Source organism: Ixodes scapularis, unplaced genomic scaffold, assembly GCF_016920785.2.
Source record: "Ixodes scapularis isolate PalLabHiFi unplaced genomic scaffold, ASM1692078v2 PGA_scaffold10__122_contigs__length_95168666, whole genome shotgun sequence".
NCBI lineage: Eukaryota > Metazoa > Arthropoda > Arachnida > Ixodida > Ixodidae > Ixodes > Ixodes scapularis.
The window spans coordinates 7,815,775-7,948,256 of NW_024609836.1; the positions used below are offsets into that span (position 1 = coordinate 7,815,775).

At 46.5% G+C, this 132,482-nt stretch overlaps 4 protein-coding genes, 1 long non-coding RNA gene and 1 other non-coding gene across 15 annotated transcripts; 1 reads left to right on the top strand and 5 right to left on the bottom strand.

The window, feature by feature from the left end:
* Positions 1-23,059: 23,059 nt before the first annotated feature.
* On the bottom strand, positions 23,060-25,126 carry LOC120838367. Its single transcript, XM_040208249.1, has one exon. It carries the CDS (start codon positions 25,124-25,126, stop codon positions 23,060-23,062), a length of 2,067 nt encoding a protein of 688 aa, XP_040064183.1.
* Positions 25,127-27,973: 2,847 nt separating this feature from the next.
* On the bottom strand, positions 27,974-82,023 carry LOC8028451 (protein-cysteine N-palmitoyltransferase HHAT-like protein). Of its 2 annotated transcripts, none has more exons than XM_029973240.3 (12): positions 81,763-82,023; positions 74,144-74,253; positions 73,380-73,447; positions 70,790-70,900; positions 68,415-68,609; positions 63,266-63,478; positions 62,923-63,038; positions 58,749-58,955; positions 50,016-50,051; positions 44,687-44,888; positions 39,343-39,484; positions 27,974-28,848 (listed from the first exon to the last, which is right to left on the bottom strand). In XM_029973240.3, exons 1-12 carry the CDS (start codon positions 81,831-81,833, stop codon positions 28,733-28,735), a joined length of 1,587 nt encoding a protein of 528 aa, XP_029829100.2. In that variant the 5' UTR covers positions 81,834-82,023; the 3' UTR covers positions 27,974-28,732. The 2 variants fall into 2 exon arrangements, with proteins under 2 accessions (XP_029829100.2, XP_029829099.2); XM_029973239.4 differs by lacking the exon at positions 27,974-28,848 and adding an exon at positions 34,984-35,205 and having other exon boundaries at positions 81,763-82,001.
* Positions 82,024-86,427: 4,404 nt separating this feature from the next.
* Positions 86,428-93,733, top strand: LOC115314187. Of its 5 annotated transcripts, XR_003917483.4 has the most exons (5): positions 86,568-86,743; positions 87,729-87,829; positions 88,003-88,170; positions 88,422-88,519; positions 90,180-93,733. XR_003917483.4 is itself a non-coding variant. In XM_040208241.3 (4 exons), exons 1-4 carry the CDS (start codon positions 86,653-86,655, stop codon positions 90,536-90,538), a joined length of 726 nt encoding a protein of 241 aa, XP_040064175.1. In that variant the 5' UTR covers positions 86,428-86,652; the 3' UTR covers positions 90,539-93,733. The 5 variants fall into 5 exon arrangements, 1 of the variants encoding a protein (XP_040064175.1); XM_040208241.3 differs by lacking the exon at positions 88,422-88,519 and having other exon boundaries at positions 86,428-86,743; positions 87,996-88,170; XR_005798051.2 differs by lacking the exon at positions 88,422-88,519 and having other exon boundaries at positions 86,433-86,743.
* Positions 93,734-97,256: 3,523 nt separating this feature from the next.
* On the bottom strand, positions 97,257-100,073 carry LOC120838364. Its single transcript, XR_006076803.1, has 3 exons — positions 99,906-100,073; positions 99,036-99,704; positions 97,257-97,942 (listed from the first exon to the last, which is right to left on the bottom strand). It is a non-coding gene; the product is annotated as an uncharacterized LOC120838364 (long non-coding RNA).
* Positions 100,074-100,320: 247 nt separating this feature from the next.
* On the bottom strand, positions 100,321-108,768 carry LOC115311483. Of its 5 annotated transcripts, XR_005715089.3 has the most exons (6): positions 108,488-108,766; positions 107,876-107,976; positions 107,535-107,702; positions 107,186-107,283; positions 105,332-105,525; positions 100,323-100,632 (listed from the first exon to the last, which is right to left on the bottom strand). XR_005715089.3 is itself a non-coding variant. In XM_040208238.3 (5 exons), exons 1-5 carry the CDS (start codon positions 108,576-108,578, stop codon positions 100,360-100,362), a joined length of 834 nt encoding a protein of 277 aa, XP_040064172.1. In that variant the 5' UTR covers positions 108,579-108,768; the 3' UTR covers positions 100,325-100,359. The 5 variants fall into 5 exon arrangements, 3 of the variants coding, with proteins under 3 accessions (XP_040064174.1, XP_040064173.1, XP_040064172.1); XM_040208238.3 differs by lacking the exon at positions 107,186-107,283 and having other exon boundaries at positions 100,325-100,632; positions 107,535-107,709; positions 108,488-108,768; XR_005715088.3 differs by lacking the exon at positions 107,186-107,283 and having other exon boundaries at positions 100,329-100,632; positions 108,488-108,764.
* Positions 108,769-117,958: 9,190 nt separating this feature from the next.
* Positions 117,959-125,090, bottom strand: LOC115332419. Its single transcript, XR_005798057.2, has 2 exons — positions 125,051-125,090; positions 117,959-124,516 (listed from the first exon to the last, which is right to left on the bottom strand). It is a non-coding gene; the product is annotated as an uncharacterized LOC115332419 (transcript).
* Between the last annotated feature and the right edge of the window lie 7,392 nt (positions 125,091-132,482).

A 132,482-nucleotide genomic window follows, 5' to 3' on the forward strand; every position in this document is an offset into this window, starting at 1 on the left:
GGCGTTCACTTGATCGAACGCCGTTTTAGCGAATGAAAACGAGACCACGACGTTTCATCGAATGACTAGCGAATGGGTCTAGTTACATAGACAGCTCGGATTAGCTTTCTTTTGTAATGTGGCGCCTTGTCTGCCGCTGCGAAGCGGCGTAAACGAGGGCTCCGAGTATGTTAGCACGCGTCCCCCCCCCCCCTCCCCCCACACACACACAAACACACACTGCGAGCGTCTGGGTTCGAAACTATTAATTGCCAGTTCTAGAGGATGGTACTTACTTGAAAGGGAGCTGGAATTCTACGAGGTACCAGGAGACACTATCGGGCAACGAAGCACGGTGCCTGTGGGGGCGGAGTCTAGGAACGCTACTGATTAATATTGTGACAGGCGATCAGTTATGATAGCAGACGAAACTTCGACTCGTTTGTTCAGAAGTTCGCGGTGATATTTTATTAGCCCTCGTTACAGCACACCAAGGATCTTAGGCAGTGAAATTCACATCACGCAGGCTCGTCCGTCGTAGTCAAATGAGCGCTGTCGACGATGAGGTGTAATGAGCTACTAAGCTTCACAAGGAAAATGCGAGTGAGAAAGAGTTTTGAGGAAGTCCAAAACACCGATCCAGCAGACGCACGTACGTACGTTTACTCCGGACTTCATGAACCCGACGGCGCAAGATCAAAGAGCACCGCCGCCATCGCCACCCGGTTTCCTCTGCACTTTGCGCGACGACGGCACTGCAACGGAGGGCACTCGCCTCGGCGTTAACAATCCGCGAAATAGATTAATTTCCCACTCTTGAAGCCATTCCAAATGATAAACGAAAATACCTCGGCGTTGTTGAACATCTGACGACACAACCAACACAACTGTGCCGCTGGCTGCGTGAGCCTGACACAACTGTGCCGAGCGCCTGTTCGGCACCGTTTTTGCTCGTGAAGGCCTGCTTATTTGTAGTTGAGACGATGATTCCACATCTTTCGTGGTGCTTGCAATAACTTCGAAGGGCACGAAGGGCAGGGGAACCTTCTCACGAGGACGTTGAAGGCACTCAACACCGGAGCCACCAAAGCAATCGCACAAACCGTCGCCATGTATGCTTCTTCGTCACTCGCGGCGCGGTCAACTCGTCGCGAGATGTTTTCTGGCTCGGCTAGATGGAAACCAACAGCGGCAAAGTGGCGTATGGTCACACGGCTCTCACATTACGGGCACTATACTCACATACCGCGGTAAACAGGACCGATGCCGGCGAAACGGCAGTCGGCACACCAGCGAAGAAGCCCTCAACGGGAAGCGGCGGCGCAAGCCGACGCAGCCCCCCCTCCCCGTGAGCGTCTGGGTTCGAGATTATTGTTCGCCTCCTTGTTTTAGCCTTCGGCGTCTTAGCCTTCGCCGTTCTTAGCCTTCGGCGTTCGCCTCCTTGTTTTAGCCTTCGGTGTTTTAGCCTTCGCCTCCTTGTTTTAGCCTCCTTGCGGTCGAGGCTAAAAAGAGCACTTCCGGACAAAGGTCTATAGACGCTTTACAGCAGCTGTGCATGGGCGCCGCCATAGCTGACCTTCAGTTTTTGTTCCCTCTAATTCCGTTCGCTTCACTTCATCATTACCACAGCAGGACAGGTTATTGCCATTTTAGATGCTACTGTGTTCTTGAGCCCAGCATAGGCCCTTGTGAAGACCCGTCAACGCCCGCTTCAGTGACTCGGCATCTCGGTAAGACAAGAAAAGGGCGGCTATGGCGGCTCAATCTGGCGCGTGTGTAAAGCGTCTATAGGAGTCAAATGAGGAGGCGCCATTGGCCGAAAGCGGGCTGGGCGTGTTCCAGTGCGTCTTCAGAAATTCGAATGTGACCAAGCAGAAGCCGGAAATAATACCCTGGCGGTGGTCACGAGAAACAAACCTGATAACTGCATCGGAGTGACTCTCGGTGACTGAAAATATGGTACACGTGATGTTTCAATCACGCTCATCCAAAATGATGGTGGAAGAGTGCGACTAGCGGAAGGATCGACATAATCCTTACGCCAAGAGCCGAGGGCCGGGAATCTGCCGACCAAGCGGTCACACGCTGTCCGAGCAAAACAGAGTTGAGCGGCACATTCGTTTCTTACATCTTTCTGCATGATCATGATCAAAACAACACGTGCACCCTATTTTCAACAACAAAGAGTTACTACACTTCACTGTTACGCGCTTATTAAAACCGTATACGAGCCATACTTTTGATCAGAACTGTTTCTCGCTACCACCGCTAGGGCATTCTTTTCGGCTTCTGGTTGGTCAAGAGAGCATGCCAAGCCCTCTTTCCGAGTCAGGCGCACGCCCTGGCTCTGCCCGCGCAGAGCCAGGGCGTGGAGGACAGAGTAGTAGGGGAGGCACTCACTTGATCGAATGACGTCTTAGCGAACGCCCACGTTTCATCGAATGACAATTTAGCGAATAGTCGGACGCCGCGAAGCGGCTTTTTCGGGTGGGCCAAATGGGTTCACATTTTTGTAATGAGCCGCCGCAAACTGTCGCCGCGAAGCGGCGTAAAGCGCAGCGCGGCGGATGGGTTAACGCGCGCCCCCGTTATTCGCTATAACGTCAATTCGCTCAAACGTCGCTGTTCGCTAAAACGTCATTCGCTCATGTGATATGGACCCGAGTAGTAGTATATGCGTGCATTCAGTTGCGACCGCGCGCGCCGTTCGGCACGCGCGGTCGCAACCAAAACTTTCCAAACCTGCGAGTTTTCAAATAGTGGATTTTCGTAGTACAAAATTTTGTTTGTTTCGGCTACCAAATTTAATGCTGAGTCTGGTAACAAAGCTGAAGGCCTGCAGAAAACAGGATGCAAAAGTTTTTCTTTAAGAACACCTCCATGCAGAGCTTAAATATCCTTCTCACACGTATACTTTTTTGCCTGTCACCTTTTTACACCAGGCTTGTGCACCCTTCTCTAGCATGCAGAGTTCGATTCTAATTACCCACATTTATTCTAGTGTCGTGGGGGCGACGGGAGAAGAAAAGGACAATCGAGCGAGGCGCGAGCGTGGGCCAGCCGGCGAGGAAAGAGGAAGAGCGTGCTACACAAGGCTGGGGCCGGGCAGGAACGATAGAGCCGTTCTGGCTGGTCTGGCCCATGGCGATCCCCGGAGCATTCCACCAGCGAGGTTCGGATCAGGACCGACGGAAACGGCAAGCCCTGGCCTTACCGGCCTAGGCCATGACGATGCCGGAGTGGTTCCGCAGCGAGACTCTGGCTGTGATAGTCCGGAACAGCTAGCCGATGGCGTGGGAAGGAGGCGTGGACACGGTCTTTGACTGCAAGCCATGAACGACGGGTGACAACTAGGGTCGGCGGGACCGGACTGCCGGCTCTCGAAGACGGGCAACCGGGAAGTACAGTAAACCCATTCGCTTCCTTCTCGTTGTGTTGTGTCACTTCCTGTGAGACGAGCGAATCACAGACCGATAGGGCGGCGATTAATATAGAGTGACCCCACAAGTGGTGAAGACAACACAAACTGGTGTCCAAATGACAACTCTAAAATATGCTCTAAACACTTGGACCTATCAAGGCTCCCGATGGTCTTAAAAAACCGCATAAAAGAACCAAGGACATGGCGCGCACGTGCACACGGGGACTGCTGAAATCGGGGTCGCCACCGCTCGCCACGGCTCGACGGGCAGATTGGCCGCCCCATTAACAGAGACAACTCCGCTTGTGGCGCTGAACGCAGCACTCTCGGGGCGCCGCCTGGCCATTTCCGGCTGGCTATCATGCACTTGCGCCATTTTGCCCCGAACGACACATAAAAGCATGATATCGCACAATGTGAAAGATCTTACTCGAAGCTTCGATTGATCATGACACCGCCTTTGTTGCACTTCCTGAGTTATGACTCATTTGCGAAAGGTACGGTGAGGTACGCGGAAAGATAAAATTGTTTGTGCGACTGGGTGCTGATGAGGATCATGCGAGTCACTTAATTTTATCGCAGCCGTGCGAACATTATAGCTGACGCTATCATAAAATTATATTCCCACCGGCACCAACCTGGCACCTGGAGCCAAAATCCACACGAGCCTTTCTATGCCACAGAAAGAGGGGCGCTAACCGTTTGGAGCGCTTCCCCAACCCCGACGTTACCGCGCCGCCTCGAGGCGCCATCAATCCGTTGGCGTCTCGCCGTCTGCCGTGAAGCGAAGAGCGAACGCCGAGGAGAGACGAAAGCGACTCCCCCCCCCCCCCCCCCCCCCCCCTTCCTCATACCCCCTCTGCCTCCACAGCTGGTTGAGACATTGCGGAGGGCGCTGGCAAGGAGGAGCCTGCAAAAACAAGCACCCCCCCTCCTCCTCCGCCCTCCTCAGGACCAAGCGCGTTTACACGGCGAAGGAGCAGGCGAGCGACACCCAAACCAACCGTGAACCCCACGCAGTAGTTGCGAAGCGAGTCTCCTCGCCCAGTGGCCCGTGAGCTCACGTGACCAACCCAGCTAAGATAATACGAGCGCTCACCGCGACTTATCATGGCCATGGTCTTGACTCATGTCATCACACAGACTAATGCAATCACCGGACTCATATCCACCCTAAGACTCACGTCTTGATTCAGCCTCATGCTCATGAGCCTCGAAACTGGCAATCGCACTCAGAGATCTCAAAACCCACGCTCATGAGTACTTCACTTAGAGCTCAAGCTCACACTCAAGAATTTTCAGAACTCACGATCACACGATCAAAATCACGCTCATGAGTTCGCAGGACTCACATTCACACTCATGAGTTCTCAGACCTGGCGATCACACTCACGATGACTCACGCTCATGAGTTCTTAGGACTCACACTTACACTCATACTCATGAGTTCACATAACTCACGATCACACTCACACTCACAATTTTTCGAGACTCGCGGCCTCACTCACGATCACTTCAAATCTGACGGTGAGCGTGAGGGATCGTGAGTGATCGCATTAATGAGTGAGAATGCCAAGGTATGCCTGTGACGCAGCTGGTAGGATTCGAGTGGACGACGCGCTATGTCAAAGCACGGAGTGGTTTCGTTAATTCCTATCTTTGCCGCTTAACAATGGTTTATTTATTAAAGGGACGCGTATAACATTTTGGTGAGTGATCTTTCTAATAAATAACAGGGCCTCAAATTTTCTTTTTAGATTAGAAAATATTTTAAATGTCCAAAAACAAGTCTGGAGCATCACGTTACAGCTTGCGCGGCGTGAGTCAGCACTCTAAAAAAATGGTGTATTCTTACGCCCTTTGTAACATAAAATACACCCCAAAACTTCAGTTCGACGTACAGCACACTGACGACGATCTGACGGTACGAACTTTCACGAGAGGATTGATAGCCGTGTGGTACAACTTATTAAAATAGTTAGTGTACGTGTTACTAACTACAAAATAATAATAATAATAATCGGGGTTTTCTTGGCCCTACTGAAAAACCTGTGTTTTCTTTTTGTGGTCTTTGATACATAGTTTAGCTATTTAATAAGTTATATCTCACCGTTATCAAGCCCCTCGTAAAATTTGGTGCTGTCTGTTCGACTAGAGGGCGCTGTACGTCGAATTGAAGTTTTGGGGTGCATTATATGGGACAGAAAGGTGTAAAATAATACCTTTTTTTTTCTTTTTTTTTTTTAGAGTGAGGGCTTTTTACAGCTTCTGTGGTTCTTGTTTTTTCGCGATCTGCGGAGGCTGCTGTAGAAAAAGGTTTTGCAATCATCAGCGTAAATGACAGACCACGTTGCCCAAATTTCAGCCGGAACCGGCGCTTGTGTGCCGCTCAATAGTCGCGGTAATAATCGTACTGGGATCGACAGGGGCAACGCCTCTAGAGTTAAGGGAGAAGCGAAGCTCACGTGACCGATGCGGGGCCAAGAAGCGCGACGTCACAAGAGACACGTCAGCGATTGGTCGAAACGAGAGACGTGCCCTTGGTCACGTTTTGGTTCGCGATTTTTAGAAATACTGTTCCAATTTCCGCTTGAATAACCATGAAAAGTATAAATCGGACCGGAAATGATTACTAAACCGTTGTTGCTGGGTTTTGTTTTGTTTTTTGTTTTTTTGTTACGCTGGACGCGAAACGGCCAACGAGCAACTATGGGCATTCGGCATACGGGCCGCTCGTTACCGGCTGGGCGGTCTCCGTAGGTCTCCGTCGGCTGATGGCGGAGGGCGCCACACACGTACTCCCGTTCCGTTTATGTTGGGTCACTGATCGGAAGCTCGAACTCGCTCGCGAGAGCGGCATTGCCGTCCATGTTGACCTGTAGACAGATTCGACGAAACGACCGCGCCACCGCGCTGCTATAACCGACCGCGGTAACCAGAGTCCCGATGTCCTAAATACTACCGATAGCGACTATTCACACTTGACGTCACTCCTACGTATCCGTTTTCAGAGGCCCAGAAACGAGACTGGAGATGGTTCAGTTTCGGTTTCTTTACTTCTTTCGTAGGCACAGAAATACCCGTCACAAATGTCTACAAAAAATTGGGCAGCATGCTATGTTCCCAAGAAGCATAAAAACACCATTTAAAAAAATTAAATAAAATCATCTTCATTGTCTCTTTAATTGAGCTTGCCGATGCCGACGCTTCTATCCAAGTGCGACTCGACAGATCCAGAGGAGCCCCCAAAGGGGAGGCCGCAGGATTTAAAGAAAAAAAAAAAAAAGAGGAGAGAGAGAGGGAGAACAGGGAGGGAACACTCGCTGCGCACCTCACTGCGTGTAGGATCTTTGTTTAAACGCGCGTATAAATATAGAGGAGAGACATGATTCGATATCTTCCGCTTCGACGCGGGGATAATGGAATCTTCATTTAACTTTGTGCCCACTTCGCGCGACATAAGACTATGGTATAGGGTTTTCGGTAAATTTCGATAAGCCACAAAATTAACCCTTAAGGATCGGTTTTATCAAAATCGGTCCTTGAATAAAGAAACCGAACCTTTGCGCGAAGAAAGTCTTCATCCACAATTTTATTTTGGCACAAAACACTGCCTCCAATGAACTGTCGGCGAGGCTGGTTTTCGCTCTGGATCCCCACATCTTGTTACTCTTCCTCGTCGGGACGGGGATGACTTTCGATCATTCAGGTCACGCAAATATTCCGCAGAGGCTGGGGAAGCACATGCCCCATTTTCTTCAACATAATTTCTGAAAAACCCCGTTTTCTCGTTCACCACCAAAAGTTGCCAACGGAGAACACCGAATCTGCGGGGAAAAGTAAAACCCGAGAAAGCATCCACGAATTCTAGAAAAAAATAAACCCCGAAAACACAAAACCCTACCAAACCTATGGCGCAGCACCAAAGCGTGGAGACGCGCTCGAAGCAATAAAAGCTCGAGCTAGATAGAGGGTACTCTGGAGGTTGACCAGGCTGACTCGCAAAGAAATTGGAGTTTATCAGGACTTTGGATTCCCTTACCTCCAATGGAGCATACGCGGCGTGAATCGTGTACCGATAAAAGAAAGATAGGCGATAAGGAGACCGGAGGAAGAAGCAGCCTCGCGGACAGTTCAGTGTGGGCGGTGTTCCCGTTCAAAACAAAATAAAGCTGTAATACAGGTTTTTTTTCCCGTGAATCTTAGGTTTCAGATGTTTAATTTTAAGGGCAGATCCAATTCGTGGTTTTTCTGTGTTTTTTTTATTTTGATAAACCAGTTCGAAGGTTAAATTTCGAATTTTTCAGTATTTACCAAAAAGACGAAACACTGCTTATGTGCGACAGAACATCTGATCACCGGCGCCGAGTTCAAATAGACATCCTTTTCGGATCCTTATAATAAATTTCAGATTCTGATATTACCACGGGAAATTTGTGCGTCGGCTATTATGTGACGAAACATTTGCCAAAAAGCCCTACACTAGAACGCGTGGTACAATGCGGCCGACGAAATAAGTACGATTATTTTATCAAATTATGTCCTGACTACACTTTTATCCTGACCGGTTATTTTAACATATATCCAGAAAAACAAGCAGTGACAGCCAATAACGTTGACACTGTTCACAATAACACTAGCACCTCTCGTTTTGCCTCTCTGAGTGAATTCTTGGGAATAAAAACAAAAGGTTTTCAAAATTGGTAGTTCGTAGCCTTTCCCACTGAAAAGTGCTAATGGTAACTCGAAGGCAGCTCGCCTGCACAGGGTGCCCGAAGTAATGATCCTTAAAGACCAATCATCCTAACACCCCCGGAAGGGTGTCATATTTCTGTCGTGCCCGAATCAGCTTATTTTAGACATTCTTTCTTCTGTTCGGGGGTGGCGAAGTTTAATCCCCTCATGTCGGCCGAAACTTTCCGAGGACGACGGTGAAGGTCGCTACTCTAAAGCGCATCGTCCAATAAGAACAGGCTCTTTTTCTTTTTTTCTGCGTTCCGTTGTCACGAGGGTGCCTGCTAATCATCTTAACTGGCAAGTCGCAGAAAACGACACCAATACATGGTTTGGACAAACATACCAGAGGTTCGACTGTAAAGTGTTAAAACTTCGAACTTTGAAAGTTCAAATTTCCTGTGCTCGGTTACAAAAGTTTTGAATCCATCAAAGTTTCGCGTGAGGTTCCGGTTTGCGCAGTCTGCGCAGCATCGCCAAGGAGACGGAGGGGTGGGGGGGTTGCTATGTTTTGAGAGGAGCTCGGGCCCTCAGTGATGACACCAAACTCTCGACAGCTACTGCCATCTACGAGCGACGGCGGCAACGTTTCTTCGGAGGAAGAAGGGTGGGAGCGGAACGAGCAGAGATGTGCGCAGCACCGCGAATGGTTCCGCAACCGCCGCAAGGCCACTATCGCCTAAAGTTCCACTGCGTCGAGCGCTTCAAGTTCACTTGAGAAAGAAGAGCAGTTCGCACGCTTGGAAAGCCACCGCCGAGAAAAAGGAGCTACAGCTCCGCTGCTCTGTCTTCACCAAAATAAAAAAGCTAAAAGTTTTTTGTTTTTTTTGTGTGCGTGTGACTTCTATTTCCCAGTTGTTGTTGTTGTTTTTTTTTTTTGTGGCTTTTGCATTGCATCGGGTTTTAAATAAAATCGTGAAACCGTTCATACTGACAGAATTGTCGGCCTTTTTATCACATCACACAACCGCGAGTTTGACTGTATATTGATGATGCCCATCAACAGACAACGTGCCTTTCCGGTGGTACAGAACAGACAAAAAAGCACATAAAATATCTTGAGGTGAGATACCGTTCATCCTGCCTGAAAATGTTTTACTATGTGCTTTTTGCGAAAAGACGCATTACTCTCTCTTATTTTGAACCATGATGAAAATGGAGTCCAATCAATCAATATGTCAATGTGTTTTGTGGCCTCAAACACCTGGCAAGAAAGAATGCACGTACACGGAGTAAAAAAAAAAAAAAAAAAAAAAAAAAAGATAGGTTGAAATATGTTAAACAACTTCGCAAGAGTGGAGAAAAAAAAATTGGCTTTGAAGTTTGAACAAAAAGATACTGCTACAAAAAAAGAACAAGAAATAAAAAATATATGAATAAAGGATCATGCCGTTGCACAATTCATGACGATCATCGGCTGTAGCCACACTGCGAGTCGGGGACGATTTTATTTTGTTTCTTCGTTGTTACTTTCCTCACACTGGCACTGGGCAAGGATAAAAACACTGATCTCTATGCCTTCTTTGGTTACACATCTTGCCTGGCAATGGCAAACACTAGCTGCTTGTTTGTTGCACAAAAAATAAATGGTGATTGATTGATTGATTGAGTTTTATTGGCGCAAAAGCATCTAAGGCTATAGAGCGCCAAAAACTGACTATTTCATAAATGCTTTCTAGAGAGGAAAGAGGACTCTAGTGGCCAGTGATAGAATAAAAGGATGTGCATGAATCTGTATATAAATAATGTGGATGAAAATTTTAAGAATTGCAAAGCAAGTTTAAAGTCAACATAAAAGTCCAGTGCTTTCTAGGAATTTAAAAACGTTTGTATGATTTGTAAAAGGTTTATCTCCAAGCAAAAGAGCAAGGTGTAAAGGCATCTGTGCTCAAGAAAACTGCGGCACTCACGAAGGATATGCACTACAGTTAATGGTTCTGAACAGTGTTCGCATGCAGATAGATCCTCTCGGCGAAGCAGATACCCATGTGTTAGATGTGTGTGGCCAATTCTTAACCGACAAAAAATTACCTCAAAACAACGGTCCCTCTGACGGGCACTCGCCCACTCCTGTAGCATTGGCTTCACACATGCAGTTTGTTGTTGGTTTCGCGGGACCATTCCTCTTGCCATTTAACCTTGATACTTTTCTTTACGGTCGCTTTGTAGTCTTGGTAGGGTATGTCGTGAATATCAACCTTCCTTGTAGCACATGTGGAAGCGGCACGATCAGCAGCTTCATTGCCGGGAATACCCCCGTGACTAGGCAGGCACCCAACAAAAGACTATCTGCAATTTGTTCTCTAGCCGCAGAAACCACTTTATGTTCTAGCTGAGCGTTTTTTGCTATCTCAAGGGATCTGAGTGCTCTCAGAGCACTTAGTGAATCAGTGTAAACTACAGAGTATGGGTGCCTATTTTTGATAATATAGTCTGTGGCCAATAGTAAATCGTATAACTCGGCAGTCAAGATAGTTTGCACTGGAATTAATCCTCCGCACACAATTAAGTGATGGTCCAATCACGGAACAGCCGACACAGGAATCGGTTTGTGTGCCGTCAGTAAAGCTGGTGTAGTCTTTATATGTATTTTGCAGCTTAAAGGGATACTGAACCAAAGAATTTAGTGCGCATAATAAGTGGCGCACGTTCTTTTCACGAGCCAGCAGCCGCCGGTGTGCGCGAGCACACGCAACGAAAATGACGTCACAGACCTCCATTCGCGCTTAAGAGGACAGTGAAATGCATAGGCTTCGGGCCAAAGGAGAATGAAGACAAGCTTTTCATCTTTACAAGTGAAAGCTACGTGCTTGTTAGACCAATTAATCGCTTACCTTTTACACCAGACACTTCTGTCTATATGAAAAACTTGTCTTTATTTTCCTTTGGCCCGAAGCCCACGCATTTCACTGTCCTCTTAAGCGCGAATGGAGGTCTGTGACGTCATTTTCGTTGCATGTGCTCGCGCACACCGGCGGCTGCTGGCTCGTGGAAAGAACGTGCGCCACTTATTATGGACACTAAATTCCTTGGTTCAGTATCCCTTTAAAGGATTCCTGTTTTAAGACTTCTGGTGGGGTATTTTTCATAGTGTACTCAGTAAGTGACAAGTCTGTGATGAGCAGACCATGTTCCCATGATGCCACTGTTCCCAAAAGCTGAGCAACAGGTAGGTTTGTGTGAAGGCTAGCCGAAACGGCCGCAGTCTTGTTCTGCAATGAAAAGGGAGGCTTAACAGCGGGTTTGCTTAGGAAGGTTCGTTCAAAACGTGTTCCCTCGACTAGTTCCCGACACGGATGTTGTACTACAGACCGTATCCTAAGGGAATACATTAGACCTAGAACATCTCGCCTTTTCTCTTGAGACATTTCATTAGCTTCAGCATAGAGGCTAAGCACGGGGGATGTACGAAACGCACCGGTGGCAAGTCGGATCCCTGCATGATGGATTGGATCCAACATTTTCAGTGTTGATGCACTCGCTGATTGATACACCAAGCATCCATAATCTAGGCATGACCACACAATCGACCTATAGATTCTTAGAAGGCGCAGTCGATCAGAGCCCCAAGTCATGTGGAAGGGAACTCTCAGAATATTAAGGGATTTATGGTATTTTTATTTTAGCATTTTGATATGCTGGCTGAAAGAGAGCTTGGAGTCGAATATAAGCCCTAGAAACTTATGCTCCGTTTTTATCTGAACTGGTGCACTGTATATGGTCAAAGAAGGCGTCGGCATCACACCACGTTTTCGTGAAAAACAAACAAAAGCAGTCTTCTCCGTGGAGAACTTAAATCCGTTATTGTCAGCCCGCCTTATCACATTACTAAGTCAGTTGAACACGCCGTTCGCAGATTGCAAGGTTACATGAGGAAACAGAGATCTGGAGGTCATCTACATACAGCGAATAGTGGACTGATGGTGGTATGACACGCGCGATAGAATTGATTTTTATAGCAAACAGAGTAACACTTAGGACACCGCCCTGTGGAACACAGTTTTCCTGTACAAACCATCGTGAGTGTACAGATCCCAGCCTTACTCGGAAGGCGCGTCTACCTAATAAGCTCTCAATGGCATGGAAAATGCGGCCCTGGGTACTAATGTCCAATCAAGTCCCTCAAAATTCCATACCGCCAGGCAGTATCGTATGCTTTCTCGAGATCGAAAAATACAGAGGCAATACTGTCTATTGACAAAGGCCTCTCGAACAGTTGTCTCCAATCGAATTAATTGATCCTGCGTCGAGCGGGACGAGTGGAAACCGCACTGGTATTTATCCACGATGCAATGTTTTTCCAGGTGCTGCATCAGTCGTCTATTAATAATTTTTTCCGGGGGTTTACACAAGCAGCTCGTCAATGCTATTGCCCTGTAACTAGTAGCAGCATCCGAGTTCTTTCCAGGTTTAAGTAGAGGCCGGGATAATCGTTCTCCAATCTGATAGAAAACGTCCCTCTTCCCATATTCTGTTGAAAAAGTATAAAACCAGATCAAGTGTAGACGGGTGGAGATGATTCAACATGAAGTAGTGGATACCGTCAGGACCAGTTGCCGAGGGTTTGACGCTATGAAGGACCATCTTTAGTTCAATAGGGGTGAAGGATCTATTATACGGCTCCCGTGCACCACCAGGAGCGTCTATGGTCCTGGCTTCTTTCTGCCGTTTTAGCCGAAGAAATGATGGTGAATAGTGCCTGGAACTTGAAACAAACTAGAAATGTTCACCGAGAATATTGACTTGTTTCTCTAGACTTTCTGGACAGGTTCCGTTGCAGGATAACAGGGGGATGGTGAAAGCACTATAAGATCCATTGGTTTTGTTAATTCGGTCGCAGACCTCTTTCGGGGATCTGTGGCTATTTTTTGATGTCGCATAACCTTGGAAACTTGTTCTTTCGATTTTCGACGCAGCGGTAACCGGGGAAATGGGATGGTCCACCCACGAGATACGAGAGGCCAGGTCGAAGCTTGCGTACATGAACAGACTAAAGTTTCTTCCCCAGAAAAGCTACGCCAGAAGGATGTACTACCACATCCGATATCAGGGGTCTAAGATAGGCTGGATGAAGAAAATAAAGACCATAGATTATAATGTCACATTCAATTGGGGCGCACGCACCACCGAGAAAGTGCTGCCCCCAAGGCCGCGCCACCGTGCGGGTGCAGCGTATGACGCACTACCTAGGGTGCCTACATGTTTCTGCCGCTCCGCTGTTTAGGGTGGCGACAACGTTTGTGATACCTGTTGCCGACAAACCAGTGTTGCCTACCTCGTTACCATGGCAGCCTCCGCTGTTTCGTCGACCATTTTGTCACACTCGCCAGTCGTGCGCTCGCGCTACTCCGCTAATCCTCGTTAGGGCTAGGGAGCACCCACCGCTCTCGTTCCGACGGCGAGGTTTCGGCGTGCGGTGCCGGTCTGTTGCGTTCCATTTTGTCGAGGGGGCTCACGTTTCGATAAACGCAACGCATACTTCCTGCTCGCAACTTCAAAGTATGAAACACCCGAATAATGAGAGCGACAGCCACGACGACCGCCATCCCGCTGAGCCTCCGACTCGTCCGACTCTTCTTATGAACGGAAACAGAAGCGGCCTCACAGTGTTGCCGGTGTGTCGAAACTACGAAAACTCAACGTTGTGTACGTTTGGCCAAATAAGAAGTGGGTCAAAATGGCGGTGGGAGAGGATCTGGGAAAGGGTAACAAGAAGTTGGCGCCACCCTAAAGCGCAGCGGAAACATGTAGGCACCCTAGCACTACCAAGTGAACACGAAGCATTCCGCCGTGCAACGCGCTTAGCGCGGTCACGGCGGTCACTTCAAGGGCAAAACATAGACGGGTGGACCACTGAACGAAATCCGCCGCGAGTGGGCGGCGGCGCGCGCCATCTAGCGAGAGTCTCCCGAGTCGCCATGTTTACCGAGGCGAGGAAGACGAAGCGAGAGAAAGAAGGGGCCGAAGGAGGCGGAGAGCGGTAGCTCAAGGCCGCGCCGGCCCGCAGTGCGCGAAGCTGCACGGTCACCTTTCGACGGTGCAGCTGGTGCTGCAACGCGCCGGTGTCGTGCGCCGCACCAAGTCCCAAATGAACGTAGTGCAGCCGCACCGACACGACCATGTGAACCATGTGAACGCGACGCGTCCGTCGGTGCAGCGCGGTGCGGTGTACCGATGTCACCAAGCGAACTGCGCATGCGTACGCATTCCGGAAGTGGTGCCGCCGCCATGCTACTTGTAGTCATCCCTTTCCGTCTTCCCGGCTACACGGGGTTGAGTGTACATCATCGTAGTTTATCGTTTGGGACGCTCCGGTATCAGCTTGATTCTCCTGAATGTCTGCACGTCATAAGATTGTGTGGTTTGTTGTGCCTTAGTTTGTCAGCAAGCGCAGAAGCAGTTCCAGTCGTCTTATCGCTTCAGAATCGCTTTGTCGTCTGCTTCGTCGTAGTCTGCTTCTTCGTCTTCGTGAACGCGTGAGCCCACTGCCGTTCACGCGGTGGTCCCACTGCGGCCGCGGGAAAGAAACGACGCCGCCACTACTCGAGCATTCCGGCTGCTCGGACGTCTCAATTAATTTGGAAATAAGTGAACATCTTGTGCAATGGCAAAGAACAAGAAAATTCGAGGGACAATCGGCTTGGTGAGCACCACGGAACAGCATCAAATGTGTTGGTGAAAAACTGAGCTTTGTAGTGCTCAGGCTTCGGCATAACTTTTAGTCATGAATGAAGTGAGAGGAGCTATATACTCTCTCGGGGAGCGATAGTTTTCTAAAGGTTGTTTCATTCTGGTTAATAGCCTGTGCGGCAGGATACAGATGAACTGCGTGAGGAGTCCGCACACAAGGAAGAAATGATCTACAGAAAGTCCATATGCCTGACGCGCCGTAGCAACTGGCATCTGTCAAAACGAAGCAACCATGCCAGATACCTGAAAGCTTGAAGTGAAGATGATCTCTCGTGTACAGTTTCTATTCAGTTTTATTTTGTTTGCGCAAGTGATTGTCCTACATCTTTTGAAGCACAGTTGTGCTTGAAACATGTCGTCGCAATAACAGGTACAACCACCAAAATACATTGAGCAAAAAGTGTGTTAAAGACGGCCTCCGCAAAGCAGTGCGGTTGAATAGGCCAAGCGATAAACCGCGACGGAGCAAATGCTCAGAGAGATTCCAGCGTACGGAACAGTTCGGCACGCTCTGTGTTTCGTGCCCTGCAATCTTACACTTTTTAGCTGACGTGCAATAAGGTGGGTACAAATTATAAAACAAATCGCGAAACAAATCGTAAAATGCTATTTTTCCTGCCGCTCTGTCCGGCTCTGTTTAGCTTTCTTTGCCATGCTTCTTTCTTTCTGGAAGGCGTAATATCCGAGGCCTTCTTGTCTGGTGCTGTTATTATAGCTCCATGACATACAACCAGGTGAAGCCACCAATTGAAAACTATAGTAAACACCCGGCTAAAAGTATCGTGCTAAGCCGAAAATCTTCAAACGCCGGGCGTACAATATGCATTGACGCGGCCGGAAAACTGTTGAGAACTACAGATACCAGAATGCACCGCGGCGGCGGTAGCGTCGCGCAACTCCTGGTGAGATCGGTCTATTGAATGTGACATAACTACGGTGGGGGCACAACAAGACATCTGGCAACAACGAACGGGAGTGGGCGAGGTCAATACGGGCAGAGGTGACACGGGCCGGAATAGAGGACTGGAGAAGGACAATGCAGAGGAAACAGAGCCTCCAACTGTTCAGGAAGCACAAGAAGGAACCAGCACCCTATCCACACTACCGGGGAGACTGAGCCAGCGCGCTGCTGTTCCAGGCTCCAACGGGCTCCCATCTGACCCAGAGACGCAAATTTGAGCTCTATGGAGAGGACCCAAACTGCGCGCTCTGTGGCGGCCACAAGGAGACTGTCGAACACATCTTGGGGACAATGCAGTGGCATCGACCAGAAAGGGCAAAGCGCGTTGCAGTGCGATGTAGAACAGGCCCTTGGCTACGGAGAAGAGGCCGAGGAGGGCAGCGGTGACGACGGTGACCGTAAAAACCGCACGGATTCGACGGACGCAACAAAACACCGCCTGGTGTTTTGTTGCGTCCGTTGCGCAAAACACCGCGAAACCCCCTGTCTAGAGCGGAATGCCTGAACAACCTCAACAGTGCACATCAAAAGTGACTATTTTTATTTTATTTACGGTACCAGAGGCACTCCTCCTAGGAGCGCCCGCCCTGTTTTAAAAGGGTTTTGGTCCATCTGACTAACTGAGAGGACGAGCATCGCGGGGAGAACTCGCGTACGTCATGTCGTCACGACCAATTGTAATCCATTTTAATCCGCATTAAATCGTTTCAATTAATATTGCTTATTCTTGAGCTCGTACACGACTAACATGGCGACGAGGACTCGCTAACGAAGACTACGCGGACGAGCAAGCAGCGAAAACTCGGTATAAAGCAACCGACGACTACCTAAAAAAAAACATGTGCAAGCGGCCCACGGACGACCTGACGACGGCACCACGATACAACGCACCAAATCACCGCGACGGTTATGTCATCAACTGACATAACAGCGAGAACGCTCAAACGACGCCCAAGTCGACATCAAGCCAAAAAGCACCACCGCATGCAGCGACCGGCACCGAAAGCGTGGTGAGCTGTCAACACGTGCACCAGCAACACCAGCGAAGAAACGCAACAAGCAGCGACCGTACTACTGTACGTGAGAGACTGAGGACACCGGCTGATTGAGGTCAACAACTGGGGACGGCGAGGAACACATACTCTCGGATCTGTTTCCCGACCTCCACGGCGTCAGTCGACGGCGTCCCCATCCACGGCAAAACGCAACGCGACGAGTGACTACTCGGCATGACTGACCGAGACAAAGAAACGAAACACTCGACGCTAGTTCACGACGAGAACGACAGCGACGATCCACTGCGGACGCCACTACGAGGTACGCTGCAAACAAACACCTCCACGATGACGCAAAACGAGTCAAGCCCGGAGCTTGCAACGCTCACGACGACGGTACAAATGATGACGCAACTGCTAGAACTGCAACAACTGATGTTCGCGAACATGAGCAGCATAACAAACGACGAGAGTTTGACAGGCGCTTGAAGACGCCGCTTCAAATCTCAACTATGCCCGATCTCACAAGCACGCTCCCAACGTACTCGGGAACAGACCCCGAGAACCTGACCGAGTGGATTGCTCCTCTCGAAAGCATGCGGGAACGGTGTTCATGGAGTGAGTGACATAGCTATGCTCAGCGTCGGCATTTTGGAGGCTACGAGGACGCGCAGAGGTATGGCACCGAACACAAGGTACGTCCATAAAGGAATGGGCAGACTGGTTGACAGCATTGAAGAATGAATTCGACAAGCAGCCACTCTTCTGTCAGTGGGTGACAAGCGTGAACGCGCGATCGCAAAAGCACAACGAAGCGATGACAAACTACATGTATGCATGACTCCAACTAACCAAGCGTGGGAAGTATGCCCTGGCTGATGACTACATCAAGGACTGGCTAATTCAAGGTGTGCGATTCGAACAGGCGAAACCTATGTTGGCAGCATTCCACGACCTCCGGAAAGGGACTGTATTGGACTTCCTAAGCTATGCACGACAGCTTGACAGACGAGTCACTCCCGTAGATCGGGACACAAGTGCAAGGCAAACTGTACGACACGACTCGAGCAAGAACATCGGAAAAGACGAATCACAACAAAACAAGCCGACGACACATGCAACGACTATGCCCCATCTGTCTTCACCGAAGACCGCGACAGCACCAGCAAGGCTGACACCGGACAAATGTGCGCAATGCAAAACGCGGGTACACCGAGCCAAAGACTGCGCTCAACCTGACACCCGCACTGAGGAGAAAGCTGCAGCAGCACGACGACACAAAGCAAAACAGCCAGCTTTGGGACGCGTGAACAACATCATCACAGCGCATCATGCAGACAAGAACTGGACAATTCTACTGCCTTCGCACGTCAACAGCATCGAGGCGAGAGCGCTCTGGGACACAGGCTCAGCCGTAACACTCATGAGCGAGAGCTTCGCTGCAAGCCAGAACTTTAAGATCACCCCAGACCCAGACTGTGTCCTCGGAGGCCCGTTCGGAGAATAGTGGTATAACACAAGCCAAGATTGCCATTGGGAACGCCAGCGTTACGATTAAAGCCAAAGTTGTGAAAGACCTCTCACATCAACTCATGGTAGGCCTTGACTGGCGACAGTCAGTACCGTACGATTACATCGAACGCGTTAAAAACGGTGTACATCCCCTCGAGTGGGTACCCAGATCACACAACCGAGGCCAAGAAACGGTTATACAAAGGCAAAACGTCACGGTACCCCCATTCAGTTATGTGAGCGTGATGTACCGATCAAACGAAGACATCACACGCAACATGTTTCTACGATCGAGCTAACCCTCGTGAGGAACAACCTTTGCCGCATACCAACCTCACAGTTCTTCAACAAGCCAAAGCAACCGAAGGACAGAACGAAGAGCACGACAGACCTGACTGTCACAATTCAAATATGATAGAAGAGTGTGGAGCAGTGGAATCCCTACGAGCTGACAACCACGTGAACCCATGTCTTCTATCCGCGCAGGCAGTCACAGACTCTCACAGACTCCATTCATAACAGGCCAAACCCGCCCGAACTCAACAACGCTGAAACTGAACAGTTGAAGACAACGCTTCTCGACAACATTGACGTCTTCACCAGACCAAACCGTGAACTAGGTCTCTGCCCACACATCAAGCACACCATTGAGCTCATCGACTCGAAACCTATCCGCATGCAACCATACACTGCAAGTGAAACCAACCGGAAGTTCCTACGCCAAGAGACGGAAGAATGGCTCCAAGAAAGAGATCATCCGCCGATCCAAATCAGCGTATGCTTCCCCGGTAATTGTCGTTGACCAACCGCACCACGAATCCACTCCTAAAAGACTGTGCGTGGACTATCCTTTCTTGAACGCCAAAACAGTGAAACGGGCATATCCAATGCCAAGAGTAGACACAATATTCCGCAGAGTCGCAGGATCGCGCTACCTGTCGAAACTCGACGTCAAAAAGCCTTTCTAAACATCCACTTGCGTGAAGAGGACACCCAGAAAGCACCATTTGAGAAGATGGTTACTTCGAACCACTACGGATGCTGTTTGGACTCTGCACAGCACCATTGATGATGCAAAGCGTGATGAACGAAGGCATTGAAACATTAATCGACGACGGACATGTCATCGTGTACACGGACAATGTGTGTGTGTTCACAGATACAGTCGAGACGCACATCAAGATTCTGAACCAAGTCGTAAGGACCCTTCACGACCTTGGACTACGAGTCGACCTCAACAAGTGCATGTTCGCAGAAAAAACAATTCCGTTTCTTGGATTCCTAGTCTCACGGGATGGAATAACTGTGGACCCTCAACGCACAGCAGCGATCTCCAACTACAAGATCCCATGATCAAAGACGGACATCAGATCCTTTCTCGGACTCACGTCACACTACCGCATGTCAAGATTTCGCAAAAATCGCACAGCCATTAACGCAGCTCACGAAAAAAGATGCGTTGCTTGGACCCCTGAATGTCAAAATGCCATGGACATGTTAAAACAACGACTCACCGAAGCACCAGTGCTTGCAAACTTTGATGCAAGCTTACCAACACAGGTGTATGCGGACGCCTCACACGTCGCATTCGGACCAGTACTAGTTCAAGTGCACGGCAACTCTACTCGTGTCGTCGAATACGCAAGCAAGAAAGTAACGGACGCCGACAGCAGCAAGCACTCGACCGAGCTAGAAGCGATAGCGGCTCACTGGGCCATTACGGATCGCTTTCACCCATACCTTCAAGGTCTGGAACACTTGGAACTCTTCACGAACAACTGGGTTGTAGCCCACGTCATGTCAAAAAAGAACCCAAACCGAAGATTCGCACAAATCGTTCTCGATTTGGCACAGTATCACTTCACCGTGCGTCACACATCCGGAAAGACGAACACAGTGGCTGATGCTCTCCCACGCATGAGGCCCCAGGTGAATGCCATTTGTGTACTGAAAGCCAACGATAATCGACTACGTGATGCACAAGACGAAGACCCCGAGCTGGCAGCGATCATTGCAGAGCTCGAGACACCGGGAGACACGGTACACCGGAAACGCCTCGAGAGAAACTTCCAGCTTGCGAACGGCATTTTGATGCATGTGACAAAGCAGAACGACACAACGAGACTCCGAACCGAAGTGCCCAAGTCCCTGCGCAACGCTGTCCTGAGAAGCCATCATGACGACGCTGGACATGGTGACGCACTCCGAACGAAGTCTAAAATTGAACGGCACCACTGGAGCAACATGGACCGCGACATCACGCAGTATGTTCGAGGGTGCAAGATATGCCAACAACACAACCACGCGACAGGCGTGCAACCAGGCACTCTCAATCCCAGGGTCATCCCCACGATACTGTTTGATTCTGTGGCCATCGACCACGTCGGACCGATCAACAGCGATGACGAGAACAAGTACTTCATCACAGCTGTGGACCTCACGATCAGGTTCATTGTGACACGCGCAGTGCCCGACAAATCTACCGCACACGTCCTCCAATTCATAGAGGAAGACATTGTGACAAAGTTTAGAACTTCACAGGCTATCATCTCGGACAACGATAGCGCGTACACGTCAAGAGCAGCAAACGAGTACCTCCAACGGCACAGTATCGAACACATCTTCACGGTACCATACGCACCGGAGGCGAACGGACTAGTCGAAAGAGCCAACAGCAGGATTTTCCCACCACTACGCAAGAACGTGAATGGAGACGTGGATCACTGGAGCGACTAAGGCAACCTTCGAAGTGAACACGCAGTTTCATGGTGGACTGAAAACGTCACTGTTCAAACTCTTATTCAACTTCATGCCACAAAAACTCATAGACTACCAACTATCTATCGACCCAGACATTGAACAAGCGGACATCAATGCCCTCCGACAAGAGGCATTTGAGAACCTAACTGAATGCCTTCAAAGCATGAAGCGGACACACGACAAAAACATCCGCCAGCCACCTACGATATCAGAGAAAAGGTCTGGTATACTAACAACGGCATCAGACGAGGAAAATTCGCGAATGTGCACGAAGGGTCATACACAATCATTGACTCTGACAAACAAACGTACACCATATCCCGCAACCCTCAAAATCGAACAGAATCCCGGAGAGCAACTGCACATCAACTGAAGCGCTTCCACGATCAACCAACGATCGATCCAGCTGGCCAGGACGCTGCGGATGAGGATGCAGAAGCAACTGTTCGATCTAGCACCTGGGACGACAACGAGGACAGAGTGACCATGGCCGAGCCCAACGTTAGTTTGGCCGAGACGGCATCGAACTTCCCAACAAGATCTTCACAGAGGCAGCGTAGACGCCTTGCATAGCTCAAAGACTTTGTGACAAACTCCAAAGACGCAGTATTTTAAGTGCGGGCGTGTTATCGGAGAGAGCTCCACGACGGACACCTAGCAGCATCTGTAGAGGGCCGAGAGAGAGGACGAGCATCGCGGGGAGAACTCGCGCACGTCATGTCGTCACGACGAATTGTAATCCATTTTAATCCACATTAAATCGTTGGGTTTCAATTAATACTGTTTATTCTTGAGCTCATCCACGACTAACAAAGCAAAGCCAAAGGTACAAGCACATTGTCAGGTTCTTTATGGTAAAAAGAAAGGAAACTGAAAGGTCCGTCTGATTTTCGATATGAAAGAAATATATTTGCACCCAGTTGTTGTTCTACTTGCTGAATCCACGAAAAAAAAGGAAACTTATTAGAAAGTCAATAAAAGAAAGGGGCGTACGTCCAAAGTTCGACTTGCCGAGCTTGGCACTGGCTTGCGCTAGGGTTAGGCGCCTTGACCGGTGGTGGAAGCCGGGCTCGTTTGGCTCCAGCTGTCAGCGCACCGATGGGGATCAGCCAACCGGTTGTTTGGATGACTTTGCCGGTTCGCTCTTGAGCCAGGCTTGCAGTTCAGTTTTGGCGGTGAGGACAGGTCGGCAGACTTCTACCGATGACAGCTTCGCCGGTGTATTCCGTAGCCAAGCTTTTCCGAATGCGTCCGCTCTCGGTTCAATTCTCCTCGTTTCCCCCCCCCCCCCTTCTTTTCCTCCCTCTTTTCTCCGTTAGTCTCCTTCGATTTTCTTCTTCTTTTTTGTCGCCGTATTGATGACATCATTACAATGGCCCCCCTTTTAAGTTTTTTTTTCTTAAAAAAAAAAAACAACCAAAAATTTGTAATGATGTGTTCCTTTGTCAAGTACAAAAATCACAACCAACCAATGGAATCAGCCTACGCTTTAGGTGTGCTACATGTGTTCCATTCGAAACAAATATTCTTGCAATAACAAACTCCAGTGGAGCGCGCGACTCTTGAGCTGCTTTGCTTTGTCTAAGTAATGAAGCGGCTGATGGTCTGTTTGCACCACGAAATGCCTACCGTATAAGTACGGATGAAACTTTTCCACTGCCCATACGAGTGCCAGGCACTCTCTCTCAGTCGCAGAAAAGTTCTCCTCTCTCGGAAGGAGTCGCTTACGGGCGTACGCTAAAGGATGCAGTGTCCCCTCGTGTTCTTGCATAAGCACCGCCCCCAAGCTGTGTTCGGCGGCATCAGTTCTTAGGACAAACTCTTTTGAGAAGTCTGCGCTTTTAAGAATAGGCGATTCCGCAAGTGCCCGCTTTAACATATTTATATGAAAAACCTTGTGAGTATGACCTAAATTTAACTTGTAGTCGACCTCGCTTTTCTTTTCGACCACGGGAAAGGAACCTTTCCATTGCATAAGCAATTTGTTATGGCTGGTAGGTAGCAAGATCAGGGCCCTATCCCTACTTTCAATTGTCGGCCTCTCGCGTTTCGGTCATCATGTCGCTTTTGACTCTGATGTGTTTCACCCAGCTTCTGGTGAGTTAATTCAATTGTTTGCTCTAACCGACTCTGTAGCTCTAAGACGTAGCAATATGTCGTCTTCAGCTCCGGGCTGATTGTACCTTCCGTCCAGATTTCTTTCAGAACCGACAATGGGCCTCGTACGTGTCGTCCATAAATCAACTCAAAAGAAGAAAAACCTGTACTCGCCTGTGGTGCTTCGCGATAGGCGAAGAGCACCGGAGCTAAGTATTCATCCCAAGACTGAGGTTTCTCTTCGCACATCTTTTTCAGCATTGGCCTGAGCGTACCGTGATAGTATTCGACCAGACCATTGCACTTGGAATGGTAAGGGGCAGACAATAAGTGCTTGAACGAGAGCAGCTCCGTTACCTCATTCATCAACTCCGAGGTAAAGCTCGTACCCTTGTCAGAAATAATCTCACTTGGTAGACCCACTCTGGAGAAAATTTCGATTAACCCTTCCGCTACTGTCTTTGAGTCAGTGGACGGTTGGGCGACGGCCTCTGGGTATCCAGTCGCAAAATCCACTAGGGTGAGTATGAACTGATTCTCATTCTTAGAAGTGGGCGACAGCGGTCCAATGAGGTCGATAGAAACTCGTTCGAAAGGTGTCTCAATGATGGGCATGCGCCCCAAAGGTGCGTTCGACACCATTCCTTTAGGAATCGTTCTCTGGCACAGGTCACACGAACGCACAAACCGCTTAACATCTGCTAAGACTCCGGGCCAATAAAAGGATTCTAGGACTCTCTCACTCGTACGCTTGACACCCTGGTGGCCTGCCATTGCGATATCATGAGCCAGACTGAGGATATGGTGGCGCAACGTTCTGGGGACCACCACTTGGCGGAACTCCTTCCCGTTTGTGAGGAGGCATCTGCGGAAGAGAACTCCCTCACTTAAATGAAAACTGTAGGTGTTGCCCCCTTTTGTCACGTGAGTGTCGGCAATCCTTCCGCGGCAGATATCTAATGACGTGTCTTTCAACTGTTCTCTTTCAAGGACGCCTTTCGTGACATCTTCAATCCCAAAGCTGGGTGTGGGATTTGGAGTAGCAGGAACATGGCTCTTCAGTGCGGCGAGTATGTTTCTGTCCAGTTGCAAGATCTTTGCTGCATCATCCTCATCCCCACTTCTCCTGTTTGGATCGAGGTCTAATACCTCCTTGGCTCCCTGAACGTTGCCAATAATTACATCATAAAGAGGCTTGTCCATACATTTTGCGACTACCTCTCCAGTAAAGTATGGAGACTCAATTCTAACGATTGCTTCTGGCAACAACCTGCATGTCCCGCCTACTAGGACCACTTTGCGTTGTTTGCCCGTCAGGTGCTGAGGACCAACCAACTTTCTGCGTACGATAACGGTGTTGCAGCCAGTATCTCGTAACACCTTAGCGGGTTGTCCGTCTAGTAGTCCTTGTTCTACTGGCATGCGTCTCTTTGGTTGTTGCTCCTTTTTATCGCACACCACACTCACGAGTGCTTCGTTGGTATGCTCCACACCGTGTGTTTCATCGTTATGCAAGTGACTTTCTTCACACTCGCATCTTGTACTTCCAGATTCAGGTACCATAAAGCATGAGAGCCGAGTTTTTCCGCCCTTCCGCTGAAAGCATGCTTTGGCATCGTGTCCCGATCTCTGACAAACTTGACATACTAGGTGTCGCTGTTCTGTTCTGGACACGCAATCGGTCGCTCGGTGACCAACTCTGCCGCACAAGAAACACCTGATTTTTGTTTCTTGCTTGATACTTGGCAGGTCACTGTTTAAATCATTATCCCTCTGGCTATGGTCCTCCTTGAAGTGAGCCAGATTGTCTTGCCTGTGCGCTTCCATGAACTTATCCGCTGCCGCGGCCATCAAGGGAATTGTATTGCAACTCCGCTCCTTGAGGAACACAGCCAGCTTTAAATGACAGCCGTTGATGAACTGTTCTGCGATCACAAGGTCCCGCAGATCGCCGTACGTTTTGGGACGAAGGCCCATCTCCACCCAGCGATCGAATAATCCCTCTAGCCTCGCGGCGTACTGGCTGCCTGTTTCGCCGTCATTTGGAGAGCTTCCTCGGAATCTTTCGCGATATCCTTCGGTTGTAAAGCAAAACCGCTGTAAAAGTGCCATCTTTACTTTCTCATAATCTAAGGAGTCGTCCGGGGACATCCTTCCGAATACCTTTAGGGCCTCGCCCACCAAGCAGAGGCTTAATGCAGTGGCCCACTTTCCTCTTGGCCACTTCTTTCCCATGGCTAAAACCTCAAATCTTTTCAGGTACGCATCCAGGTCATCTCTTTGGTCGTCAAACGACAGCATTAGCTTATGGGGACTGATATACTGTGACGCAGTAACTCTTTGGGGTCCTTCACCACCGCCCGCACCATGCCTGTCACTTGCCGACCCCTCGGCCTCAATCAACCTAAGCTTAAGCTGGAGCGTTCTCTCCGTTTTTTCCTCCAGTTCCGCTTTCTGTTGGAGAGCTTCTCGTTCGGCCACTCTGTCCTCTCTTTGCAGAGCTCGTTCCTGATCAACCCATGTTTGTAATTCTGTTCCCGTAATCCCCAGCTTTTCACCTAGGGCCATCAACTCCTTTAAATCCATAACTTATATGTTGCACCAAAAACCAGACGGATGATCATCAGTGTCCTGTCGCGGACGCCAGTTATTGTCAGGTTCTTTATGGTAAAAAGAAAGGAAACTGAAAGGTCCGTCTGATTTTCGATATGAAAGGAAAATATTTGCACCCAGTTGTTGTTCTACTTGCGGAATCCACGAAAAAAAAGGAAACTTATTAGAAAGTCAATAAAAGAAAGGGGCGTACGTCCAAAGTTCGACTTGCCGAGCTTGGCACTGGCTTGCGCTAGGTTTAGGCGCCTTGACCGGTGGTGGAAGCCGGGCTCGTTTGGCTCCAGCTGTCAGCGCACCGATGGGGATCAGCCAACCGGTTGTTGGGATAACTTTGCCGGTTCGCTCTTGAGCCAGGCTTGCAGTTCAGTTTTGGCGGTAAGGACAGGTCGGCAGACTTCTATCGATGACAGCTTCGCCGGTGTATTCCGGAGCCAAGCTTTTCCGAATGCGTCCGCTCTCGGCCCAATTCTCCTCGTTTCCCCCCCCCCCCCACTTCTTTTCCTCCCTCTTTTCTCCGTTAGTCTCCTTCGATTTTTTTCCTCTTTTTTGTCGCCGTATTGATGACATCATTACACACATGCATGCAGCCCTGAACAATGCTTGCACTGCACGAGCGCTGGTGCTTGACAGGAACGCTGAAAGCCTGGAGCTTGCTCCCGTAGCTTTTGCTCAACAATTACAGAGAGAGTATAATCATTGTGCCGACATGTCAGAATCATGAAAACAGAGCCAGAACTTTAGTTTTAGTTTGATGTACTTGAATTTTCGTAAAAGCAACAATTGTTATAAAGGCATTTGACTGTACCCAAGTCTTGACACAGTTAAACAACAATACTTACTTTGGACAATATATTTATGACTACAATTTTATTCTTCGAGGCTTTTCAATGGAAAATGCCAAAAAATGCAATGTCTATTACTTTGAGCAGCTTTAACAACTTGAATGTATTAAAAAAGTTATCACAGAACAGGTTTTCCAATATCGGATGACGCCTGCAGCAACATTCGTCTTCACAACCGGCACATTCAGAACTGATGGCTGCTGGTCTTGTTGGAAGCGTGCGACAAGACAGTGGCACCACGGTGCGAACCTAGTAGAAGAATTTTGCATAGACATTGTCTGCCATCCGACCCTAGTCAGAATATAGGCCTAGCAGGCACTCCGATATGGTGCAGCGTTGCTTCGTCGCAAGACCATCTGCCTACGACCGGCTGGCGTGCTGAATGGAATATGCCCGCGCTACCCTTGTGGACCCTTCCCGTATTATAGTTTGATCGCTGACCTCAATTTTAGATTAAGAGGTGAGGTCAATCTCTTCCCCTTGTTTTCCGAGGCAGTGTTGACGAACACTCGTCGAAAAGGGACTCTCGACGATTCTATCTTCTTGTTTTGTGTGATATAGAGCTGAAATAAACGCCGCATGAATTACCTTCGTAACACGGTATGTACACTTTGTTATTGGTATGCCATTTTAATTCTGACAGACTGCACGTCACTGTCGAGCTATAACAGTTGGTGGGAGGTATACGTGCAATGCCGGTCCAACCTTTCTTTGCCAAGTGTCGCGTCAGTATCGAGTTGCAATCGTAAAAGACTGGTCCCGAAACGCTTACCAACAGCGCTTCGGGACCGATCTTCCATCAAACGCGCGCGTCCGCTCCGAGTGTGAACAGGTATTTACGTGGCTCTTGCTGACACCCGTACTTCAAACGTGTCTTTTTTAACGTCGGCTCGCTCCTGCATCTCCGAGGCTGCGAAAAACGCCTCAGCAATTTGTTTCCATCTACGTCGCTTTGCAAACGACTGACACGGTTCGCCTTTTACCAACAATGACAGTTGGGTTGACTTCTGGAGTCTTCACCGGAAGACTCGCTGCACTTCCCAACAGGCATACCAGCGTATGGAACTAGTCCCATGCTGTCGCTGTAGCACAACACATCTCATTAAATTTCGCTCAGCTGCGATGCGGCGAAGAGAGGCGCCGATTCAGAAAATACGTCGGTGACATCAGCGCAGTAAAACCTACCGGCGCACCCCAACTCGTCGCCGCTAACGCTCCCATTCTCCTACTGCCGAGAAAACTTCCGGTTCCGGAAACAGCGTACGTCACGGCTTGTTTTGCGGTCAGTTGGAGAGAAAGAAAAAGTCAATATTTCATTAATTTTTTGTGTAGAAGTTAATAAACCGAGACGAAAACGGATGCCTGTTCGGCATTCAGTGAACATTGACGGTTTAATGTGAAAGATATCTGGAAAAAGTAAAAAGGTCATTTCATGGTCACTTTAATTATGCGACGTAATGCGGACGCAGTCGTCGGTGGCTTTGCCAACCGGCTGCCGAGGCGGAGCAGTGGCCCCCTTTAGGTGTTGCACGCTCCCAATAGACCTGGCACTGCACATAATAATCTCGAAGCCATCGCATATTAAATATAATAGTTAAAAGGTATCGTCCATCGTAACTGAAGAAGGTAGGGCGAGGGAACGGAAGGCCGGAGAGGAGGAAGCAGACGGAACAGCAAAGAAGAGAGGGGAAAACCTCCCATTCTCTTTAGCGTTCCGCCTGCTTGCTCCTCCCCGGTCTTCCTTTCCCTCACCCTACCTTTCTAAGTTGCAACAAACTATATTAGTGCACAAAGTACAAAATGAGCAATTGTGACAGTTCTTTGCTGCACATACCATAGAACAAAGTAAGTAGGATGCATGGGGCTTGCCATCATTTGGTAATCTCTTGAAACCTTAAGTAACGAGGTAAGCTGCGTAGAGATGGCCGAAGTCGTCGACCGATTAAGAAACACGGGGCGAGCCCTGAGCGTCGTATTACCACAGCCATTAATTGCTTCGCTAGCCAATAAGAAACCCGAAGAAACAGACCACAAAGCGAGAAATGCAGACACGATGAGCCACGCCCCGCACTTCTTAAGCTGTCAGCATGTATGAACGACAGTAAACAGATGGTGGTGACTCAAAGGACTACAAATGCTTAGACGAGTCGGCTGAACCAGTCTTGTCCCAGTCCATGGCGTCCATGGACACGTGACAGCCGCAGTACATCACGAAGAGCAGAGGCACCAAAGGCATTGGAAAACCTGCAACGAAACACATTGAGCCAACCCTCAGAAAGGGCCCCACACACAACAGCACCGAGGCCTAGTACACGCGCTTGTGCGGTCGAAGGTCAGAGGCTCAAGAAGGTCCCAAGAACGTGTGCCCTAGCGAAAACAATGGCATGAATGCATCCAATGCACATGCAAGAGCATGTAAGACGTTGCTGTAGACCGACACACTGCTCAAAAACAAGCCCGCGTTTGCCCAGAAATGCCTGCGCCGTGGCGACAACAGCACCACCGCAGAGGCATGATGTTAGAGCCGCATGTTGGTCTACAAGAACATGTAAGAGCGGTTTCTGCGAAGACTTTCAGAAATTCCTGGAAATAAGGTGCTTCAAAAAAGAGAAACTGTTTTCGGAAAGTTCGGCCATGGTGGATGCCAGGAATTGCAAGAAAGCACGCTAATTAGCAAAATCATTACCACCTTTGTAATTAGAGAAAATAAATGTATTATGCATTTATTGCGCTGTTTTATTCCATTATGTCTAATGAAACACTATGTTCGACACAGTGCAAGTTGCTGTTAACTATGTGGTTTGGAGCATGCAGATTTGGGTTCATGTTTAAAGCTGAAACTGATAGGTGTTGACATTATTGAATTCTTGGATATTTTCCAAGTGGTGTACTGACGTCATGCAACTATATTATATGAATACTTTGCTGCTGTGAGGAACCGCTTTTACCCTCCCGCTTTTTAATCTGTTTTCTGTTAATTTTTATGTTTAGAAAATAGGCATCTACTTAAAATGGATGCCACAGAGCGAGAAGAAAAAAAATATATAAAAATTGTCCTTTTGAATGCATCTCCTGGGCAGTGTGCCACAGACTCCCAACACAATATTATAACTGCGATAATTTTTCCAGCAAAGCAAAGTGTCTCTGGAAGAACGACTGCCTAAAATATAAATACGATAAAACAAGATACAATGAACGAAAATACAAAAAAATTACTTTCACTCTTTTCTGACTTGAAAAGTTGTTTTGTTTGTTTTGTACGAAGATAAGCAAACAACTTACCGTAATATCCCGAGTCATCGCCCACCCCCCTACCGCCTGAAATTCATTAAAAAAGTGGGGTGGGCCATGTCTCGGTGGGTGAGCACAATCACTTGAAAAAAAGCGGAAAAAACCGCCTATTTTTCTCTGCGTATCTAGCACTGATGCACAAGAGATACATCAAACTCAAAACTCGATTTAGTTTCATTGTTTTATAGAAAAGAATGCTCACGAAAGAATATTTTACTATAGCGAAGTCCGTTGCTTGCATACGCGCTAGAAACACCGCCGATCTGCATATAGCGCGAACTTTTGTTCCGTGAAAGAATGTCACCTCTATGTTCTCCTAGTTAGTAAAAAAAAAAGAAAGAAAAGTCTACAAGAAAATAGAAAAACCGACGAGGCGCAACGAGCGAGCGAGCGAGCGGACCAAAGAAGCGACCAAGAGCAATCCTGGGAAAGCGGGAAAGCCGGCGGTCGCGTTGGCAAATACTTTGGCGTCAAGCCAAGTCGGGCGCCTTGTCAATCGCAAGCTCTTGCGCAACTTTCTTGTTTGGTGCATACTATCGGGGAAAAATGAAATGCGAACAGAGGAGCGCGTGGCTCGCGGTACAGGCTGCGCCACCTGGAAGTGAGCCTAGGGGCGAGGTTGCGTGGCCTACTCCGATGTGTTCACGCCCCTCGCTCAGCGCTCTTCAAGCTTCGGCAGTTCGCCTCTCAGTACGCTGCAAGCGTCACCGCTATCTTTGCTGGCTCAGCGCGTGCGGTGCGAAGAAGCTCGCCGCACACGCCGAGCAAGCAAAGATAGCGGTGACAGCTTTCAGCGCACTGAGAGGCGCACCGCCGAAGCTTGGGGAGCGCAGAGCAAAGGGCGTGAACACATCGGAGTAGGCCACGCACCCTCGCTCCTAGGCTCACTTCCAGGTGGCGCAGCCTGTACCGCGAGCCACGCGCTCCTCTGTTCGCATTTCATTTTTCCCCGATAGTACATACGTGCGTCCGTGCACGGCGGGCTATCAATGCACGGTTGGGACGCTCTGCAAACGTCTGTGTAGGGCGTTCCAGCAAAGCTTTATTTACGCGTTGGCTTTGCCTAAAATATTGCACAACCGCGGTCGCGACGTGCGGGAAGGAGCGGGTTCGCGGTGTCCTTACTTCGGCGGAGACAGACTTTGACTTAATACTCCGCGGTTACATTAACAAACTCTTATATTGTTATCTCCACGTTTTCTTTTCGCACGGATACACGACCACTTTGGGGTCGCTCACGGAGGAAATGCGTAAACAAAAAGAAGTGTCTTTCCCTCCTTCGTTTTACTTTGTCACGGAAGTCCTCCAACTGTAAGGTCCGCGGCCGCGGCCGCGTCATTCGGGTAGGATGAGTGTTCGCGGATCGCAGAGTCCGCGCTGGGGTATTTGAAGGGGTGGGCGATGACTCGGTGTTTTTTCGGAAAAAGATATTGGCCCAAAAAATGGGGTGGGCGATGGCTCGGGGATGGGCGATGACTCGGGATATTACGGTAATAAGGTACCATCCAGATGCCGTTTTTTATTTATTCTCGATTCTATGATGTAAAATAAACGCACAAATTTTGGGTCTAACCCGGTTCCAAAGTTTGCAGATGCGGTTCGGATACAGATACAAAGTATGTGGATGCGGATCGGATGCAGATGCAAAAAATGTAAAAACATTGCGGATGTGGTGATGCGGATGGAAAGTCCGGGGATGGGGATCGGATGCGGATGCCCCAACTATTATCCGTGCAAAGCTCTACCGATGTCTCACGCGCATATCGCGGAAAGCGCGAAACGCGAGGTTCGTGAAACAATAAAGACACAAGAACATGCATGCTAAGGGGTGGTCCAGCCAGTTTTGATTTTGAAGAGATTTTTGGAGGAGGTATCAGGAAAATTTTGTATTTTGGAGCAGCTTTGGAGCAGCTTAGGAGCAGCTCGAAAGCCCAAGGATGGCAGTTATACTGTACTAGCTAAATTTCCCCTTTGAGTGCTGTGAGCCTGTGCCATAAACTTAATCAAATTCATGTTTTGTTTCCATTAATGCTAGTGGGCAAAGGTTAGCAGGATTGATGTAACGCATGCTTATTATCACCACTGAAAAGTCGATGTAGAGTACCAACTGAACCCTCTAGATCAGGGTTATTCAAACGCTTTGGCAACGGGGTTAGAAAATAGACAGAACAGCATGAATGAAGAAATGCTAAATAAGCATTTAAATAAAAAAAAACTTAAACTAGAGCAAATATCTTTTTTTTTGGCTCGATTTGCTACTTTTTTTTACACATCAAAAGATGGCTCACTCCTATGGTGGGTGACAGGTTTAAGGCTCGTCCCACCCCTTTTCCCTTTAACGCTAGTGAGGAGGCAACCTCCAATGTTGGCTCTGCAGAAGAGGAAAGATGTTGGGAGGAGCTTCCCCTTAACCTGTCACCCACTATAGTCACTGCAGTGTTGGGATTAATGATGGCCTCGACATTAATGCGGCTACTTAGCTGTGGCCAGATATAAGCGAACACTGCTGACCAGGAAGCACAGTCATCTTTGATTAACTGAAAGTCGGCACAAGCAAGCTGGTTAACATTACTAGACATAACACAACCCTCGGACTGCAGAAAGCAAAAACGACACACACACGCAAATTCTCTCTTCTTTGAAAAAAATGCTATTTCTAGGTCAGACGTCCCTATTAAACGTGCTATTGCGGCGAGGGTCAGCAATGCAAAGATGTAATACAAACCCGAGACTGTAGAAAGCAAAAACGACACACGCATGCAAAGAAAAGTCAATTTGCGTGCGTGTGTCGTTTCTGCTTTCTACAGTCTCAAGTTTGCATTATAGATCTTTGCTTCGTTCACCCTCGCCGCAATAACAAGTTTGGTAGGGAAGTCTGACCTAAAAATAGCATTTTTTTAAACTTTTCTTTATTGCACACCAAAAGATAGTCCCACTCATTGTTTTCACCCGATTTGCTCTTGATTTTAGGTGGGCTATCCTCAGGGTATTATGGCACTTTATTTTTAAACACCATATGCTGATTATTATGAGATTACAAAGTAATTGCGACCAAGAAAACTGACCACGCATGAATCAGAACACATATGAACTTTGGCCTGTTGACACAGGACAGACGAAGACTTATGAGAATGACAGATCTGATAATGACAGAATGCAAGTTATGACACGGATTGTAGTTACAGAGACATGAAATAGGAAACTACAAATAGTGATGCTGGTGATGACAATGCACAATAACTACAGTAGACTCTCAATAATTCAAACTCCACGAAGCTACAAATTTTGTTTGAATTATAGCAAGGTTGAGATATCAGAAATTCGTCTGAATATGATGCCTGATAAAATTATAATTTTCCATTAGAATGGTTACACATTCAAAGCAGATATTTGGTGATTTCCTTTACATAGGCCTCCTGATCATAAGCAGGTACACCACACATAAAACTTTTGTGACATGTATGACATAAGTTTATATATTCCTCAAAAATGTTTATCGTGGACTGTTCAGACAGCACATGACAACTTGAAACAAAATTAAGCGTGTTCATCAGGGCAAGAAGTTTTCTAATGTGAACTATTATGTAGGGGACACATGAGCAATGAGAACGGGCACCTGATGGTTATGATAATGCAATTAATGCAAAGCTGCAAGCGAGCTGGACAAGATTGGAGAAGTCCCTGGTTCGATACCAGGACCAGGCAGACTTTTTCAGTTGCGTACCAGTCACCTAACTAAGTTTGGAGATTTGTGTTTGTCCTTTGTCCCCCTTATCAGGACCTGGTGATAATTTTCTTAACTTGCGCGGACGCTGTGCTGTTAACCTATGCCATGCCGCCACATCACAGCGTCTGCGCAGGTTGATATGGGAATTTCCGCGTGGTGGTCGCTTCCATGGCTCAAGTGCGCCCTGCTTGAGTCCCATTGGGTGCGCTTCTCACCGAGCACCGAAGCACTGTGGAGAAGCGACACCCGAGCAAGCAAGCTCTGCGGGTGTTGCCTCTCTGCAGTGCACCGGGGCTTGGAAAGAAGCGCACTCAACGAGACCACAGGAACAAAAGGTAAGAATTACACGAAAATGGCGTTCGAATTAAGCGGCCTATGAATGCATTAAAAAAAGTGAAAGCCGTTTACAACTCCCTGTAACGCCGAATTGGAGCGCAGCTCTTGAGGAGGAGGAGGGAAGGGTACTGAGGGGAAGGTAGACCTTTCCTCCTCCTCCTTCTCCTCTTCCCCTCATTCTTTAATATGCTCCGGGGGGGGTCACCTGACCTCGGAGGGAGGGGGTCACGTGACCTCGGGGAGGGGGCCACGTGACTTTGAGGTGATCTTGGAAGGGGTCACGTGACCTTGGGGGGTCACGTGTCCTTGGGGGGTCACGTGACCTTGGGAGGGGTCGCATGACCTTGGTATGACCTTGGGGTGACCTTGGTTACGCCGACGGCAACGGCGACGCCGCTCAAGCCAGAAACGGGCGCCTAAGAGCTGCGCTCTAAAACATAGTGGCACAATCAAAATTTTAAAATTTGTTTGAATTAACCAGAAGTATGAAATATTCGAGTTCGAGTTATTGCGAGCCTACTCAAATATGGCGAGAGAACCCACGTTGTGATGCAGATTTTCTCTCATTCTTTCCAATATCGTTGCTTGAGCTTTTAAAGGGGTCCCCATAGTTTCGTCGAAACACGTTTCATGGGCAGCATTTCATGGTCACACATTTCCTGGAAACACCTTTCGCTGACATTATAGGAGCTGTGCAACGATTTTAACGTTGAAAGAATTGGCGTCTTCTGCTTTTGATATTGTTCACCTTGTCACAAATGACAGAAAACACACCTCCTTTCATCGAAATCTTGCGATTCCGCCGCATAATAGCGAGGCAAAACTTGGAATATTCCCCGACCTGCAGCCGCGAGCAGCGGCCATGAGAAACACGCGGCGTCACGTCAAAGGGGAATCTTGTAGAAAGATAGCAAGTTGTGCGAATACCTGCTCGATAAAAGGTAACTTTTCTATAAATCTTGTCCTTCCAACATAAATATAAATTCGTCAAAAACCTGGTATCATCAACAAAACTTTTATTATACAGAGTTTTTGGTGCTGCCATCTATCCCAGGTCCACAAAAACCGTCAGCTCTCTCTGCTACCGCGAACAACCGCCAGAAGCTGGAGGGGGAGGGGGACAGGGCCGGACGGGTATGGATGGACCCGGAGGAGACTTTCCTCCTTGCACCATATTGTTCGCGGGGCGCCCGCCAGCACGTGGTCACGCGGTCGCAAGCGGATGAGTTCTCGCTGCTCACTGATGGCTGTAAAGAGAGAACTTTTCCTGAACCCCGCGCCTACCCCATAAACGTCACTGCGCACATGACCCGGAAGACGACGTACGAGTTGAAAGGCGGCAAAAACCTGGATCTTTTACCTTTTTTTAAATAAAAACTAGGGTATCCAGGCAAAATCTGTTTTCTGTAGTTCACTGCAGAAGTGTTAGGCATCAACTTCCACAATAATTTAAGCAAAGCCCTGAAATTGTTGCACAGCTCCTTTAACAATTAATCGACACTCATTACGCAAATTGTATGCTGTAGGTTTTCGTTGCACGTGTATCACGTAAAAGTGCAGAATGAGCCATTAGCAACCGACTTCTTTCTGAAGAGGCTGTCCAAATAGCCAACGGCATGCAGTTGGGAAACATCGCAGAAAGCTGCAAACTTTTTCTTGCGACCGACTCAAAGGAGGCTTTTGGTGGTTTTGAAAGTGATTAACATAGCAGTGACAAATCTTTGGCCTAATAAAGTCTATTTTCTCGAGATAGATAAAATATTAAATCTGTGTGCACTGCACTTTTCTTTTCCTTTTTCTGGCGGAAAAATTTGGTCACCGCTATCTAGAATTTTGGTACCGTTCTGGGATAGCCCCCCCCCCCCCACCCCCTTTTGTAGGTAATTTTGACTTGCGTGCGGGGGGGGGGGGGGGGGGGGGGGGGGGGAGGGTGCGTGCGGGGGGCGCTTGCTCGGGATTCTACGGTATCCTGATCACGGGAGAAGTAGCAATTTCGAAAGGCTTTTATTTTCCTAAGTAATTTGCTTATTGAGCAATATGACACATCAAAATGTGGCCAATTGGTTGTTCTTTCAAAAGAACTTAGGTTCGTATAAGTGAGAAAAAGATTTGAAAATTAAATATTTTGTAGAAGAATCTGGAGTTGGGCAAGTTGGTACCTCTTAGATTCGAAGAGCGCCAGAAAACAAGGACAACAGAAGGAATAGACGAAGCGATTCAATATCTTGAAATTACAATGTATCTGCAGAAGGCGTATAAATGCCGACACTGTTACAGTTATTCAAATTAAACGACAAATAAAAGAAAAATCCAAAACGGGGGTGGAACACTTGAAATGTACTTGGGAGCAGGCACGGGAGCAGGTAAAACCGCTGTTCTGGAGCAGGTTGGGATCAGCTAAAACTACAATCTGGAGCAGGCTATGAGCAGCTCAGATCAGTTTTCATTGCACTTCAGCTTGTGTATTAGACAAGCACGGGAGCAATTTCAATTGTGCTTAGCAGCATAGATGAACATGAGTGGTTAGGGACCTAGGTAGATGGGATAACAGCGTGACAAATGCAAAAACTTGAAACTTTGTGAGCCTTAATGAGAACCAAAAAACAAGTACCATATGTTTCTGAAGATAGAGTCCTTGATAATTTCTGAGTGGCTTTCAGCTGCTCAAAATGCAAACCAGCACAGCTTATCGCAAAACCCACACGTGCTCGACATAGTAATTATATGTGCGAACCACGTGACGTGCGTAAGCAACAGACGTGCAGTTGCGCGGAGGAACAGTCAACGAATTTCGAGTTTATACTATTGTGCAACTCAATATCGAAGCAGCACATTACGATTAACGGAGTTATCATATTCAAAGCGATAAGCAGGAGCAATGTTAAAGTACGCCGAGCAGATCTACCGCTCGCGTGAGAGCTGCTGGCCGGCAAGGTTTTGGATCAGACCGTGTTTCAGTTCTTTCAAACAACAATTTATCTTGCTGGAATGCGGTTCCAAGTTCTAAGGATGATGTACTACAAGGAATCTTTAGCTCATTTGTTTTCAACTGGCTGACATCCGGATCCCGGGCCGCAGAGCCTCAGGCAATCTGACGCTTATTGACTTGACCTCACCTCGGCTGACTTGCTTAACCGCCTATGGTTGAAGAATGACAATCGAGTCGCAAGTGGTGTAGCGCTTGGAATCCGACCCCCGGGTTTTTTCCCGCGCTTCCGACTCGGGATACACAGGGAGAACAAACAGAACAAAGGATTGCAAGGTCGAACAAGCTAAATGCGCTCATTGTTGCCCATCGAGTCAATAGAAACCGAAACCAAGACAACAAAATTTTTTTGCCGCACAATTTACGATTTGGTGCATGATGGCGCGAGCTATTGGCAGACAACTGCAAGACAGTTGTCTGCGCCATCCTGCACATGGTGCAGGACGGCGCAGACAAATGAGTCTCGTGCAAATTGGCGCAAATGGCGCAGCCGTTCCACCCCTGCAAAATATACAAAATGTGCCCTACACCCACGGCAATTACTTCTGAAAGTCAGTGTACTCTCACTGACGTCTATTTTTGGTTCGCCGGAGAGTTAGCCTCCGTAACCATGCACTTTTCACCGAAGGAATGCTTATATTGGTGAAACACAGACAGTACACCTCACATCCCCAGCAGAACGCTTTCTTTGTGTTCTACCGCAGTTTTGTCATAGTCTTGATAACAGTTTCCTCATATTTAGCATTTTTTTCCGCCTTGTTGGGAACATAAAACGTGCACGCCGGCTCAGGACAGCATTGGAAATTGTAGTGATGCTTGACAACAACCATCTGTTAAGCGACACCTATAATATCACTTAAAGTGTCCCCAGAGCTCTTGAGGTCTAAAAAATGCCACAATACAGTTGAATTACGTAAATGATGCCACCTTTGTTACGAAGGCTGATACAAGCAGTTAGCCATGTTAGACGAGTGCAACCACCATTCCCAGGACTATTTTTGACAGCCCACCAGCTTGTGATAAAGTTCAAACCTACGTTGAAATTGAAACTAGTCCTTCGACTATCCATGAGATTGTGAAACATTATTCTCTCCACTAAGGTTAATTCCTTGACCTTTCAAACTATTCTGGGTTTCCTAACGTACCAACGTTTTAATGAATAGTACGATCGAGGATTCACGTCATTCGACATGAGAAAAGGCAACAATTTGTAATCAAACAGTCCTGACCGAGCATGCTCACGAAATGGAAACCATGAGCAAGCACATTTCTATGAAACAGTGTCACCTTCGGAATGTAGGCATGCAGGAAAAAATAATTACTTGCACTTGTTAATCATCAGTAGGTGTAGTGGGCTTCAAAATGCAACTAAAACTGTTAAAACTGTGCCGCATTACGAATTTCGGTAAAATTGGTGTGAGACAATGCTGCGGAGCCAAAACCTGCATTGGGTTGTGATGGTCAATGGAGTGATGGATGGATAGATAATAACGGCTATACCCCTAGTAACGGGCAGTAGCCAGCACCACCTAGCCTAAAAGAAAACAAAAATAAAAAAGACCTGACACCCCCTTTCCAACTCCTAAGCCAATTCATTCCTCTAACTATCCCCAGGCCGTAGAGGTGATTGCCAGGAACACTTTTGGGGGATTGAGCAAAAAAACTAAAAACAACACCACCCGCCTCCTCCTCCCTCCCTGGCCCACTGGGAGGCAGACTTTGGGCCACAGCCACGCGGAGGGAGTCCCAATTTTCCTTTGTCACGCCTGTCCCCAGCTGTGCTAGCTAGTTTTACTTAATTCAATTTTCCTCAGATAAATTTTGCCAATTATCTAACCTCTTCTTTGTGACTGTAATCCTTTTCTCTTGCATTCTTTCATCATCCATTCCAATTTCCAACGGCAGGAATCCATTCTCCCTCCACTGAATTCCCACAGTTGGCGAACAAAAACAAAAACTCTTCCAGAAACCAATTCATTAGCAGATTCATTTACTTTGGCACAATTTGGCGCTATTTTGGTTTCGGGGCGCAGCAAGGCGCAGACAAGCGGGAATCTATCAAAATGGCACAAATGGAACAAAATGACAAACTCGCTCATCACATGCATTGCTACCGTATATCGCGCAGTTGATGCGATTACCGTCTGTCATCGCGTGACGTCCGACGAGAATCGGGCGTGGCCGACGTTTCGAATTTTTCAGCCTATGGACGCGTAGCCGGAACAGAAGGACGGTCGGTTGCTCGGGGGAGGGCATTCGTGTGGGATTTTACGTATGCAAACCAGTCAGAGATGTATTCCATGCATCATAGTTTCACTACAGGCGTTACTTCTGAGGCACCGAAGTGCCCCAGAACGAAGGGCATCCTGAGAACGTCGGGAGAAACAGGCAACCCCACCTAGGACGACCTTTCTCAGGAAGATGAGGCCAACGTCCACGTTGCTCAGGAAGAAGAGGCAGGAGAAGATGGAGAAGAGGAAGTGGGGCGTCGTGACCACTGCCCTCGCTGTTCGCAGCCAGATCCCGGTCAGGTATCTCCTCTGCACGGAGGATGAAAAAACTGAAGCCTCTTTCCAAACCTTGCCAAGTGGGCTTGTCAAGGATGTGCAATGACAATATACAAGGTGTTTCAGCTAACACTTTCAAAGATCTCCAAAAATAGGGTGGTCTAAAGAAAAAAGAAACTCTTCACAAAAAGAAACCGCTAGGCATGGGCGAATAGAGGATTTTGGGTCCGAATCAAATTCGAAGCGAATAGTGATTTTGGTAAACAATTTCTAATCGAATAGTTTGAATAGTACAAGCAAAAAAATACCACAAGATATGTTTAAATTACAGTTTTATATTTGCCCTTATTTGGTATTAGATGTACTGAAATTGTTAATTTCATGCGTATCGAGTTTGGTAGCATGAAATGGTTGAAACGGTTGGAAGCTTGCGCCACCTGGCCGTAAATCCAAGCCAGAGTAAGAGAAACCCATTTATATCGAACTCGCAAAAAAACGTCTACCAGTTCGATATAGCGGGTAATTCGATATAAAAGTTTTAATGAATTTGACTCTCAAAAATCCACTTTCTGCTGAAATATTACACAATAAAGTAATCTTGCATTTTCTGCTGCCTTTTCTTCATTGCATCCGCGGTAATGATTTTTTTCTACGCTATCGACGGACTCCAAAATGCTGAGGCCACTGCCTTCTATATTTGTGCATTAGCGCCAAACTATGCCGAGAGCATGGAGCACGTCCAACAGGAGCACCTTCTCCTGCAGAGTGCCGTTTTGCTCTGCAAGTTGGCTCTTCCCTAAAACAGGTGGCTGCGTTGGGGGAAACCAACTAACAAAGCAAGCTGGCTTTTTCATTATTTTCTCTCTCTCTCTCTCCCCCTCTCCCTCTCTCTCTGGGCGGTTGCGTCCTTTTCGGAGAAAAAAACATAATATTCTCTTTCGTGGACAGAGCGGGGAGAGGGAGCACGGAGCACCCTCTTTCCGCTCTCTCCGCAAAAGATATATTATCTTCAAAACAATCAACGCAACCGCCCAAAAAAAAAAAAAAAGCCAGCATGCTTTGCAACCTGGTTTTCCCCCAATCGGCCATTCGCGTTGGGGGAAAGCCAGCTTGCAGAGCAAAACGGCGCTCTTGGTAGTTTGATATATTGATAGCGGCTGCTATTTTTGTTCGATGCAACCATTGTTTTTGCTATGTATTATCACTGTAACATTACTGTGCACAAAAATTGTTCGATATAAGGAATAATTCTATGTAAACGGGTGTGATATAGTCGGGTTTGACTGTATATAGAGAGGTCGAATAATTCTATATTGTCAAATAATTCGATATGGTCGAATACTTAAATTCGATTCCAAGCGAATGCCGAATAGAACAGAATTCGATTGGCTATTCGTAATAACCGAATATTCGCCCATCCCTAGAAACCGCTAGCCCCGGCAGACATCAAGGATTGCAAAATGCCTCATTAGCTTAATATTTACCTAAAATTTACTAACTAACTTTTTGATTAGAGAAAATAAAGATATAGCTCCAATTAGAAACTTGCCGAATGTCATCGAAAACCCCTAAATTGGTAAATTTTGGGACGACATGAAGCACATGGAAAGCGCCAGGATGCCCTGAAGTTCCAGCTCGTGCAGCAGGCGGGAGGCTGGCGATGTGACGACACTATACTCCGTTTCACCTTATGTTGTACCGCAGACAAGGCTAGAAGCGCGAGCTCATAGCGTTGAGAGCTACTCTTAACGCACGAGACCTTGTGCTGCCGCGATGTGCCCTAGAGCAAGGGGCTCGCGCTTGTAGCCTTTCCTGCGGTACATCATAAGGTGAAACAGAGTATAAGGGCGTGCGAATATATGGAAATTCAAATATGAATCGAATAATTTCTTTTATTCAACACATTCGATTTGAGAACTGCATACAGTCGAACCTCGATATAACGAACTTCAATGTAACGAAATCCTCGATTTAACGAAGTATTTTATTTTTCATAATTTCTTGCCCATAGGCCCCATGTATTTTTAGTCCCCATATAACGAAGTCTATTTTGCTGCTATTTCAATATAACGAAGCGCCATTGCCATAGAAGGCAATAAATAAATCAACTCTAAAAAACAACTTCGCAAAAAAATTGTGGTTAAAAAAAAAAGTATGCGCAAACGCGAGCGCTTGATAGGTTACTTCACGGGGACAGGCCTTCCAACGTTCCTAGGCTGCCCGAGGATGCGGTGCCGGTAGCGCCGGCGAGGCATGCGGCAAAGCGGATTCCGCGAGGCTGGCCAGAAAATGCCGAGCAAAAAGTTAACACAGCATAACAGCATCACCACTGACATTCACTGATCATCATAGTCCACTCTACCGTAGGTAGCGCGGGAGCCAACTTCAGCGGGGGAGCGACGTGATGGCGCGACGCGCGACCGCGCGATCCGCGCGATACCGCGCGACCGCACGGGCAGTGCCATCTAGGAGAAGACCGAAAAGACCGATTATCGTCTTGCGAGCGTAATGTAAAGCAAAGGCGCAAGCACACTGTGGGCGCAAGGGGGCAAGTAAACTGTGCGGTCAAGAGTGTGTGTAGGTTGGAAACATTGGCACCGCCTAAACTAAACAGCTTTATTTTTTAACCGGGCGGTTCACTTACGTGCTTGCTGCCATAAGGAAACGTAAAGTTCTTTCTTTGGATGAGAAAGCAAACGTTTTGGACGCCATCCTGAAGAAACTGCCGAGATCACGAGCACTCGGGAAGTGCTCGACGCAATGGACGTACTGAGAGGTACACGGTGTCGCATGGGCAGCAAGATGCCGTGCAAGCGCTCTGGGCGCTCGAACGCCGTATGACGCCGCCGACGCCGCTGCTACTGTCGGACAAGGCGCAAGCAAAACTCGCGGACTACTTTGCCCCTAAATAAATGTCATTTTCGGTGAGTTTTCATACCCGTAAAATGTTTCGGAATTTTTTTTTAGCGCATGCTAAACCCAAATTTCGATTTAGCGAAATTTCAATGTAACGAAATAAATTGCGAATTTTACCGACTTCGTTACATCGAGGTTCAACTGTATTTGGAATTTCCCGAATATTCGGCCATGGCCAAATATTCTAAAAAACTATGAATATTTGGAGAGAGATCGGAGTATTTGGGTAAATAGGGAATAATATGCGTGCTGCACATGCCCCGAGAATCCTGAAATATTACAGGATCTTTATTCACCGAAATCTACATGCGATCAATTCATTATCTGTTCTGTATCGGCTCGTTTCCGTTTTTGCCTAAAACTCATATCTGCCCCACGAGATAGCAGTAGTTTCGGCTTCTTTTATTTTGGTAGAGTAAGCTGTGCACCACTTTTCAGAGCACACCTCTTAGGCGCCCATTTCCGGTTTCAGCGGCACCGGTGTCAGTGTAATTGTGTGTATTGCATTATGGGATGTCACAGTTTCCCCGCTAAATGTAGCAGGGAAACTGAATTGGTGTTGGGGTCACGTGACGTCAATTTACCCGCTAACTTTAGCGGGAAAACTTAACCCGCTAAATTTAGCGAGAACATTTTCACTAAATTTCCCGCCAAATTTAGCGAAAAACTTTTCCCGCTAAATTTACTGGAAAAATTATCACTAAATCTCTCGCTACATTTACCAGAAAACTTTTGCTAAATTTCCCACTAAATTTAGCGGGTATATTTCTCCACTAAATTTAGCGGGGAAATTTTTGCTAAATTTAGCGGGAATATTGATCTGCTAAGTTTAGCAAGGAAATTTTTGCTAAATTTAACGGGAAATTCAGCGAATGATTCCCGCTAAATGGGAGGGGAGCAGGAGAGGAGGAGGGGAGGGGGAGGAGGAACATACCCTGCCTTCCACACCCTTCCCTGCTCCTTCTCCTCCTCAAGAGCTGCACTCTAATTCGGGATTGCAAAGAACTGTAAACGTCTTTCAATTTTTTAGCGATATAAACTATGTATCTTTGGATAATAGAAATAGACAAAGCAATTAGAATTTCTTAATCATGTTTTCTTAAAGAATTCATAAATGTTTGTAAATTACAAAGAGAAAAATCTACAAGAATATTGCATCGCCAAGACAGCAACTCAACCACCGGACAAGATGGCTATTACAGCTTTGTGTGCTTTGTTTGGCAATTTGTAAGTGATGCTACCTGCTCTAGATAATGCCAGTACTGTCCCTGCTCGAACGTGTTCTCCGAGCATGGCCTCAGCCGCAGCTGATGAGCCACCGAACAAGCGAGAAACGAAAGCCAGAGAAAGTCTCTGGCACACAAAATTCTCGCAGCTGACAGCGCAGTGCAAGTCTTGCAACTGCCTTTCTAGAACGCCGACGGAAACGGCTGAAACGCTCCAAATCCCCCCTAAACAACACCCTCGCTAGGTGCGAGAATATAAAAAGGACGCTGCGAGCAGGGCCCCCGAGTCAACCGACACAATTGTAGGGTTCAACAGAGGAAGCGGCTCTTGTCGCAAAAGGCAAGGGTCGTAACCCCCTTTCTTATTACTGCACACATATTCAATACTCGATTCAATATTCGAAGTCAGTTTCTTACCATATTCATATTCGATTCGTATTCGAAAATTTCAATATTCGCACACTCCTAGACAACACAGACGATTTCCTTATCCTCTGCATTATCGCATCACCAGCCTTCTGCCTGCTGTACAAGTGAAAACTTCAGCGCACCCCTGCGCTAAAGTTACAGAAAATACAGTTACAGGAAATACATACAGAAAACACTGGGTGCATACTATAGTCCAGAAAATACAATGACACATTTTGTAGAAAGCATAAACGAGAGCATCTACGGTGCAACGAAAGAAGGGGTAAAGGGAAGTTCGCTTTCAAGGGCGATACACTGGATGCGTACAACAATAGTTGCTATATAGTTGCTAAGTTCACATGCTTTCCCGGATTGTTTGTGTTCCCACCATTTTCCATGCTGAACCAATAGCCACTTTGACAAGGTTCTGCCACAGTACCCGCAGCGTGCCTCCGACCTACGCGTCTACCGCACCTTCCTATGTGGTCCCTATGCTTCCACCCGACGACGTCAAGTCGTGCTATTGGGTGCCACGACGCTGGCACTGTTGCAGCAGTGGAAGATCGATGCGGCAAATAAAGGTTCTGCTGCGGGAGGTTGCTAAGCACACCAGTCGGAGACGCGTGGCAGGGACCGTAGCTCGATCGTGGCTTCGAGGCGCGCATCGAGTGCCGAGCTCACGAACCTCAATGCCCCGCCAGGGACGCCTGCCGCGCAGGAACCCGGCCAGCAGCTCGGTCGAGACTCCGACAAAGTTGAGCAGGCACCAGACGATCACGGCCCTGTCCATGCCGTGCCAGGAGCAGACAAAGGCAAAGCTGGCGGCCGCTCCAACGACTCGCCGCTTCAGCGTCCACTGTCCGGCCACCACGGGTTGGTAGATGTACCTGGACGCGCCAAAAATTGTTGAAAAATAATTACCACTATTTTAGCGAGACCTAGTTTATTCTCTTTTCAGATGCCTCAATTTACAGCGGTTGAAGATTGGTGTTAGACTCGGAAAAATAGTAGAATATTAAGGCACAAATACTTTTTTTTTCTTTAAATGCCTAAATAGGGCACACGAAAAAAATAAGTGCATGTAAAAAAAAAAGTTAGTGCAACTTTTGTATCTGAGGTTTGTTTTTGTGATTCCAAAACCTGCATCTCTTTTGCAGTCAATGACTCGAAACAAAAGCGGGTTTTCTAATCATTCTAAGCTCAAAATGTGTCTGAAATAGTAAATATACTAAGGCTGAATTTTCTTTTTCTCTTGTAGCAGAAGTTTATTGTATGCCAAGCATGTCTTATTTTTACACTTAAAAAAAAATGCATTGAAAAAATATTCTTTTTTTATAAAGAGCCTATATAAGACACACATTAAAAAAAATTATACCACAAAAGAAAAATATTTGTTTAGCAATATTTACATTGCTGGACGCAATTCAGGTGCAGGAGGTGGAGGTCTCAGCCCGCTAAGCCCCGCCCCATGCTTACAAAGTGCTTACATCTCTCATTGGCTGGAGAGATGATTGATGTGTGAAAGGTTGGTTGTAAATTTGTAGATTGATGTGTGAAAGGTTGGTTGTAAATTTGTATCTCCGTGCCGTAATAGTATTTTAATCAACTATTGATTTATGTTTGAGAAACAAATAATCTAGATAGAGTCATCATTGTTATCAAATGTATTTGAGAATCCCTCTCCTGCTTTGGTTTGAAACATTAATAAACATGGCTGCCTGCATCCGCAGAGAGGTGAATGAGCATAGCTCGTTGAACTCGTCAATCTTTACGCGTGCGTGTCATTTTGAGTTCACAGAGGTGTTTAGATAAAAACATTTTCAACCGACGTAGTTTGCAGCAAACAACTGTTGCAAGTATGCGCCTTCAGAAGCACTGTGGGGATGCTTGTTTTCGCAGCGGGGCTGGTCAAAGGCTAGCATCACAAAGTAACTATTTTGATCGATCTGGCTTGATTTCTTTCTTTGCGTGTTGGTGCTGAATAAAGAAGTTGGTTCCCGTAAAAGCGGCCCCACTGCTCGGTGAATTGTGCAACCATCAGGACTGTCACCATGGTTTCAACAATAAGAGGCCTACACAGGTAAGAATTCACGAGCCAATTGGGTGGAGGCAATCGGGCGCTCGGCTCACATCAAGTTTGTCGAGGCATGTTTCTGTCATTTCGTCTTGAAAAGCAAGTAGCTCTCAAGTTATGCAGTGCACCTGGCCTGACAAAACGAATGCGTCATCATGCTCACTCACCTTGCTTGCAAATGCCAAGTAAAAAAATAAAAATAAGAGAAGGCTCAATGTACACTTCAGCACTTTTTATGAGTTGTGAATGCGAAAGTGTGCAAGCCGCTCGTCCACTCCCTTATTTCGTCTGCTGCATACTTTTCGTCACCGGTCAGCGCACGCTTCTCGGAGTGCTGACCTTAGACGCTCCGTGTTAACAGACGGACACGCAGCGCCATGGAGTGGCCAGTCGTTGAAGCTGACGTGCAGCAGCCAATGGGAGCCTCGTCCACGCGCGCCGGCCGATGGAAGCGAAGCCGAAAATGCATCAGCTTTACTCCGCTCCTTTCGGTGCCGTTGTCTGGGCTTTTCGCGCGGTTTCATAGCTGGGAGCTGGCTTCACTTGAGGAAGGATTTAAGGTGCCATTTTCGCACTTCAAACTCATGATGTCGGCTCCCTCCATGGGACAGTTAACCCCTTAAGTGCCTTAGACGAGCTGAGCTCGTCGGCCACTTTCTGGCTCAAAATGACGTGGATGAGCTCAGCTCGTCCAGTGGTTTTTTCGGTTGCCCTCAATTCCACGGACGAGCTAGGCTCGTCCGAGTAGTTTTGCGGCGCTGATCATAGATGGCAGCACTCGTATTAGTTGGCAAATATTTTTTTTGCCTCCGCTGATTTTTGCATAATAAAATTTCCAAATTTTACGTGTAATACTAGAGGAGTAACAATTCAAAATAAAAAAAAAAATCTGGCACTTTTAGGTTACTTTAGGAAAAAAAAATTTGGCACTTAAGGGGTTAATGCTTTCGCATTATTAACAACAGTAAGGCTAGAAGGACTGCATATTTATTTTGTTGATTTTTTTAGTTACCTCGACAAAGGAAGGCTTCCTTCATTGTTTATTTTGTGCTGGTTTCCATATTTGCTATGAACGCATTTTTGGTGTTGAATCCCTCAGCAGACAGTAGAGGAAACTCCTCTATCTTACAGAGACAAGCACCCCATTTTGGCCATGAAAGGTTTTGGAGTTACTACCATGAAACAGGGATGGGATAAATACATCTAAAAAGGTATTTCGGAAACCGATACAAATACTTAAATAAAAGTGTATTTACCGTATTTACTCGAGTAAGAGCTGCACAATTTATGAACACGGCCCTTGTGTCTACTTTTCCGCAAAACACATATACACCCAATCATCACGTTGCGCATAAATTACATAGCGAATAACTAGGTCGAGAACGCGATTCTCCATACAAATGCAATATTCAAAGATGGTATCTTGGGGCGAAGACGTTATCTCTGTCCTGTAAACCGCTGGAATCATGCTGCCGATTGCGGTGATTGGCAATTCGCGTGCTCCGCGAAAAAGCAAACCCTTTCGTTTTTTTTCATAAACAGTGCGGCTATTACTCGAGTAAATACGGTAATTACATTTGAAATTGCAATGTAGAAAAGGGTATTTAAATACAAAGAACAAATACAATGAAAGTTATACGGTCATCTTTAATTACTTGTCCAAATACATTTGGTTCTCATTGTCTGACTGGCATCACATAGAAAACTTTTACGCGAGCCAAAAAAAAAAGCTTAGAACTAAATGCGAGTCTGTATATTACGCTAGAGTTTTAAAAAGACAGAATCGCAACTTTAGCACTAAAGTTATTTGAAAAGGAAACAAAATCAGTATATAAATTTAGTTTTAGCCTACGAAGGCATGTTGAACTTTCATTCGCGCAGCATGTGCACACTCGAATAAAGCCGACTACCTTTTCATTTTGCACGTCTTACGTCCTTTTGCTGCAAAACACTCGAACGCCCCCACCAAACAGCGCCGTGCTATGGGCGTTTATCGCGAGTCGAAGCGTCAATGTTGTTGCACATCAAACGGTACATGTGAACTAGCCAGTTGTGCGAGACTCCGATTTCACAATACTTATCTGCGTAAAAAGAAAAAATGCATTGCGTGAACCATGCAAAGAGGTGCGACCTATACAAAGGTGCGACTTATACACTAAATTCTCTGCGAAAACTGCTCAGTAAACAGAGGTGCCACTTATGCAAGGATGCAGCATATGGAATACTGCCTACCCCTGCCGTAAGATACCGAGCATCCGCCAGCTCCACAATAAGCGCCCACCCCTCAATTCTGACACATTCGGAGGATAAATAAAGGATGTATCTTAACATATTGCTGAGGAGCGCGCCATCCCCCAGCTTTATGCGATTATCTCTAAATTTTGGGTGGGCGCTTCCTCGGGATCTTGTGGTAGTCATCTGGATTATAGTTGAAACCTATGCACTGATAAACTGAGGGAGAGGAGGAGAAACAACGGCACGCGGGGACATCAAAACGATGAGCCCTGGCTGGAGTGATTAGTGAGTAGACCTAAAGCTAGCTGCCTTTGTCCCCACAGCACTCATTGAACGCGTTAGAATGCACTAGGATGCGGCTAGCGTCTGGTGTATGGCTTTCGCATTCGAATTTGTTCGACGAATGCAGTGGCGATAGAGGCAGCCTTTGCCTCCACTGCACTTGTTGAACGCGTTAGAATGCACTACGTTGACTTCGGACGTTTGGCTCTTGCATTCGACGACTGCAGTGGAGAAAGGCAGCTAGCTTTAGGTCTACCCGCTAATCATTCCAAGCAGAGCTCGGCATTCTGATCTCCCCTCTCGCCTCCTCCTCTCCCTCAGTTTCTCGGCAAATAATTTGAGAGCAACGTCGTAGAAAAACAACAAAGAAGCACGTAGGCAAAGTCATGACAAGGGGGGGAAAACAAAGCCTAGCCATCTCGCACATCCCGTACGAACACCGTCGCTTGAGAGATTGTCCATTCCGTTTTAAAAACTAAATATCTTCAGGCTCAAATTGGGAAACCTCGACAACCCCCGATTCCCGTTGGACATCGCGCAGTGTCCGACAGGAATCGCATCGACCGCACGATACGAGGTGTCGTTACGTTTGATGAGCAAGTTCGTGGCAGCCTGTTGCACGTTTATCACTGTGTGGAACCCGGGTTTGCCGTGTTCGCGATCTGCGCACGCAAAATCGGTTCCCTCGACTCGTGGGTTCGTGGCGGGTTCCCGCATGCTCCTCGCGACATAAAATGCGAATATGCCGCATCCGCGACCTAAGGTATCGGTTCCTGTGATATGCGGGCTCGTGGCGGGTGGCCGCGCGTTTTTTGTTGCACCACCGCATCCATGATACGCGTGTGCAATATGGGTTCCCGTGATATGCGAGTTCCATGTATTTATCCCGGCTGCATCCGCAATCCATGGTAGTAGCTCCCATGTCATCTGGTTGATAGCGGCATCATGCTGTTTGTCGGTCGCTTTTGATAAAGTTTGGCTGTCTCATTTCCAAAGATCCTGACACTTTTCACCATTCATCTCTTCAAAATGGGTGGGCATTCGTACAAAGTCTATGGTAGTTCGGAGCTAATACTACGTGATTTAAGTTTCCCGCAGAGTTCCATGCATCGAGTGCAAGTTCTGAAGTTCTCAATTAAGTTCCTTCGCAGCTCTTGCGACTTATTTGCACTAAATTGGATTCATATTAGAAGCAAACTAAACTACATGAAAAGGGAAAAACAGTGAAGGCGACAAGTAACTCGGTGTTCATGAGGCAAGAAGGAGGATGCAACGGACAAAATACCTGTATAAGGACAGAGATTGATGTTGTTGTCTGTGTTCTGTCCGTTTAATTTTTATTCTCACGTTACGATAGCTGACTCGTAGCAACAAGCTCGTTACAAAATTTTAAAACATAAGCATTAAACATCTTAGGACTTGCCTTTGAATCCATAGGTACAGGCCCCTATCAAAGTGCCTGCAAAAAAGACAAAGACAGGGTGTCATTAATTCAATCAATCAGTCTATCAATAATTTATTTCACATGAAACAGGCACCCATGTAGGCTACAAGGGCGAATCCCCAAAAACTCAAAGGCTATTGTCAAGCCAAGAAAAAAAGAGAAAGAATTTGGGGCATCGTTCATTCAAAGTTACATAAAAAAAAAACATGCGGAAAAACAGATACAGTTAGAACCACTTATAACAGTCTACAGGAATCGGAGATATACTGAATGTATTTGAAATTGTCATGTCCGAGATTCGCAAAAAGAAAAGTCTCAATTTGTTTATGCTCACGGCATGAATAGTTGTGCAGCGCATAGCAGAGACTCATAAAATAGCTGGTGTCCTAATTTTGTAAGTTTTCAGTACAACACCACCACAACAAAACCATATTTTTCATTGAGGCAGCCAATGCACGCACGTGTCGACACATCGGGAGGTTGCGCTTCTTCCGACCGTTTGCACTGTAGGGAAGCGGAATAGCTGGGAGCGGGCAGGTACGGAAGCACGCATTCTTCAGCTGGTGCCACTGGGTCAACGTGTCACTGGACTAAAGTTCTTGTCATACCATGGGTTCTCAAGCTGGGTTCGCCAAAGCACCCTCGGGCTCCCCAATTTCCTCCACCGTCCCTGAACAAAGCGTTTCTCCAGTTTCAGCATCCATTTTAGCAGATCTCAGCAATAATTATGAGGCTGCCTAGTATGTGCAATATTGTGTACAAAGTCTGAAGCCTTTTGTACTGCTCTATTGCATTGTTTGATTTTTCCTCGGTCTCTGACACCAACCCAGCAGTCTGAAAAACCGGAAACAAAAATTTGTCTTGTGTCTGTGAGCCGAATTCGCAGACTCCTTTGATCATAGTATAGTGTGTCAGCTGCACTGTTGCAGTCAAGAAGTACATGCGACAAATACGCTTTTCAGCAACCAAATAGCAACTTCCTTCCTTTCAACAGACAGAAATGAACGACACCCTTTTGTTGCCTCCTACTTGAGCGACGAAAAACAACCTACACAGGCACAGGGGGACGCAGTGTCGTACGAAAAAGCATTCCAAAGAATGACGTTCCTGAGACGCATTCCCCCTGGAAGGGAAGGAGGAATGCCACCATTCCATTTTGCATCGGTGGAGCTGGAATGGGAACCGGCTACGTTTTCGAGGCAAAGGCAGGAGGAACATTTTCTTTTTTTGTCTATTTGTCTGAAAGTTTACTCTAATTTAGAGGCATTTCAGCATTTTTTTTCTTATTATTGACTATTTCAACCTCCGACTTCAAGGGATGGGGAAGTGCCCGACAGATAGTCGAACACAAAGAACCGAAACAAATGTGATCGTGGCAACACGACACGCAGTTCGATGTGGACATTTTCACTCGCTCACTTTATTTTATCTATTGATATTTAAGCACAACATCTATTTCAAACGTGCAAATGTAACGTTAATTTAATGACACATTCCAATCTTGTAAATGTGTCAGGAACATGTTCCTTTCAAATCACTCGAACTTGTCACGGGAACGTGTGAAGGCTGAAACACAGCACTTCGGCGTGCCAAAGGCATGTCCTTCGATTGCGCCGCGAGACCTGCGTTTGACAAGTTGTGCCTTTTTCCTGCGGTGCTGCACTTTCGTAAAACTTTCCACGCGTCCTCGAAGGCAACTATGACAGTCTACATGGGGTTTTAGAAAACTTCTCCGGCGAATGACGGCAAACGAGCAGAGAATGTGTCATCCAGCACGCTGCCGCCCAGCCTCTGCAACGCTCCAGCCGGTCAACTTCCTCTTGGCGCAAGACGGCCAATACGGAACTTCTGGGCTATGTTCCAAATCTTACCCGAGAAACCAGTCTCCTACGTCAGCGAGAATACCATGTAATATCACGAGTAAATGATCCTCGACTTGAATTTTGGAACGGCCGGGATAATCACCTGGATACAACGCGGATTGGCTTCGTCTTGGCTTACGACAATGAGAAAACACCGTAACGATAGCAGAAAAAAGCAGACAATCCTTTTGACCATGGAGAAAGCACTCGAAGAGAAGATAATATTAACGGCGACCCGGTGTTTTCTGAGGTGGATCCACCAGCTGCTCTTACTCACTTTCCTTTTGAGCTGTATATTGAGATCAGAATTACTTACACCTTACAGTTAGACATCAAAAATTTGTTTTTATTATTTAGCGCGATCACTGTAATTCTAGTCCAAGTGCCCTATACTCCGTTCCAAAAATTGCGTGCAACGCTGGGAAAGGTACGGAAGTAGTGCGCATGAAAACACACCAAACAATGTATTACTCCGCGCGTTTTATGGACGAGCGGTACAAGGCGCTGCTCTGGCGATCACGACGTCTCGGCGGCGGTAGTTCAAATCCACATGACGCGCACTTTTTTTTTTTTTTTTCTACATATTTTTTTGTGCATTGCGGAGGTGCATATTTCAATTCCTCTTTTCTTGCTTTCTATTTATTAGTCGCTGAAAGGCCGCATTTCTACCATTGCTCTGCCGCTATGCAAGTGTTATTTTCCTCCAACACCCGAGTTATACTGCTTTTTCGTGCAGCTTGGAATGAGAAATTGCATTGATAGCAGTCTTGTCCTAAAGTTTATAATAAGATGTTAATCAACAATAGTTGTGGCCTGTACAGTTTATTTTGAAATAGCTGTTTTAATTTTTGTCCACATCTTTCTTCCGTCAGGTACTTCATTACATGCCGGAAACATATTTCCTCACACAAGTTACTGCTGTGAGGTCTGGGCAAATCTGATTCTCGTGTCTTTATCAGCGATTTCCCCACACTCCCTTTAGGGAGGGGGGGAAGGGGGGTTCACACCCCCTTGTTTTTCTCAAGGCATCCCCTTAATTCGGAACGGCCCCTCTATTCTCCATGCCCCCCTTCCCCCTAACATCGAGAAACCCCCCCCCCCCCCCCCCCCCCCCCTAATTTAAATTCCTGAGAAACCCCTGGTCTTTGATGTTGTAAACATAATTGGAAAGCTAGCACAGTTTGTGCTAGCTTTCCAATTATGTTCCCATTTGAGGCCTCATTTTATAGCTCCCCTCGCATCATTGTAGAAAAGAATGCAAACAGCCAATAAAGAAAAAATCATGCCCCTAGATCACTGTCATTTTCTTGCTGGGACAATAAAATGTTTGGATTTGAGTTATATACTATTTTACATAAGTCAAATGCGGCACAGGTATACTGGTGCGCAACACCACAGAGTCAGGTCTTTCTCTGGGTGACATTCTAGGGATAGAAAATGGGTATTTCCTTCAGTGTCTCATTTACGTTATTGGCAGGCACAGGTTTACTGTTACGACTGCAGTACACGTCCGCAGCTGATTACAAGGTGTTTCACGGGGCGAAACAAATACTGTAGATGGACGATACAAATGCTCGTCATTGCAGACTTTCTCGGCTATCTGCTTCAACTGACACTCTTCCTGCCACGGATAGCGAGCGAAAAACGGCAACCGACGTGGGGATTCCTTTTACACATGCAATCATGACACTCAACTCCTTCTGCACTCGTGATTTTTTTTTGCTGTTGTTGAAAGAGACACAGGAGTTTGAAGCCATCGAAAAAAGCCCGATTTGCACAGATTGTTGTGGCCCTCACAAGGGCCGTTGGATAGACGAAAACACTGACGGAGTGTCCACCCGTTACTCAAGTTCCTCGATGCCGCTCAGATCTTGGCTAGATTCATCGGAGGAGCTACTCGTGTTTCCAACAGTGAATACCACTGGCTCAATTTCACTGTTGACAATGATGTCCCGTTCCCCACTTCATCTTCAACACGCTCAACATGGGTGCAACAGTTTCGCCAGTCCTCTAGGGTCACAGATGCCAGTACTTCTGGCAGGAGCCGCTCGACCTCTTGAAGCGTAAAAAGCTTGTTTTTGCTCGCCACGTAGCCCTTCACCTTGCTCCATACCAGCTCAATGGGGTTGAATTCACAGTGGTAGGGAGGCAGTCGTAGGACTTCCTGGTTGTGGGCAGCTGCCAAGGTGTCGATCCGGTACACAGTGCCGGGTGTGTTCACCTTCTTGGAAAGCTCCAGGAGTTCAGCCCTCACCATGTCCCCAGACCATGAAATTCCTTTCTTTGTGAGCCATGCCTGGATGTCGGCTTTCCGAGTCGACGACGTGGGTGCTTTTTCAAGAGCAACACTGTGGTATGAAGCATTGTCCATCACTATGATGCTTCTGGGCGGGATCTTGGGCAGGAGTTGGCTTGAAAACCAGTCTTCGAAGTAGGTGCCATCCATCTCGGAGTGGTAGTCCGCGTTGTTGCCTTTCTTGGCCCTGAAAAAGTCGGCAGCACCTTCAACGAAGCCTGTTTCGCTGCTCCCAGCATGGACAAGAATCAGACGGCCTCCTTTACCAGACGGCGCTGCCAGGCCTGTCGTCAAGCCATTCAGGAACGCGTCCTGTGAGGACTTCACAGTCGTGTCTTGCCAGACGAATTGCTTGGTGTGTCCGGCGTTCACCCAGGTTTCATCAAGGTAGATGATAGACCTGCACGAAACCACCTTATATTGTTATTTCAAATTCTGCGTTAATTCCAATATCACAATAACGTAACACGACGTAGATCATTTATTGGGTCAGGCTCAATTTTGCATACTTAGTTAAGGGGGGACATGGGTCTTCAGAGCCAAAAACTTCCTAAAACTGCATTCTTTTGAAAATGACAATGGCTGTTGTTCTTCTGAATCTACCAGGCTTATAATTTCGTGAATGAATGTTTGAGATATAAATCAATTTATATTATCTATTTGGGCTGCATGTGCATTGAAGTTGACTCTAAAACATTGTTTTCACCAAACACAATTTTTGGACTCGTTGAAAATTTACAGGAAGGATATCTCAGCATATAGAGCAGATAGAAATATAACCATTCCTGAAATGTGTAGCTGAATGTGTGAAGCATACAATGTTGAGAGCAGATTTGTTAATATAAGTCTAGAAGAATTTTTATTTGATCTTTTGCTATATTACTTGTTAGACATGCATTGAGCACTGAACTGGAATATGTGGCAAAATCACTAATAATTAGTTTATCTTAAAAGTGCTTCCAACATTGTATTCAATACACTTCGTAGCATCTAGCCATGTGTTAAAAAGAATATTTTGTCGAGCAGTTTTTTTTCTATCGTTTTTCCAAACAAAGGCAGGAAAGTTTTAATTATTTTGAGGACAATGCTACTGACTGAGAAAATGACCAGATATATGAAATCAGCTCAAAAAGCTGAACAAGCTTGTGCAGTTTCATTAAGTTTGGTCATAAAATAAGAAAAAAAAGCTCCAAGACCAGTGTTCCCCCTTAACTATGGAAAAGTAAAACGAAGTTATGCGCTAGACTTTTCTTCAAATCTACGTATCTCAATTAGGGCAATCCGTGAGGTGAGCAAGTTGTTCCAAATAGCTCAAGGACGACATTTGACAATTCTGAAATTATGGTCGAAGTGGAAAACTGTAAACGACTTTATTTTCGCGTGGACCTGAATTTCGCGAATCTCCTGCAATTCGCGAAAAATAGGCCCGCTAACAATTCCAGTAAAATGTAGATATATTGAAATCTACATTGATATCCCACCGGGTCACAAAAATTAGAACCCGCGAATTATTCCAAAAGTTCAGCTCTCACCTAAATCGCGAAATATTGAGCCCGCGAAACATAAATCGTTTACAGTATGTGCAACGCGAAGACGGCGCACATGTTCCACATGAGTAAACTCGTATAGCACAACCCGTACCTGCCCTGTCTTCGGAATTCTTTGATGACTCGCAGATACCTCCGACGCCAGGCAATGATGTCGCTGCGCTCGATAAGGGCCAGTCTCCGCTTCCTCTTCTCAAAAGCAAAGCCGATGTCTTTGAGCAACCTCCACAAAGTCGTCTTCGACAGGTCGGGAAGCTCGTCGTCTTCGTTCACAGCCTGCAGTATGCTATCAAGAGTAGGAATATCCCTCTCAAAGTACTTCCGATGCACCTTCAGGCGAATGGCGTTGAGTGTGAAGTCGTCATGCTTGACGGTTCGCTTGCTCGAAACTTTTACGTTGCGAGGTCTTCGCTTCGGGGACGCCACCTTGCCAGATAGACACTGCGCCTTCTACTTCGCGACAGTACGGGCGCACACTCCGGTGTCATTACTGACCCTCTCCAGGATTTCACGAACCGACATCTCCGGGAATCACGTTCTTGTACTCGCGTACACGTTGGCGATTACCTGCTTGCACTCTTTCGAGATCTTCGCACAACGAATCTTAGAAAATATCCGAGCAGGAGAGGTACTTGAGCTTGCTGCGTTAGACGCCATCTTCTCAAAACCGGCGAGGCAGGGGAAGACGCTGGCAGCCGCACAACCCAAAACCCGAAGCGGCTGCCGCACGGACGAAAACGGAAAACAATTAAAGTAGCTTACATTATCTTTTCCTTTTTATTGAAAAAAATCTATCTTTCGTCGAAATCAAAACGCCATTATCAGTTACTCGCTCCAAAGATGTACATTTGTCGACTTTTTGTTTTTTTTGCAGGGGCCGCACTATTCTTGGAGCGAACGTAGGCGTGGTCGGCTGTGTAAACCGGCGCAATAGCTTTGACTGCGTTGCACGCTATGTTTGAAACGGAGTTTAAACGCATATATTCCAGGCACTGTAATTTACATCGATTACATTTTGCAAAAATTGCTTCCACACGGTGTAGCGGTAGAGCACATGAGGCTTTCTCAACAGTGATATGTAACTTACGTTCCCTTTGAGGCGCTTCCAAGCCTTTACTGACGCGCGTTATCCTCTCATTACATACACTCTGGGGGAAACAAAAATACTACCTCATCATTTACTGTGTTTGAACATTTTCAGGTCTGAACGTGAGAATACAGCTTTCCCTCCAACGCCGAGGACGAGGATGCGGAGGAGCTCCTGTTTACACTTGCACCCTGATAATAGCAACAGGTATACCTTCCCGGGGAAGGTGGACGGTCTGGATGTAATGCAGTCAATTCCTGCGTTGAAAACAGCAAATTGCAAAAACCACACATAAATGGCTGCTCCTCATTCTTTGTCATTTCGAACATCCGCCACCAAAGCCAACGGAGCAAGTGAGCTTTGACGGCTGTCGACGCAGAAAGCAAACGACGACCAGATCGCGTGACATATTTGCTCGATTTGATCCAACGTTACCCCCTGATCGAGGAGGGGAGCGCGAGTAATTACTCTGGAGTAAACAAACCACTTCTGAAACGCAAGTTCTGATGTCATCGAGTAAGCTCGAGTAAGTTTTGAAACGCCACGGTGCGAAACCATTACTTCGGAGTTGGATCGAGTAAATTTCGGAACACAGCCCTGGTGGCCGCACTCGCACTGCGGCAACCAAGCGGGGAAGCGACATCTAGCAAGTTATCATAGAGATCAGTGGGTGCCAGGGAGGCACACGGCAGACATGATAATTGAGCAATCTTTTCAGGAATACATGACCTCGGTTCTCTCTTATCACAGAAGTCACCATTATACTATTTCGCTGGTTTCTAGCGACTTCTAGCTCCCGACTCTGTCATCATAGTCTGGAAATTTAGACGATGTCCGTGAATACCGTATTTACGCGAATCTAATGTGCCCTCAATTGTAACGCGCACCCATTTTTTTCGAGGTCCGAAAAAAAAAAATGAGATGACCTTGATTGTTACGCGCACCAGATTTCGTAGGTTGGATACAGAAATTAAAGGGATATTTTAAGGCCTTGACAACCATGGCAGACGGGATCATGCACCACGCATCTTTCGCCCATCCGAAGAAGTCCTGGAGCGACACAAATTTCTGGAATACTAAACGCATGTGATGCACCCCGATTTCCATCGCTCTCCGCGCACAATATCACTTTTCTTTTGAATCCAGCATCATAGTGAACGCGGCGTGTCTTAGCAGTGGAAACTTCTATGCTCGTACGAATGGAGCGGCCATTTTGAAATGTTGATGGCGATATGGTAGCGCAGTTTTGGGTCGCACTCGATTCTAGCGCGCATGTGTTTTTTGGACCTATTTCCCCGTAAAAAAGGTGCGCGTTAGATTCGAGTAAATACGGTAACCCACCGGTGCATCAACCAGCAAGCATGGTTGACGAGGTAATCTTGATACTTGATTTCACCTTAATTTCAAGCGCAGCCGACGCTGCGAGCTAATGGGCCAATCTAAACCAATCAAATGAAGCGAATGCCCCGTGACTTTTAGTATGTGCGTTTGCAGTTGCATGTGTTCAAGCCTTTGACCGTTTCCCGACCTAAGTGAAACAAACTATACAGTGAGTAGCTGCCAAGTATATATTTGTACCACTTTGCTTTCCCGCTATGTCTCTAAGTATTAGGATCAACCAATGAATTATTTTTATATTTTACTTCGTTCAAGCCCACCTTGGCGCAGGTGCGGTACAATTCTTAGCAAAGATTGCATTTTGGTACAAGATGTAGCAGTATTTTGTTCGTGGTGAGATTCGGCAAAAATGGCGCGGCACTTCCATCGCCGCAGAAGTACTGCCCCAGACTTATCCGCGCTATGCCACACTTTTGTGCATAGGCATAGGCTCGTGCAAGTAACTCGAATAAAACCGGCTAAAACCGTGCACCGACTCGGGACGTTCCGGGCCGCAGCCAAGGCCAAAGCCCAAGACCTCACCTCCACAAGTAGGAGCAGAGGTGGATGCGGTGCACACACTTGGGCGGAGGGGGCAGTTCGATGCGCTCCAGCCGGGCCACGGCCGACCCGAAGCCGTACAGCACCCGGTACTTGAGGAAGAACACCAGGGTGAGGCAGAGGCCGAAGCCCAGGAGACCGGGCAGGTCCAAGGACTCCACCAGGTCCGGGTAATAGGCCAGAGCAGAGCTGCAGTTGGACACCACTTTTAGAATCTCGCACAGGATGAGAACTGCAAGAAGTTTCAGTTGTCCCACCTCCAGTGTAGGCTTCCTACCTTCGAGCATGCACGTGCAACCAAAGAACCATGGAAGGCAACCGGCATGTGCCAGACGCCGGGTGTTCGTGAGAGACGCCCCGCTGTTCTCATCTTGTCAACGAGTCAGTCATCTTGTCAGTAAATCACACCTAGGGTTATGGGTTTTTGTTCTAAACTAGTAAGAAACGATAGTTTCTCGTCAGTTTATTGGTTCGCTCCAGCACGGTGGCTCCAGGTGAAGAGGCACCAGCCCAAAATCACGTCTTCAAATAAGTGGAATAATAGATCCAGCTAACCTCGTGTTGCAAATAAATATCCTCATGTCCCTATCTATTTTCTTAATGCTGCTAGTGACAGGTAAGGATCTAGTCTTACGCGATAGCGCTTCTTTATATCTTAGTGGTCCGCACGTTCTTGCATAGGCTCAAATTGCGGGAACCATCGCGTCAATTTTTGTGTGTACTTTTGTAACGAATATCGGATATAGCGAACAAATTTCTGCTCCCGATGCTAGTTCGTTATAACGAGGTTCGACTGTACTTCCGGTCGTATCTCAATACACGTACCGGCAGTATACTGCCCTACACTTTTCTGCACCAGTGCAGGAGGTGCAGGTAGATCGAACGAGCCCACTGCCCGCCTTGGGTCGTACGAGGCTCCCAGGACACCAATCACGATGACAGCAGGTCACAAAACGGACACCGCGTGCCACCACCATACCAAAGTCACATGTCAGAAATAATGACTGCTGCCAGTCTGTCATAATGGAATGGTAAGCTACTCACAAACTCCCTAATAGGGTCCATTATATCTAAGGTTCCGTGTTTTCGGATAAATCCGATAAACTCTGAAAAACACCCGCCAGTAAGATTTTGGTTTTACCCGATAAACTCCAAATGTTTATTCCCCCCCCCCCCCGCGCAAAAAAAAAGTGTAAAAGATGTTTTTTTACAATTCGATCAACACAAAGTCAATGGTCCTGGGAAAACAACACCATAGTTATATTTCAAATCTCAGACCATTGTCAAAAGGGGTCTTACCGCCTATCTCGTCAAGGTTTGTACATTCAGGCCACGACAAAAGCCACTCCTTTAGTTTCCAGTTTGGGCCAAGGAGAGGGCAGGCTTTTGTAACAGTGAAAGGTATGGACCATAAAGGTTGTATGAAATAGGGAAGAGGGGCAGTTTAAACTTCACTGTTACATCCTTAACCACTCCACCTCGCGCGGCCACGGGCTAGGTTGATGTAATAGGGTGGGATGGCTATGGGCTTCCTAACGACTACTACATTTATTCAAATATAAGTCTACCTTTTTTTTTTCAGAAATGTTGTCAAAAATTAACGGTCCACCGATAATCGTGACCAAAGAATTTCGACCTACATTCGCAACCAAAATTTGAAACCCTATCGAGAGCATGGAGGTATCAATCACCTAGCCGGCCTCGCCGTAGAGCCGCACAGCTTCTTGTTTCAAAAAGCTTTTGATGCACAAAAAAAACCGAAACAGCAGCAGCTGACAGTCCGTGGCCACGGGCCACGGCTCTCGTGCACATCCCTTGGGCGTCGGGTTTCGCCATCAGCCCTGTAGCGTCCCCCCCACTGGGCAAGGGGGAAGCGGAGGGAGAGGAACGCGATGTGCCATGCACTTTGCCCTCCATCCCTCTCTCCCTCGCAAACGCGCACAAAAAAAAAAGGAAAAAAACAAACAAAGGTACTTTAGTTTTTTTTTTTTTTTTTTCTTCTTTTTTTTGGTAACTTGCGTGTTGCTTATGAGACTCGCAGCGTTGCTCGCAATTTTGTATTTCCTCTTTCATTACTTCACCCGTCTCCACCTTCTTTCATTTCTCCTTGTTGCCATTTTACAAAGGTGTCAGTGAGGCATTGTTTCGAATTTGTGAGGATGTCTACCAAGCTGACGAAGCTTCAGATGAGGATGACATGTCGGGAAGTTCTGAAGATGATTAAGATTTTGACATCGACCTGCGATAAAGGTTTGTTTCTTTCTTTTGCCCAGACTTTCCCCTGTTCCTTAAAAAAAAAAAGGTCAACCTACAATCGATTTTTTTTTTTTTTTTTTTTTTCGACGGGCTTACTAAGCAGGGGTCGACCTATTTTCAGGTAAATACAGTACCTCTGGAAGTTTATTGATTTTGAGGTATCGACGTTTATCGAAGCAACACTTTCGTGCGACTTTTGTCGCGGGACAAATTAGTACTGCCAATGGCAATGGCAAACATCCTCCGAATTTGACGAAAAATAAACTCTGAAAACATGGAACCCTAATTATATTTTATAACAGAATCTGTAATAAGAGAAGCTGGCAAAATGGCATAGAAAGGTAGACCAACCAAAGTGCACAAATCGGTATGTTGTAACCAGGGATGGGCAGTATTTCAATTACAAGTATTTGAAATACGTATTTTAAATACTTTGTGTATTTTGCATTTGTATTTAATTACAAATTGGGTAATGTATTTGACGTGTGTATTTAAATACTAAAATGTGGGTATTTCAAATACAATTGTAATTAAATACAATTTTGTGGGCGAAAATACATCCCTCAAATTTATTGTCACTGTCCAGAGCAGGAAGAAAACTACGTTCTGCACCGAATGCAGTGTCTCTCAATCAAGCACAAGCGTTTAGTGACTTTGTGATTACGGTGCTAGTCCAGGGCAAGAATAGTGACGAAATTGACGTTCACAGGCAGACTGGCTAAAGAAGTGCCTGTGACAAGTTGTGATGCTTTCCAGCCTGATTTCCATCCATATTTTTGCCTGGAACATTCTAAATGCGCGGGTCGTCCAGATTTTCGTAGCTGGTGCGAGTCGCAACAATAAAAAATTCTCTAGCCAGTGCTGCGCGTCTTTGTAGTCTCGGTTCTTTGTTGGTCTGTACCAAAATGTAATCGACAAAAACACTTATCTGTACTTTTTTCACCTATTACGTCCAACCTGATTACATTGTTTTTGGGGATTATATTTCTATTACGTTACTAGAGCTTCACACACTAACTCCCGAGTGTGCGATGCAAAATTAAAAAAAGAGATACCCAGAAACCTGTTGGAGGTGCCCTGAAGTCGTTGACGCAAATTTTGAGGAATGTATTTGAAAAGTATTTGGAGGAGACCCAATAGATTTGGTTGTATTTGTATCTTGTACTTAAATGCTTTTTTGGAAATGTAATTAGATTTGTAATTAAATACATTTTTGACGAAGTATTTTGTATTTGTATTTCGATACATATCTGCACGTATTTTGCCCATCCCTGGTTGTAACCAATGTCTGCTGTAACCAGATCTGTTGTAGCAATGTTTTACCATATACATAATTGCAATGCATGGAAAACGGTGGGATCTTACGACGTGTTTGTACTAACCCTGATTAATCGAGCGACGTCACTGCTCGAAGTGATCACGTGGCATCATGGCATCAAGTCAAGGTATTGTATCGCACGGCAATACGACGGCTTGACACTAAATTGCCACGCACACTGCTTTATTGATTTTGGAGATCCTGCAAAGCACGCAACAAGCGCCCCCCCAAGGGCCATCGGGAACAAAATGAAGCTGTATTGAACATCATTCCTAACTTTGGAGTGACAACTCAAGTAATGCAGAGCTCGACCACCACGCTAAAGATGCAGGAGGCATTTATATGGCTGGAGCGTAAAAATGCGAGCCACACAGCTCGTACGTCGCGCAAAAGACGCAATGACGAAACCATCTGCGGAGCCGCTTCTCACGAAGTGCGTCTGCTTCGTGCATTCGTCCGCTTCGTTTGCGAATATGACGGGGCCGTCCTACAAGGAACGCTTGCTTATGCAGACTGTCCTCTGCGTGACCGCAGCGTGCTTCGAGCGGGCGAGATATGGCGAGAGATCAGTCGGAAGGGTACCTGTAGCAAAAATGCAGGCACGCCTCGAGGAGAAGGAAGCAGAGGAGGCATCGACCCAGCTGCAGCAGAGATCCACGCAGCTCTCCGGACATCCAGGCAACTTGGGGCTTGTTCAGCTGCGGGAGGGCGGTTAGCTTGTCCGCCCGAGTGGCGGGGACATTCGACCGACGTACCATGTTTGCTCGCATAATTTGCGCACTTTTGATCTTTAGATTTCGGGCATCCAAAAAGGGGTACACAAACTGCACAAAGAATTCTGAAAAATGTTTCTTTTTTAAATCTTTTTGCATATTTTGTGCGCTTTGCACAAAAGTAGGAGTGTGAAACGCCAGGCTCTCCGTACCTGAGCCACGAAGCCGTCGTAGTTCTGGAGTGGCCCAGTGAAGAGGCTCGGCAGGTAGAAGACGTACGCCAGCGTCTGCCAGAGTTGGGGCGCACTCGGACGCTCGGGCTGTCGCACAAAGTCGACGGAGAAGCTGAGGCACCGCGCTGCCGTCCACGACAGTCCCACTTGCGCCAGGAAGGCGGACACATTTCCGTCGGACGGATATGCCGGCTACGGAAACAAGTGGACAAAAAGAGGCCATGAAATGCTTGTGGGAAATCGAAGGAAATCGTAAAAAATTGTTTTCACGCACAGAGCATGCCACCCCAAACTTTTTTTTAAAGCGATGTTCGCGCCATACGGGCATAAAATGTCTCAAAAATTTCTTCGCGCAACATCACAACGAAGCAAGTTCCGTGTTACCACTAAACTCCGGAAAGAATCCAATTACGAGTAACGGACTACTTGTATAGAAAGTAGGGCGAGTTGGTATGAATCCATTTTGAAAAACAGCGCGAATAACACACCTTTTACAAAAAGTTGATAGACAGCGCCTCGTCCTGTGTGTTCTCTCCTTGTCTGTGTGTCATTCGCGTTATTTTTCAAAATGGACTACTTGTAATCCATTACTTTTTCGAGTGACGTCTAAATTGCTGCATTAGTTTTGCGGCAGTAATTCGTAATGCAATTTATAATTACAAGATTCACGTAACCAACCACTTTTGTAACTACTCGTTACTTTCTAAAAATGTATACTGCAACTAAAATTGGATTGTGCGATAGTATTAGAATAATTCTGCCTTTCTGTCGTCGTCAGTGTTTCTCTCTGGCAGGGGAGCATCCGGCTGCAGGCCAGCCCCTTGCACTGCACGCCAAGGAGGCGAGCTCATGCGTTGGACTCTCTTACTTCCGCTTCTTGTTCGTTAGGCCAACGTAGCCGATGGTGCAGTTTGTCGATGGGGGGTTTCTACACCAATTCAGCTAATGACGAATCGCAGCGGCTGGCACGAGCCATTCTCACTACCGTGTGTCACGTGACCTTCGAAAGGGTGCAGCGACAGGCGGGTGCGTAGTCACGTGACACGTACGTTCACACCGCCGGATTGACTGGAATGGCTCGGAGAGCCCACCCCAGTTCGTCGTAAGGTGAAACGGAGCATAGCAGCCCACGCACCGAAGTGGCAAAATGGAAGACGAGTGGACAATCTGAATGTGGAATACGTGGGTAGCGAGCGCGTACGCCCCAAAGACTCGGTCGAGAATGAAAGCAACCTTCGGTCTGTTGAGCTGGGAACAGCACAGCAGTAGTGCCGAAGATTGAAACACTGGGGGAAAAGTCTGACCAAACGCTTCGTGCCTCCGATGGTGTGAGCGCACAGGTGACTGTCGTTCGGTCAACGAGAACGACGAAACAAACGAGGATTTCTCCCGTTTCAACCGGCGGTCCACGAGGCGCGCCACCTTCGCCATCCTCCTGATACAGGTTCACGCTTTCATCCGTTGCTTTGTGTCCGATATCACTCAGTAGGAGCGAAATTTCCTAACAATTCCATTTTCCATCCTTTCTGTACTCTTTCAAACAATAACAACTTAATCAATATTACAAATTTCGCTTCAGCTGAACCATTATTAACCGGGTCAAACCAGTTTGAACAGTTATTTTTTCCATTCTGGAGCTGAACCTAAACCGAACCAAATATCGGAACTGTAACCAAAACCGTAGCAAAAACAAGTTTCGGCTCGACACCCTGGTTCAAACGTATCTTCTTGACGTCAGCTCGCTCCTGCATTCCCTCGGCGGCGAAAAATGCCACAGAGATTCGTTCCCAAGTGTGCCACTTTGCAGACGAGTGGCATGGGCCGTCTTCTTTTAGCAACAGTGATAATTGCGTTGACTTTGTAGCAGTCAACGAAGGTGGTTATAACGGCCTCGGCATTCGGGCCCGTTTAAATCATGGTAGCGTCGGCATTTCACTGCACGGACACGATCCCCAGAAAAGTGTTAGTGGAAAGGCCCCTTGCATTTCTTATTAAAAACGCACGTGCTCCAAGTCATGCCGAGCTCTCCGAATGGTTGTTTGTGTTGCCGAAGACACTGTCGCCATAGTAACAGCCTGCTCTTGCGGAGATCAGGAGCTCGCGGGACACCGGAAGTTCTAGTTTTGCCGTACAAGAACGTTGCTTTCCTCCTCTCACTTAAGGACGCGTTTGCAAATACAGATTTCTCCACTTCCTATGATGTGTGTAACTTACAAACTTCTTAGCAAGTTGTCGTAGCCTAAGAAGCTCTTCATAAATCAGACCTCTGGTTATTACACTCACAACATCTGCTGCAGTCGTATATTGGCTGAGAAAAAGAAACGTGACTAAAGAGACTACGAGAGACGGTCACTCCACGCACAGTCCCCCGCGCCTACATGTTAAATTTTGTTTTTAGTCAATATTGGGAGTTTTGGTGCTTCAGTGGTCATAGCAATCAATCGTCAATAAGTTCATAAACAGGGGGGTAAAGACAGGAGCAGAATGCAGCATTTCCTAAGCACCGACATCTGTGCTCCTGAGAGGAAGAAAGAGACCGACCGAAAAGCGGAGAAAGAAAGCAGACAACAGGTTAGGCACGTTCGTTTTGCCACGACGAGATGGGGTTGTTCAAGCGCCGGCTAACTTTACTTACGTTCCTACTAGTGATGAGCCGAACTTCTGCCGAATCGAAAGTTTGGCGCCGAATCTTGGGATTCGGCAAAGCTGAACTTTTGCCAAACTTTTTAAAGATTCGGCAAAGATACATTGTTACCAGACTTAACGTTTATATTTAGTTTTTTTCTGGAAAAAAAGGGGTTTATGTCGTTTTTTTTCCTAACTCAAATGCAACATCTCATGCATATTGACACAGTTATTACTAAATAAGGTGATATTCTACAAGATAATTGTATCGGTGTCGTTTTTGTGTATTTGCTGTCAATTTTAGTGACTCCTTGCAGAAGTGGCTTTGCGTGACAACGAGGTTGGGTAGAAGCGAGCGCGGCGCAGTCACGAATCAAGCTACGAGAGTTTCGGTATTGAGACATCATCTGCGCAAGCCTGCATGCGTGTGTACATTGTTAAAATGAAGGCAATAATGCTGCGTTCTTGCTTTCTCTGGGAGCCACCGTTTTGTGAGCAAAAACGAATGCAACAGTTGCTGAGCCTTCACCAGTAGAGAAAATATTATTATTGTAAATATGCATGTTTTTCAATTTGAGTCACTTGATGTCAGCTTTGCATGAAAGTGTGCGTTTTATATTCGTAACGTCTTGTTTCTAACCTTCAAAATGCCAGCTTGTGGTGTAAGGACACACACAAACGTTTAGGAAGATAGGGAGAGTTAAGAATGTCGGATGTGCAACGTCGAGGCATTATAGTTCTGTGCTTCGCTTTATGCAGATACATGAAAATCGCAAAATAACACTAATTTAAAAGCAATGTTATTTTGTTTTGGAACACACTACTGCTGAGCCAAAACAGATTTGTTATAATACCGAGAAGTGCTTTATAGTAATTGTCGGCCAATGTTTCAACTACTTCGTTGCATGACTTGAAAGGTCAAATGAAAATCACGTCATCTAGAATGTACCGCATCATTTGTCACTTGCGCAGTGGACCGCACAAATTGCTGGTCGATCTTCTATTCTTGGGGCAGAAAATAGTGAAGAGAACCACACTCGCTCACAAACGCACTGTTACCGTGTTGCCTACCCCACACCTCGCCATAACCGCTGGTTGTACTACACTGCACGATGGTAACCGCACGACTGCACGGCGTCTATTTGCAATCCAAGGCCCCGTCGCGTTCTCGCGCGTGCGCAAACATTTGCTGAATTTTTGCCGCATCTTTGCCCAACTTTCCTTCAAAAGTTTGGCGTTCACCGAACTTTGCCAAATCTGAAGTTCGGAAGATTCGGTCCATCACTAGTTTCTACAATGTGCAATGCCGGCGTTTTTATGCAAAATAAAGCTAGATAAACACTGGACGCAGACCCTGCAAGTGATGTCTTCCTGCTTCTTTGTGTATATCAAAACATCGCCGGCAACATGGTCCCAGCAAGGCCACCCATGCCCGCATCAATGCCACCGCCGTTCCAAAGAAGCCAAAATGCACGGGCTTTTCCCTTTAGGATATTTTTTTTACCTCTATGTTAATGAAGGCCACTTCACAGTGTAACCGAGTGCACTGTGACCACTTGTGACAGCTCACAACGAGAGAAAACGCCACGGATCAATCAGTGTAGCACACTGGCACCATCCATCAAGTGGCCCTAGAACTGCATATAACTAGACTCAAAGCTCTGCAGCATTCGCGAGGTCAAGTCAACGCACCATCCACGAGAAATGGCCACCTCTAACATTGCCACAAGTACTTCGAGCCCACGATAAGAAAATCTGAGTAAAAGATTAGGAAATATGTGCAAATCCTATATTCTAATAATCACCAAAAGTCTCTTTTTAACTCCCGCAAAAAACAAATCGTCAGAATACACCGAGTTATTAGAAATGAAAAAAAAACAATGAAATACCTTAGATTGGTTTTCCCTATGTATAAGCACCGAAAAATCTGCATCCTATTAATTGGTCACCAGGTAACACCATTTGCGAGTGAGTGACAACAAAGAATTCATAATGCCACGTGCATCACTGAATTGTCATCACGTGCAACTCCCACGCAATGACACGAGTTTCGAACCCCGCCAGCCTCGTTCTTCGTATTATCTTTTGCGACTATTCTAGAACGTTCTAGCAGAACCTTGCAACGTATAGCTTGTTCCTGCACAGAATGTTGTAAACTATGTAGTCAGCACAAAAGAAGTTGATGCTGGCAACGTTGAGGCAGTTGCCCTTTTGCCGACGTCACGCAACGTATGGTTCCTTCTTTGTTTGAGTTTGTAGGCGTAAGTTAAACTCATTAAACATTCATTTTCAGTTCCATGTTCATCCGCTGCTTTTATTTATAAAAATAAGAATCCAAGAGTAAAAATAACTGCTTTTTGGCTGCGGTTATTCCCGGGCTGTCTGCGTGTTAGCGCGCGCGAGTTCTTAACAGCCCGAGGAAGGTGTTTAGCGGCCCTCGATCAAAGTGCACCCCTTCAGATAAAGAGCTCAAGTCTATATAAGGCATCGCTGGTGAACTCACCTTCAAGAAGCCCAAAACAGGAAAACTGGAATGTAGAACAATGACCAGAGCCAGGACGTAGCAGGCCACAATACTCCCGACCGTCGCAGCGGCAAAGAAAGCGGCGTAAGACGCAAGGAAGACTAGCACTGTCGTCCATGTCAGGTTGTACAGCATGAAGATGGCCGAGTAGACGAAGTAAAAGTGCGGCAAGAACTGCAAGAGAGCCAACGCAGCAACAACTGAAAGAAAGTGACCCCGAGGTTCTGTGGATAAAGTGTGCTTCTCAATTTTACCATTACAAGAAATGAGTGTAATCAGTAGCATGCCTGCACGACCCTGTAAAACTGCATCTTACATTTCTGTACAGGGTCAGAGAGGAAAACACTTGCGGTATAAAAAAGCTTGTTTCAATTATCAAGTTTAATGTCCTAGAAACAGTGTTAATAAAAACTTCAAGTAGGTACTCTGCACTTAAACCAGTACTCAAAGTATGTTTTAAAGGGGCCCTGACACATCAAAATCATATTTTATTTTATTATCCGAAACAACTGAAAACAATGCCGGGACATTCCCCTCAAAATTCGAAGCTTGAGAATCCAGTATTTGTGAAGTAAAAAAGCAATTTCCAAATGCCGAATTCTAAGTTCTCGCGCGATCCGCACCAGTGCGTGGACGTCTAATATTGCGAAGTCCTGAGAGTCGACTTTCTTTCACGACTCCGTGCTGCTTCCACCACGACCCAAAGCGAGGAGGAAAGGAGCGGGAGAGATAGGGCACCGGAGGACCGAGAAAAACTAGCTTTATTCCGTGTGAGCGGTGAAGCCTGCCCAGGAGGTATGTTTTCCGAGGGAGGATACAATTCCAGAAAGCGACATCACACCGGACTCCGATTTTTGGTATTTCAAAAAGAAGGGCCGTAGTGCGTTCGCAAGTAACGATTGCCGTTATTTATTGTTATATCAATGTCGCCTAAAAAGCCTCTAATTTCATGATTTTTGGCGTCACAAATCAAAAGAAGCGAGAAGGAAAAAAGCGGGAGAGGAAAACGTCAAAAATAAAAAGGCGCGCGTGCAAGTAAAAAGCTTTTTTTTTGCGATGCATTTTTGTTTGCGTGTCTATGACTACAACCTGCATCGTTATAGACAATAAAAAAAAATAGGACCCTTGGGGTGTCAGTGCCCCTTTAGGCACTCTGTATTTGGCCTCTAAGTATATGTGAAACAAAAGTCAACTCTCTAACATCAAACCCTGGGTAGCAAACATAATTTTAAAGAAAGTGAATTGCATCGTTCTTGCGTATTTCGTGCTTCCGCTATTTCAGAGAGGTACACACAGGACTCTGGTCTTGAGTTGTATTTTCACGGGCATCTTTATCGCTTTTGCAAGGCGGATTCCCTCGTAGTTACCATTAAATATCAAATGCACATAAAACTGAACCGAATCTAAAAGAAACTGCATTCGTAACTGCTTTGAAAATGCGGTTCAATCGTCACTGCGACCGCAGTCTTGGGCCTCCTCATCGCCAGACACTTTCTGTGCTTTCAGAGTGGGTATTCGTGCACACATTTCTTGAAACCCTGAAAAGTCAACACACTATACTGTCACCGAGTGTGAAGTTGTATTTTCTTGCACACTGTCAATGTCCAGTGACTTTTAGAAAAACGGTGACATCATGTGCCGGCAATACTGTGGCATCCAAGCACACTGTTTACAGCGCAACCTCTACTACGACATTTGTCAAGAGAAGCGGCAAGTGCTTCGGTAACCGTATAGGGCTTAGGCAGTTAAGTTACGAGTGTAGACTAAGAGCGTCGATGACGCAGTGGTTATCGCACCTGTTCCTCGATAAGAATGGCCCCCGTTTGACCCCAGGTGCAAGGATGTTTCACAAGATGCACGTGTTTGACAAGATGGCGAGACGACACCTACGCACTCCTCGTGTGTTACTGAGGAGCGTTATATCGAGGAGCGTCGCACAAGCTGCTACTGAGGACAGGGCTATAACACATTCTGAGATGAAGAGGCAGGTAACTGAAATAGAGAAACGACTCCTTCTGGATTATTTCTTTATCGTTTCTCCATTTCGATTCACCTTCGGGCGCTGTTCAGTAATCCGCACACAACCTGAGGTTGAGCAGACCGAGTACCAATGAAGAGTATGACCGCGGGGGGAATATTTCGCAATTTGAGCAGTCCAACAGCACACCGCCACTGTCCAAGCCGAAGACACTACACAAGCCGCTGTCCAAGCCGAAGCGACTGTCAAGCCGAAGCAACTACACAAGCACCAAATCCAAAGGGAAGTGTGCGCTGTGAATGTGATAGTGACCATGTGCATTAGATCTGCAATGTCAATGCCACCTAGGGATCTGAGGCATAGAGCAATAGCTTACCTCCGGAATTTTCTTGAACAGGAGCTGGCTAATCAACGGCTGCAAGAGGACCCAGTGCCAAAACCGGCGAATGGCGGTGCTGTAGCGATACCATTCCTCATCTGCAGTGTCCTGCAAATATGTGGACGCAAAGAGAACAGCCAATAACCAACACGAAAGGGAAGATTGCATAACTTTTTATTACACTACTCTGCCAAGTGCAAAAAATATCAGTCCATAAAAGCAGGAGCTCGAGCAGTGATTCTCAAATGGGGGTCTACGGACCCTTTGGGGTCCGCGAAGGCATTGTAGGAGTCCGCAGGGTCCTGCCTCATCAGTCAAACTTAGCAATAAACATTGTCGTTTTTCTGGTTAAGATGAAACGTTTCAGTTTTCGGGCCAGTTTTCTTGTGTGTGTCAATAAGAGAGGTCTACTTCACACTAGCCCTTAGTTATATCCATTCATTAAATCATTATTATATTTATCCTCTACCTTTCCTCTCCTCTCACCACAAACGGGGTCCTCCATCATCTCCGCTGATCCACAAGGGGTCCGCGAAACATTGATGGTTGAGAACCACTGAGCTAGAGCATCAAAAGTGTTAAAGGAAATATACAGGGTGCTTTATTTTAGAGCGCAGCTCTTAGGGGCCCGTTCCCGGCTTGAGCGGCGTCGGCGTAACCAAGGTCACCCCAAGGTCATGTGACCCCCCAAGGTCACCCCAAGGTCACGTGACCCCCCCCCCCCAAAGTCACGTGACCCCCCTCCTTCGAGGTCACGTGACCCCCAGGGTCACATGACCTCCCCGATGACGTCATCGTCACTGATGACGTCACTGGCATCCGCATCATCATCATCATCACCGATGACGTCATTGGCATCCGCATGGTCATCATCACTGATGACGTCACCAGTGACGTCACTGATGACGTCCCCGGCATCCGCATCGTCATCATCACTGATGACACTATAAGTGACGTCACTAATATCTGCATCGTCATCATCGCTGATGACGTCATCAGTACGTCACACGTCATCGGAATCCGCATCGTCGTGGTCAATGATGACGTCATCAGTGACGTCACTGATGGCATCATCGGCATCGTCACGTGACCCGCCCCCCCAGGTCACTTGACCCCTCGCAGTTCCCTTCCCTCTTCCTCCTCAAGAGCTGCGCTCTAATTCGGTGTTACAGGAAGTTGTAAACGGCTTTCACTTTTTTTTTGGTCCTTACAAATTTGTTTTTAAACAAGCATCGAAGGCTACACTAATATGGTCTATGTACGAAAGTTATATGGCCAGGGGGACATAGTATAGGGGGCTAATAGAATATTTGCTAAATACCCAAAGCGCCCCTGCCCGCATTCAAGGAATCATGGAAACGGTGTTCCTTCAGCTCCCTAGTGATCGGTAATTTCGACCAATTCCATGATTATGCAGTTTGGAGTGTAATTCGGAGTCACCCTGACTAAGCGTCGTATAGAGCCCAAGGACCTGTTAAAATTTCTCGTCAATGTCAGCTCTTACATTATTATCATTTTCATACAGCTTGAAAGACGCTGAATAATAAGTTAGAAACGCTAATAATGCTATATTTAGTATCCCACCTTGAACGCAAGGTGCGATACTAAATAAATCTACAGTATTTTCCAGTTTATAAGTTACACTATTGCATAAGCCGAAACACCTATAAGTGGCTGTTTTCATGAAAACGTTGGCACTTAAGTTACACAATTGCATAAGTCACTCATAGTTATGAAGCACTGTGAAGGATGGTGCGCAGCAAAACTTCATCCACGAACATTTGCAACCATGCTTCGAACCGTCTTCAGATTGCCGGAAGAGCAGGCCATTGGCAGGTGCTCTGCCGCTCCTCCTTTGTCGAAAACGTTCACTTCCACAATTAAGGTCCATACCAAAAAACCAGGTTTAATATTCTCGATTGAACCCGGTAGCACGCTGCAATAAAAGTGGGCCGTTTCCAGGTAGCACCCAATAAGTTGCACCGGTCATTGTACCTGCTCATTGTTTTAGTTACGTCTTCCGCTCCTTGTTTTCGTCGCCAGTTACACACTTGCCACTGCACAGCAAGCATGTAAGATAGCAGGCTGGATGCTCGGCAAAGAAAATACAGTGCACGATTATCTTCCGCGGCGGCACCTTGCCACAAACAAAGTGTAGCGAAGATTTTCTCGCATTTCTGATAAAAGTCACAACATGGTGCAGCTCGCAAGGGACCGGCAAGAGACAATCTAGGAGCCGTCCCCATCCGCACACGTGTTCAAGACCACGGGGCATACAACTAAGCTTGCATGAAGACCCCAATCCGACACCACAGGGCATACAACTGCCAAATGGTTGCGAAGCCCGGGCAAGCTTTTGACACCTTGCCTGGCTTCGTTCAAATTCTTCTTTTTTTTCTACTGTCGTCTGCCATAAAAAAACAAATTACAAAAAAAAAAAAAGAGGGCAGAAAATAGCAAGCTTGCTGCAGGGTCCCTTCAGCGAACATTGCGTAGTTAATTTACATAAATTCCCAACCACACAATCACCATTTATAGAGATTTTTTTTTTTTTTTTTTTGCCGAGCTTTGGTGCATAGATACATGCCTTATCTCTCCAGATACCGTAGGATCCGTCAACAAAGTCCCTGGGCACAACCTGAGGCAGAGTGACATCTGAAAATAAAAAGCAGCAGCCATTAACGTCTGAACTACCGTAAAATACCGGGCAAGCGCCCACTCAATCTCTGGAAATAATGGAAAAAAAATGGGGGATAGGCGCTTGTCCGGCTCTGAATTTTACATATACAGTAAATGTATTCTGCGTATTTTCTCAGATCTTACAAATTTGGTAATGGGCGCTAGAATGGGCGGATGCGTGGTATTCTACGGTAAGTACATGTTTATACCACTTAAAGGTGGACTGAGCTCCAGAAAAATCTGTTTTGTCAATTAAGTGCCTGGATAACACATGTATGTCATGCAAAAATATTTTACCCGAAAAAAGAAACTTTAGAGGAGTACTTCCATCGTGAGAATCATTTCAAGGGAGAAGTGACTGTGAAATAAGCTTCTACGTCGGCACGTCGTTGAGAAACGGAAGCACGAAACGCAATTATAAAATAGAAGATTACCACAATACTAAAAATGAGTCTCGCAACCTATATATTGCGGTAAAAAATTTCCTTACTTAACCAGCCTGCCTGCACCCTTGCATTAACTTCATTAATTTTTTCCAGAGATTTTTATTTCTTTATTTACATGATCTGCCTGGGAACTGTAAAAAAAAAAAAAAAAAAGCTTAAGATAAGTAGGGTCCCGGAAAAAGAAGAAAAAATGCACTGGGCCTAATAAATGCCGCGTTATACTTACTCGTGGAACTTGTTGCAAAGCATCCCAGTGCATAGAGTACACCCCCAATCCACACGAGCCAATGGAAGACTTGGTCCAAAACCAAGAGCTTTGCCACGAGAGGACTCTGCCTGCAAGAAAAGATACCATAGTGTTATGAAGACACGGAAAAGAAGTTATTCCTGCCAGGAGCTAGCGAAGTGGGGGCCGCAAAGATGGAGTCAAGGAATTAGACATCTGGTGTGCGGAAGGTAGAACGGGGAGATTCGTCGGACAATGCTCTTTCAAAAAACACGCTTGATGTCCAGTTTGAACTGAGTGACAAACTGTGAATATTGAGAAATTTAAGGGAGGGCCACATGAAGGATTGCTTTCAAGGTTCAACCTTACAAACAGTTTTTTTTCAGAGTTCAAAATTAACACAAACCGCTGTCCGCACCTTTCAATACGCTAGTGATCACAAAACTTCGGCCAAAGGTTGGTACAAGCTTTGTGACCAGTAGCATATTGAAGGGCTCTGCCGCTGTTGACCACGGACCTTGACGCAATCCTGCTATTCACATCAACGGAGCTGAGTTACTAATATCACAGCGTCTGCAGGCGCTAGTGCCTGCGATACGAGTCATGCCATCCGGCGTGTTGCTGCGAAGCTATTCCGGTGAACTGACCCAAGTTCAAGGCAGGGTGGACGTCAGCGTGCAGTTCCATGACAAGAAGGCCGTGCTGCCATTGTTCGTCACCGGAGATGGGTCGCCTACACTACTTGGACGCAACTGGATTCGGGAGCTGGGCCTCAACTTCTCTGATGTGGAGGTAACTGTTCATTCTCTTTCTGACGTCAGAAGTCTTGTTCAAGAGTTTTCTGCTGTGTTCGAGGAACGGCTGGGTGCTTTCAAGGGGCTCAAAGCCAGTATTCATGTTCCGGAAAACGCTCCACCGAAGTTTTTTAAGCCGCGTCCACTACCTTTCGCACTCAAAGATGGAGTTGCACAGGAGCTTCAACGTCTAGAAAGGGAGGGCATTATTGTACCAGTCAAGACGTCCGCCTGGGCTGCACCCATTGTTCCTGTTGCGAAGAAGGATGGACGTGTGAGGATTTGTGGCGATTTCAAGGTAACCGTGAATCCGGTGGCCACCCTGGAAAAGTACCCGATTCCCAGAATCGAAGATCTGTGGGCCACGCTGTCTGGGGGTAAGAAGTTCACCAAGTTGGATCTGAGGGATGCTTACCAGCAAGTGATTCTTGAGCAGGACTCTAGAAAGTATGTCACCATTTCCACACATATGGGGTTGTTCCAGTACACCCGCCTTCCTTTCGGAGTGTCGTCCGCTCCGGCTATCTTCCAACGGGAGATGGAAAACTTGTTCCGAGGGCTGCCGCACGTCGCTGTGTATTTTGATGACATCCTGGTCACCGGCGCGACTGACTCGGATCATCTGCACAACCTACGTTCCGTTCTCAAGCGCCTTTTTGATGTCGGACTGAAGTTGAAGTTCGACAAGTGTCATTTTTTTGTGCCGCAGGTTGAATACCTTGGGCACATTATCAACCAGGAAGGGTTGTCTCCAGGCCTGGGCAAAGTCACGGCCATACTTCATGCTCCTGCTCCTCGCGACGTCAAGCAGCTTCAGAGCTTCCTAGGATTGATTAATTTCTACAGACGCTTCCTTCCTAACCTGTCTGAACGCCTGCGGCCACTGCACTTGCTTCTTACTGACGGGAAGAAGTGGGAGTGGGGAAAAGACCAAGAAGAGGCTTTTACCACAAGCAAGCACTTGATGACGTCCGCTCCGGTTCTAGCTCATTTCAATCCAGAGAAGCCGGTGTGTCTAACTTGTGATGCATCACCATACGGGATCGGTGCAGTTCTGGCGCACCGTGAAGCCGATGGCCAAGAGCGACCCATTGCTTTTGCATCAAGGAGTTTGTCCCGAGCAGAACAAAACTACAGTCAACTTGACAAAGAGGCATTAGGCTTGGTCTACGGGGTGGAACGGTTCCACCAGTACTTGTGGGGGACCCCTTTTCAAGCTTTCACAGACCACAAGCCGCTGCTGGGATTGCTGAGTGCTGACAAGCCAGTTCCTGTCCACGCGTCACCTCGGCTTGTCAGGTGGGCTCTCAAGCTTTCAGCGTACAAGTACCAGCTGACCTACAAACCAGGAAGGAATTTAGGTCATGCTGACGCACTCAGTAGACTTCCATTACCTGGGAGCAACGTTGAAGAGAACGTGCCGGCCGACGTCTTCATGCTACAGCACGCATATCCGAATCTTCTTTCACCCTCCGTTGTGGCTCAAGCCACAAAGAATGACCCTGTTCTGGGACATGTCGTTCTCGCTGTTCTCAGAGGAGAGAACCTTGCACTAGCATCAGAAACGAGCCCTTTTTGTGCAAGGAGTTCAGAGCTTAGCCTGCATGAGGGTTGTTTGCTCTGGGGAGCACGCGTGGTGATTCCAAAAGTCCTGGGTCTGCTTCATTCCAGTCACCCAGGCATCGAGAAGAGCAAAATGATCGCCAGAAGTCACGTCTGGTGGCCGGGTATCGATAACGACATAACCCACCATGTGAAGAGCTGCTCGATTTGCCAAGCTCATCAGCGGGCTCCACAACCAGTTCAACAGACGCCCTGGCCGTTCCCCCGGAAGCCTTGGTCCAGGCTTCACATTGATTTTGGAGGGCCATTTATGGGGCATACTTTTTTGGTCATTGTGGATGCTTTTTCAAAATGGGTCGAAGTGTTTCCTGTCTCGTCAACTTCTGCAGAGGCTACCATAACAACCCTGCGAATGGCCTTCGCTCAGCACGGTCTACCAGATCTGATTGTGTCAGACAATGGGCCTGCATTTGCAAGTGAGCAGTACTTGTACTTTCTAACATGCAACGGGATACGCCGCATGCTCGTGCCGCCATATCATCCAGCGTCAAACGGGGCAGCGGAGCGTGTTGTACAAACCGTGAAGAACAAACTCAAGAAAAGTGGCTCTGGGGATTTCCAGACTCGGATTTCCAGATTCTTGTTTCATTACAGGACTACTCCGCACGAGGTCACGGGCAGAGCACCATGCGAGTTGTTGACGGGAAGGATGTTCAAGACGCCGTTGGATGTCCTGCGTCCCAGCCTCCAATCATCAGTGCTGCTCAAGCAGCTAAAACAGAAACTGTATACTGATAAAGGCTGACGACAGGGACCGCCGCTCAACCCTGAGGAGAACGTGTTCGCCAGGAACTTCCGCCAGGGTATGCCCTGGGTGCGTGCTCGAGTCGTCGGCGCCACAAGTCAATCTTCAGCGCAAGTCTGCCTTGAAGATGGCACACTGTGGCATCGGCACGGTGATCACCTGCGTTCCAGACCGACCGACGCCCCTACAGCAGCTACGACCGAGGCAGAGACGTGTCCTCCTGTTGGTGCTGCAGTGCAGTTGGAACCGCAAGGATTAAATACGAGTGAATCTGCTGGTGCTCCCGGCACTCTGTTCGAGCCAGGCGAAACAAGCGTGGGTGCAAGCGACAGTGTTGCAAGCACTGGGGTAACTCCTCATCCTACAAGCATCAGTCCACCCCAGCTGCGCCGTAGCACAAGGACTAGGAGGGCCGTGCAGCGGTACTCCCCTTAGCTGTTGCTTGTCTTTGTACCTTAGAGGGGAGGACTGTTATATTCCTGGCTCGCATGTAGCGCCACAAGGTCTCCTGGTGGCCTGATGTCTGGAAGTGCGGCTCTATATTAAACAGGGGGCCACACGGCTCCCTCAGTTAGTGTTGTGTTGGAACCGAACTGCGTCTGTCATGCTTCCGCTTCTTGCCGCCGACGCACGTTGGCCGGTTGGTTGCGAGGTCGGTTTACACTTGTAACAGGAGCCAGGCACGTAGCAAGGGGAGGGGGTGCCCACAGAACCCCCCCCCCCCCCTTGAAATCTTTCGTTTTGCTGGGGCCCCTTCTCCCCCCCTCCCCCTTATACAGCATTTTGTCATTAACAGCCCCCCCCCCCCCCCCCCACGAATCAGAATCCTGGCTACGTGCCTGCATGAAGCAGCTGTAGCTAAAGCACCCAGTACATTGATGCTTACATGTTTATTGCACAATAAACAAGCACATTGATTACCTAGGCCTGCAAAAGCACATATGTGTGCTTGTGGGTGGGGCACTGTTGTAACGGGTAGGAATAGTGTTATTACTGTTATGCAATCAACGTAGCAACATGATTCTGACCTAAAGAAGAAAAGGCTAGTTTTAAACTTTGAAACGTTACAGACAAAATCCAAGTTACATGTTATGAACTCTACAAATTTAAAACTTTGAAAACCATAAGATGAAAACACTTACACAGAATGACGTACCAACTTACATCCAAGTTAAAAAAAAGGTTACAAATTTGGCTATGCATTAAGGTTAATGCACCATTGTCTCAGCTCTGTCTTAGCAATATTAAGTGACTGCAAACTCAAAAGTTCATCTGGCAACATGTTATAATAATGTGGAACAAACAAAGAAAGCCGTACCCTTTTACCGCAGTTTGTGGAAACCCTTGGCAGAATGAAACATTATATTTTCCTCAGGACCCTTTGCTTTTTTAGCAGTTGTTTAAACTTGCATTTGTAGTAATTATGTACTAATATGATAAAGATATGCAATTTGTCAACTGGCAAGATCCGTAGAAACCACACCTTTAGGTCAGTTTCGAGTTCAGCAAATTTAGTTCCATACGCAATGTTTCGCAGAATACTATCCCATTTTCTTTTTTTCTAATACCAGCAGGAACCATAAACCGTTATACCGTATCGTAGTACAGACTCCCCCCCCTTCCTGATGTGAGCTATATCTAATATGCGCATCGGTCAGAAAACAAAGGCGGTGTATATAAGCAGATATTGTTCGTAGGCGTCTTGCCAGGTAGTCAATATGCGCTCCCCATGAGTTGTTCATCGAAAAGCATGCCCAGATACCTTGTAGATGGCTTGTATTCTAGTGGTGCGCACCTGAAGTTTTGACAAGTGGATAAGTGAAGGACTAAGGGGGCCGAAAACCATTATAATTTTGTGTGCGGTATGAAAGCCCGTTAGTTTTGTTTTATTGATGTTTACAAAAATTTGGTTGCTAGTGAACAACTCCATTAAGTGGAATATGTCATTTTGAAAACATGATGGAGCTTCGAATTCATCATTGCTAGGTAAAACCAAACCGGTATCGTCGGCGTACTGAAATACCGGCGAGGAAAAGTGAAGCCTCCCGATTTTATTAAGGGGCCCTGCAAAGATTTTCAGATTAAAAGAATTGGCATTTCATCATTTTTACGTTGTTTATCGTGTCCCGGAGGATAGAGAAAACATTTCCTTCATTAAAAAGTGTCACGATTCCACTGCACAATCGCAAAGCAAAACTCTAGCTTTTTCCCCCACCTGCAGCCGCAAGTGGCAGCCAAAGGAACTATGGCGAGAAGATTATGCGACCTCGCTCGGCTCTAAGGTGCAGCATAACGCCCGCTAATCTCAGCACAGAGAGGGAGAGGAAGCGTCCTCCGAGAGAGCAGACGGGAAGCTACACGGCACCCCGAATTACGTGACTTGGAGGGGGACGAGGTGTGACCCTGAAGACCGAGAGTGAGTTGAGGGGTGCCAAAAATGTGAATATTTATATATTTTTTACGCAACAACTATGCTCTGTTTCACGTTGTGTTGTACCGCAGGGAAGGCTATAAGCGCGAGCTCCTTGCTCTAGGGCACATCTCGGTGGCACAAGCTCTCGTGCACCAAGGGCAGCTGCCAACACTATGAGCTCGTGCTTCGAGCCTTCGCTGCGGTACAACATAAGGTGAACCGGAGTGTAGGACATGCAGGCGAAATCGGTTTTCTGTTCTTTACTTCAGAAGTGTCAGAGGGCAACTTCCATGAATTTTTGACCGAAGTCCGGAAATCGTCGCACCCCCGCTTTAATGTGGATGTTTAAAAAGAGAGGTCCCGAAATAAATCCTTGGGGAACAGCGTGCATAAGTTTAACTAATTTACTCTTAACATCACCAATCTTTACTAGCTGTTGACACTCTGAAAGGTAGTCACTCAGGAACTAAAAAAATTAAAGAAGTTTACAAATTTCTGTAATGCGAAACTAAAGCGCAGCTCTTGAGAAGTAGGAGAGAAGGGTACGGAAAGGAGGGTATGCCCCTCCCCCCTCCTCTGGTCCTCGTCCTACCATCCTCTTCCCTCCTCCTCCTCCTCCCCTCCTTTCGTTGAATGTATTCATGGGTTATGTGAACGAAGTCATGTGACGTCATTTTCCCCACTAAATTTAACAGGAAAACTGAATTGGTGTTGACGTTACGCGACATCAATTTCCCCGCTAAATTTAACAGAGAAACTTAACCCACTAAATTTAGCGGGAATATTGACGTCACGTGACCTCAACACCAATTCAGTTTCCCCTCTAAATTTAGCGGGGAAAATGTGACGTCCATTGATGCAAAGTGTGCGGTTATGCTGACGCCAACGCCAACGGCAACGCCGCTCAACCCGGAAACGGGCACCTAAGAGCTGCGGTCTAAAGCGGGCCTCTAAAATCCATGTGCTCCAATTTATGTTACAAGCAACCCGTGGACAATTGTATCAAATGCCTTTTTGAGGTGTTGGAAAAGAGTTGGCACAAAAATTGTTATGACCAATATTTTCGGGGGTGTGATGAGACAGGTCTTTCAGTAAAGATTATGTGTGTGTGTTTTGGCAAAAGCGATACTGGGAACAACACAGTAAAGAATACTTCTCACAGAAAGAGGTCATAGTTCTGAAGGCAAACTTTTCCATAATTAATAATTACATTGCAATTACGTAATTACAGATGTAAAAGTCGTGACTAAGAAAATACGTGCACAATCTGCTGAGGGGGTGGAATTTTTCGCGATGATGACAAAACGTACCGCATCGTTGTTGCAGTGGCAGTGTGAATGCAACAGCGATGTGGGGAACCAGAGTTGCACCAGTTACGGCATGAAAACTGTAGACAGTTTTTGCAGCTGGGCGAGGCGGAACATGTTGCGAGGAAAAAAACTTTCCTCCCATTGTCCCTTTGTCTTTTTGCGCTGTTTCATCCTGCTCGTAGCGTCAGACCATCCGGAAAGTGTGCTCCGTGCGAAATCAACCTCACAACAATGTGACCTCGATTCACGCGCCGCTGCTTTAAAGCAGTTTTATCCGCGCGTTTAGTCGCCTCAAGGCGAGCGCGGCGATGTCCAAATAAAATACCGATGTGGTTGAAGGCGCTAAAAAAGAAAATTCGAAAAGAACCTCGGTAGCGGCGGGCAGAGCCGCGGCGTCAGGTAACAGCAGACGATTTAATAATGGCCTGTTCCGTTCTAAGTATTGGTCATTGATAGGAAGAGATGGGCAGGGTGTCATTTTCGAATGCTTGACCTCCAGCATGTGATCGCTGCCTTCCGTCGTACTTTAGATGTGCGTGCACCTGAAGCACCTCCCTGCTGTTCTCATCCTGCCAATGACTATGGTCACTCTGGTTCGCGCTATTTTTCAGTTGCGCAGCCTTGCTCTAGATGCTGCTTTTGTTTTGTTTTTCAAGTCGTTATATCGCCTCACGCTGCAGAAACCGTTCAGTGGAAACTCGGCGAGTTTGCGAACGTAAGTTTCAAACACTCACCCTTTCCGCGGTGAAGCTGTCTGGGTTTCCGACGCAACAGGTCGATCAACTGTTTCACTGTCTCCACCCATGTCGGAGTATCATAAACTGAATGTCAGCACAACCATACAGTCACAAAGTACCACAACATGAGCGTCGAGTTTTAACTTCACGTCAATAGCGAAAACACCATTGAATCTGACCGGCGATACGTCGAGAGTGCGCACGCATGCGGACGCCCGCGACTTGCCGCATTTGGTCCATATTTGGTCCGTTTCTTTCGCTTAGCTCTGCTAGATAAATCGATGAATCATGAACCCCTTAAATTAGGCGGCTACTTGCGCCACCTAGCCAGGAGCTCTAACACCAAAAGGTAATCTTTTTCGTTTACCCTTTTTTCAGTCTTCTGCCTCACAGGTAGGTGGCGCCAGCAAACGGCTAAAAGTCAAGCGCGATTCGCGTGGGACGAGCGCCTTCCAGGGGGCCAAGGCGGGCCCACTGTGTGTCCCTTTTTTCGGTCCCGTTCCGGTTCAGTTGTGCGGAGCAAAAATAACGGTTCTAACCGGTTTGAACCGCAAAATAGAGAATATATTTTCAGCGTTTTTTTGGCAATAGGCACTATTTCAACCGTGAAACAACGATCTTTATAGATTCTTATGATTCGTAGAATCCACTTTTATCCCCGATCAGGTACCAAAAATAAGAAATTGCGTTATTTAATTTAGTGGTGTGATTGGCCCGAGTCATTTTGTAGCACCATTTGGAGCTTCTAAAGCTCCATTATACACGTTTGCAAGTCCGGCTTCAAGGCGCTGCCATCTTGCTTGGCTGGGGTGCGCTTGGTCGAGCCATAACCCGATTACGAAGCCTTGCTAAGGCCTCGTAATCGGATTATGGCCGCGTTCAAGAGCGCACCCCACTGAGGAAGATGGCGGCGCCCTGAGACCGGACTTGCAAACGTGTATACACGTTTGCAAGTCCGGCTTCAGGGCGCTGCCATCTTGCTTGGCTGGGGTGCGCTTGGACAAGTCATTATCCGATTACGGACCCTTGCTAAGGCGCCGTAGTCGGATTATGTCCGCGCCCAAGAGCGCACCCCACTGAGGAAGATGGCGGCGCCCTGAGACCGGACTTGCAAACGTGTATAGAGCAGCAAAAGTACTTCGGAGCACAAGCACACTCGTGTGTTGTGGCCCATCCAACTGAACAAAATGTCTACTTTGCACACTTCTGTGCAACGGCAGGCTTGAATCCCTCAAACACCGAATCAGCTGTTTAGTTGCACATAGAAGCACTAGGTATGGCAAGAAGACGCTGATCATCGAGGACAGTTTGGAATGCTCTCAATGGTCATTTTAGGAAAGAAATAGCATTTTAATTACATAGTATATACCAGGGCCGTAACCAGGGGGGGGGGGGGGGGGGGGGGGTTAGGGGATTCTAACCCCCCCCCCCCCCCCCCCCGAAAATTTTTTTTTTCTGGGTACGGCCCTGGTCGGTGCACTTGCAGCCAGCCGATTTTAATCTCCACCTCTGCGCACGCGCATTGGCGCCGGTCGGCTACCGGATACCAAACCGGGACCGGTTCTCCGGTTTGCTGCAACTCGATGCACATGATTCATAGGCGAAAATAAGACAATAGACACTTTCAAAATGGCCGCCGTTGTCCCCGAAACCCCCTTCCCCCCCCCCCCCCCCCCCCCCCCCCGAAATTTTTTTCTGGGTACGGCCCTGGTATATACTACTGAAATAATGTTAGAAAAATCTTGAACACACAAAGCGAAGTTTCATTCATATTTTAACGGTTGTAATAAAAGAAACAAAATTTTAATTCGGATTTTAAAAAAAATGTATTTTGTAATTGAATTATGAACATCAATGACATTTTGTATGTAGAACTTCATGATAACAAAGGTCGGCATGTGAACTATAAGTATGCGTTCATAAAACGATCTAATCAAAGTCGTTATGGTTATTCCCAAGCTACTTCATCACCTAATTTAGTTGGATAAATCCTATATAAAAGTGACGACTAAACGAGAGAGTTAAAATAAAAAAATTAACCTATAGAACAGTTCATATGAATATTCTGCGAGTACCCTTGCTAAATCTTGAAGTTCAAAAAATATATCTTCAGAATAGTGAAGTCTAGCATAAATAATAGCCGCAGTTTTATTAATAATATTTTTCTCCGACTAAGAGCTGTTACAGCTGAACTCATAAGGTTCTTATATATATCGGCGATTCAATCTCAAATCGTGCAGGCAAAAAGGATCGAATTTTTAATTTCGCTGAAAAAAAAAAAAATGCTATGGCGTCGTCTCTAAAAACGCAGTAGCCACAAACCGCAAGCTCGTCGGATTTTTTGTTCTCGACCCACGAATTTTAAAAGAAGCCGCGGCAGAAAGCAGTGTTTTTCACGTCCGTCGTGGGTCGGATGTTTCGCTCGATCTCCCATCGTGGATTTTATGTCCACATTACAATAACTTTTTTCAACCACTCTGTGAGCAAAGGCAAAAAGGCTCTAATACCATAAAATAATTTTAGGCGTGTTTCTTTTTTTTCTGTAAAAATGGCAAAAACGCCACCTCGGTTAATTGTTGACGAACTTTGACAATTAAATACTGGCGATCTACTTTGGTTACGTCGAAACTTTTTGTGTCTCTAGAGAGCCCAAAACGCGCACTTTATATATATTCTAAGATCACTGAGCTGTATAAAATTTCATTGGCGGTACCCGAACGTTGATGCTATGCGAAAACCAAAAAGTACCAATTTTGAAATCGATTTTCTAAAAAAAAAAAAAAAAAAAAAAAAAACATTTTTTAAATTTTTTTTATTTTTCGTTAAAATGTAGATATGATAGTTGCCTACTCGAAAAGGAAGTCGAGAAAGTGTGTATTGTGTTTGTATGTTCTATATTTAAGCATCAATCGCGCACGAACAGGTGTTTTTACGGCTCGAAACGGACTTGGCGAATTGCACGTCCTCACAAACTTTGAAATATTTGTTTGCCTTTTTTTTTTTCGCTTTCACATAAAAATGAAATATAGTAGTTCAACTTTGTTATATTTATTGACCATTTAAATTTCATTATGGGCGGCAAGCTACATTGGAGGAGTTCAAAAGAGAAAGCAACACTTCTTAACAGACCAGCAGGCGTAAATATTTAATGTGTAGAAATCGGCAGACGTGGTATTCATTCGCGGCCTTCATTGGCCTATATGAACGTCCCACTCTTTCGGAACCAACAGATGACCACGACCTTTCGCGCTCGTTGTGTTATAGCGAGTTCGTTTCACACGCACTGGCACCGTTCGAGTTCTCTCCCAGAATGCATCGCACTCACAGAGTGTTGCACGGAAAACTGGACTCAAACGAACTCGCCAAATGCACCGAGTGCAGAAGACTGATGCTGCCGCCATCTATGTTGTAGAAAAGGTACCGACTTCCAACCGAAACTAGCGCCTTTCTGTTCTGAGATGCGTGGGAATGCGAGAATGCAGTCGCTACCAACGTTTATTTACAAATATTGGCAACTGCAACCTGTAGTTTATAGTTGCGATGTCTTCAAGCAGCTCGGCTGCCGTAGAGATAGTTACAGACGGCGTAAATTTCCGCAACCAGCTGTCTACAAAGCAGCTGGTTGCGATCTTTCAATCATTATAACCGTTTACATTGAAGAAAACTGATGATGCTGTCCGAGCAAAAGCTTGATCCGTTTGAGCATGGTATTATGCGTGAACCACTGAAAGGGTACGGCTTAAAACTAGCCTGTTGGAAACTGGGACTTTCGATTTGGATCGTCATTATAGGTGGATTAGATATTAGCCTTGGTGAGGGCGTCGAGAACGAGAGCTTTCTCGAACAAAATACGACGGGGCAAGTTAGCTGCGTAGGTAAATGTTAAACATGATGATGTTGCCCAATCCTCAGGTAAAGTAACCATCTTTAGTTTTCTCTGATGCTTATTGGGCAGTCAGAGGTTTCTGCTGGGGGAGTTTTATCGATAAATGTAAATTTTTCACCCGCGCACGGATGGTGATCGACATCTCGGGGGCCGCTGTTGCGTTTGTTCTGAGCATTTCCTTACACACTGGTATATTACAGCGTTTGTACGGCAACAGACCGATTTAAAACCTGCAAATAAATCACGGGTTGTCAATTGCTTCCTCCGTGAAATAGCAGGCGCTCACAATTCAAGCTCGCGTTTGATTTCGTTTCCCGCGGGACGCGATTTCTATCAAAAAATCTACTTTTTTTCCCGTTCGGTTCCGCGACACATCGTAGCAGACGAACTCTCGTCGTCTGCTCCCGCTCCTCGCCGGCCCCGCCGGAGCGAGGCATGACGGGATTGCATTTAGCGCACTCCCGATTTTCTCGGTGCAGCGAGTGCATGCACACGTGGGGTGTCAGCGCTGAAACGAACTCGGAGAGTGCAACCACTCGTGGAGCGCCGGCCGAAACGAACCCGTTCCACGCTGCGAGTGGGCACGCGTGAGCACACAAGCGTTTCGGGGCAGTAAAACTGGAAACGCCGATTGGCTGAAAAAAAATGACGTCACTTCCGGTTTTGTTATTTTGTTGATTTTTAGATAACGTTTTAAAGTAAAAATATATTAAAAGGTACTTTTCTTGTTTTTGTTTGTTTTTACTTTTTTTTTTTATTATTTTCCTTGCTTGATTCTTTAATTTTGGCTGGTACGGTTCCGTTCTGTTCCGCCTTGGCGCCCTTGGCCGCGGGGGCAATGTTTTTGTTTTCGTTCTACGTTCAGGTGTTGGGTGGCGACGTATTAACCGTCGATAACCAGCCGAAGCAGCTCAAGCTCAAGTTCTCGAGTGGAACGAGGTTGACCGTGCGCAGTGGCAGCCGTTGACAACAAAAACAATGTATGCACTCAGCTTCGCCGGATGAGTGCCGGCGTCGATCGCGAACCGCCAGAGCCGCCAAATACCTCTCGTACATCTCCAAGAACACCAAGAACAGGAGGTATTCATAAAGGTGAGTGTTCACCGCACTTTAGTGCTTCAGTTCCGTTTGGAGTCGTTTGACATAATTTAGTCCGGTGCGTCCGGGAACAAAGGCGCTACCAGAAATGGCGGGAATGGTCGGTCGGTGCTGAATGCTGATGCCATCCAAGCGGATTTGAATTGGGTTTCGTGCGCTCAACGTGTCGACTTGTTTCTTGAGCTGCCTTTACCAACCGCTCGCCCGAAATCGTTCGGTAGAACATGCGGACGTGACGGCTAGCAGAGCCCTCCGCAAAGGCTTAGGAGCGCGCTCACAATTTTGGAAGCTTCCGTATGACCGCAAGTGCTCAATAAGTCGCTATAGCAATGATTGCATGCCATCGACACAGACTTCGATCCAGTTTTTCAACGAGACAGGAAGGCCCAACGAAGCAAGCGTAGAATCTGATGCTTCGCCTGTCACTGTCTGCGCGGGAACACGCCGAGAGGCGCTTAAACGAGCTGCCAGGGCGTAATTAAAAAAAAAAAAAGTGAAAGCCGTTTACAACTTCCTGTAACGCCGAATTGGAGCGCAGCTCTTGAGGAGGAGGAGTGGAGGGTATATTCCTCCTCCTCCCTCGTGATCATGCCTGCTAGTCCTCCTCCCCTCCTGCTCCCCCTCCCTCTCCTTTACCACCTCCTCGTCCTTCAAGCTCCTCCCCTCCCCTCGCCTCCGCCTCCTCGTCTCTCCTCCCCCCCTCCTCCACCTTCGTACTGCTTTCCTCCTTGCCGCTCAAGCCGGACAATGAGGGGAGGAGGAGGAGAAGGAGGGGGAGGAGGAGGAGGGGGAGGAGGAAGAGGGGGGAGGAGGAGGGGAGGAGGAGGAGAGGAGGAGGAGGGGGAGAAGGAGAGGGAGGGAGGAGGAGAGGGAGGGGCGCGGTTACGCCGACGCCGACGGCGACGCCGACGCCAACGGCGACGCCGCTCAGGCTGGAAACGGGCCCCTAAGAGCTGCGCTCTAAAAAAATCTAACGCAGGTCTGAACCACGCGAGGATCGTCTCGAAGCATGGTAGCCTCAACAGACGCTTGCCGCCACACGCGAGGAGAAAGCAGGAGGCCCGAAGTTTGAATGTGAAGGTAAAACGTGCTTTAATAATAATGATCTTTATCTGCACGTTCCTTTGTATGACTAAGGTGATCGTGCTGAGACACAATATAGCAGCGATTGCTCTCGAACAAAGGACAGGACAGCAGAAAGGCAATGAGAGGCAGGGAGATAACTGACCTCTCTGTTGTAAAACAGTTTTCAGAGGAGGTGCGAAGAGCTGGCCCTCACTTTTTCAAGGCAGCCGCAGAACACTACGAGCCCCGAATCACTGCCGCGGCTGACTCACGCGGATGCTGTGCTGCACCCTGCACTGCACATGGTTCGAAGCACACTTCAGGGGACCAGTGCATGCCCCTGATGCATCGTCGCGGTATGTTTTGTACTGCTTTTCCTAGCGGTGCACTGAGCAGTCCAATCTTGAAGGGAGCACGCGAGTGCGTAGCCAGTGCTCCATGCAGCGAGGACCGCAAGCACCCGCGGAAGCTTGGAGCACACGCAGTGACGCCAGCAGCCGTGCACGCTGGCGTCGTCTGCTACTGTACCGTCCTTTCGTTCGGTGCGCAGAAAAAAAAAGGAGTGACCGCTCTGTTAAAAGTCTGATGGTGAAGGCATCCTTTACAGAAGCACTGTATGGCTCTCTGCACGCTAGAATGGGGGCTGTCGTTGATGCTCGCAGAGGCGTCGCCCACAACTAAGCAGACGACCAAAGTCCTGAGCAGGTGACTAATCGTTTCATTGTTCTTTGGTAGGGAAAGGTAGATAATGTGCTTCTACTCCCAGCTTTGTTTTTTTTTTTTTTTTTTTTTATCACCATTTAGTATGTTATTATTAAAACAGCATCCTGGTGTTCACATAAATATGTGTTAACAATACCTATCGTCAAATATGTGACCTAAAGAGCCAACTGCGGCCGAGGATATCTTTTAAGTGTTCTTTTTCTCACAAAGATCCCTGGCATTGACTTTTTAGCCACATACCTTGAGTCCACAAAAACAATGTGCTTCAGCTAAATGGTATTCACACAAAATACATCCTGACAAGCTGCTTTCACTCTCGAGCCTCGAAGAAATTTTGCAGTTTGATTTGAACTATGTTGCAGGTTAAGGAGGTAGGGTCAGGGAAAAGAAGGTGGGAGAGGAGGAAGTGGGCACAATGCTGGTCAAACCCTCTCCCTTCGCCGGCGTTGCATCCATCTCCTCCTCTCCCACCTTCCTTTTTCTTCCCCTACCTTCTTGAGTTGTCACCGACCATATAAAAGGCATGCATTGATATCACTTGTTCGTTTTGTGGCCATGGCGCCAGCAAGGTTTGAGAAACGTATCCTGCTTCACAGGAATTCAGCACTCAACATGGAGAAACTATTGGCAGTGCTGCTGTAATGTCTTTGTCCTCGTCTTTTGCAGCCATCTAAAAAAGAGAAATATAATACTAGGAACACAGAGCAACGTCACGCGCCAGTACATAGTGTACTACGAAGGGCAGGTAAATTGACTGCGGAACACGATTTTCTCAATGTCCTCACGGTTCTTTCGGCCAAGTACATACAGATAAGACGATTACCATTAGAAATGTTGAACGCCAATCCGAAATGTTTTTTGGTGGTGTGCCGAGCAAAAGGACATTGCTGCAACAGAAAACATGTGCCATCCTCCGCCTTTGGTGCTTCTGTGTCTGCGCCGAGCTTCCGCAGCCACCAACAGTCAACGCTGCATGGACTGCCCGCCATGCTTTCATGCGTTCCATGTATGATTGGCACGGCATGTGGATGTGTCATGCAAGTGACATCAGCGCTGTTGGCAGTGCCATGCTGGTTGAGCTTTGCTAGGCTCTGACCATTGACAAGCTGTTTTATGCAATAATCGCTCTTGGAAGTCCCCAAACTGTTTTTAGCAATTCAAGTGTCAGATTTTTTTTAGCTATGGTTATACAGGTTTTCTTTTTTAACATTTACAGATTTCAAAGAAAAAGTGAAAGTTATGACAGTTATAAGTTATACGGCCAGGCGGACATTAGATTCATGGAAGAATGCAGCTAAAAGTCCGTGTAGATCATGTGTATCATGCTTCTCTGCAGCGCAGCTACATACTTGCGTAGGACCACCCCCATGAAGTGGGGTGGGGGGGCTGCATGCGTGTGTTGGGTAGCCCCTCTTGGTTTTACAACTCTACCCTGTTGTAAAATTTTAGATTTTAATGCGAACAAGTTGATAACAAAAAAGAACTTGGTCAACATTGATCTTACAACTCGAGATGTAAAAGGAACAAAAATAGAGAACAGCAAAATGTGGAAGAAGACATCTCGCTTCTTTCATTTTCATTTCACTAAGTGACATTGGTCGGCGACTGTAAGACTTTTAATCACAATAGTTATACACCACAGGTCCCGGGGATCATGGCATCGATGAGCTCGCTTTCGCCTTGTCCAAGGTAGCAGCGGAACACTACGGGCAGGCCCGGAGTCACCGCACCGGCTGGCTCACGGGCGTCGTCCTGTACTCTGCACGGCACTGCGTGTGGCTTAACCAGCCAAGCAGAGGGTCACTGCATGACCTTTATGAGGCGTCGCTAGCCATTGTAAGTATATTTTGGACGCTCGTGTCAGGGGATGTACTTTTGTGTTCTACAACAGAACATGTTTGGTGGCGGTTCAGTCTTGCCAATTCAGCCATTTCGAAACATAATTTTGTGGCGACTTGGCTTAGGTTTTCTGGCTCGGCCGTCTTTTGCACCAGTGTCTAGGCTCGGCGTAAGCCTCTTAGTTCTTTATTGTCAAGGCTAGTGTAATTTCTGCTACGCCGTCGAAGCAACTTCTGCATGCGAACAAGATGCAAGACGAAGCTACATGCTCGTGCACAGTGCATGACCACATGTGAAAACTAATAGAGAGTTTGTTTCGCTGGAATCGTGCCCATGCGCACCCACTTGCAACATGAAGTGAGTTTGTTTCGCCGCCGGCACTCCACACGTGCATGCGCTCGCTGCGCCCTGAGAATTAAGTGTGTACCTGAATGCACTCCCGTCATGCATCACTTAGGCAGGGAACAAGAGCAGATGACTGGTTTGTCCACCATGCGGGACAGTAGAACTGCAGAAAAAGTGAACTTTCTGCTAAAAAAATGACGTCCCACGAGCAACAAAATCGGACACGAGCTTGAATTGTGTGTCTGCTATTCTATAAAGCAAGCAATCCACAACCTGTACTTAACTTGCAAGTTTTCAGTCATTTTGTTGCTGTACAGACGTCCATATACACCGGTGGATAAAGAAAGGTTCAGAACGAACATCAGCCACCGCGAGATATCTCTCACCATCCGTGCGGGGCTAAAGAGTTGGGACGTTAGTTGACAAAGCTTGCCCGGCAGAAACCTGCGACGCGTCCAGTCGGGAGCCGAGAAAGCTAAACTGTTTTTACCCGAGGCTTGGATAAAATCACAGTGTTTAAAAAGGAGCCATGGAATTTATTTTGGGTGGGATAAATTAATTTAGATTCGTATTTTGCTAATACAGTTGAACCTTTCAAGAACGAAATTCTCGCGGCAACGAAGAAATCTGGCGGCCCCAGCGAACGTCCATAGGGTTCAATGCATTTGCACCCTCTCAACAGCAAAGAGTTTTAAAAAGCAGTCCCGCATTAACGAAAGTTTGAGGTAGTGATCTGCCATAGAGTTATTCAATGTGTCTACCAAGTTGGCATTTTCAAATTCCCTGAGTTTTTCAGGTTTCCTCTGAGTACTTTTGTGAAATTCCCTGAGTGACACAGAACTTTGTTTTAGGTCAAGATGGGCGGACACCATGTCGCCACATGCTGTCACTCTCTAAAAAGCATGTCATAAAATAAAATAACAACACAATACAGTTTTGATGATAGCGAGTAACTTTTATTAGATTTAAAAAGAAAACAGAACGAAGTGGTTAGTAAAATTGATAGCGAATAAAGTATAAAAAAAGGTAAACTGAGGTTTACGTGACCCCCCCAGGTCTGGTCATGTGACCTCGGGGGGGGGTGTCGAGACCTGACGGCGACGCCGCTCATGCCGGAAACGGGAGCAATAACGGGGAAAGGAAAGGGTAAACAAACATAAGGCGTTCAAAGTGCGATTGCTCAACCCTTGTTGTCAAAACACTCCACCTAACAAAATCTTTTTTTTTTTTTTCTTTTTTTTTTTTATTTTGGGGCTAAGGAGTCGCACAGTGACAGCGGTGTTTGCACGCGACCGTTCCAACAGCGGGCACTCCCTGCCCTCCCCACGCGCGCAGGTGCCCTTCCCCTTGCTTTTGCCATCCTCCCCTTCTTTTGTTTTTATTGGTTGCTTTTTTTATTTTTTATACAATTGCTTTTTCGCTGCGCATCCCCGCGTGCGCGTATGCTGGGTTGGCGGTCTGCCAGCCTTGCAACCCGAGCTGTGTGCTCCCTGCCGGCGCAATCCAACCTATAGGGAGAAGCGAAGAACGGCCTTCGTTCGCTACATCGAGTGTCCCCTCCATGGGAGTTATGGACATTCGATACAGAAAAACAATGCAATTTTCTAGGGGATGTTTGGACTGTTTCATATAAACAATAATTCGAAATACGGGTGTGATATAACCGGGTTCGACAGTATGTTTGGCCGTCTCCCTTAATTTCCAGATACCTTCGTTCGTTTGGCACGTATATCCCCGATGCTAGAAAGCGCCGACGTTGTGTTCGCGCTGAGAGTGTCCGACAGTGCACATAAATACACGTGCGAAGCCGTTTTTGCACCGTTTTTTTTTCCCCATAGAAATGCATTACCGGAAGTCAATTTTCGACTGGTTGCTGTCTGCTTCAACTTGCGTCGGCACACTAGCACCACTTGAACCTCTAGCGTACATTACAATAACCCTACGCGATCTGCAACATTTTTTCGTCAAATGAGCCAGTTTGGAACCGAGAATTGTGAAAAATGGAGCAGTACACTCGTCCGACAAGTTGGGCACATACGTTTCCGACAAGCATCGGCGCGGCCATTGCTGTTTACATTCGGTCAAATAATGATGACAATGGCAACTAGATGCTTTTTTTTGGGGGTTGGTGAAAACAGCGTTTTGCTAGCCCATCTGTTGGCAACTACCTAGGTACGTGACGACACCGCCTGCTGCTATTTCGCCGTCCGCCGCGTGCACGCCGAGATCGCTCGCGCCTTGTTTACTACCTTTCGTTTGGCCTGTCGGAAAGATGCCGCCTCCCATTAAAAAGTTTAAGTTTTTTGCACTTCAGGAGAACTCTGCGATCACTGCCAAAGCCAGAAAGAAGTCTGATATTACAGAGGAGTTCAGTATCCTTTGCTTCTCGCTTTCTACGATTCTGAAATCCAAGGACAGCATCATGAAAAGTAATAGGTGTGCTTAGTTGTCCATTTCTGCAGCAGCGAAATTCTTGCGAGAACGAAAAACGTTTCCTTCCCCCGCGGTTTGGTTATTACGGGTGTGATGATGTGACTTAATGTGGAAAAGAAGTGCAAGTCAACCCATGGATCGGCCTGGAGGGAGAAACGAAGAAGAGAGATTTTGGAGTGCGTGCTCAGAGGGCGTGAAAAGGACTGGCCGGGAGATTGTGCAGAGAGCGGAACGACACGATCGGCCAGGGCAATCGGCGGCCTCCTACTGTCTGACCAGCAGCCTGTTCCAGCGAGGGCAGCGAATAGAAACCTACGCTGCCCCCGGCTTCCTACAGCGGGAGCGCTTGGTGCGGTAACTCTGGGGCCGCCGACGGAAGCCAACCGCTCCCGCTCCTGACTTCCAGCCACAACCGTGGGCCGACAACGACAGCACAAGACACACTGCTGCACAGGGACTCAAAGACATGGTGACTGATGCGTTTTCCTTTCTTTAACTAAGTTTTCTTTTTTTTGTATAAGCATATGAACCCTTTGATTTTTTTTTGTAAATACAAGTTTTCATGAAAAACGAAGGACATTGTATTTTGTCAATTATTAACCACAAAGAACCCTGTGACAACGGGGTTCAACTGTAACATATTGTTCAGTGGGCCGAGAGTCAAAAGTCTGCTTTTCGGTACGAAAATTCGAAAACATGACGGACTATTTTGTACTTCCTTTCCCTCAAAAGCTTTCCGCATTTTCAGTGCGACACATCCGTGGTACCCAAAGCACGTGAGCCGGCCCTAGCTCACATGTTAGACTCGACCACTGTGTCACCATTGGCGACGAGATGTTTTGGTGGTTTCATCTCGCGGACGCCTTCCTGTAGCGGTGCTGGTAGGATCGAGCAGACGACGCGCTACGTCAAAGCGCCGAGTGGCTAGTTAGTTCGCCTCTATGTCGATTAAAAATGGATTATTAACCCTTTGCAGTCAGATACTCTGACCAACTTAAAGGGCAACTCCGGTCAAAACTCAAAATGAAATAAATTACTGGTATCGTTGTAGACACAAAATACGACCTCAGCCAAAATATTACGTCCGTGGGACGCCGCATTCTCAACTAATGCCGATAATAAAAATGTGACCTGCCGCAAGCCGCTGCTTCTTAGCGGGCGGCCAGCGGGTTGGCGATCGCTAAAGCAACATTGCGCCGTGACGTCAGTATCGTTCTCTTTTCCTCCGGCCCGGGCGTTGCGCGGAGTGCGTTTCTTCGAGCCGCTACCACCGGTACTTCGGCTTGTGATTGGCGTGTTTAGCCGTTGATTTTATCTGTAGCCCATGTAGCTTCGCTATAGCCTTTTGTTTATCTGCTTGTGAGGACTCCAAGACTCGTTTTAGCGAGCAACTTGGTGCGCCCAAGACTGCCCAGCTGTTCCTCAAAAGATGCCGAGTACAACTTGTAGCGCTGTGGGCTGCTCAAACAACCCGCTGTGCAACACGGAGGTGCTTTTTCACTAGTTTCCAACGGACCAAAAACTGGAGAAGGTGTGGGTGAACGCTGTTCGACGAGTAGACTTTGGACTTCGGCTTTTAAGCGCCCGAGGAAAAAAAAAAGAACGAAAAAACAGACATGTACAGCCCAGCACACATGTGTTGGGGTGCCGCAGCCCGCGCCGGAGAACCTCAAAGCTTCGTGTCTGGGACTGTCCCGCAGCGCGAAAGCGAGGGGGCCCTCAGGGCGTCACCCATCCCTCCGTATCCTTTCATCCTCCTCCTCAAGAGCTGCGCTCTAATCCGGCGTTACAGGGAGTCGTAAACGGCTTTTTTTTTTTTTTTTTTTTTTAAGTTTTGAATATTGCTTATTTTACTGTAGGTAGATGTGGGAGTTGTTTACGAAAATATTTTTGGAGACCGCAGAAGCAGACCACACGAGTCACCCCCCTCGCCCAAGTGAGGGGTGACCTGCAGTCTGTTTGGAAAGATACTGTGTCTGTAGCTTTGATACAAAGATATCTTTCAAAGATACTTTGAAAGATACTGTGTTTGTAGCTGGCTTCAGTTGCTGCGTTCGAATGTGCATCTATTGACATTTGGTGACCGTAGCAGTCAATTTATTGTGCAGGAGGAGACTGGTGGGGCGAGATCAGGAGCACACTTGGGCTCTCTTGCAGTACTTTTCAATGCGGCCACAGAACAAGAACATAGGGTTCTAAATAAGGACTGAACGCAGATAGCCGTTACTCTCTGGCGCCTATTATTTTGACAAGCCTTCCATGAAAGGCACTTTTTTTTTTCTCACCTGGAACATAGGGTTGAAGTATCAAACCGCCCGTGATGTTGCGAGCGAAATAGGATATCACCCGAACATCTCGGTGTTAATAATCGCAGGGAAGATGAGAAATGCAGGGCATGTCTTATAGCTCAGCCTCCAGCGAGCACTCATCGCCTTTCCTCATGCTTTGGCTGTGCGTGCATTCTTGAGGTTTGCAAGATGCCTAAGCATTGCTGAATGGAATGCGAATGGCTGGGTGTGTCTTACAAATGTCCCGCCTCTACGCGTTGCCGAAGGTAGGAAGCTCTCTTGCTGGAGGCAGGGCAACTGAGGCTTCTCATAGCCATTCTCATCTTGTGAGGGACTTAGTCATTAAACCATTTTAAAAGTGGCAGTGCTACACCATACAATAAAGGTTTTTACAAAAGCAATTTGTAATTGATCTTGTCAAAAGCTAGTTATAAATAGAAAGAAAAAATATCAACTTGCTTCAGTGAGAAAAACGGATGGTGCCTTGTATTCAAGTTTACAAAAACATTTCTACTGACAACCTAAAAAAATTCCATTGAATGGTGCTGTTTTTAACTGGAGTAAAGAGACCCATGTCTGTGTACAACTATCTATAGTCCGTTGCAACCTAAGGGCGAGGGTAAGATGGGCCGGGGAGGAGGAAGCAGACGGAACGCTGGAGAAGAGAGGGGGAAACCTCCTTCTCTCTTTAGTGTTCCGCCTGCTTCCTCCTCCCCAACCCGTCTTACCCTCGCCCTTCGTTCTTAGGTTGCAACTGACTATAGACTCTTTCAAAGCTTATATTAAAGACCCAGGCAGTGACTGTCTACCCTAGATATATCACCATCGTCCTTCACTGGTGCTATGAGACCTCTTCCACAACAATGAAAAATCACAACTTCTCGGAGATGAAATGCAAGCTTTAAAGGGGCCCTGCAAGGGCTTTTTGACTGGTTTTTCATTTGCACCGAACCTGAGCGCACTGAACGTAGTCAGTGCAACTTAATTAAACTTTTCTTTTCTCGAATTTCGCTTTATTTTAAAAGTTATAGGCAAATTAAAATTACAAGAACAAGCAAAACATAACCTTTTTCATGACGTCCTTGGTCGCTCGAGTGGCCATGAACTAGAAGAGAGCTAAGTGAGCTCAGCGAGCGCTCCGTGTCAACAGCTCGAGAGGGCGCCATATAGCATGTTCTGGAAAGGCTGTATGAAGCGGGCAGCCAGGGGGGCTCGCATTGCATTTGCTGCACGATTAAACACTAATTCGGCATGACACTTCATTGGTCACAAACGACAGCAAACACGGGGTAAAGATCAGTTCAGAACGGGAGCCACTTCGCACTGCCATACCGCCAAAGGGCCAAACCGCAAGCCAAAGCTGCTCGCCGAAGGCCTTTGAAATGCTCGGAACCGGTCGGATTTTCGACTGCAGCGCCGCCGCATACACCCGAGATCTTTCTACGCTTGCCCTCGTCATTGCCTGATCCCACTACACCTTTCTAGTATGCGCCGCCTTTTCCACCGCTTGGGTGGCGGGTATGTCAAAGGGTCGTTTCTTGTTTCCGTACTTTATAAACTGCATTTGTTTCTTTTCTGGTCTAAAATACTGAACAAAAACTACTTTCACAAATAATTGAAACGGTTCTTTTAGCTTTTAGCGGCTCCGACCACTAGTAAGCCCAGGACCAAAGACGTCGCATTTCGCGCGCTTTCAGCAATGCGGGTCGCCCCCGTAGGTAAAGGAGGTTTCTGCGTCGGCCGGTTAAAATATGACGCACTGACATTTAGTTACTTTCTCCGTGCCCGCTGGCTTGCCTGAACGCCAAGAGACGTGCAAACCGCAAAAAAGGTAGACGCTTAAATATGGTTGCAGGGCCCCTTTAATGAAGGGGCAAACAAATCAGTGCAGCCCTTAAAATAAAGCAAGATATAAAATCTGCACTCGCAGAACAGCCGGGCTTTAATTTCTTTATTGCTTTTAACATTTCGGTGTTAACTTGTTTGATTGCTGCAATCTTGTTAGTCAATATTACTAAAATAAAAAGATGTGCTTGCATTGACCAAAGTGTGAACATTGTTCACACTCTAACAATCTCCAGTCCTGCTTGGCAACGGTAGCAATACATGTACCAACGTTCTCAGATCTAGGTCAGTTGACAAACTTCGGAAAACGCCCGACGCCTATTTGCAGTGTGTCCGCTCAGTGGCGTCTGCCGCAGTATCAGCCTGCCCTTTGGACAGATCCAGTGGAATGTTGGATGCACATTACCTGCAGTGGAAAGTGATTTTTTTTTTGTTGTTGTTGTTCTTATAGTAAACTTAAGGCCTGCACAATACTTAAAACAGAAAGAGCGTTGTTCAAAAAGCGTTTTTCGTTGACCGCAAAGGAATTGGCACTAGGAATGCTATCCGCCCTTACCTGCTTGTGCACCGGCAACAGAGAAAAACTGGTTTAGAGTGCAGCTCTTAGGTGCCCATTTCCACGCTTCATTGCGTCGCCGTCTGCATGATCACCTTGCTGAATTTAGTGAGAAATTGAATTTGTGTTGAGGTCACGCAATGTCAATTTTTCTGCTAAATCTAGCTGAGGAACTGAATTTGTTTGTGAGTGACGTGGCATGAAGTCATGTGCCATTTAGCAGGGTTGTTTCCTCAACACCAATTCAGTTTCCCCGCTAAATATAGCGGGGAAACTGAATTGGTGTTGAGGTTGTGTGACATCAATTTCCCCACAAGATTTAGAGAGGAAACTTAAACCGCTAAATTTAGCGGGGAAATTCTTGCTAAATTTAGCAGGAAATTTAGCGAAAATTGCCTGCTAAATGGGAGGGGGAGGAGAGGGTATGGAGGGATAGGAGAGGCATAACCTCCCCTCCTCCTACTCAAGCGCTGCGCTCTAATTTCATGTTACAAAGAATTGTAAACGTCTCAATTTTTTTTTTTTTTTTTTACTGCTGCTCTTTTATGGAGCTTGTCAACCGACAGATCTAAGAAAGTTGATGTGTACGGCCCGAGCAGAGGCATCTATTTTTCCAAGCACAAGTTTTGAAACCCCCTTTTTTATTGAATTCTTTCAAGAAGACACTCCGTTTAGAGGAAATGGCAACGAATCTCCTTTTAGCAAATTTGTTTTTAGAAAAACAAAATTCACCGAACTTGACTGCTTGCTCTAGCATTTGCTTGTCCTGCCTTGGCTGATGGCAAAGCCGAGCCAGTCAGTCAGTGAGTCGCTCGCTTGGGCGGCCAGCATATTCAGAGCATGATCGACAAGTTTTTATGCATGCCACATCCCTGCTGTTTTCGCAAGAATAATTTTACATTTTGCCTGGTTTACAGCCCAAGAGAGGAGAGTGGGTGCTCAAGCATAGGTCAATATGCCTCAGTGCATCATGCTCTAGTCTTTAGCATCTTCCAGACTTGCTTATGTTAATCGAATGGATTCACTAAACGGTGCTCCTTTGCAACCGATTGTTGTAGGCTGCACCTACAACAAGCAGTTGTAAGTGCAGTACATTCTATTAGCATAAAATAAAGGCACACAGCCAAATCACCTCAATGATGCCTAGCAAGTGGCGAAATAAACTTCACTTTAACAAAGCATGTGTAGCTACCGAGACATCACATTATTCAGAGTGCAGATGCAGAGTAGCTTTCTTTTGGCCTTGGCATCATCTTCCATTGTCCAGGCACAAGCGGCACTGCCGAAAAAGACCAATAAATAAATATTCAACACGGTGTATTATTCACTTTTGTACCTGCAACATTACCGTCCTATATAGATAGTCGACAGCTGCCCCGGCAACTTTCCGGACATGCGGAATCAAAACATCTCATCAACACAAGTGCTATTCGCCACTGCCGTAAGTTGAAGAATACTTTTCAAAAAAATAAAAGTGCATCTTTCAACGCAGTGTCTAGCGTAACCTTACCCCAAGATTTCGAGTTACATCTAAGGTACCCAATATGAAAAATAAAGTTTGGTCCGACGTAACCTAATATGAAAATTAAAGCTATGACAAACAGAACCCAAAATAAAAGTTAGTTACGTCCTATGTAACCTACGCAACGTAAGTTTCGCTTTACGGCCGATGCACGACATAAATACAAAAATGTCATGACTTACTACTGCATAACATCCGATGCAGCATTCATTAGTCAGTTAAAATCTCAACTCTATCCGCACCTCCAGCTTTGTTGAGGGGGCTGGAGTGTTCCTCGCACATTGAAGCTGCTGAAACTGGGCATCCCCTCCTCTAAAACAATTTACTCAATTGTAGGTACTGGAAACAGAAAATGAACCAGTGTGTGATGGGTTTGGGAGGGAAATAAACGTGGACAAAAGGCAACCAAGCAATTTAGAAGAGACTAGACCCGCCGAGCTAACGTTCTGTACGAACAATCTGAACCTTATATACTAGTTCTTGTACAAATACAAGATACCCACGATATTCCGCGATAAGTAGCCACCAAAATTAACATACCAATTAGGCAGTTCTGTTCGTAAGTCACGCAAGTCGCCGAACTCTCCTCGCAGAACGTTCGCGAAACAAAAACGGCCATCTTGGAAAAATCAAAATAGTGATGGTGATAGCGATGGGGCTTCTATAAAAACTCAGAGAACAAATGTAATCCCTTTATCCGATATATAAAAGAAAAAAAAAAAAAAAAACTTATGGAAAACATTTACCCTAGCAAAAACTTCTTAAAATAATGGTAAAGTTTAAAATAAAGATCTAAAGTTTAAACATTTAGTTATGTTAAAATACACTTGGTAAAGTCTATAAATCTTGTTTCAGTAATTAAATGCAAACAGAACACAGACTTCGTAACCCTTCTTGCTGATAGCCTTTCCTTGCAAGCGTGAATGGTCAAAAGCCGATGCCATAATAGGCAGAAATACTGCGTAGATAGCACGCTTAGAGTGTCCAGAAAAAATTAATGGGGGATGTCTATCTTCTTTCCATAAACCTTTTCGGAGTTTACCCTTCCTGCACGTTTCACAGTAATCTGCGGCATGGATTCACCACACTGTTTTTGTGAAGTGTGGCAAAACGTATGCACCACCATAAGAAAAAAATATGACAATTTATTTAAGTACAACAGGAAGCCACGAGAGGGGAAGATGGCAAGATCCGATCCACCAAAAAGGACTGGGCCTAAGAGTGCAGTCTTGAAAGGCTTGGCCCATGAATCAGGACGATTTGAAACCTATGATGAATGCAGAGAACAAAGGGGTCGATCAGGTGAACAGTAACTAATATCTGACCCTAACATGCAGGGCAAGATCTGTTTTGTTTACCTAATATTTGTTATGCCACCAAAAACCAACGTTACTAAAACACTCAGCTAGGAAACTCAACCTTGGAACCTGGACTGCTGGCGTCCACCGAGACCAAACTAAATATGATAACAGTGCCACTCTTTAGCAACAAGTCAAAACATGAAAGTTGCCTTGCATAGCTACTCCAAGATGGCCCTGCGAGATGACACCAGTGGCCCTTCCGAGAATCTACGGAACCAGTCAGTGCAGCAGTGTAGTTCACGGAGTGGCCACCGCGGGAGAAACAGTGGCATTGCGATTGCATTTAGTTTGATTCTCTCATATGGATTGAAGCCACTTTTTCAAAGGAGGCTCCTATAGCAGTTTTCCAACCGGGTGTACTAGTCACGTTGTCAAAAACTTAATTTCTTCCTAACAAAAGCCGGCATAAGTCCATTTTTTTCTAAAAAAAGTTAACCTCGAAGGCTTCAGGGGGGGGCCGTCCCCCCCCCCCCTTCCCCCCCCCCACACAGTTTCCCCTAAAATCTGCCAAGAAACTGAGGGAAAAGTGAGGACGAGAGCAGGTGTGGATGTCAGGACACCCGAGCTCTGGTTCGAATGATTAGTGGGTACACCTAAAGCTAGGTGCCTTTGTCTTTACTGCACTCGTCAAAGACGTTCGAATGCGAGAGCCCAAAGCTGGATACCGGCGTTCTGCATTCGAATGTGTTCGACAAGTGCAGCAGAAACAAAGGCTGCCTTTGTCTCCACTGCACTCGTCGAACGTATTGGGATGCAAATGCCAAAGGCCGCCCCCGGCGTTTGGCTCTCGCACTCGAACGTCTTTGACAAGTGCAGTGAAGACAAAAACACCTAGGTTTAGGTGCCTCTGCGTTCTGATGTCCCTGCACTCTCGTCTCCCCCTCTCCATCAATTTCTCGGCTCATAGAGTTCTGAAAGTTTAACACTGGCAGTGTGCGACAGTAGGCCAGCAGGATGGCATACTCTCCCCTACATGATACGGAATGAGCAGGATCCAAGACAGACAACTCCGGACGGAACGTCCGCAGTTTACAACTCTTTGGCGGCATGCGCTAACTAGCTATCATCATCGTCGTTTTTGACGTCACGGGTAGGGCACACTGGGACAGACTGCACAGATCTTGGAACCTTCGGCTCGACAGTCAGCGTTATGCGCTGTATCGCGCAGCAAAGCCCATTTCGCGCATTGTTTTTATTTGGTGAAGTTATACTTGAAACCGTGCCACGCGTAGTCATGCTAACAAACACTTTTGGCACTAAGGTGTCGAAATGCTGGGATGGTGATGTACTGTTCTCCACCCCAGTACAAAAAGATGGACGATTAAAATAGAATATCCAGCGCTTTACCCCACTACAACATCTAGCTAGCATGGCGAATAGGGTGTATTTATTTTATTATTATTCAGACAAAATAAAGCTGAGAAAGAAATGTCTCATTAAATTGAAAATAGGAAAGCGAAATTCGGGAATCTCTAACCTGTGTAGTAAACACTTCAGTGAAAGCGACTCCGTGTATCTTGGTGGTTCCGATGTGTTTTGTAAGTGCTGATTTCTTATTAGTCCCAAGTTGATTCATTTTTGGTCTTTTTAAACCAGTAAACAAACATTTCCTCAAAACAACTGGCATTGACGGTGGCTGGCTTCCAGAGTCGTCTCAATGAAATCCCTGCTTGTTCACTCGATCGATGTGAAGCATGCGAGACCCCCTCGCGACCGAAGCCTTAAATTTAGTAAGTCGGTGACAATTAGCATCCCAAAAAATTAGGTATACACCTGCTATGAATTCCTACCGTTTGTATGTTTAATTTTTCGGTCCCAATTGCGCATAATGTGTGATGCGCTTTTCAGCGAGCAATTTTACATTTGTAAACAATTCTTAGTAAAAATTGGATAGAACTAATTAATCGATCGCCTGAAATTGCCGCGATGTGACAAACTTCTTTGCCGCGTATTCGATGCGGGAGGAGCTAATCCGTCAGTTGCTGAAGAGCATTAGCTCGTCAGCAACTGCGGTGTCGGCGAAATAGCAGCGGGCGGTGTCGTCACGTGAAACGTCACATACCTTGGTAGTTGCCAACAGATGGGCTTGCAAAACGCTGTTTTCACCAACCAAAAAAAAAAAAGAATCTAGTTGCTATTGTTATTATTTTTTGACCGAATGTAAACAGCAATGGCCGCGCTGATGCTTGTTGGAAACGCATGTGCCCAACTTGCCGGACGAGTGTACTGCTCCACTTTTCGTAATTCTGGGTTCCAAACTGGCTCATGTGACGAAAAAATGTTGCAGATCACATAGGGTTATTATAATGTACGCTAGAGGTTCAAGTGGCGCTAGTGTGCCGACGCAAGTTGAAGCAGACAGCAACCAGTCGAAAATTGACTTCCGGTAATGCATTTCTATGGGTAAAAAAAAAAAATGGTGCAAAAACGGCTTCGCACGTGTATTTATGTGCACTGTCGGACACTCTCAGCGCGAACACGACGTCGGCGCTTTCTAGCATCGCTGATATATGTGCCAAACGAACGAAGGTATCTGGAAATTAAGGGAGACGGCCAAACATACTGTCGAACCCGGTTATATCACACCCGTATTTCGAATTATTGTTTATATGAAACAGTCCAAACATCCCCTAGAAAATTGCATTGTTTTTCTGTATCGAATGCCCATAACTCCCATGGAGGGGACACTCGATGTAGGGAACAAAGACGAAGGCGGTTCTTCGCTTCTCCCTATAGGTCGGATTGCGCCGGCCGGGAGCACATAGCTCGGGTTGCGGGGCTGGCAGACCGCCAAGCCAGCATACGCGCACCCGGGAATGCGCACGCGGGGATGCGCAGCGAAAAAGCAATTGTATAAAAATTAAAAAAAGCAACCAATAAAAACAAAAGAAGTGGAGGATGGCAAAAGCAAGGGGAAGGGCACCTGCGCGCGTGGGGAGGGCAGGGAGTGCCCGCTGTTGGAACGGTCGCGTGCGCTCATTTTCCCAAACACCGCTGTCACTGTGTGACTCCTTACCCCCCCAAAAAAAAAAAAAAAGATTTTGTCAGGTGGAGTGTTTTGACAACAAGGGTTGAGCAATCACACTTTGAACGCCTTATGTTTGTTTACCCTTTCCTTTCCCCGTTATTGCTCCCGTTTCCGGCTTGAGCGGCGTCACCGTCAGGTCTCAACACCCCCCCCCCCGAGGTCACATGACCAGACCTGGGGGGGTCACGTAAACCTCAGTTTACCTTTTTTTATACTTTATTCGCTATCAATTTTACTAACCACTTCGTTCTGTTTTCTTTTTAAATCTAATAAAAGTTACTCGCTATCATCAAAACTGTATTGTGTTGTTATTTTATTTTATGACATGCTTTTTAGAGAGTGACAGCATCTAGCGACATGGTGTCCGCCCATCTTGACCTAAAACAAAGTTCTGTGTCACTCAGGGAATTTCACAAAAGTACTCAGGGGAAACCTGAAAAACTCAGGGAATTTGAAAATGCCAACTTGGTAGACACATTGAATAACTCTATGGCAGATCACTACCTCAAACTTTCGTTAATGCGGGACTGCTTTTTAAAAACTCTTTGCTGTTGAGAGGGTGCAAATGCATTGAACCCTATGGACGTTCGCTGGGGCCGCCAGATTTCTTCGTTGCCGCGAGAATTTCGTTTTTGAAAGGTTCAACTGTATTAGCAAAATACGAATCTAAATTAATTTATCCCACCCAAAATAAATTCCATGGCTCCTTATTAAACACTGTGATTTTATCCAAGCCTCGGGTAAAAACAGTTTAGCTTTCTCGGCTCCCGATTGGACGCGTCGCAGGTTTCTGCCGGGCAAGCTTTGTCAACTAACGTCCCAACTCTTTAGCCCCGCACACATGGTGAGAGATATCTCGCAGTGGCTGATGTTCGTTCTGAACCTTTCTTTATCCACCGGTGTATTTGGACGTCTGTACGGCAACAAAATGACTGAAAACTTGCAAATTAAGCACAGGTTGTGGATTGCTTGCTTTATAGAATAGCAGACACACAATTCAAGCTCGTGTCCGATTTTGTTGCTCGTGGGACGTCATTTTTTTAGCAGAAATTCACTTTTTCTGCAGTTCTACTGTCCCGCATGGTGGACAAACCAGTCATCTGCTCTTGTTCCCTGCCTAAGTGATGCATGACGGGAGTGCATTCAGGTACACACTTAATTCTCAGGGTGCAGCGAGTGCATGCACGTGTGGAGTGCCGGCGGCGAAACAAACTCACTTCATGTTGCGAGTGGCTGCGCATGGGCACGAGTGCAGCGAAACAAACTCGCTATTAGTTTTCACATGTGGTCATGCACTGAGCACGAGCATGTAGCTTCGTCTTGCATCTTGTTCGCATGCAGAAGTTGCTTCGACGGCGTAGCAGAAATTACACTAGCCTTGACAATAAAGAACAAAGAGGCTTACGCCGAGCCTAGACACTGGTGCAAAAGACGGCCGAGCCAGAAAACCTAAGCCAAGTCGCCACAAAATTATGTTTCGAAATGGCTGAATAGGCAAGACTGAACTGCCACCAAACATGTTCTGTTGTAGAACACAAAAGTACATCCCCTGACACGAGCGTCCAAAATATACTTACAATGGCTAGCGACGCCTCATAAAGGTCATGCAGTGACCCTCTGCTTGGCCGATTAAGCCACACGCAGTGCCGTGCAGAGTACAGGACGACGCCCGTGAGCCAGCCGGTGCGGTGACTCCGGGCCTGCCCGTAGTGTTCCGCTGCTACCTTGGACAAGGCGAAAGCGAGCTCATCGATGCCATGATCCCCGGGACCTGTGGTGTATAACTATTATGATTAAAAGTCTTACAGTCGCCGACCAATGTCACTTAGTCAAATGAAAATGAAAGAAGCGAGATGTCTTCTTCCACATTTTGCTGTTCTCTATTTTTGTTCCTTTTACATCTCTAGTTGTAAGATCAATGTTGACCAAGTTCTTTTTTGTTATCAACTTGTTCGCATTAAAATCTAAAATTTTACATCAGGGTAGAGTTGTAAAACCAAGAGGGGCTCCCAACACACGCATGCAGCCCCCCCACCCCACTTCATGGGGGTTGTCCTACGCAAGTATGTAGCTGCGCTGTAGAGAAGCATGATACACATGATCTACACGGACTTTTAGCTGCATTCTTCCATGAATCTAATGTCCGCCTGGCCGTATAACTTATAACTGTCATAACTTTCACTTTTTCTTTGAAATCTGTAAATGTTAAAAAAGAAAACCTGTATAACCATAGCTAAAAAAAATCTGACACTTGAATTGCTAAAAACAGTTTGGGGACTTCCAAGAGCGATTATTGCATAAAACAGCTTGTCAATGGTCAGAGCCTAGCAAAGCTCAACCAGCATGGCACTGCCAACAGCGCTGATGTCACTTGCATGACACATCCACATGCCGTGCCAATCATACATGGAACGCATGAAAGCATGGCGGGCAGTCCATGCAGCGTTGACTGTTGGTGGCTGCGGAAGCTCGGCGCAGACACAGAAGCACCAAAGGCAGAGGATGGCACATGTTTTCTGTTGCAGCAATGTCCTTTTGCTCGGCACACCGCCAAAAAACATTTCGGATTGGCGTTCAACATTTCTAATGGTAATCGTCTTATCTGTATGTACTTGGCCGAAAGAACCGTGAGGACATTGAGAAAATCGTGTTCCGCAGTCAATTTACCTGCCCTTCGTAGTACACTATGTACTGGCGCGTGACGTTGCTCTGTGTTCCTAGTATTATATTTCTCTTTTTTAGATGGCTGCAAAAGACGAGGACAAAGACATTACAGCAGCACTGCCAATAGTTTCTCCATGTTGAGTGCTGAATTCCTGTGAAGCAGGATACGTTTCTCAAACCTTGCTGGCGCCATGGCCACAAAACGAACAAGTGATATCAATGCATGCCTTTTATATGGTCGGTGACAACTCAAGAAGGTAGGGGAAGAAAAAGGAAGGTGGGAGAGGACGAGATGGATGCAGCGCCGGCGAAGGGAGAGGGTTTGACCAGCATTGTGCCCGCTTCCTCCTCTCCCACCTTCTTTTCCCTGACCCTACCTCCTTAACCTACAACATAGTTCAAATCAAACTGCAAAATTTCTTCGAGGCTCGAGAGTGAAAGCAGCTTCTCAGGATGTATTTTGTGTGAATACCATTTAGCTGAAGTACATTGTTTTTGTGGACTCAAGGTACGTGGCTAAAAAGTCAATGCCAGATGCCAGGGATCTTTGTGAGAAAAAGAACACTTAAAAGATATCCTCGGCCGCAGTTGGCTCTTTGAGTCACATATTTGACGATAGGTATTGTTAACACATATTTATGTGAACACCAGGATGCTGTTTTGATGGTAACATACTAAATGGTGATAAAAAAAAAAAAAAACAAAGCTGGGAGTAGAAGCACATTATCTACCTTTCCCTACCAAAGAACAATGAAACGATTAGTCACCTGCTCAGGACTTTGGTCGTCTGCTTAGTTGTGGGCGACGCCTCTGCGAGCATCAACGACAGCCCCCATTCTAGCGTGCAGAGAGCCATACAGTGCTTCTGTAAAGGATGCCTTCACCATCAGACTTTTAACAGAGCGGTCACTCCTTTTTTTTTCTGCGCACCGAACGAAAGGACGGTACAGTAGCAGACGACGCCAGCGTGCACGGCTGCTGGCGTCACTGCGTGTGCTCCAAGCTTCCGCGGGTGCTTGCGGTCCTCGCTGCATGGAGCACTGGCTACGCACTCGCGTGCTCCCTTCAAGATTGGACTGCTTAGTGCACCGCTAGGAAAAGCAGTACAAAACATACCGCGACGATGCATCAGGGGCATGCACTGGTCCCCTGAAGTGTGCTTCGAACCATGTGCAGTGCAGGGTGCAGCACAGCATCCGCGTGAGTCAGCCGCGGCAGTGATTCGGGGCTCGTAGTGTTCTGCGGCTGCCTTGAAAAAGTGAGGGCCAGCTCTTCGCACCTCCTCTGAAAACTGTTTTACAACAGAGAGGTCAGTTATCTCCCTGCCTCTCATTGCCTTTCTGCTGTCCTGTCCTTTGTTCGAGAGCAATCGCTGCTATATTGTGTCTCAGCACGATCACCTTAGTCATACAAAGGAACGTGCAGATAAAGATCATTATTATTAAAGCACGTTTTACCTTCACATTCAAACTTCGGGCCTCCTGCTTTCTCCTCGCGTGTGGCGGCAAGCGTCTGTTGAGGCTACCATGCTTCGAGACGATCCTCGCGTGGTTCAGACCTGCGTTAGATTTTTTTTTTTTTTTAATTACGCCCTGGCAGCTCGTTTAAGCGCCTCTCGGCGTGTTCCCGCGCAGACAGTGACAGGCGAAGCATCAGATTCTACGCTTACTTCGTTGGGCCTTCCTGTCTCGTTGAAAAACTGGATCGAAGTCTGTGTCGATGGCATGCAATCATTGCTATAGCGACTTATTGAGCACTTGCGGTCATACGGAAGCTTCCAAAATTGTGAGCGCGCTCCTAAGCCTTTGCGGAGGGCTCTGCTAGCCGTCACGTCCGCATGTTCTACCGAACGATTTCGGGCGAGCGGTTGGTAAAGGCAGCTCAAGAAACAAGTCGACACGTTGAGCGCACGAAACCCAATTCAAATCCGCTTGGATGGCATCAGCATTCAGCACCGACCGACCATTCCCGCCATTTCTGGTAGCGCCTTTGTTCCCGGACGCACCGGACTAAATTATGTCAAACGACTCCAAACGGAACTGAAGCACTAAAGTGCGGTGAACACTCACCTTTATGAATACCTCCTGTTCTTGGTGTTCTTGGAGATGTACGAGAGGTATTTGGCGGCTCTGGCGGTTCGCGATCGACGCCGGCACTCATCCGGCGAAGCTGAGTGCATACATTGTTTTTGTTGTCAACGGCTGCCACTGCGCACGGTCAACCTCGTTCCACTCGAGAACTTGAGCTGCTTCAGCTGGTTATCGACGGTTAATACGTCGCCACCCAACACCTGAACGTAGAACGAAAACAAAAACATTGCCCCCGCGGCCGAGGGCGCCAAGGCGGAACAGAACGGAACCGTACCAGCCAAAATTAAAAAATCAAGCAAGGAAAATAAAAAAAAAAAAAAGTAAAAACAAACAAAAACAAGAAAAGTACCTTTTTATATATTTTCACTTTAAAACGTTATCTAAAAATCAACAAAATAACAAAACCGGAAGTGACGTCATTTTTTTTCAGCCAATCGGCGTTTCCAGTTTTACTGCCCCGAAACGCTTGTCTTCGGAGCAGAGTAGCGCAATCTAGAACGCCGTCTCTCGGCGACTAGCGGCGAACGCCCGGAGGTTCCAACTGCGGTCAGAAATGCATGGAGAACGTGAGAAAATCGTTGTTTCTTCAGTTTTGTGGGGATGTGCGGAATGGAAATCATTTTTGACATAATAATGAAACATTTTAGAATAATATGCGATAAGTTTTGTGCCATACAAGGACGTAACTTTTTTTAAAAAATTGCCTGAGCGGCATCATGCAGCAGACGACACGGCGACGTCACACCATTCACGTGACCCGCTCCGGCCAACCCGAAAAGCCCATCTCCGCTGCGAGCAAAAATCGTCTGCTTCAAACGCCATTGCCTTGGAAATTGCCTTCTCAAAATTTGCACACGCATCCGATATTATTAAAACTTTGATAAAGTGTTTAGCGCTTTACTAACTTCACGACAGGCTAGTTTTGAAAAATGTGAACTCGCCACTAGTTTTTTAGTCAGCCGTGTTCTGTCGATCTCCATGTATTCTCCCATAGGGCGGGCCGCCTCCTGGAACCCTGAGTACCACGTGACTCGCGCCGAGCCGCTCTGTCGGCCATGTTGTCGGCAAAACACGGGGTTCAAAGGATTGCGCTACTCTGCTCCGTAGGAGCTATATAGTGCTCTAATGTCCCCAAGGTCAATTTGATGGCCCCACGACTGCTAGATTAATCTCGTTTTCAACCCTCTGAACAAAAAAAAAAAAGGATCTAAACGCTGAACGTAAGCGGCGCATAACTACAGTGTACTAGAATACGGGGTAGTGTTTGGACCGGAGCCACGGCGAGGGCGCGCTCGTGTAGACAACAATCGCGGCGCTGCAGTCGACATAGGGGCAGAGCCCTTTATAAAGGGCTCTGCATAGGAGGGGCTTTCATACGTGCGCGCGCACGCGATTTCGAATTTCGATGCGCCGGTGTCGGCACCTATTGGGCAGGAGATCGAACTATAGGGGGCGCTCTGACCTGTTTGTTTTGTAAAGTCATTGGGTTTTAGAGACAGCGAAGGGAGAGTGGATTTCAAGACTGTAGAGATTACCAAGCAAAGATTAAGTGAATGGTGGCAGAAATCGAGAGAAAACTAGGTATTTTCTTATTCACTGATGGCAAGGGGGTTTCATAGCCTCACTTTCTTTGCACTGCGGAGTGAATATAGATTTCACATTTAAATAATCTAAGCTTAAATGGTAAAACAAAATGGCTAGGTGGCGTAAGCTACCGCCCGATCCAAAGGGCTCAGCCGTATTCATCCATCCATCCATTTCCCCACACTCGGTGTTTACTCAAGACAAGATGTGCACATGCCGACAGGCCTTATGGGCATGTCCATGTCATCTTCTACAATAGAGCGCGGGGCAGTTTAATGTAAAAATATTACTAAAAATCGACGAAGTGACGTTAAATGCAGGATCTATCCTCAGAAAATGCAAGCTTGACCCACTTCGGCTTTTGTGCTGAGCTGGGACCGTGCATGCTGCATTGTTCATGCAGGCCGTAGTGGAAACAAAAGAGCCCCTCCTCCCCCTCACCGGAGAACACGAACGCTGACGCCGCGTTCGGTTATGTCGGCCGAGCGCTGAGTCATTGTATTTGTTGTCCCCATCCGTGTCGTTGTAAAGTTAACCGCTTGGGGCGTCACGGTCCGTCCTCCTCCCAAATCGCAATCTACGCCACATGCTTCATGCTTCATGCGAGCCGCTCTATACTCCGCGACAACTTTTCTTGGCAATGCAGTGGAAGGTACAGGCCCGCGTCCCCTCTCCCATTTTGAGTGTACAGGCTCTCCTCCTCTCCCCGGAGCCTGTGTACACTCAAAATGGGAGAGGGGACGCGGGCCTGTACCTTCCACTGCATTGCCAAGGAAAGTTGTCGCGGAGTATAGTCTCAACACTACCCCGTATTCTAGTACACTGTAGCATAATGTGCGAGTGAATAAAAAAATCAAGCAAATCATTATCATAAAGCATCTTGAAAAGACATGCAAAGGAACAAACTAACGAATTCTGACTCATGCAAAAATGTCTAAATCCGAAATATCCCCTTTCCAATCAAATCACAATAAAAAAAAATAAAAAAAATTGCTTTGGCCTTGCTAATTTTGCCCATTTTTTTTTTCTTTGCAATTCCTTAAGCCAAGTGATTTTTTTTTTTTTTTAATGTTGTTATTTAGTTGGCTAACTGTGGAGGTTAGGGCCCCACGACCCAATAAGAGGGCTGGAGCGGAGCACGTGACTCGATTTGTGTCGCCATGCCAAATGTGAGGCGCAAGGCCCAAAGGAAGCGGCTGTTGTCTGCTATCCAAGAGTCGTCTGCTCCAAAACCAACACACTTTGGATGAACGTCTACCGCAGCAACATATCCGACTGCTAGAGTAGCGAGCACTTCGGGAACAGTTTATGAGACAACCATATGCTCAATTTAGGCGCGAATCTGTGACGGGTGCTAATGCCAGGGCACAGTGTGATGTTTTGAACAGAAACGGCCTCTTCCACAGCTGCGATCGCCAACGGCCATGGCGCAACAAGGCGAAAAAAGGCTCGAGGTACACCTAAGCACTTCTTATGGGTTGTGAATGCGAAAGCATGCACGTCGCTCTTCCGCTCTCTTCTTTCGTCTGCAGCGACAATCGAGTGCATGTGCTGTCCTCGGCAAGCTGACCTTGGGCGGGGAGCGGTGGAGCCGCTGCCTCGCGGACACGCAGCACCATGGGGCGGAGGTCGTTGAAACTGACGTGGAACGAATAATGGGAACCCCGTCAACGCGCACCAGCCAATGGGGCCGAAGCCGAAATCCATCAGTTTTACTCCGCTCCTTTGGGATCGGGGAAACTAGGTGCCATTTGGCTAGGCGTTTCGCATGGTTTCATAGCTGGGAACTGGCTTCCCTTGGAGACAGGATTTAAGGTGCCGTTAGGCGTAGTTTCAAAGCGGATGACGTCAGCTCGCTTTATGGGACCAGCCAATGCTTTCGCATTAAAAACCGAGCGGATACGGATGTGGTGTTGCTTGTTTGGTTTAAATATTATTCAAAATAGATTTGATTATTTATTCTTTTAACTTCTAATCTTTTCGTTATTCATCGAATCATGCGAATTCAATTGCCATTAAAAGAAAAACAAGCTTAGAACTACTTTTTGTCGCAGAGGGCTTTGTTGCTGTGGTGGTAACAAGGCCCAATTGGCCTCGATCATAAAGTGTTATCACGTGCCTTGCTCCGATGCCTTTATTCGGTCGCGGGGGCCGCAGCCTCCACAGTTCGCCAAGTTATTGTGGAACGGAGTATAGTTAGAGCAGTAAGTGTGTGTAGAACTCTGGTCCAGCTAAGAGCCGGTTCAGCTCACTGATCTCTATGAATCGCACATCCCCACTTGGATGCTGCAGCACAAATGCGGCCACCTTGGGACAAAAAAAATCTACCCTTTTGGAGTGTTGCAGAGGCTGTGTAGCAGTGTGCTGAAGACACATTTTCTGCTCGTTCGTCGTCATTCGCCGAAGAAGTTCGTTAAAACCCCACGTAAATGATGAGAATTGCCTTTGAGAACACATGAAAATTTTTACTAACATGCAGCACTGCAGAAGAAAAAGCGCAACTCGTTGAACGCATGTCTTGTCGGACTCGCAGCATGATGAAAGCTTCCTTGGCATGCCAAAGTGCTGTCTTAGTGCGTTAGCACAATTGGATACCAATCAAGAATCGACACCATGTGGATGTGTTTCGCAAGTGCAACGTGCTTGATGACGCAAGCGCCTCTGAACAGTTTTACTTTACTCTGTCGACTTTATTTGTAATTTGCGGCACTCGCGATCCAGAAACGAGCTTGATCCAGTGGCGACGGAAGAGGGGGAGCTGGGGTACGGCGGCAGCGACAGACTGCAAACAATCATATGGGACGCGTTGAAAACAAATTCTATCACGCCGTTTCTCATTTGTGCGCTCTAAAACCTATCTTGCTCCAAAGCATTGCACTATTTCTGCTGCCATGTAATTCATTCGAGTAGATTTAGAATGTAACCATGATTAATAGTGCATAATAGCAACCATGCACTTTTCCTTTATTGATAGCAACTCGCCGGAACAGCTGGACGATACAGAACTCCCTGACCGAAATATCATGCAAAGACATCTACATGTGATACACCTTCAAAACTTTGCGATTCTTAATAGGTATTCATGTGTACGGAGGCACAGAGATGCAGCACTTCTGCTTGCTAAAGCAGCTTTGATCATGCCACGAGACCGACTTGCATTCGACAAGTTGTACCTTTTTTCTGCATTGCTGCATTTTCGTAAAAATTTCAATGTGTTCTCAAAGGCAACTACAACCATTTACACAAGGTTTTGAAAAACTTCATCGAATGATGGTAAACGAGCAAAAAACATGTCTTGAGCATGCTGCCGCCCAGCCTCTGCAAAGCTCCAAAAGGTTGACTTCGGTACATGCAACATGGCCGTCCGGTGGCAGCACTTGCTCTGCAGCGACCAAGTGGGGATCTGCGATCCAGCAAATTGTCACTGAAATAAGTGATCAATACCAACTTCATTAATTGCAGTAGGTTTCGCCGAAATCTTGTTCTGCCCAAAGAGGAGGAATAGACCCTTTGCATAAGTCCTAAAAAGGCCGTGCGTGCTGCGTGAGCAATTTTCGGAGTCCTCGGTACGCCCCACCCATCGTCTTTTCTCCTGCTACCACGCGACACACGCGATCAGGCGCAGGTTACAAAGGCAACAACGCTGAAGCGACGGAGTCGAACCGCCAGACGAGCAACAATCGCACAGAAATGAGGGAGAGGGTGTCGCATTGGCCAGACTGTGAGGCTGCCCCTTTCTCATCCTCTCCTTTGCACCAGCTCCGTCGTCTGCTAGACCAATGTTTTGTCAAACCTAGTCAAATCCTGCCACGGCTGCGGTGCAAAATAAGTAGATTCGGTGACACTGCGAGACGTGAAGGTCTGTCAAAGTCTGCCCAATGGCACAACTCAGACAAGAGTCAACCTAGGTACCACAAGGAGCACAAATACGGCACACTGCCAACAATGTTTCGGCAGATGGCCAGGATGGCGGATGGCTGCGCCGGCTGCTGCTGGTGGTAGCTGCTGCAACTCATGCACAGTCGCGGAGATGGAACGAGAAAGTGCGTGATCAATACCAAGGGTTCCCAAAATCCCCTGCCGTCGCGGAGGTGTATGTATTGCAAAATGTTTATTGGAACTGTCTGCAATGACCTTTACTGTCTTTGCCATAGATGCAACCTGTGACAATAACAATGTTAGACGAGAACGGAACACTTTCACACACTGTATTCTGAGCACAGTACAGGACATTTTGACGTCATGCAGTTGATACTCAGCAGCAAAACGGCTGTAATAAAAGCAAGCAGAACATATCGAACATTATGACCTCCATTGAGCTACAAGCAAGTTCTACATACACAGCTGTAGTTCTAACGTGACAGAGACACACAGTAGCAGCAGCATGGAATCACCTTGGCTTTGGGCCCAGGCTTGTTTGAGCACCTTGCAGCTTCATCATATGGGAAATGCCTTGCTCAGTTGTGTGCGAGAGCTGGACAAAGTGCAAGATAAACCGTGATGGAACAAAAATTCTTTTAAGCCTACATCATGTACCCTGTTGATTGGTTAGCAATAGTTTGATAATTAACGAAGTAAAGCAGCCCACATAGTGAAAGAGTGAATGGATAAATAAAATGTGTACGGCATATGTACAAATAGTGACATCTGGAGACACTACACAACAAAATTGTAGTGCGAAAGCAAAACATGGTTTCCGAAAGAGCCTACATAAAGTATTTGGTCATTTGCACAAAACATATTAGTCAGATAAATATGCAGGAAACGTAGAACAAGTAACCAGAGAACTCAGTATGAATCAAATAAGTGACAAATGTTTTAAAAGAGAGATCATATTTCAGCGTCATCTAATGTTTGAAACGGATATTGCAGATGGGTGGTGCCAACTGCAATGTACTAGTTCCAACAAAGAAACTAATTTGAAGAAATTACAAAAAGGTAACATGTTTGCTCGAATGATCTATAAATTATAACCCCTCGGCAAACGTTTGTGTAGGATGAACATATAACCTAAGGGCCCCGCGTGCCGGATGGTCTAGCTATGGCACTGAGCAGACGTACGAGAGTTATGGTGTTCTTCGCTGTACAGTTACCTCTTTATTTCTTTCAGTTCCCCCCCCCTTCCCCCCCCGATGGTGTCAAAAGACTACCACTCTGTACAAGGCACTTAGTTCAGTACTAAACATCCTCATGAAATTCGCATCTCATTGTCACGAGCCGTCTGCGGCGTGCCGAAGCCAGGCATTCTGAGGATTCACACAGAACCCCGAAATGTGTAGCAGCTAGAAGCTTCTATAGGTCTCGTCACGGTGGCATTGAACCACAATAGAGCAAACTACCTAATGTCTGGAATGTCCAAGTTTTGCATCGGCGCACATCTTTAACTTCTTTCACTAGCCACTAAAGGCCGCCATTAGAATGTACAGATGATGTACAGTTAGATGATAGTTAGTGGCTAGACTGGATTTCGAAAAGGATTTGTAATGACCCAAGCACCAGGCAGACGAGAGCCCCAAACGTCGGCTACCTAGCGTGCTTTGCCTTGATGTGCTGCACCATCGCCGACTTGGAGATGAACGCACGGACGCAGTGGTCACACCTGTACGGACGCTCGTCCGTGTGAGTCCGAGAGTGGTCCAACAGGTGATGCTTGCGGGCAAAGGAGAGCGAGCACATGTTGCACTGGAACGGCTTCTCCCCGGTATGGATACGCATGTGGTCAGAGAGCTTCTGCTTGCGGATGAAGCCCCTGCCGCACACCTGGCACCGGTAAGGTTTCTCACGCGTGTGGCAGCTAATCATGTGGTCTGTCAGGCTGCTTTTGCGCGCAAAGTCGGACGGACAGAGGTTGCACACAAACGGACGATGGCTGGTGTGCGTGGTCAGGTGCCTGTCAAGGCTGTGCCTGAAGGGGGTGGAGTACTTGCACAGCCGGCACCGGAGCATGCCGCCCGCCGTGACTTCTGCGGGGCCCTCGGAAGACAACGAACGGACCCAGTCGCCCGCTGTCCCGGAAGAAAAGTGCAGTTGAATTAAGCACACGAGTTACAAAAATGGTATGCCTGCTTACGGTAAAGCAGCGAGCATGCACCTCTGTTGTAAAAAGTGCCCACTCCCTTCTCTTGACTGTCGCAGAAAGAAAGAAAACTGAGCCAAGGCACACAAGTTAAAAGGATAGCACGTCCGCTTACCATATAACACTTAGAGCATGAGCGCATGCTACAATAAGTGCCCACCGCTACTTGTGACTGTCTCAGAAAAGTTTGCCAAGGCACACAAGTTAGAAGGCTAGCATGTCTGCTTACTGTATAACAAATAGAATTCCGTGTTTTCTGATAAACCCGGAAAACTCCGAAAAACACTCTCCGGTCAAATTTTCGTCAATTTGTATTTATCCAAAAAACAATATCGAGGTCATGATGGCAAAATTAAAATAAAAGACGGTATTTTATGATGTAAGCTCTTCAGGGCACAGGGTTAGTTGTTCCTAAGGAGTTGCCACATCAGTTGTTTTCTTGTTCCTCTTTTAATCTAGGATTATTAAAAAAAAAGGGAGTTTCCTATTTATCTCATCAGGGTTCGTTCAGTACAACTTATAATTACAACGGGTCACCAAACTACTGAACAAGGACAAAAGCACTGTCCGATTACCAGTTTGGGCAATACTAATGAGTTCCTTAGATAGAGGAGGAGCTGTGTTTTTATAAGAGGGAAAGATATGAAACCAGTAGACTTCACAAGAAGGGTAGAGCAGCTGAGGCATTTATGCTTCCCAACGACTATGTCCAGGAGATTAGCTATTTCAAAGTACCGACGTTTATTAAAGTAACACTCGTTAGCAAGATTTGTCGTGATGCAGTTAGTACTGTCAATCGCAAGGGTGCCAATGCCGAATGCAGCTGCAGAAATATCTTTCGATACCGGAGTGTTTTCCTAAATTTAAGGTATGTTTTTATCCGAACGTTCATTTCTATAATGAATTTTGAAATACTGGGACACAATAAAAGTAAACTCCGAATTTCGAATAACTTGGAATATAATAAAAATAAACTCCGATAAACCCCAAATTCCCAGTGAAAAATAAACTCTGAAAACGTGGAACCCTACAGATAGAATGTGTGCCCCTGCTCCAATAAGTGCCCACCCCCACTTCTGACTCTGTATTAGAAAAGTTAAGCCAAGGCACACAAGTTACAAGCATAGCAGGTCTGCTTACTGTAAAACACAGAGCATTACGTGCTTACGCTTGTGCAAAGCGGTAAAGCTTGTATGACATTACCTGCACGAGAAGGGTTTGAAAAGAGCAGCACAGCCGCTCTAAAATTGAGGGGTTCGGACAGACCCCTGCATTGCTCCTATACCATACTGCCAGAACGAACGAGGACCGAGCCTCTTCTGCTTTTTTGCCCTCGGATCTAAGAAGTGCACATCTCCACTTCCTTTTGTGACCATCTCCAACACTCCGGTGGGGCAGGTAACAGCTATTGGAGAGTGTCACCAAGCCAGGCGCGGCCTGGCAGTGAAAGCATGAAGCAGACCCAGCAGCTAAAGATACGTATGAAGCTAGGATTGCACATTACAGCCCTCATAAAAGTGCTAAGAACAGGGAGTACCAAAAATATGGTTCTTAATAATTTGACAAGTGGCAGAATTGTGACAAGACACAAAGAAAGGAGACTTTCACATGTCAAAAGCACATCTTAGCAACTGGCAATGTTTTTTTTTTTTTAATCCCTTAATTTATGAATGTGCAGATTTTTATATTTTTTACACTGGTGTAAATTTAGCTTCCAGATTGCTCATTCAAATATATAAAAACAACCCCTCTACTCATAAGTACTACAGCCATTCAGGCTACCAGCCTCATCATTATTAGCAGTATTTATTTTTAAACAGTTTTAAAAAATAAACAGTAGCAATGTTTAAATCACAACTATTTTGTGTGTCATCTCATGCAGCAACTCAGTATTACGCAAATGGTAAACAACTTTGTGGGTTTCAAGTTGGAAGTATTAAGGACATCTATTAAATCACAAAACCGAGCACAAAATCTTAAGGCTGTATTTGCTTATGCAGTAAGCTGGGCCTCATGAAAAGCAACAGGCCCATGCAGTAATCCAGAAAAGTTGAATGCAAAAGAGAAACTTAATATTCCAACTTTAGATAAGATTGACACAGATCGAGACATTTTATGACAGCTGCTTCAAATAATCAGATATGAGCAGACTGAATTGTGTTGAGTTCATACAGGAAGAAATATGCTAAAATGTGGCAACATTTATATCAGATACAAAACTTGAAAGTATAAAACAGAGAGGACGAGGACGGGAACAGGACATTTATATCAGGCACACCAGTGTAAACCAAAAGCTCAACAAAAAGGCAATCTGCCTCTCCTTTAGTTTTAGAGTTAACTCTATCAGCAAGTTCTATGAAAAATCATTTGGGCAAACCCCAATACTTTTCTGTTCGACATATTTATTGCATATATTATGGCGCCTACAAGATGTTGTAAAGCACACAGGCAGGATGCTTAACACAGCTAATGCAGACAACACTAAAGGCAATTCACACACCTGCACCCGATTATGTTACGGAAAGACGCGATCACAATCCATTGAGACATCTATGCTTCCCATGTCACGTGCAAAACTACTCTCTGAACTGATTACCAGGCAGCGCCCAAAACACGGATGTCCTGGAGACTCGGTCATAACTTTGCGCAAGTCCTCACAACGTAGTCAAACACTACTCTGTGAATGGGCCTCAACAAGCGTGAACGTCATACTGAAGCTCACTTATTCTTCAACGTAACAGCCTTTTTGGGTAGAGATTTCAAAATGCAACACGATCAATGATGTTATACAGTATAAAGAAAATGCAAAATATGAAACTGGGCAACCTAGCAGATAGCTGCAATAAAAAACATTAAGCACAAAAATATTCTATTCATTATGTACCGGCAAAGAAAGCCCAGATTAACTAAATTCTACGAAAAATGTCCTCGGCATTTGTGGTGGAATAGATCCACGGAAGTTGATGCAACAGGCTTCTAAAAAAGAGAAGCCCCCTCACTTCTAACCTAAACCACATCCGTAAGTTCAAACTCACAGGAACTCCGCGACCCGAGCTCTGGATTAGCAATCGCAACTTCGTGGTCCCATAAATCTTCGAGATCATCGAAGGCACCGACATTACTTATAACAATCTATCGAATCACAAGATGACCCCAGTCAAACCACCAGCAAGGAAAACCAAACTCATACTATATCCCCCAGGATGATGTTCTCATCCCACAAAACTCGCAAAAAAATAATAGTAGATAACTTGAATAAAGAACCATACAGCTTGACAATCAAAAATGCTTGTTGCAAGAGTAAGAAACATTCTCATACTATGTATCCCCAAGATAAAACTTCTGTCCCACAAAACCTGCAAATAAGGAAAGCTCATTTCCATAAAGCGTGTACCTACAGTCAGTTGGAACTCAAGAACGAAGGGCGAGGATGAGACGGGCCGGAAAGGAGGAAGCAGACGGAACACTAAAGAGAGAAGTAGGTTCCCCCTCTCTTCTTCAGCGTTCCGTCTGCTTCCTCCTCCCCGGCCCGTCTTACCTTCGCCCTTCGTTCTGGAGTTGCAACGGACTGTAGGGCCTTACAGCTCGACATCTAAAATGCTCGGCAAATAAACTTCAATTCCGACCGGTCCCGTACACCGTACGACAATGCGGAAAGAAAGCATCGTGGGAAAAATCACTGGTCATGTATCGCCCTGTGCCTTCCCAGCCCGTTCTTCGTCCTGAACCCCAGCGAACACCGGTCGCACTTGTGCACGGCCTCCCTGCAGTGCGTCTTCACGTGGCTCTTGAGGCCCGTGGACTGCGTGAACGTGCGGGGACACTCCGGGCACTTGAACGGCCTCTCCCCCGTGTGGATCCGGGTGTGCCTCACCAGGTCGTCGTTCTGCGCAAACGACTTGGGACAGTGCCCGCACGCAAACGGCCTCTCGCCCGTGTGGGAGCGGATGTGCACCTTGAGGTGCTGCTTCTGCGAGAAAGCGATCGAGCACATGTGGCACTTGTGGGGCCGCTCCCCGGTGTGGATGAGCCGGTGCTTGGTCAGGCTGCTCTTCTGGGTGAAGTGCTTCAAGCAGACGTCGCACTCGAAGGGTTTCTCTCCCGTGTGGGTGCGCAGGTGGGCCTGGAGCGCCGACTTGGACACGAGCCGCGCAGAGCACTGGGGGCAGCCAAAGGGACGCTCGCCAGAGTGCGACTGCAAGTGGCGCCGCATGTTGGCCAGCTTGCGAGTCATGTAGGTGCAGATCTTGCACTGGAAAAGTTTCAGGAGAGGCTTCGGCTTGGCTCGAGCCATCTGCCGTTTTGATCCGGCGTCGGCTGCACCGGGGAAAGGCAAAAATGTGTTTGTTAGAGGGTAAAGACGAAATCAAGGACGCCAGCTTAGACCCTTTTCGAAACCTTGTAAAGACGCACTGCCAGTCGCCATTTCTTGGGCACGAAGCGTGCGATTGGATCCGAGTCCTCGCCAAACGCTGACAAAGCCCTCGTGCCCAATACATGCGCAAAGTATGTGCCCAAACAATGGCCGACTTAGATAAATAAAACAGCAACTACCAGACGGAGCACATTTTTCAAGAAGGGTCTGTTGTGGCATAAACCAGTAAACACGTCCTCGAAAACCACGGCTGCTATACTTTGTTTTGACGTAGCTTAGCGAAGAGTAAAAGCTATGGCCCAGTGAGCCAACTAGAGTGGCGGAGCAAAGCGTACGACTGCTCTCCAAAGATGTGAAGTTACATGTCACGCTCTGATGGGCTCACTGGAAACACAGCTTCGGCAGCTTGCCAAGTTTCCCAAAAACAGTGTTTAGAGGCACTAAGAAGTAAAGAGGTATTGTGCAAGGCTCACCCGAAACAAATATGCACGCAATTATAACGAAGTACCAGTGCGTACAAAATAATTTTTGTTTTGCATAAGACGGCACACCATGAATTGCCCCGACCCACATAAGGAGGATCTTCCAAGTCAAAGGACCCTTCCCGGTCTTGGCATTGGTGCAGTAAAGCGGTGCAAGAGCTAACAGACCTCGTAAACAATAATTCACATACCAGACATGTATGTAATGCACTAGTTACTTATACCTAGTTACTGTTTGCGGTAACGAGTAACGTGTTTAGTTACTTTTTTACAAAAAAAACAGTAACATAGTTATTGTTAAGGCGAAACCACGAGTAGCGGTATTTTGTTACTTTTGAGGAGTAAGATGTACAACGTTTGAACAGCCTCGTTTTCATCCGAACCTTAGTACACGTCTACAGTGACAAAGGCAGATGGGCAACCCGAAAAACAACTAAACAGAATGACAGTATAGCAACGTTTATCGCTGAGCATGTCAGTCAAACTCTACAGCTGGGAATGAATGTCATTCACCTACAGAACACAATAAGGTTCGTTGGTTGAACCTTCTAGAATCGTGTACAGACTATATGTAAACCCGTAGGTTGCCAACACGGGAATGCATATAGCTCACTGTCAACTAGGAAGAAACAGAGAGAAAAGAGAGAAGGGAATCCCAGATACACCAGCTCTTTCTGAAGCACAACACTGCCGTTCCTTCGAGTGCGTCAGCAAAACGACTCTTCAGCGTCGCCCGAGACGCAGCGGGGAAACATTACTGATGAAAACTTTGAGCAGCAGCTACTGCTTAAACGCAACGACTACTAAAAAGGAACCTGTATAAACCGTGAAAAAAAGAGCAATTGTGTATTTGGTCGTCAAAGTAACGAGCAAAGTAACTTGCTACACTTACTATTTGTACAAAAATTCAGTCTCCTGACACAAAAAGGAAAACTCTTTCTCAGCTAAGTGCACGCAGCTATCCTCGCCCTTTACTCTAATGCAGTAGGCCTCAAACAATTCTCTCTCAGTTTTGTTTTTTAGTTTTCCAACTATTTTTTGCTTTGTCAAGATTAGGCGCGCACGGACACCTATCATAGTGAATTGCTAGATTACCTGATGGGGAACTTCTAACAGATAAGGCATGCTTGCGTGCCCCATCGTTGATGCACCTCCCCGTTTGCCCTATATACTATGCTTTTCCACAAGTCATAGGTATTTCGTAAACAACTGACGTTGCGCATTCAATGTACTCCGCAACGTCCTCGTTCCTCGTGTCCTAGTTTTTAGGCGCTTCACAAGTTAAACATGTACCAACTAGCCCACCTATCCATTTTACTGTAATGCATTTGTTTTGAGTGAGTAATGTGTTCAGTTACTTCTTGAACGAGTAACCGTATTTACGGTAGTTACTTTTTGAGGGTAACGGTATTTAGTTACTTTTTTGGGGTAATGTGTACATGTCTGCCACAAACCAAGAAGTGTTTGAAACGTAGCTACGCATCAGTAGATGGCTCGGATTTTCTACAATAGTGCTTACGCTGGAAAAACACTTTACTTAGGGGCAAAGATGGCTGCGTATATTTGGAAATTGAGAACCCCTGAGGATACTCTGAAGACCCCAGTTTCAAAACGCACGCTCCAAGAGGTCAGCCTCAGCCCGAGGGGTTTAAATGCTGGGTTCTCTTCTTCGTATCAAGTACAGGTGCACATTTCACATAATGGTTTCATTAAACACACTGCAAAAATGCCGATTCCAGAGTCGAGATGCACCCTTCTCGATAAACTTAAAACAATGTAGATTGAAACAATTTCGAAGTACTGAGAGCATTTCAAAGGTGTCAGTGAAGCTGTTCATGAGCACGGAAAATAAACAAATGAATAAATTAATGAAACGGCAATCACAAACAGTATGCACAAACATAATGTATTAATGGAGAAAATTCTGCAGCTCGACAAAAGATTCTCGCAACGTCTTCACACCAAGAACATCTAAACCAAACAAAAAAATTGTAAAGCAGTGGTTTTTGTTTTTTCTTACATAAGCTAAAATTAACAGTGGATAAAATTAAGGAACATAAAAATCAGAATTTCAGAGAGATGCTATAGCAACCTCGCTGTATTGAACTCAGAGTCACCATATAGTACTCATATGGGACTGTGAACTGTTACTCAATGACTCAAGCACAGAGTTAAAACTTAAATGCATTTGCTGCAGTAGGCTCGTCGGCCCACAAGGTCGTGCGCACCAATGACTGTTGGCATGCATTCGTCATACAGAGTCCATCAAAGTCGGTGAGCACACAACGAATGCAAAACGTCTCCTACTGAAAGACAAAATTATGACACGAGTCGAAATAAATCGACGGGCCCCTCACTCGAGGCACAAAGTAATCTACATTGACACAGCTCTTTGGTTAACGAGCTTACCAGCTCCTACGAATATGGAAAGCCTACAAGCCGCCTGGCTAAATCTCGCACGCAAAGCCTAAAGAAAGGAACGCTTGGCCAGTACCCATGCACCAATGAACAGCTTAACAATGCTTGAACTGAAACAAAGTAGAAAGGAAGGAATGTTTGGTCAGGCACCACACATCAAAGATTAGCTCAGCAATGCTTGAACCGAGACAAAGCAGAAAGAAAGGTCCGTTTGGTCCGTAATCACGAGTCGGGATTAGCTCGGCAACGCTCGAACTGGGACACCACTTCATCTAGGGGGTAGGTGCCCAAGAAATCCCTGGAGGTGCTACTCCGACCAATCCTCGGGTTCCTAGGACCCAAGTTTTGAGAAACCACGAAGTACCAGACATCCTCTTCTTTCCCCCTTTCAGCTCGGATGCCCAAAAAAGCAGCGATGTGGTCTCGGCGAATGAATCGGAATGCTCCATAACGATAATACCACACGTGGCACCATGAACAGACATTGGCAGCGGCACAAGTTTGTTCTCGTCGCCGACTACACACACAATTTTTCGCTTCGAAACCATGTTTGGTGCGTCACTTTCGACAAATGCCCGATATCCCCCCCCATGCATTCCGCAGACAGTGAGCCTAGGGCCTGGCAGCCCGGTGGCAAATGCGGCGGTGATACGAAAGATTGCACGAACGAAAGAATGTCCGCCGGCAGTAGGCGCACTCGAAAGGTGCTTCGCCCATGTGGCAGCGCACGTGCGACACAAGGTTGTGAGACCGCACCTCAGCGTGGCACTGAGGACACCTGAATGTTTTCCCGGTCTCGCCACTTGCGTGAGTGTTGAGGTGCTTCAAGAGAGCCTGTCTGGACGCAAACTCCGTCGGACAGAGGCAACACCTGTGCGTCGTGACCTCCGTGCGGGTGAACATGTGGCGCAGAAAGTCGACCTTGGCAGTGAAGTGGTTGCCTTGGAAGAACTGGCCGGAGGAGCCGTGGGTCTTTGTGTGAATGCTCATCTCGGTGATTGTGCGGGCGGTAAAGCTGCAGGAGGTGCATCGGATTGGCTTGGCTTTGGACCGGGGCCTGAACTTGATCTTGGCTATAGAAAAGGAACAGTTTTTTTTTACCACGATAGCGTAGTGTCGCAAAAAATTCGGCGTTAGCGGGACCAAAAAATTCTATAATGAGACGTGCACAGCCACGTGTGACGTCACACGTGGCTGTGACGTCATGATCCTATCAAACCGCTAAATTTGGCAGAAAACTTTTCCGCTAAATTTAGAAGAAAATTTTCGAGCCAAATTTAGCGGAAAATTTTCCCACAAAATTTTGCGGCAAAATTCAAATGGAAACATGTGACATCATGTGACATTCAACCTATCGACTAGACCACGCACAAGTGCTCGCGGTTTGTGAACAAGCGAGGGTTTAATGAGAAGCTTTTAAGCTTTTAAAGGCAAAGCTTAAAGGGGTACTCCAGCGACTTTTTAATCTACCTCAACTAACTATATTTTCTGACTCCCCGGCCTTTACCCTTTCCGGTATGCTATCTAGTATCACGAAATTCATAATAGTTATTGCGAAATCGGCGAAAGAAAATGATGCAAAAATTAACATTCAAATATACCCGCACTTTTCAGTGCCGTGACGTCAGTGGCGGGCAGGCTTGCCAGTCGAGCGAACAGTCTAAAAAATAGAATATGCCAATCATTTGTTCCATGCTGGAGTGAGCTTCCAAAGCATTCATTTGACACCATAAAACTGCTTCGAATCAGTTGGGAACAAATTCTACAGTCCAAAGAGTGAACCCCTGCACTTCCACTTACGTCACGTTTTCGCTGTTGCCAGTAGAGACTTTCAGTTTGAAAAACACGGTGAGGACCAAAACTGTAAATTCAATAACTTTGTGAAAAAAAAAAATTTATTTTAACCTAATATTTGGGATACTATTTTAGCGATGTTGTTTGGTGAGTTTAGCAAAATTTCAAACAAATCGGGGACCATGAAGAAATCGCCGGAGTACCCCTTTATGCGTTCCCCAAAGTTTTTTTGTTTGTCTTTTTCTTTTTAGTTGTAGCTTTTTTTTTTTCGCAAAATGGGTATCTAGTTTGCAGTAGTGACATTCAGTTAAGTGCCATTTAATTATACAACTGTTCAAGGTACATCATGCTCAAATGTGCCAAAAGGGGAACTCCGGCAGTTTTTTGAGCTACCCAAACTTAACACATTTTCGAAATACCCAGGCTTTTTTCTTCCCGGCACGCAATTTATTCCCTCTGAATTCAGAATAGGCATTAAGAAAATGACAAATAAAGGTGATCCCAAAACCAACGTTCAAATATTCCTACTCTCTTCAGTGGGGTGACGTCACGTGTCATATAACTTGCAAGTTGAGCAGGCAGTCTGAACAAAAGCGGCATTTTGTGCATGCTTTTTTTTTCGTTTTGAGGGAGCGAGCCTAACCAGCAGTCATTTCGCAGCTTCAAGCTTCTTGTGAACCATCAGAAACAAATTGTTACATCTGACATCACATTTTCAGTGTTGCCTGTAGAGCCCCTCAACCTTTTGGACCAAATATAAAACTTCAATAGCAATTTGTAAAAAAAAAATCAATTGTTGCTTGGGTTACTAATCCAGATGTGTCTATTGATGTGCTGAACCAATCTCGAGGCAAATCGGTGACTATTGAAATTTTGCTAGAGATCCTCTACAAGTACTTATAATCACATAAACTCTACAATGCAACTGGTTAACAATCAACACTCTAGATTAGCCATATCAGAAATGTAGACGCGAGACATGCTGACACTCGACAGCCTCATTTCTGAATTGTTAATTTGAAGAATATTGCCAACTAAGCCTCGATGCAGTCAACTGAGCGCGCTGATCAAAAGCACAAAAAGTAGTAAACGATGTGTACACATGTCTAACCGCACCACTGAAGGGGGAAATATTAAGACACAATGATGAGGATGTTGAACAGTGTTCAAGTGTCTTGCAGAAAACAAAACACCATGAGTGTGCACACAGTCATTTGTTTGTCTGTTTTAAAAATTAAAAGGATTAAGGATGCGCACATACAGAATGGTACACCATAAAAGGGAACACTGGAACGTGTGGCTGGTGCTCCGTGCAGCTCCGGCTCCAAGTGCTCGTGGAAGCTCGGCGCAGATGCAGTGAGCACCAGAGGTGGTGCTCACTGCGTCGTCTGCAACTGCAAGCTACAGCGCAGATGTGGTGTGGTGCAGCAGCTGTCGATGCGCAGTACACACCGCCCATGGTGCTCGCTGCGACTGCACTAAACATCCGCAGGTGCCTGCAGCCGGCACTATACGGAGCACCAGCCATGCATTCTGGTGTTCCCTTTAAGACTGAACCACTCTGTACACACTTTCTATGTTTCTAACAACTCCAGATATCCATAGCATACAACACGCTCAAAAAGTATAGCAGTCCGTGAACATGGCACAAACTATGTGGTGAGCATGGCAACCAGAAAATCCAAGCACTGCCACCACACTTTCTAAATTCAATAAAACAAGTATGTGTGTATGATTAGAAGCCCAAAACTTGGCAAGGGGTAAGGGCTGTCCTTTCTCGTGTTTTCTGCCCAAATGGAATGACACTGTCCAGACACCAGTGCAGTTAGAAATTTCAAATGCACAATCTTGACACAGGCACCGAACCCGTCGTGTAGTAACTTCCGCAGACTGCCATTATCTCAACTTCGTGGTCCTCGAGCATCGGCCCTTGGTTCTGAAAGAAAACAGTGTATGAACACAGCCCTTGACACTAAAGTAGTTTTCCAGGCTTTTTTCACTCATAATGTAAATAGAAAAGTTAATAAATTTCAAATTAAACACTCTGCCCTACTTACAAAGCTAGAGACCAATATGTCAAGCTCTCAACCACTCAAGTCTACCTCTTCGCAACCTCATCACAGCATTCTAGTTTGTTTCATCCCAACCTTGCAGTTACTCATAGACACTGAGAATTCCAAATGTGCAGCTCCCCCACATTGGATTGTACAATTTACTATTCTTGGAATGAATAAGCATCACACTTTAATTAAGGCCCCATTCCAGTGGATCTTTCTTTGAAAAACTTCACTCTTTCACTTCACATTTTGACAAATTTGTGCACGGGGTAGATTGTTGGTTTGACGTGCACATTATTCTGGTCTTGCAGACAAGTTGACATTAGCGCATGTCCATTTAAGTTTCATGTCTTTCTACTCAATACAATTTTGTGAAAAATTATCTAAAAAAAAGATAGCGATATTGCTCTGTCATTTATTAAAATGTCACAATAAAGCACGAAACTGAAAGCCAGTCTAGAGCTGCGCTATATCTGCACGAGGTCACCCCCAATCAAAAACGGAACCACACGAGCCAATCCTCCTCTTCAGACGAGAAGCCCTGCAAGACATACAGACGGGTCACAACATAAACAACCACAGAATGAGCCCACTGAAAGAGCATTCTCCAGATCTTCCCCTGCTTTTTTTTTTACAATAACTTATAGCACAACTTCCAGAATCTAAAACTTTCCCGTTTTCAGGATGTCGTACCACAACCCAGCCTTACATTCAAGCCTCGTAAGGGCCACACAGTCAAATCAAAATATTTACGAATATCAACGTGCATCAAAAACGGTGACAAAACAATAAATGCCTCTTGTGCTTGTCATCATTCTCGGAGACAGTGGCAAGCACATGGGAAGACGGTTGCAAGGCTTCTACCGGCTTGGGAGCATGGCGTTTCCTGACAGCATCAGGACCATATAGGTTACTGAGGCGAGGCTACCTTGCAATGCCAGCATCGAGGCAACTTGGTGGCACTCTAGGCATTTTTCAGTGATTGTTAAATACTATCAAACTTTGTCCTGCTGTATCACGTGTACTCCCTACTACCATGCCTGTCTGAGAAAACATTCAGGAGTACTATTGTGCGGCACTTGATTGAATCATGCATCACAGAATGCCCAAGTTTTCGTGCAAGGTAGTCCCAACAGCGAAGGCAGGATATGAATGTTTCAGTCCCATATGGTAGGCATCTGTGTTTTCAAAGTATTTTGTTTGTTTGTTTTCGAATCCGGGGGTGTTTTTTTTTATGGGTTCATTCTTTCCTACAGATCCAGTATTTTTTGTGTAAATTGATTATGACTTAAACCAATTTCCATAAAAACACAGAATCTGTGGGAAAAATTAAACCATGAAAAAAAAATATACCCCCAACTTCGAGAAAAAAAAAAATAAAAATTGAAAACACGGAACCCTACTAATATGCTACTTTGACCAATAAGAAGAAATTTCTTGAATATCTAGGTGAATGAACGCTGTTAAAGTCAAATTAGCCGTCTCCGCTTAGTTTCCATCCAAGTGTAGCTAGAGACACATATGGGTAGAGACCAAGCACTCGGCAATGCATTGTTCACTCTCGCAATTAAAAAAGAATTGCTGAGATCTTTTTTGGGGGGACATGCTGTTTACAATTTCTACTTCCAAGCATCTGTATGCAGTTATAGAAGTCACAAAACAGTTAGCGAACGCTCTATTATATGCCGTATCATTTGAAGCACAAGCGTAGCAGAAGCTACAAGAGTGAGCTCCGGCGTATCAACGTCCCCGCCAAACACGCACACTCGAGCAGTGAAAACAATGTTGAAAGCAACATGCTCATGCTCACAACCTACTGTAATCCTGACCCCACGGAAGAGTGCCAACACACAGGAAGTGGCCACAGTGCTCCATCACGCTATGACTGTTTCTCAAACATTGATATTTCCCGGACCTCTTGTGGATCGGCGGAGATGATGGAGGACGCCGTTAGTGGTGAGGGGAGGGAAATCCGTACTGTTATATTGCTCTCTTGATGGCACGCTGTCGCAATATGCGATAGGCACAGGCTGAATTCTGCCCAGTCAGGGAAGCATAAGCGCTTGTCTGGAGCAGATATGATCGGCTGCACCGACGAGCAAACGGCTCTCTCCATCTGGCTGCCGGACAATAAACACATCCAGAACAAAAAAAAAAAAGAAGAAGAAGAGCTGATGTCTTTCATCGGGTTAGTGAGTTATTACCCATTTGGTTGAGAATTAATTTTGATTACTGACCATCGACCACTCACATGGTTACACCAGCTGTCCCAGAAAAATGGTCGCTTGTTGCGATGGAGCTTGACGCTCCAGGAGAATTCTTTTTTAGTCAGGCATAAAAAAGAAAAATTTCACACTAACGCCAATTTCTTGAGCAGGGCGCATAGATGACTGCCCAGTTCGATTCTCTTTCTCTCAGCTCATTTGCACATTTGTAAATATTCTCATCATCTGCATTATCTTCACAAATATTTCTGCCACACCGGGTATAATATTTCGAAGTCTGGTTGCATAGTTGGGTAGTTAAAAAATATCAGAGTTAGAAAAATGCTCTCGGTGAGTCTGGGCACTTCGACTGTCTCTGTAGTCCTCTGGTTGTTGTTGGCCTCCCCATTTGCCCAGAGATAAACCATCGGCGCAGTGGTCAGGCAGACTCTTTGCACCGACGGCGAATGCAGCACGATCTGCCGCTCGTCCAGGTTCTTCCCCGTGACCCTGGCGAACGGATTCAAGGGACGCCATCATCACATCACCCTCCACACCTTGGGCAGCATGGTCACTCGTCGTCAGGCCAGTCGAGAACGCTGGGAAGGTTGCTGCGACGTTGCTGTGCCTCTGCTACAACAGACATCCTGTCCACTGTATCCACGCAAGCAGAGGTTGTGCTCGCTCCAGACTTGTGGTCCACGTGCCTAGTGTTCTCCGTGAGCTATGGTCTTGAGTCTTGAAAGACGGACTCAGTACGCCCTTGCAAATCCCGATCTTTCAAGACCTGCTCAAACATGTAACGGGAGGCGGAAACTTTTATTTGTTGTGCGGTTTCGCCCTAAAAGGGGGAGTTGTAATGTTGCTTCTTTGATGGCACGCTGTAGCAATATACGATACGCGCAGGCTGAATTCTGCCACGTGAGGGGGGGGCGTAAGCGCTCGTCTGGAGCAGATATAGTTAGGGTTCTGCGTTTTCGGAGTTTATTTTTTTTATCGAAATTGGGGGTATTTTTTTTTTCGGGATTTAATTTTCTCTTAAAGATTCGGTGTTCCTTGCGTAATATGGTTAAGTCATAACTAATTTATACAAAAAAACACCGAATCTGTAGGAAAAAATTAAACCCCGAAAAAAAAAAAATACCCACAACTTCGAGAAAAGAAAAAACACCGAAAACGCAGAACCCTAGATATAATCGGCTGCACACGAGTAAGTGGATCTCTCCGTCTGGCTGCCGGACAATAAATGCTTCCTGAACAACCCTGAACTGCCGAGTCGTAGGCATCTCCGCCAAACGTAACAGTACCGAAAAACCACCCTTTAAGTTTTCGCTTTCTGGACTTTCGAACTGGAAATCTATTTGGATTTCAGGTTTTCGGAAGCTATTTCTGTCTGCAATCTGGATTTTAGGTTTCCAGAAACAATTACAGTTAGATTTCCACTTCCAAAATTTAGATAGCAAAAAGTTATACTGGGTTCTTCAGTGGGGAAGGTATAAGTTAATTATGATAATGATTTAATAAATGGACAAAACTTGTGGAATTTCCCTTGTTGCTACCTATCTTGAAAAATGACACAACGCACTTGATCAACAATTTGTAGTCATTTATTGATCGCTATCGCTTTGGATCCCTAGCTTACCCACAAACTAAGGGCTAGTGCAAGGGTGGCCAAGCTGCAGCTTCCGAGCCGCGTGCGGCCCTTTGCCTGTTGAAGTGCGGCTCGCAACTCCCTAATAAACCTCCTCCTCCTCCTCCCCCCCCCCACCCACCCACCCACTCACTCACTCACTCACTCACCCACTCACTCACTCACTCACTCACTCACTCACTCACTCACCCACCCACCCACACCCACACCCACACCCACACCCACACACACACACACACACACACACGCACCCGTACGCACACACACACACACACACTCACTCCTTCCCCCCCGGTCACACGAGCACTTCCCCAAAAAGAGGAATGAAACACGGTTTAAATTGAAAGACAGGTTGTGGTTTGGTAGTATTGTGCTACTGCTACCTTACGTACAGTTGGACTGCATTTGAGTCTGATAGATTTAAAGTATTTCGTTTCATTTATTGCTCCGGACAAAAGTTAGCGTTATTTTGCGATTTTCATGTATCTGCATAAAACTAAAAACAGACATATCATGCTCGACGTTGCACGTCCGACATTCCTGACTCTTCCCATTTTCCTAAACGTCCCTGTATGTCGATCGTAACACCAGAAACCGGCATTTTAAAGCTTAAAAACGAGACGTTGCGAATATGGGACGCACACTTTCATGCAAAGCTGACGTCAAGTGACTCAAATCGAAAAACATGCAAATTTACAATAATATTGCTATCCCTTCTGGTGAAAGCTCAGCAACCGTTGCATTCGTTTTTGCGCACCAAACGGTGACTCCCAAAGAAAGCAAGAATGCAGTGTTGTTTTCTTAATTTTAAAAATGTACATACACTTGCAGTCGTCAGTGGCGTCATCAGTGGCTTGCACTGATGACGCCTCAAAACCGAAACTCTCGTAGCGTGATTCGTGACTGCGTCCACTACTGCCCAACCTCGTCGTCACGCCACTTCTGCAAGCAGTCGCAAAAATTACCAGTAAACAAACAAAAAAAAACACCGATACAATTATCTTGTAGAATTTCAGCTCATTTAGGAACAACTGCATCAATATGCATTACATGTTGCATTAAAGTTTAAAAAAAAACATCAAACCTTTTTTCGCCGGAAAAAACTAAATATCAATGTTAAGTCTGGTAACATTGTATTTTTGCAGAATCTTTGCCAAATCTTTTGAAAAGTTTGGCCCATCACTAGTAATAACAGAATCACTAGTAATAACCAGAGCCTAATGAGAACTTGTTCAGCGAGTTTCTGATTGCCAGCTTGAACTTCGTAAAATGTGCGAACCACTTGCAGATTTATGAACGCACTGCAGCTGATTCGCGCAAGGCGTGCTACCCC

Excerpts from the sequence above, each read along its gene's own strand:
- LOC120838367 (XM_040208249.1), bottom strand. The coding sequence starts at position 25,126 with ATGGGCCTTCGTCCCAAAACGTACGGCGATCTGCGGGACCTTGTGATC.
- LOC8028451 (XM_029973239.4), bottom strand. The coding sequence starts at position 81,833 with ATGGGTGGAGACAGTGAAACAGTTGATCGACCTGTTGCGTCGGAAACC. Across the intron at positions 74,254-81,762 it reads ACAGCTTCACCGCGGAAAGG|GCAGAGTCCTCTCGTGGCAA; the intron begins GTGAGTGTTTGA and ends CTTTTCTTGCAG. Across the intron at positions 58,956-62,922 it reads TGCCTGCATTTTTGCTACAG|CTCTGCTCTGGCCTATTACC; the intron begins GTACCCTTCCGA and ends GTCCAACTGCAG.
- LOC115314187 (XM_040208241.3), top strand. The coding sequence starts at position 86,653 with ATGAGTGCCGGCGTCGATCGCGAACCGCCAGAGCCGCCAAATACCTCT. Across the intron at positions 86,744-87,728 it reads AACAGGAGGTATTCATAAAG|GTCTGAACCACGCGAGGATC; the intron begins GTGAGTGTTCAC and ends AATCTAACGCAG. Across the intron at positions 87,830-87,995 it reads CCCGAAGTTTGAATGTGAAG|TTTTCAGAGGAGGTGCGAAG; the intron begins GTAAAACGTGCT and ends GTTGTAAAACAG.
- LOC115311483 (XM_040208238.3), bottom strand. The coding sequence starts at position 108,578 with ATGAGTGCCGGCGTCGATCGCGAACCGCCAGAGCCGCCAAATACCTCT. Across the intron at positions 107,977-108,487 it reads AACAGGAGGTATTCATAAAG|GTCTGAACCACGCGAGGATC; the intron begins GTGAGTGTTCAC and ends AATCTAACGCAG. Across the intron at positions 100,633-105,331 it reads ATGAGGCGTCGCTAGCCATT|GTTTCAAATCGTCCTGATTC; the intron begins GTAAGTATATTT and ends CATTCATCATAG.